Source organism: Bactrocera dorsalis, chromosome 5 (assembly GCF_023373825.1).
Source record: "Bactrocera dorsalis isolate Fly_Bdor chromosome 5, ASM2337382v1, whole genome shotgun sequence".
NCBI lineage: Eukaryota > Metazoa > Arthropoda > Insecta > Diptera > Tephritidae > Bactrocera > Bactrocera dorsalis.
The window spans coordinates 28,656,084-28,800,262 of record NC_064307.1 but is presented as its reverse complement, the minus strand read 5'-3'; the positions used below and the strand labels follow the sequence as shown (position 1 = coordinate 28,800,262).

General features: G+C 36.0%; 13 protein-coding genes across 27 annotated transcripts in view; 7 read left to right on the top strand and 6 right to left on the bottom strand.

The window, feature by feature from the left end:
- The window catches only part of LOC105225020 (adenylyl cyclase 78C), a 205,584-nt gene extending 188,828 nt beyond the window's left edge, over nt 1-16,756 (top strand). For all 7 annotated transcript variants that reach the window (XM_049456907.1, XM_049456908.1, XM_049456909.1 and 4 more), the window contains 13 exons: nt 4,470-4,606; nt 6,804-6,944; nt 7,196-7,730; nt 9,429-9,524; nt 9,620-9,759; nt 10,779-10,933; nt 11,048-11,940; nt 14,025-14,120; nt 14,255-14,435; nt 14,528-14,931; nt 15,017-15,245; nt 15,391-15,536; nt 15,623-16,756. In XM_049456907.1, the coding sequence (XP_049312864.1) occupies nt 4,470-4,606; nt 6,804-6,944; nt 7,196-7,730; nt 9,429-9,524; nt 9,620-9,759; nt 10,779-10,933; nt 11,048-11,940; nt 14,025-14,120; nt 14,255-14,435; nt 14,528-14,931; nt 15,017-15,245; nt 15,391-15,536; nt 15,623-15,736 (3,267 nt within the window). In that variant the 3' untranslated portion in view covers nt 15,737-16,756. The remainder of the gene's footprint in view (nt 1-4,469; nt 4,607-6,803; nt 6,945-7,195; nt 7,731-9,428; nt 9,525-9,619; nt 9,760-10,778; nt 10,934-11,047; nt 11,941-14,024; nt 14,121-14,254; nt 14,436-14,527; nt 14,932-15,016; nt 15,246-15,390; nt 15,537-15,622) is intronic.
- A 9,402-nt stretch (nt 16,757-26,158) lies between these two features.
- LOC105225021 (GTPase-activating protein) lies at nt 26,159-63,074 on the top strand. 2 transcript variants are annotated; one of them, XM_011203322.4, is made up of 6 exons: nt 26,159-26,344; nt 28,038-28,393; nt 52,924-54,716; nt 54,796-55,079; nt 55,965-56,163; nt 59,136-63,074. In XM_011203322.4, exons 2-6 carry the CDS (start codon nt 28,264-28,266, stop codon nt 59,871-59,873), a joined length of 3,144 nt encoding a protein of 1,047 aa, XP_011201624.2. In that variant the 5' UTR covers nt 26,159-26,344; nt 28,038-28,263; the 3' UTR covers nt 59,874-63,074. The 2 variants fall into 2 exon arrangements, with proteins under 2 accessions (XP_011201624.2, XP_049312946.1); XM_049456989.1 differs by having other exon boundaries at nt 26,159-26,461.
- Nucleotides 63,075-64,436: 1,362 nt separating this feature from the next.
- On the top strand, nt 64,437-68,035 carry LOC105225022 (myotubularin-related protein 9). Its single transcript, XM_011203323.4, has 8 exons — nt 64,437-65,125; nt 65,414-65,664; nt 65,739-66,012; nt 66,314-66,560; nt 66,618-66,846; nt 66,909-67,321; nt 67,391-67,488; nt 67,554-68,035. The coding sequence occupies exons 1-8, from the start codon at nt 64,979-64,981 to the stop codon at nt 67,620-67,622; spliced, it is 1,728 nt and encodes a 575-aa protein (XP_011201625.2). The 5' UTR covers nt 64,437-64,978; the 3' UTR covers nt 67,623-68,035.
- An 862-nt stretch (nt 68,036-68,897) lies between these two features.
- Nucleotides 68,898-71,898, bottom strand: LOC105225023 (protein Pixie). The gene is made up of 7 exons (XM_011203324.4): nt 71,789-71,898; nt 71,223-71,436; nt 70,555-71,165; nt 70,298-70,493; nt 69,717-70,237; nt 69,419-69,653; nt 68,898-69,338 (listed from the first exon to the last, which is right to left on the bottom strand). The coding sequence occupies exons 2-7, from the start codon at nt 71,433-71,435 to the stop codon at nt 69,279-69,281; spliced, it is 1,836 nt and encodes a 611-aa protein (XP_011201626.1). The 5' UTR covers nt 71,436; nt 71,789-71,898; the 3' UTR covers nt 68,898-69,278.
- Nucleotides 71,899-72,175: 277 nt separating this feature from the next.
- LOC105225024 (signal recognition particle subunit SRP68) lies at nt 72,176-74,662 on the top strand. The gene is made up of 4 exons (XM_011203325.4): nt 72,176-72,361; nt 72,486-72,835; nt 72,893-73,555; nt 73,626-74,662. The coding sequence occupies exons 1-4, from the start codon at nt 72,265-72,267 to the stop codon at nt 74,319-74,321; spliced, it is 1,806 nt and encodes a 601-aa protein (XP_011201627.2). The 5' UTR covers nt 72,176-72,264; the 3' UTR covers nt 74,322-74,662.
- A 22-nt stretch (nt 74,663-74,684) lies between these two features.
- LOC105225025 (hypothetical protein) lies at nt 74,685-80,973 on the bottom strand. 2 transcript variants are annotated; one of them, XM_049459138.1, is made up of 4 exons: nt 79,939-80,973; nt 75,788-76,077; nt 75,325-75,714; nt 74,685-75,251 (listed from the first exon to the last, which is right to left on the bottom strand). In XM_049459138.1, the coding sequence occupies exons 1-4, from the start codon at nt 80,156-80,158 to the stop codon at nt 74,820-74,822; spliced, it is 1,332 nt and encodes a 443-aa protein (XP_049315095.1). In that variant the 5' UTR covers nt 80,159-80,973; the 3' UTR covers nt 74,685-74,819. The 2 variants fall into 2 exon arrangements, with proteins under 2 accessions (XP_049315095.1, XP_011201628.2); XM_011203326.4 differs by having other exon boundaries at nt 79,963-80,950.
- Nucleotides 80,974-89,800: 8,827 nt separating this feature from the next.
- Nucleotides 89,801-97,481, top strand: LOC105225026 (uncharacterized). 2 transcript variants are annotated; one of them, XM_049458081.1, is made up of 2 exons: nt 89,801-89,974; nt 96,888-97,481. In XM_049458081.1, exon 2 carries the CDS (start codon nt 96,892-96,894, stop codon nt 97,270-97,272), a length of 381 nt encoding a protein of 126 aa, XP_049314038.1. In that variant the 5' UTR covers nt 89,801-89,974; nt 96,888-96,891; the 3' UTR covers nt 97,273-97,481. The 2 variants fall into 2 exon arrangements, with proteins under 2 accessions (XP_049314038.1, XP_011201630.2); XM_011203328.3 differs by lacking the exon at nt 89,801-89,974 and adding an exon at nt 94,268-94,825 and having other exon boundaries at nt 96,888-97,479.
- A 2,453-nt stretch (nt 97,482-99,934) lies between these two features.
- LOC105225027 (uncharacterized) lies at nt 99,935-105,831 on the bottom strand. The gene is made up of 2 exons (XM_011203329.3): nt 103,929-105,831; nt 99,935-103,238 (listed from the first exon to the last, which is right to left on the bottom strand). The coding sequence occupies exons 1-2, from the start codon at nt 104,400-104,402 to the stop codon at nt 100,224-100,226; spliced, it is 3,489 nt and encodes a 1,162-aa protein (XP_011201631.2). The 5' UTR covers nt 104,403-105,831; the 3' UTR covers nt 99,935-100,223.
- A 4,039-nt stretch (nt 105,832-109,870) lies between these two features.
- On the bottom strand, nt 109,871-115,187 carry LOC105225028 (uncharacterized). 5 transcript variants are annotated; one of them, XM_011203330.4, is made up of 4 exons: nt 115,046-115,184; nt 113,168-113,487; nt 111,513-111,842; nt 109,871-110,307 (listed from the first exon to the last, which is right to left on the bottom strand). In XM_011203330.4, the coding sequence occupies exons 2-4, from the start codon at nt 113,480-113,482 to the stop codon at nt 110,116-110,118; spliced, it is 837 nt and encodes a 278-aa protein (XP_011201632.2). In that variant the 5' UTR covers nt 113,483-113,487; nt 115,046-115,184; the 3' UTR covers nt 109,871-110,115. The 5 variants fall into 5 exon arrangements, with proteins under 5 accessions (XP_011201632.2, XP_049315090.1, XP_019845365.2 ...); XM_049459133.1 differs by lacking the exon at nt 115,046-115,184 and adding an exon at nt 114,340-114,358; XM_019989806.3 differs by lacking the exon at nt 113,168-113,487 and having other exon boundaries at nt 115,046-115,187.
- A 393-nt stretch (nt 115,188-115,580) lies between these two features.
- LOC105225029 (striatin-interacting protein 1 homolog) lies at nt 115,581-118,920 on the top strand. Its single transcript, XM_011203331.4, has 3 exons — nt 115,581-115,894; nt 115,955-116,993; nt 117,048-118,920. Exons 2-3 carry the CDS (start codon nt 116,053-116,055, stop codon nt 118,741-118,743), a joined length of 2,637 nt encoding a protein of 878 aa, XP_011201633.1. The 5' UTR covers nt 115,581-115,894; nt 115,955-116,052; the 3' UTR covers nt 118,744-118,920.
- A 702-nt stretch (nt 118,921-119,622) lies between these two features.
- LOC105225032 (uncharacterized) lies at nt 119,623-143,054 on the top strand. Of its 2 annotated transcripts, none has more exons than XM_049459136.1 (3): nt 119,623-119,747; nt 140,452-140,638; nt 142,051-143,054. In XM_049459136.1, the coding sequence occupies exons 2-3, from the start codon at nt 140,527-140,529 to the stop codon at nt 142,287-142,289; spliced, it is 351 nt and encodes a 116-aa protein (XP_049315093.1). In that variant the 5' UTR covers nt 119,623-119,747; nt 140,452-140,526; the 3' UTR covers nt 142,290-143,054. The 2 variants fall into 2 exon arrangements, with proteins under 2 accessions (XP_049315093.1, XP_011201638.2); XM_011203336.3 differs by lacking the exon at nt 119,623-119,747 and adding an exon at nt 137,215-137,617 and having other exon boundaries at nt 142,051-143,048.
- Nucleotides 119,991-121,414, bottom strand: LOC105225031 (uncharacterized). Its single transcript, XM_011203334.4, has one exon. It carries the CDS (start codon nt 121,412-121,414, stop codon nt 120,362-120,364), a length of 1,053 nt encoding a protein of 350 aa, XP_011201636.2. The 3' UTR covers nt 119,991-120,361.
- LOC105225030 (uncharacterized) lies at nt 121,638-122,152 on the bottom strand. Its single transcript, XM_029549699.2, has 2 exons — nt 122,044-122,152; nt 121,638-121,780 (listed from the first exon to the last, which is right to left on the bottom strand). The coding sequence occupies exons 1-2, from the start codon at nt 122,150-122,152 to the stop codon at nt 121,638-121,640; spliced, it is 252 nt and encodes an 83-aa protein (XP_029405559.2).
- Nucleotides 143,055-144,179: the final 1,125 nt, after the last annotated feature.

Here is a 144,179-nt window from a genome sequence, read left to right as displayed (position 1 = left end):
CTTGACACCCTGATGACATGTACGAAATATGGGTGAAATCGGTTCACAACCACGCCTTCTTCCAATATAACGCTATTTTGAATTCCATCTGATGCCTTCTCTTTATAATATACACATTAGGAACAAATGATGATAGCGGAATAAAACTTTACACATACATATGTAACTTTTCAAGGTCCCTTATATCGAACACGAAGAACTCAGTGCCTAACCTAACCTAACCTAACCTAATTTTTCACCGAAAATATCGGTAAATCTCTCAGAATTTAATTCTAATTAATCTTACAGCAAAATAAAGAAATATGTATGTAAATGACGGATAATGAAATCTCGATTATCACTTTATCATGCGAGAGTATAAAATGTACGGTGACACCCAAACTTACCCCTTCCGTACTTGTTTAGTGTTTAGTTTTATCACTTTATATGTTTTCGCTTAATGACGTTTTGTTTTCGTGGCAGTGGACCGATTACGGCCATCTACGAACTCAACAATTTTTTTTACTATGGAACCGGCATACCAAGTTTCATATGGTTCACGGTTTTTCGGCTTCGGTTCGTAAGAATAGATCCAAGACACATCAGCAGTGATAATGAAAAATAACGCTGTTTTTCGAAAACATTTAGTGATTTGGGAACCAATCGGCATTTCATTTTTCTTAGGCCCCAATTATCTTTAAAAATGATTTTCATTGATCATACCGAAATTCTAACAATGCTAATCTCGGGCTGTTAATCGTCGATTCTTAAGCATTAATTCCTTTATTTTGTTGGCAATTCCTTTATATTTCGACAAATGGGTCTCAGCGCGAAATTTATATTAAAAGGTCTTACTATCCTTTGTCCACAGTAGTATACTGACACCAAACTTTACTGTAAATCTTACTATATATGTTAACGAAGAATATACAAGTATGTATGCACCTACATGTGTATTGTCAATTAATCGTCAAGTCAGAAGACTACACATCGAAAAAAACAGAAGGTAACCTGTCAATATTTTTGTATTATTTTATTAAAAAAAACATATTGATGCCAAAATATATGAATAACATTAATAAAATATAAATAGAATTGTTCACCTCACATAAAACTTCTCCAAAATGCACGAAAAAATTAATGGAAACATACATACCTACCCAGTTTTTGTACGACGGCTCCACTTTATAAAAATCATTAAAATACGACACCAAACTTATCCGTTAACACCTTGCTGTATTTCATCGGGACTTCCAAATATTTATGTATGAAACATGTACGAGTATATTATATTGTATGTAGTTGGAAGCATAAAAAATCACAAGAGCAGCAATGTCAGTTTCGAGGCGGCAGAAACGGTGTTTTTATTGACCGGCAGTTGGCTTTATTGTGTTTTCATACGGTCGCTATCGAAACAAACTACAAATTTACAACCAACATGTGAGCCACAACTTCCCGTCCCGTTCCCGTGTGTGTAGATGTGACTTTTCACCCCGATTCGTATGAGTGCTGATTACATGTACATACATATGTATATAGGTGTGCTGCTGACACGAGCGTTTCGAGGTTCGAGGTAACGGCGTCAATGTTGACAATTCATTTGCATGGAAATCGCTTTGAATGCATTTTACCCTGTCAGCAGCAAACAAAAATGCACCAAGCACTCACACACGCAAATGCACCAGTCCAACAATACATACAAAGGCCAGCTAAATGGTTGTGATTTTGTGCAGGTGAAAAATTATTAAATTTAATGCTTAAATTATGCGATAATGCAACACAACGCGAAAGCGTAAACAATTTCTACCAAAATCGATGAAATCTGCAAAAGTAGTGAACTCTGTGCCTCTCGACTATCCGAGCGCTTTCAGCGTCTGCAAATTATGGCCTGTTGGTCATTGTGTTTGTATTGCCTATGAAGCCTGCTGGTACTTCCGAATCCTCTTCAGAACATGTGTCTGTAAATACATGCTCATTCTTGTTTGTATTTGCCATTTTTTGTATATATATGTTAGCAAATGTACGTGAGCCTAAACCTTGGCCTCCAACACAACTTCAGCAGCCACTTTATGACCCATTTTAAAAGAATGAAGTATTGCAACCGCAAGTTCATTTAACACGTAAAGCATACATATGTAGTTTGATCAACGGTCTTACAACCCTAGAGTCTAAATACAATATACTTGTATTATAAACCACATATGTATGTGTCTTCAAAATACATGCAGTACATAAGAACCCCAAATGTAGAAAAATAAAATTTAAAACTTTTTGCATCGATATGAATACTTACAGCCTTTAAAAGAAATTGTATCTTGAATAAAACAGATGAGCCATAAATGATGCAATGCTGCACCTATGTATATTAAATCAGAAAATGAAATAAAGTTTTCTCTGCACTTAGAAAATGATTACTCCCCAGACCCATAAAACTAAGCTAGTAATAATCAATTTCTATTCAATACCTTTAGGTACCACTACCGCGGTAGGACCTTCACACTACAGCATTTTTATTGACGTCTAACTTTAATTTTTTTACATAAGAAACATCTCAGGATTTCTACATCGCATCAATCAATGGATTTATTAAGAGAACACTTCGGTGAGCAGATAATTTCATGTTTTGTAGCGGACGATTGGCCACCAAGATCGTGTGATATCAACTATTAGACATTTTTCCTGCGGGGATATGTAAAGTCTATGCTGACAATCCCACTCGGAGCAGAATATTACGCGTGTCATTCGTCATTAAGAGACGAAATGCTCGAACGAGTTATCGAAAATTGTAGAGACGTAGCCGCGGGCAACATTTGAAAGAGATAATCTTCAAAAAATAAATACCACAGGATGGTCTTTTGAGTGATAATAAACATACCCTATTAAATTTGAAGTTTCTGTGTTTTTGCTTTAAACAAGTAGGGAACCTCGAAATGGATCACCCTTTAATAACTTATTGCAAATTTTTGTATTTAGTATGACTCCCTTAGCATTCACTTCATGTTGTAAACGGTTTTTGATGGAATTCATCAACTTTGGTATTAATACAGGATCCGTTCCAAAGTAAACAGGACTTTAACAAAAAAACAGAACAAATGGGTTTTTCGGCAAAATCAATTTATTTTATTCAAAGTAGTCTCCTGCTTCTTCAATACAGCTTTTTGCACGGTCCAAAAGCATGTCGAACGAGTGTTTTAGCTCGTTGGCCGGTATGGCCGCCAGTATGCCGGTGCAAGCCTTTTGAATGACCTCTACGTCTGCATAACGATTTCCTTTCATAGGCAAATGCATTTTCCGAAAAGGAAGAAGTCGCACGGTGCCATATCAGGTGAATACGGGGAGTGGTAATGGTTAAAATGTGATTTTTGGTCAAATAATCAGTCGCAAGTGTCGATCGATCTGAGCCATTTTTGGTCGTCAGTTAATTTGTGTCGAACAAACCGTGCACACACCTTTCGTAAGTCCAAATGTTCGGTCAAAATGCGATAAATCGATATTTTGGAGATGTTCAATTCCATTTCCATGGATTTCAATGATGATTTCGGCTGATTTTGATGAATTCACGCACAGCTTCGATGGAATTTCCGGTGTTCACGGATTTTGATTGGCCCGTAATTTATGTCCTCACGACAACTTTGAAAACGTTGAAACCACCCGCGCACTCTGCTACGGGATAGGCAATGATCACCATAAACTTGTTTCATTAATTGAAACGTTTCGGTAAAAGTTTTGCCAATTTTAAAACAAAATTTAATGTTGGCTGTTTGTTCGAAGCTCATTTCCGCACCGATAACACAAGCATACTGACACTTAAAACACAATAACTTCACTTGCAATCAATAAAATGTCATGAAATTCTCACTAGACAATCGATAAAGATAGCAGATTCTAACACACGAGTGAGCACATGGATGGCACCACCAGGCGCTAGATTCAAAAAGTCTTGTTTACTTTGGAACATACCCTGTATTCCATTGGAATCTTATGCCACTCTTTCATATGGTAGAGTTCAGTGAGCGACTTTTTGCGTTAGCTAAACCAAACAATTTTCGAATAGGTTAACATAAGTTAGGGTTACGTTGTTTTACAAAAAAAAATGTTTTAAATAAGCAAAAGTGTGTGATATTATCATTTAAAGTAAAACAGTGTGCACTTTGATTTCAGTGTTTTTTCGTTTTCGAACGAACTGTAAATTACTTCCTTTCACTCTAAATACCCCCATTACAGAAAGTTAATTACCTCCTTCGTAAATATCACTTCTGTTACTTACAATTGCATATTTATCATTCTCCTTTTGCATAACGGAACTAGCTTTTTGAGACCCGTAAAAAAGTGGAGTGATTTTCGAAAATGACTGCAGTAAAAATATTTGTATTTCATATGCGTTTACATAGTACATGCTGAAAATGTGGACATATTTTTTATGCACATAAAGTACAAATATGGTTTTTGCTTTACAGTAACAATTTGTTTTTCTTCGAACTCTCACACAGGTCGATTTGAATATGCGCATCGGCATTCATAGCGGCTCGGTGATGTGTGGCGTGTTGGGCAATAAAAAATGGCATTTTGATGTTTGGTCGAACGATGTTATTATTGCAAATCATATGGAATCTGGCGGTATTCCCGGGTGAGTATTAAATTTGCAATATATCTTTGAACACATGTCAGGAAAAAGTGTAAGCGAAAAGCTTTCGGAACACTCATATAAAATAAACTTTAACAATGATTTCGGGTTCTTTTTGTTGGTAGAATATGAATATTGCATACTATATGCAAACCAAGATATTGGCATGGTTATAACAACAACAATATAATGTACACATATTTTCCATGAAACCAAAATAAATCAAAATTTACTTAGTATTCTAAAAAAATATTTACAAAAAATTAAATAGAATTGTATGACGGCAGCATCCCTATAAAAGTAAAGCAAAATTTTTTAATATGACAATTAATTTCTCGACATTGTCTCCTATTAGCTCGATGCACTTGATCTAGCGTTGCTCAAACTTCTTTAATCCATTTGTAAATTACCTTTTGTAGAGACTTTACAAACCAATATCCTTATTTGATCCTTATTCGACTCCATCAGCTTCGTTTTCTTTGTATTTGATTCGCCGGATGATATCTACTGTTTCAAACGATCTTCGGCCACTAAATCACGGTCAAGTAATGTTCTTAAACAGAAACACTACTGTGAAGTGGTCTAACTTGTTCTACAAACTTTTGCGAGATTGTATCGTTTTAATGTGACCCTCGGTCAAGATGTTTCCAGGGCGCTCAGACGTGGGACTCCAAATAACGGCGTGGTCCTTGAACCCTATTAAACCAAGTCACAATTAGCAGCATCCAGGCGCTTTTTGATTGACCTTTCAAAAACATGAATCGGATTTCTCCCACTGCCCACACGCGGTCAAAACTAAAATACGAGTACGATTTGGTTAAAATTTTGACAGCGGGTGTCTATAAGAACACGGGACGGGCCAAAAATTTATTGACCATGATGGCTTTGTGCGATGATGCGTTATCATGGTGAAGAATCCACGAATTGTTGGCCCACAAACTCGGACGTTTACGACGGATATCGTCTCGTAAGCGCCTCATAACGCCAAGATAATACTCTTTGTTGACGGTTTAACCAGTTAGAACGTATTCATAGTGGACGATACCACGAATATCGAAGAAAACAATGAGCATTACCTTCACTTTCGATCGGCTTTAGCATGGTTTTTTCGGATTTGGAGCGCCTTTGGGTCGCCATTCAGATAATTGCTAGTTCGCAAGCGTGTTACATTCGTAGACCCATGTTTTGTCACCAGTAATTATTCTTTCAATGAAGGTGGGATCCAAATTGGCTCGGTCCAGTATGTCTGCAGCTACCTGCTCTCAATACCTGTTTTAAAGGAAATTCAGCTCTATCGGAACAAGTCGTGCAGCAACGCGTTGCATGCCCAATTTTTCAACGTAATCGTACGTACACTATCATGTGACATCTCCAATTTATGGGCAATCTCTCTCAAGCTCTCATGGCTATTTTCGGCAACAATTTCCCTCACTTTTTAAACTTTATCATCGATCCCACTCGTTGAAGGCCGTCCAGAACGAGGCATGTCTTCGACGGTCTCCCGATCCTCCTTGAATGCTCTGTACCACTGAGGTCGACTGACATAAACAGCTGCTGTAAACACACTGGTTGACAGATTTCGCTAATTTTTGGCATCATAATTATGGACAGTTGTACCAACCTAGCAAAAAATTCTTCTGTCTTACATATAAGCGGGAGATTTGAATGAAGAATTCTCGATACTTTCTTGGCAGGGTGTATGATCGTAAATTGTTCAAATCCAACAAAAACTGTTCAAGCCCCGAATATGTACTTATAGTTGACTTTTGTTCGAAAATGTCGGCCAATATGTGAGTTATCTTAACGAAAATTAGAGAACGTATTTTACTCATAGGAGTGTATCTTTGTGCCTAAAATAAAAAAAAAACGGCAAAAACTTGACATTTTCCCTATTTAACTAATATCAGCCTTTTCGCACATCCGGCTGACTTTACTCTATATGATCTATATATCAAATTGCTTGGATTTTGATCCTCACGTTGACGTTTTACACCTTAAGCTATTTCCCTGGCTTTGATTCTTGTAAGTTGCAAGGTTATAAACTGTTCGGTTGCAGCCGACCTTAGCCCTCCCTTACTTGTTATATTCACATTTCTCATTACAATCAAATCAATCGATTATATTTATTATACTTCGGCGACTTAGTAAGACAACTTTTCGCACGTGTTAACAATTAATTCGACTTCAATTACCGTTACAGGCGTGTACACATCTCCGAGGCCACACTGAAGTGCCTCAACGAGGCCTACGAAGTGGAGCCGGGCAATGGCGGTAGCCGTGACAATCACTTGAAAATGATGAACATCAAAACGTATCTTATCAAGCGCACCGAACCGTTACGGTAAGTGATTGAAGCAGAAGGTGAAATGCATAAACAAACAATTAAGTGAAGTGCGACAAAGCTACGCCCGTCGTAGACTAAGACTGTTTCAACTAAATTTTAAATAACTTCACACACACACAAACAAATAAATGTGAAGATATTTGGCTAAAATATTTATGCTTTAACTACAACCAGCACTTAACTTAAGTTTTGCACACATACACTCATCTCATTTTATTTGGTTTCGCTTTTGTTTATGACACTCGCAGGCCGAAACGTCGCTTTGGCACGCGCAGCAGTCAACACTTAGCCAACACCATTGGCACTGCGACTGGTGGCAGTGATGCCAGCACCCCAACCGCCGTTACAACACCCGCCAGCATAGGCTCCAAATCCATACCGACCGCAGCTGGCGTTGAAGTCCAACAACAACAACTGGCACATCTACCCGCCACACCACTCGCAACGCTAGCCGCATTGCAGAAGAAGAATATTTCGGTGAACTCCCTGCCAAATGTGATGGAAGGTGTAGCATTGGGTACCGGTGGACGTGTAGGCGAAGGCATTAATGGTCCTAACAGCAATGGTGCGGGCAGCGGCGGTGCTGCGGATTCAACTGGCTTATCGACTGTTTCGTCGCCGACTACGATGATTGCGCCCATCACAGTGGTCGATCAGCAACCGCTAAAAATGAACGGCGCAACAGCGAGTTCGCAGAATCTGGCAAGCACAATCGACCCAAAAGCATTAATTATTGAGGATGAACCGACCACGGAATGGACACCGGAAATCCCATTCAAAAATGTACGTGCGTACTCTAATATTTGCTTTATACCTTACATGCACATGTGCCTGTGAGTGAAGTTTCACTATTTGGCAAGTGTACATATATGAGGGTTCTTTGTTTAACTGTAGTAGCAATATTTGCACGAAAGTTCGGTGAAATGCATTCATGTTACTTGTTACATGCATGTTGGTACACATACAGTTATATTTTGTGTAAAAAAGGAATTTGAAACTAGCGCAACAAACAAAAGTGACCGATTAGTATCGGCTTTGGAACGTGTTGATGAATAATTGCGGCGTGTGAACGTAATTCATCGGTAGTAACGTGAAATTATTGTAACAAATATCACAAGTATTTCGCACATTCTGTGGATAAAAGTTTTCACTTCACCCACTGAAAAATGAAGAGAATTGCCCATTTTTAGAAATCCCCTTCCTAAGGTCGAATAGAAATATCTGCTTATTTCAGCATAAAATCGTCGATTATTCCGAGTAAAAGATAAAGTTAGTAAGATTTTGAAAAGTTAAGTATGTAATGTTTGTTTCGACTTGTGGTTTTCAATGAGGCAAATCTTCTTTTTGACAGCTGTTACTTGACTTAAACTTTGCCAAAAGTCAATGTTTGGTAAACTTTATGAGCATAAGAAATCATTGATCCCTATTTCTTCAAAAATTAAGACGCTCATAATATTACAGTCAATATTAAACGCTACAGAGTTTTGAGTAATGATTTTCCCAACAAGACAAGATGGCGCTACTGCGCCCATATAATGTCTTGTCGAGCTTAATGTGTGAGAGACTGACAAAACAAGAAAAAACGTTAACTTCGGCTGCACCGAACCTAATATACCCTTCACAGGTGCATTACTTTTAGTAACAATGTGTTCAGTTTGTATGGAAGCAATATGCTATAGTAATCCGATCTGAACAATTTTTTCGGAGATTACATTGTTGCTTTAAAAAATAATCTCTACCAAATTTTGTGAATATATCTTGTGAAATGTAAAAGTACATACAAGAACTTAATTCCGATTTGTATGGCAGCTAGAGGCTATAGTAAGCCGATCTGAACAATTCCTTTCGTATATTACATTATTATCTTAGAAAATAACCTGTACCAATTTTTGTGAAGATACATTGTCAAATGTGAAAGTTTCCCATACAAGAACTTGATTCCGATCGTTTAGTTTGTATGGCAGCTATATGTTATAGTTGTCCGATATCCGCAATTCCGACAAATGAGCAGCTTCTTGAAGAAAAAATGACGTTTGCAAAATTTCAAAAGAATATCTTAAAAACTGAGGGACTAGTTCGTATATATACGGACAGACGGACGGACAGACAGACAGACAGGCGGACATGGCTAAATCGACTCAGCTCAATATACTGATCATATATATATATACTCTATAGGGTCTCCGACGCTTTCTTCTGGGTGTTAAAAACTTCGTGACAAACTTAAATACCCTGTTCAGGGTATAATTACTATACCTTGATTCAACTTGGTCGGAATCGAACCACGCACACAAAAAGTAGTTTCTCGAAATAAAATATATAAAGTGCAGGCGCACACTCTTACATGAAATTTAAAACGTTTTAACAGCTAATTTATTATACATATGCATATGTTCTTTACCGTTAGTCGTTCTATCCTTGGATTGTATTACGAACTATATTCTTCTTCTCACAAAATTTGCTTTCTCTTCAAAAATCCAGCTCAACTCACCGCAGGACGGTCTTAATCGGAGTGATTCGGTGTTGGTCGATGCCAAGCAAGACAATGGTCATTCAACGACCGCATTGGATGAAGAGGTCCGTATTTGTATATGTATATGAATACGGAAAACTCCAATATTTATTTTTAATGGACTAAACTTTTTATTTAATTTTTGTATACCTCTTCATAGATTGACGATTTTATTGAACAAAATATACAAATTAATTCCAATAAGGAAATTAGACGAGAGTACCTGAATACGTGGACCTTAAAATTTAAAGATCGAAGTCAAGAACAGAAATTTTGTCAATTACGGGAAGATATGTTTAGGTGAGTATTCAAATATTATTAAATTTTAGATTGATTAAACAAATTTCTAGCTAATACAATTTTAGATTATTTATTATAATAGATCACAGTTTATTAACAAGATTTTTCCAAAGGTCGTGGAATAACATGAAAAAACTACAGATTATTACTATATAATACAGATATTTTTATTAATTTGGCACCGCATTTTGACAATTTTTTTAATTTGAGATTTTAGCAGCGTACTGCGCTTTTGTCAAAGAATGTTTGTGTAAATAAAATATCGGTTAATTTTCAGAGGTACGGTACATGGCTAATCTAGAGAGATAGCAGGCGTACCGCTGTATGTAGTCCTTTTTGAAGCCATAAAAAAGAAGAATTACTGTGTTCGAATTTATAAATAAGCAAACGCATACAATTTTGCGCCTAATTTCCATTCCCGCCAGTTCGGTGGGATGTCTGAAGGTATGCGCTCGCAAGTGTTTAAGCATTGACCTCCTACTCAAGAATGAAATGTTGAGTTTTTTTCACCTCGTCTCCCAGCCTTACAATATGGACACCAAAAGGGCGACCTGTTAAAACACCCACAGAAGTTAGCCTTACTGAGGGAATCGAGATCACTAGATCTCTTGAGATCGATCTTGTGTCGTGTATTTTGCGTCCGCGAATATACTAATGGTGCCCAGACCTGGTCAAACTCCCGCTAAGCCCAGCTATCTAGTAGTAGAACACCAGAGTATACGGGGGCATCGACCCGCATCCATTCTAACTTGCTAGCACCATACCAATCTTATCACAAAGAGACTCGATGCTAATGATAGCGATGTTAGGCGCTCCTTGATTAACCCCGAACGCACTCTTGCTGAGTACAAGACTAACATCGCCGCCCTGCTATCTGAGTGGGTGGTCACTTCTCTGAAGGAGGCTACACTCCTGAGCAGTAAATCTATTCCCTCTCTTCCACTAAGTAACAAATACTTTAAAATCTCTTCTATTACAACTAAGTTCGATTATTAATTTTATTTTTCTTTAATTTCCAGATCGAATATGCTGTGCATTTTTATCATATGGCTATTTATTGTGATGTGTCAAGTCATTATTATCCCGCGTTGTACTAAATTAATTATTTGCCTAGTGGTCGGAACCATATGCTTAACCTTCTCCTGTGTGTTAGTCATGGCTGAGGAGTTCTCCAGTGAGTATAAGCACAAAAGCCAAAATTATAAATTAAAAAGTATCAACCGCATAAATGTGGCTGAAATAATTCTTGTTTTTTATCATGTACTCTCTTATAATATGCCACCGAAAGACTTGCCACTTTATCTGAAGCAGAATTCCGCCAAACTTGTACATCAACGGCGACGCAGAACCTTTTTCATTTGCATTGTTATAATACTGATGTCGGTTTTAAGTGCAATTGGCTTGGCAATTTGTCCGGACTCCACATACGCTTTCGACAATACGGAGGACGATAACAATACAAATACACAGTTAAACAATGGCAGCAACAATTCCATCAGTGCTTTATTGGCAAATGGTAGTGAGAAGGAAATCAAGTTGAATGTGTACTTATCGGCGACAATACATCACAATATCACCATTAATGCTGCCAATGGCACAATCGTCGATGCATTCATCACTGACAACCTCACAGCGGCACCAGCTGGTGATCTCGTGCGGCAGAGCATCGTTAATGCGCTGAATCTAACGCAAACACCAATAAATCTGCTAAATGCAACGAGCAAAACATTGGATACATTTGAGCAATCTCCGCATGGCCTTTTATTGGCGGCGGCAGCTGCCACCTCGCTCACCAACGCCAACACCAATGACAACGATAATGAATTGGAATTGGGAGCTGCAAATAGCGCAGAGCTTTACAACACTTTCAATGGGACAAAAGCTTCGGACGAGCTGAAGCAGAGCAATGACTGTGCGCATCCCGAGTATATAATATTCACTTGGGTGCTGTGTCTGGTGTCGCTGGCTACGGCCTTGAAATTGTACTTTCTCATCAAAACATGCATGGCGCTGGCGATGGTTGCCTGCTATATGATCTTGATACTGGCATATCCAGCTTTCTACGAATCGTCTGCAGCGAATTTCGAGTACCAACGTATGGCAATGCCCTTGGATGTGCAGATGCTGATATTGTTGTGCTCATTTTTGGTTATGGTGGGCTATCATGCCCGCCTCGTGGAGGTAATTCAACTTAAATGCTTAAGTATATATCTAAAGCGTGTTTCAATAAGAGCGCTACAAAAGTAAAGATAAATATAAGTATAAGTATCGTTTGTCAGCTTAATATTTTAATTGCTATTTCAAAAACATAAAAATCCCGCTAAATCCTAAATACATCGCCCTATTCGCCAGCATTGTGGATATCCATTGTACCCATTAACCAAAATACCTAACATTTTTCTTTTTCTTTCCCTCCAAATAACATATCACAAATTCGTTGAAGAAAGTGGTTTTACACATTCTTGTAGAATCCGCGTATTCTCTTCTATAAAATTCAACTCGCTAACTCTGTAAATTTTTTGACATGATAACGAACCGATGGCAGCTATTGTAACTTAGACGAAAATTTCAAAAACTATAGTAATAGTCAAGCGACACTTAAAGCGATCTCAGCTTTCTGGATGCCAAGTCGAAAAGAAACACCCGTAACCCTGCATCGTTGGGTCTCCATTTCAGATACCTTACCATTGCAGGAGAGGAGGGGTTAGGTGGGGAAGGTATTGACAGCAATCTACAGGCATATGCCAAGCAAAGTTTCTAATGTGTGGTTATAACCTCACAAGATACAAAAGTATTGTAAACCTCCCCATAGACGAAGTTTTGGTTACAAAAGGAATTTTATACTGCAGGCTTATATTGCAGGCTTACGAAGAACCTGACTTAAACTTGACAGAATTAAAGTCCTTGGATCATAGGGATCACTCCCCGCAAGGAATTTAGAATTTATCCGAATAAGAGGCCTTTGTGAGGCCGTGTGAAGGAGGGGAGAGCACAAAAAACCCTAGGTCGCAATGCAAGCCTCAATTTATATTATATTATATACAGCAGGCTTATATTGCAGGCTTCTACTATTTTTAAACTAATATATAATCTCGAAATCTTACGCGATTCCACAAAATTGTACTACACTTTGGTTTACTGGGTTTGCACTTACTACACACCTATACACCATATACAAAGTCTGTTCCAAAGTAAACAGGACTTTTTGTATCTAACGCCCCTCGGTGGCGCCATCTATATGTCGGCTGGTGTGTTAGAATCTGCTATCTTTATCATTGTCCAGAGAGATTTCATGACATTTCATGGATTGGAAGTTAAGTAATTGTGTTTTAAGTGTCAGTATGTTTGTGTTATCGGTGCGAAAATGAGCTTCGAACAAAGAGCCAACATTAAATTTTGTTTTAAAATTTGGGAAACTTTTATCGAAACAGTTCAATTGATGAAACAAGTTTATGGTGATGATTGCCTATCCCGTAGCAGAGTGCACGAGTGGTTTCAACGTTTTCAAAGTGGTCGTGAGGATATAAATGACGACCAACATGTGGGCCAATCAAAATCCGTGAACACCGGAGATTCCATCGAAACTTTGAGTGAATTCATCAAAAATCAGCCAAAATAATCATTAAAATTAATAGAAATAGAATTAAACAACTCCAAAACATCGATTTATCGCATTTTAACCGAACATTTGGACTTACGAATGGTGTGTGCACGGTTTGTTCTTGACTGACGGCCAAAAATTGCCCAGAATCCAACCGATTGCGACGGATTATTTGATCAAAAATCACTTTGTAACCATTAACCACTCCCGATATTCACCTGATATGGCACCGTGCGATTTCTTCCTTTTCGAAAAAATGCATTTGTCTATGAAAGGAAAGCGTTATGCAGACGTAGAGGCCATTCAAAAGGCTTGCACCGGCATACTGGCGGCCATACCGGCCAACGAGCTAAAACACTCGTTCGACATGCTTTTGGACCGTCCAAAAAGCTATATTGAAGCAGCAGGAGACTATTTTGAATAAAATAAATTGATTTACCGAAAAAAACCATTTATTCTGTGTTTTTTTTTAAGTCCTGTTTACTTTGGAACGCACCTTGTATATGTCCTGTATCATTCAATGCCTACGACAAATCGACCCACAATTAAAATATGTACTCCCAATTCCTTTGCTTTTAATTATTGAAGTTTTTTCTTATTTTCTATTTCTTTTTCACCTTTTCTACATTTTCGCTTGAAACGTCGCGCTGCCATTGCACCTCAGGTCACTTCGCGTCTGGATTTCATTTGGAAGGAGCAAGCTGAACGTGAATTAATTAATATGAAATCGAATCGTGCTCTCAACGACACATTAATTAAGGTAAATCTACGTTTGTGCTTTTATTTTTCTTAAGCATCATTTCACACAGAAATCACTCGACAAACTTTGTTTTGTCAAGTGGAAATCACAAAAAATTTAATAAAATGTTCGCTTGTTGGCATTTTAATTTTCAGAATATTCTGCCTCATCATGTAGCTGCCTATTATCTCTCCGATGAGCACACGGATGAATTATATTCGAAAAACCATTCATTATGTGGCGTTATGTTTGCCTCCATACCCAACTTTCAGGATTTCTATTCGGAGGACATCGATAACGGAAAAGCATGCATTCGAATTCTGAATGAAATTATATGTAAGTGGCATTTGGAAGTATGCTGTTAGTTTTTAACCTTCTTTTGAAGTTCATGTGGTAGTTTTCTAAAATTAACATTCCTTAATATTCAGGTGACTTCGATGAACTTTTGGAGGAACCACGCTTCGCCTCCATCGAGAAAATCAAAACGGTTGGGGCCACATACATGGCTGCTTCCGGTCTGAATTCAGCACATCTACACGCGCGCGGCGAAACAGCGGAAGACAGCGTTTGTGACCTGGTCGAATTTGCGTTTGCTATGAAACAAAAACTAGAAGAGATCAACAAGGAAGCATTCAACAATTTTCAGCTGCGCGTAGGCATTTGCAGCGGACCGCTGGTAAGCGGTGTAATTGGTGCGCGCAAGCCTGTCTACGATATATGGGGCAATACGGTGAACGTGGCCTCACGTATGGACTCCACCGGCGAGAATTGGCGCATACAAGTGCCGACCAAAACTTCGGAATTGCTAAAGGCCAAGGGATATACTTGTGTGGTTAGTACTAATGATAGCTTATATCAGTCTTTTTTATTTACATACAAATTTCCTTCTCTCTATTTTTTCATATAACCGTGTTTAGAAACGCGGCGAGATTAATGTGAAGGGTAAAGGCCTAATGGTCACTTACTTTGTGCATCCTAAAGGCGCCAGTGAAAGTCAATTATCATCACCGGTGCGGCTGCCAGCGGGTGTGCCGTTATCGCAGGCGCCCAACTTACAACGGCAGATATCGCATCACGGTTCATTCAGCGCCGTGGTCTTCGGCATGTTGCAAGCATCGAAACGTAGCACGACTATTGCAGGCACACGTAAGTCAACATAACAGATGTGTGGTTTTATACATACATACATATTGTATATATATATACTTGCATGTAAATAGTATGTGCATATGTGTAACGTTATGTAAATATACCGTTGGTTCTATTTTTATCGCTTTCAATGGATTTGCAGCGACTGGCACTCCCTCACCGCAAATACGACGTGGTCGACGTGGTAGTACCTTCAGTTCGGTGCGCCTATCGCAAAAGTCTACCACCAACAATCCGGTGAGGCGGAATACAACACGAGTGCGTGGTCGCTCCTATCGACAAAAGAAGGTTGACTTTTTTGAACGCCCCTCATGCAATTCGATAAGAATTTCACTAATCCTGTGTTCATTTTGTCGTCTTTTTTCACTTTGCAGAGCTCGTCCAACAACTCGATAGTAACACAGACCAGTAACTCCTATATATCGTCCTTCCGACGCATCGATCAGATCGAAACGACGCTGTCCAAAAGTCATAACGATGCTTTATAGCCTATGCGTAATTGGGTCTAAGCTGCCCTGTGCATGAACAACAACAACAACCACAATTTTAATTACGTAGTACTTACATAATGAACTTATTTATTGTTACTATTAAGCAATTTCTAGTTTAGACATATTTGAGAGTATATATGTATGTGTATATTTATGTAGAATATATTTGTATGTCGAAAGTGAAGACACAAACACCACGGTGAGGCCCTGCATGTAAACTGATTTCAATTAAGCGAAAAGTGCATTTATTTTTGAAGCATTTTTTAAGTTAGTTAGAATATTGAATAGATAAAAATGTATGTATTCGACGAATCATTTACGTACTTAACAATTCAATTACTTATGGCAAATGTGAATGTGCAAATATTTAGCTTTATTTTAAATGTATGAGAAGAATATTAAGAAATTTACAAAAAAAAATAAAATAAAATCTTAGAAACTAAGAAAGCAAAGGACCGCGCAAAGTAAGCATATTTGTATGCATATATAAGATATGTATATATAACTGGCGTTCAACCTTGGTTAGATTTTTAGCCAAGAACAGCCGGCTAAGCCGACTCTGATTGGCTAATATTTTTTATGTGAGCCTTTTTTAAGTCTAATGTTACATATGCTGGGAAATCTATAGGTCCCACACCATTTGTATTTGAAAACGTTATATCGGCCATTTCAAAAAACAGAGAAGAGAAAAATATGTTATTTTATGTTTGTTTGACGAATTCATTTTGATTCTGTTAGAACACGGGATTCAAAAAGTTATTTTGAATTGTAACCGTGGTAAAATAAAATTTACACTTTCTGTCAGGACGTTTCAAAAATAAGTATTCCGACTTTTTCAAATAGACTTCTTAATATGTGTACAAATATGCTGAACTTAGAGAAATATAAGTATGTACTTATGTACAGTTAAAATATATACATATAACATAAAGAAACGTAATTTTATCAACTTTTAAACTATTATTGTTCGTCTAGTCGTTAGCTTTAAATAAAATACTTACACAAATGTTTAATGTTGTTTGATGTTTTTATAATAGATGACGCTATGTTTAAAGTTTTTGCTTAGCGGAAGTTTTCTAGTTGTTAGCGAAAGACTTTTGGAATTGCAAAGTACCTGACTCCTCAATTAACAATTCTTGATTAATGAAATGTTAACAGTTGATTGGAATATGAATGATATTAAGGTCGATCTTATACCTTATCTGTGTAGAGATGAGCGATCTTTCACCTTACTTTTATGCCAAGGAACCCGCATACCAAGTTTCATCAGAATATTTTAATTTTTACTTGCACGGACAAAGGAGGCAGTACTTATTACCGAAATTAATATTTTTTATTTCAGAAAAAGGTTATTTCTCAATGCTATTATTTGGATTAAACTTGTATGACCGAATTTCCAAAATTACACGGACAGTCGCCGGATTTAAACTTTTTTCGTTATCCTGATCATTTATAGTATATATATAACCCTATAACTGTCACGCTTAAGTGTCATTTGTGTTGTTCTAAAAATGTGTAATTTTGGAAATTCAGTCTTACAAGTTGAATTCAAATAATAGCATAGAGGAATAACCTTTTTCTGAAATAAAAAATAATAATTTCGGTAATAAGTACTGCCTCCTTTGTTGTTGTTCCAAAGTAAACTAGCGCCCCCTGGTAGCGTCATCTATATGTCGACAGGTGCGTTAAAATCTACTATCTTTATCGATTGTTCAGTGAGAATTTCACTAATTGTAAGTGAAGTTATTGCGTTTTAAGTGTCAGTATGTTTGTATGTACGAGTGGTTTTAACGTTTTCAAAGTGGTCGTGAGGACATAAATGACGATCAACATGTTGGCCAATCAAAATCCGTGATCACCGGAAATTCCATCGAAACTGTGCGTGAATTCATCAAAAATCGGCCGAAATCATCATTGAAATTCATGGAAATGGAATTGAACATCTCCAAAATATCGATTTATCGCATTTTGACCGCACATTTGGGCTTACGAAAGGTATGTGCCCGGTTTGTTCCGCACAAATTGACGTGACTACCAAAAATTGCTCAGAATCCAACATTCGAAGGACATCATTGTGACCGTTTATTTGACCAAAAATCACATTTTAACCATTAACCACTCCCCGTATTCACCTGATGTGGCACCGTGCGACTTTTCCTTGTTTCCTTTTCGGAAAAATGCCTCCATGAAAGGAAAGCGTTATGCAGACGTCGAGGCGATTCAAAAGGCTCGCACCGGCATACTGGCCAACGAGCTAAAATACTCGTTCGACATGCTTTTGGACCGTACAAAATGCTGTATTAAAGCCGTAGGAGACTATTTTCAATAAAATAAATTAATTTTGCCGAAAAACCATTTGTTCTTTTTAGTTTTTTAAAGTCCTGTTTACTTTGGAACGCATCTTGTACTTATATCCGGTCCTTCATAGGACGATACGTTTAATAGCTGCAGTTAATGTTTTCTTATCTTCGTATTGCTTTCCTCCTTCATATACCATCCGTGATAGCCAGCCCCAGACATTTTCAATTATATGGTGGTCAGGTCATGACATTAACGATTTGACTCGAAATAAACGACTTTACTACTGAATTTCCTTGTTGAAAAATACAAGGAATTCGTTCAAAGAGATCACTTAATTTTGGAAATATGGACTCCAACAATGTTTTGAAGCGATCGTCGTTCATCTGCCGATCGATCAATCAAATAAAATGTGCCAGAAAACGTGATGACACCGTGCTTCCCCCTTCTCGGATATGGTGACGACTTAAATATAGCTCATTTTTCCGCAAGTTGTGATAATATTAATGAAAGTCATCAGGCCATCTAAATTAAAACGTTGTTATCAGGAAAGACAGTGTTAGATTGAACAGTCCACGTCATGTATTCTGTCGCGAAACGAAGCGTTTTTCTTTGCGTAATTCCTTCGGAGTTTTGAGTTTTTCTTGATTTTTAGACGGTTTAAGTGTTTTGCGTTTCTGATTATACGCTGAATAGTTGAAAGGCTTGATTTTACTCCGCCTAATTCCTTAATCTTAGCCGCAGATTAATACGTACCGATTGTTCAGATAGTGCTTTGTTTTTTCTTTAAAGTGATTTTCATATGCCTCTGAATCCTTTAAATATCTATATATCTATCAACGGTTCTGGAGCAACGTTTAATCTGTTTGGCAATGTATCGATTGAATAGTCCTTGGGAGTGGAAAAAAGTCTACTGTTTCACGTTTAAATAAGCTCAGAATAGCAGATTTTTCCATTTTTACTTAAAATGTAGCTCGAAAACAATTCACTTGTTTATTTTCAGCAGTTTCTCAAAAGAAAAAGCTGCACTTACTTACGCAAGACAAAGAAATATGAAGTGCGTCTATTTCAATGACCAACCAAAAACGCACGTGATTGCCATAGGCATTTCTGGAATCTTCGAATGTACAGTTATTTTTTCGCAAATCAACCAACTGTGATCATATATTTTTCGGACAAGATTCGAACTTTGAAAATAAAAGCATTTTGAACCATAAGAACAAGCATGCTATAAATATAATAATTTATTTTTAAAAAAGCTAGTGCGACTAACATAGACCAACAGTGTTTTGCAGTTGTAGCTCGGCTTTTGTATCCGTTGCAATCAAATTCTGACGCCGGAGCAGACTTCACCTAAAAATTTGATTTAATTATAAATCCAGTAGTGTGACCCCTTAACAAACATACATACATATGTATGTTAATACAAAATATGAAGGAAATTTTGATATTTGTCTGATGACTTTTACATGTAAATTTGCTTCCTACTACAACGCCACAATTTTTCTATGTTTACTATTTACAACTCGCACAACAAGTCGGCATCTGTCATCAAAACTCGCGCACAGCGGGTCAAAGTCATTAGTGTAGTATGAATGAAATGGTTTGAACAGAGTCGCGGCAATTGAGCAAGGTGTCTCCACTACCTCCACTACCACTGCTTGAAAATGCAACCAACCACAGAGACTGTCTAAGCAACCGCATACATACACATGTTTTGTCGTCCAACCCATAATGAAACTGAATACAAATTAAATAAATTATTGAGAATACACCGTCGTAAAATATAAAGACTCATTTAAATGCAACCACCACTAAAAATGTACGGCAAACATGCGTACAAAGGTTGGAAATAGTCAAACATTTGTCTTAAGTCGATGATACATAAACACATGTGTGTGTGTGTATTGTAATGTATGTAAGGGCATGTGTATTGCGGCGCGGAATCGTTGCGATGCGGTAATCGCGCGATGCACCGAATTGTTGCTTGTCTGTCCCTTAGTTCACCTACCAAACAATCAATTTGGTGCTTCCCACGTTCGTTACGTTTCGCTGCGTTGATGGTTGCGATGGCTGAGGCTTTGTGGCTGGTGGACTGCTCAACTACCGGACTGCTGGCGTACGCAATAATAAAAACAAAAGGTAGCAACAAAAAGCGAAGACCGGAACATTTTCACGCCACATGTCGAGTTCGGGGAAAATAAATAGGAAAAGTCGTACCCTCAATTCGTATAATGATTTACTTGAAGAAATTTAAACAGACAATTGTGAAAGAATAACTTAAAAATAGTCACTTGTAGCGGCAGCGGCGTTGACCAGCATGAAACAGCAGCAAATGCAAACAGTGGGCAAGCAAATTGTTGAGAATTTCACTTTATTGTGAAATTTTGTATCTATAGAATGAAAATATATAATATTTAGTGGGTTGGAAGTAATTATTGGGCAAATTTACTTCCACCGACATTTTTAATTCTTGTTAAGAGCACAATAAAAACACCTGTGGGCCATCTGGCAGCAATGAATATCGACATAAATATATTTCAGTGAGTCAGCTTCAAGTCCTTTAATCAAGGCTGTAATGATGCTAAACTGACTGTAATGTAGATGAAAGAATCTACAAAAAGTTACCTCTTAGAATGTTCCGAAATAAAAGTTTTCGACGTCACTATATAAACTGGTATATTCTAAAAAGAACAAGTCAAGAAAAGCTACAAGAGCGGTCCGATGAATACATTGACTCACCGCCCGAAGGGATTACTATCGGAAGTAGTCGCCTCCTGACAAACTTTTAGTCGATTTCAATTTTAAGCGGCCGTGATAACACATTTCAGCAGTTCCGAAGTGGTTTTCAAGGCGTTTTGTGACCGTCGGCAAAACATGGCCTTACTCTTGTATACTGAAGACAAAAAACTATCGAAACAAGTTTGAATCTGGCTCGAAAAAAGCGATGACCAGTGTTTTTTAGGACTCAGAAGGTGTAATCTTCATCAACTACCTGTAAAACGGCTCTACCATGGGAATACAGCTCACTCATATTTCGACAGAAAATGTTTTCCTAATAGTTTGATCCTTACACCACTTGACTACAATATTTTTACTATCATCTTCGGTTTTATCCAGAATTACAAAAATATCAGAGATCAGAGTTGCAAAATTATTGTAAAATAGTGTAGACACACACCACCTCTTCAGCAATATCAAGTTGCTTTTAACAGCACCACAAGGAGCGGCCTTTATGCCGCTATTTCTGAATTTGGTATCCCCATAAAATTAATACGTCTCTATAAACTGACGTTGAGCAATACCAGAAGCTCTGTCAGAATATGAAAGCACATCTCCGAGCCATTCGATACCAAACGCGGTTTCAGACAAGGCAAGTTCCTATCGTGCGATTTCTATTGGTGAAGAAAATAATTTGAGCTGCAGATCTAAATAGAGAGCCATTAGTTCTACATTCTCCAGGTTGGACAAAGAAGCGAAGCAAATAGGGTTAGGTAGTAAACGAGTTCAAGACGAAATATCTCCTGTCATTAAATAAACTGTCGTCGCACTCGCTACTTGGCTCCCATGTCACTGCTGACGATCAACACTTCGAAATTGTATATAATTTTGTCTATCCTGGAACCAGCATTAATACCAACAACAACGTCAGAACGCAGAATAACTCTTGGCAACAAATGGTACTTCGGACTGAGTAGCCAATTGAGAAGTAAACTGCTATCTCGACAAACAAAGACTAAACTCTACAAGTCACTGCAATAGTTGATGAATCGACGTTACGAGTTTTTGACAGAAAGGTTCTGCGGAAGATTTATGGACATTTGCGCTTGTATGAGCTGTATGAGATATACGATCTCATTGTCATAGTTCAACGAATTAATAAACAGCGGTTACGAGTCATGTTGTCAGAATGAATGAAAACAGTCTAGCTCTTAGAATATTCAACGCAGTCCTCGCCAGGGGAAACGGATGAAGAGAAAGACCTCCATTCCGGTGGAAAGACCAATCTTGTGGTAAACGTGGCTATAACGCGTAAACGGTGTCTACGTCAACAAAGAAGAAGAAGATCGGCTTTTTAGGCTGTAAGCCGCCTGAAGGATTCGGCAACTGAAAACATAGAACCTAAATGAGAGAATACCAATATTATAGCACCACTTTGTTTTCTCCTGTAAATATAAGGAGTTATTTGTAAAGTAAACTTGTTGTGCATAGCATTATTGAACACTGTAATCGGCTACACCGATACGTCGGCGTGCGGTACCAAGTAGTGCCACACCGCACTTGCACCTAACAAAACTGTCTGCCATTCCAGTTCGAATGCCGACCACTTGTGCGACACCAAACGACAGCTAAGCGTGTTGCCCACTATCCGTCCATTCATCTGTTGAGTCACTTAAACAACAACTGACTGGCGGCACAAGCAACTAGCTGCCTACAAATCAACACACACACATACATTGCTCTAAATTCCTTCACATTTCCATTTACAATTCCACATGGTGACTTTTCACTTCCTCAACTCCCACGTCTTCGAGGGGCAACTCGTCTTTACACTCGCACATCCGACCGAGTGACGTGTGTATGTACATATGTATGTGTATTTATATAGGCAACACATTGGTTTTATTTATATTTAATTACTCTGGTGTTGCGTGTTGCTAGCCAAACAGCTGTACAACAACAGCGCAAACAGTACGCGCGTCAGCAACGAGCAAAAGCAAGTTTACAATTTCATTCATAAATTGTATTGGCGTCAGTAGGCGAACGCTGACGGACGAATGGCGCAGCAAGCAAAATGAATATGTACTGTGTAATGGGCAATCAGATCGGTGGTATTGAAGTTAAAAACATCATTAGCATGTTGCTGCATCGTCAATGTGGACCTCATCATTTGTCAATCAGCATCAATACAATTTGGTTTGCCAGTTACACTCATTACAGCGCGCTGCCCATTGATACCACGCGTGATACCGCAGCAGCCGTGATTAGTCGTTGCCATTTGTCGTGTTCTTGCTGTTCTGAACGTTTGTGGCGAGGTGTGTGTTCTCTATTGTTGCGCCACCGTCAGAAATGATGTGGTCTTTGTGGCATTCGAGTGATTGGCGGTGGCGCTACTTATACATACGTTTGCATGTAGGTAGATAAAAGCATACCCACACACATTTCAATCACCTCGTAACTCAGCCACTCGAGGAACTCCACCCGCGTACACGACGAGGGTACAAAGTGCTTGGCCGTATTTATTTACTTGCCGCATATTATTGACAGCACTTGACCGGAAGATGGCAACTTGCCGTTGCCTGCGTGTGTTCCTGGATGACTTCACAATGTAAATAATAGGAATCGAGATCCATAAACAAGTGCATGCACATGCATGTATGTATAATAATGTGTATGGTATATATAATATATTTTTGCGTAAGCGAACTTTACCGAAATAGCAAGAGATACACATGCGTGATATGTGATTAAAGATAAATTAGCCTAATTGTATTGCGATGATCTAAAATCTTTCTACCGAAAATTTTTTTCGTAGCTACTCTGGAACCATTGCTTTCTATAATAACTGGTATGTTTATACCCTAAACATGCTATATTAAAACGTCATGAGAGCCAAGTCTGTCTGTCCGCGTATTCTTCTTTACTGCCGTAGAAACCGCTTACGCGGTTATTGCCAAGTTAACAGAGATATTTCGTCTTGCCCTTGTTCACTGCCAGACCAATTTGCTTTGCTTCCTTATCCAGTCTGGAGAAAGCAGAACTAACGGCGCGGGTGTTGAGGCCGATGATACCAATAGCAGCTTTGAAATCGACGAATGGGTGGTGTGTGTCGATTCTCCCTTCACGGGTCTTTTCCAAAATTTGGCGCTTGGTGAATATCTGTTTGGTTGTTAATTTTCCAGGTCTAAAGCAAAGCTGATAGGGTCCAATCAGTTTGTTGACGGTGGGCTTTAATCTTTCACACAATACGCTCGATAGAACCTTATACGCGATGTTAAGGAGGCTTGTCCCACGGTAGTTGGCGCAGTTTGTAGGGTCTCCCTTTTTGTGGATTGGGCAGAGTACACTTAAATTCCAATCGTTGGGCCTGCTTCGGTCCGACCATATTTTGCAAAGAAGATGACGCATGCTCTTTATCAGTTCTTCCCCGCCGTGTTTGAATAGCTCGGCCGGTAATCCATCGGCCCCTGCCGCTTTGTTGTTCTTCAGGCAAGCAACTGCTATTCGAACTTCTTCGTGGGCGGGCAATGGCACGTCTGCTCCATCGTCATCGATTGGGGTATCGGGTTCGCCTTCTCCTGGTGTTGTGCGTTCACTGCCATTCAGCAGGCTGGAGAAGTGTTCCCTCCATAATTTAAGTATGCTCTGAGCATCGGTCACTACATCACCTTTGGGAGTTCTACAAGAGTATGCTTCGGTCTTGAAACCTTCAGTTAGCTGCCGCATCTTTTCGTAGAATTTTCGAGCATTACCCCTGTCGGCCAGCTTATCAAGCTCTTTATACTCACGCATTTCGGCCTCTTTCTTTTCCTGTCTGCAAATGCGTCTCGCTTCCCTCTTCAACTCTCGGTATCTATCCCATCCAGCACGTGTTGTGGTCGATCGTAACGTTGCGAGATATTCAATCTGTTTTCTCTCCGCTGCGACACGGCACCCCTCGTCGTACCAGCTGTTCTTTTGCATTTTCCGAAAACCAATGGTTTCGGTTGCAGCTGTACGTATGGAGTTTGAAATGCCGTCCCACAGTTCTCTTATACCGAGTTGTCGACGAGTGCTCTCAGAGAGCAGGAGTGCAAGTCGAGTAGAAAATCGTTCGGCTATCTGTTGCGACTGCAGCTTCTCGACGTCGAACCTTCCTTGTGTTTGTTGGCGTAGGTTTTTTGCTGCACAAATGTGGGAGCGAATCTCGGCTACAACAAGATAGTGGTTCGAGTCGATGTTAGGACCTCGGAACGTACGCACATCTAAAACACTGGAGACGTGTTTTCCGTCTATCGTAACTTGATCAATCTGGTTGGTGGTTTTTCGATCCTGAGATAGCCATGTGGCTTGATGAATCTTCTTATGCTGGAATCTAGTACTACACATAACCATATTTCGGGTCACGGCGAAGTCGATCAGCCTCAACCCATTTGGGGATGTTTCCTCGTGGAGGCTGAATTTACCGACCATCGTGCCAAAGATACCTTCTTTGTTCACCCTGGCGTTAAAGTCGCCAAGCACGATTTTAACATCGTGGCGGGGGCAACTCTCATATGTGTGCTCCAAACGCTCATAGAAGGCATCTTTGGTTACATCGTCCTTCTCTTCCGTCGGGGCGTGAGCGCAAATTAGCGATATGTTGAAGAACCTCGCTTTGATGCGGATTGTGGCTAGACGTTCATTCACCAGAGTGAATGATAGTACTCGACGACGGAATCTCTCTCCCACCACAAATCCCACACCAAACTTGCGCTCCTTTATATGGCCACTGTAGGAAATGCCACAAGGACCTACTCGTCTCAGTCCTTGTCCCGCCCATCGCATTTCTTGGACGGCGGTGATATCAGCCTTCACTCTAACTAGGGCATCAACTTGCTGGGCAGCGGCACTTTCAGAATTAAGGGACCGGACATTCCTGGTGCATGTCCTCAAATCATAGTCCTTAATTCGCTTTCATGGTCGTCATCAAAAGGGGGGTCACTCATACATTAAGTTACTGTAAATAACACAAAATCGTATGTCAAAGCGTTCTGAGTATGCATTCCATCAAAAATGTCAAACTTTACGGTAAACCTGTAAGTTTCCAGATGGCAATACTAGTGCTGCCAAAGCCTGAAGTAGAAATATATGTACATATATAACTCTATATCTATAGCAATTCGTTTTAGGTGATACAAACAATCCCATTATACTCGGTGTAACATGTTACAAAAATATAAAAAAAACTGTGAGCTCTCAAATGTTTCATAGTACATACACTTCATTATGGAAAAGCAGGGTTGTATTACAATTAATTTCAATTCCAAGTTAATACTGCAACCCTGTACTGAGCAACACTGTCAACTCTGCTTGCTTGCAAACAACAACAAAGCTGTTTTTGTTGTTCGGCAATCAACTTCAACTCGCTATACAGTGGTCGTAAACGCAAAATAGTAGCAAAGAAATCGTCAATCGTACTGGTTGTTCATCCGGTAGTGTCGCAGCTCGTAATTCTTGTGCACACTTGTATTAGCTGCTTTTTCACTGCGGGTATACGCTTTGCGGTTGAATGAAACTTGTGCAGCACCAAAGTTCCCCGCCGACTCCGATTTCGTCGTTTTGCTTGTACGTACATACAAACAGATGTGTATTTTCTGGTTCTATGTGAAAAGTAGACCACACTGCAGACACCGGAAGTGATATTTTTTTATTGACAAAATCGAATTTCTTCAAATGAAAAGTGTAATAATTCGCTAAAAAAGATACGAATTTATTTGTTGAATACATAAAATATATTACACCGATATATACGCTAATGAATAAACAAATCAATGGGTTTAATCGTTTAACTATTTCCAAATTGTCGGAAATAAATGTATACAAAGTGATAGAAACTAATTAAATCGTGACTCGCCAATCAAGTGCAAATAAAAAAAAGATGCCGAAAAAACAAAAAAATATATTTTTATATGCATACGTACATATGTATGTATGTATGTATTGAGATAAGAGTAATCCAAACTATTTGCGATTGGGCCTTATGACCTACGCAATTTTAGGGCAAATGTACTTTCCAAACCCGCTAATTTTCTGCCAAAAATACCGATCAATGACATTCCACACCATTACGGCTTTAAGTCAGTTCATTCACAAATTTGACTTCTTTGGCAAAATGCAAATATATACATATGTATATATAATGAGTACATAATACGTATGTAAGTATGTGTATATGACAACGGCTACAACAAAACACCATAGATAGCTGGAGCGACGGCAACGACTACGCACAATTTCCGAAGTGCCGAAAATACCAGCAGCAAATACCCACGTCCATATATACAATACGTATTTATTTATATATCGACATATGTACATATGTACACGCTTGCTTGTGCACATAATATGCATAAGCAGATACATACATACATACATATATGTATTTGTATGTATGTACATGAAATATCATCCCAAAAACCTGAGCAAAACCAAAGCAGATTTTTATGAATGAACTCAAATTTCCCATTTCCTCTGTGACGCACCCCGAGTACCAATGTGCTCGTGTAGTATCTATGCAAACAAGCATGACGAACTCGTTAATGCGCCCTCTCGCTCTAGCGGTGCGGTTTCTGGTTGGACAACAAAAAATATATGAAGAAGTTTCTGAAAACATTTGCAGGCCTTTAACAGAAAATTCTACAGAGCTCTGTTAAGTGTAAGTGTCACAGAAAGTCTTTCTGCACATTGCTGTAATCGGTAAAAAGGATTTCCTCTTCAATTCCAACTTTTCGTCTTTGCGGCAGGCATTAATTTCTCACCTGTCCACAGATTGATTTCATTTCCAAACTGTTTCATACTAATTGGACTCTTTTGCACAGTGATGTGCAGACAATTGGCGGGCAGGGAATTTATGTTAAAATAATTTTAGAAAAATTCCCATTAAAAATATGAAAAAAAAATTATTATTAAAAATAAAATAAAATAATTTTCCAATAAATGGATGTATTTTGAAGAGTTTCCAAAAACATTATGAAATAATTATGAACTAAAACTAAAGTGAAAAAATTAAAATGCATGTTAATTTAAAACTTTTTATGATACAAAATTTTTTTGCAATTAAAAATTCTGTTTCATAAAAACATCACACTTTGGAATTGTTAAACCAGTGCTGATATTAAAAAAAATTGTGTTGTAGTAAAATGCGGAACTATTGCTAAGAAGATTGTGTTAAAAAATTTTATGAAAATTTTGCGTTGTTATAATGGCTTTTAAACTATTTTTTTTATTATGCTAACCTATGTGATTTGTAAAATTTCAGATAAAAAGTGTTCGCAAGTAATGTGGACCAAGAAGCTACGAGCAGTTATTTTAATTCAAATGTTTTAAATCAAATTATATCGCTTATTTCAACAAATTGTGTTATCCGCTCGTGTTATTAATGCATTAAATAAATAAAAACAACGGCAACACTAAAGCACTAAAGTGTAGTGAAATTTCCCTCGTGTAACGAACACGATATTGTACGGAACTGGAGAATTAACGGAATGCATCTGAAAAAGAAATACGAGGAAAGAGACGACCACAGTATGGAACATACAAGCATTAGTTATGGATCCAACATGGCCGATAATACACGCGAAGTACGAATTGAAGAGCAATTAAAAGTGAAAATTGGTATGTAAATTAGTGCAAATTACTATTTAATTATAAGAAAAAGTGCGATTCGATTTCGGTTGTTCTCACCCTTGTAAAATATTAGCATTTACATGGGGTTTCTGGTGGGATTTCGTGTGTGCATTGGAATGTTGTTGCTCTTCGCTAATGATGCGCGTTATTTGTGTATGTGTGAGCTTGTGCGTTTTAGTCGTTCACTTTCTAGCTTAAAACAATGATTAATGTGTAAAATGAAACGCTGCAATCTTATGGTGGATTTTATGTTATTTTCATATTTTCTTCAATTAAATTAATTAAAAAGTGTAATATAAAGTGTTGTTATACTTCATAAACAATGGAAACATGTATATATACCGAATTTGGCGGTGAAGTTTGAGTGTAAAATACTGACAAAATATTCAAGATTTGAATAACATCATAGCTTTAAACGAATAAGATATAAACTGTGTCGGTATATCACATATATATTTATTTCTTTTTCTCTTGCGTTGAATTCCCATTTGTTGATTTCCGTCACACATGCACACACACGCTATGTTTTTGTGATATTTGGTATGGTGTTGATTGAAAACGCGTTGAAACTGGAACAACAATGAATGCCTATACAAATGCAGCTGCTTTTTACCAGCTGCCGACACAGAAGTGCTATATCTGTTTGCTTGGTGCTTTTATATTTCCCTCTACGTCCCTTTATGAATGAATTTTCTGTACATGCGCTGGAATTGCGCAGGGCTACTGCTTGACGTTCTGTGTGTGTGTGTGTGTGTGTTTGTGAACACTTGTGTTGTTGGTGTTGTAATCATTTAATATGTGGGTTTCATGAATGGACGGAATGTTATGGTAAAGAGAACGCACAGCGCTGATCCGACAAGTAGGTAGGTGAATTGAACGCGATTAAGAGTAGACCTTTTCGATATATTTTGCAGGTATTTGTTTATTCTGTTGACTGCGATTTGGAAAATGCCTCATTCGTCGTTAATATATAAGGGTTTATAGAGATTGACTAGCTTAATAATATTTAGTTTAGGCCTATATCAGATTTTTTTCGAAATTTACCTGGGATTTAGAATAGCATCCCCCGATTAGGGGTAGAGGAGGTTCTCTATTTTTATATTCCCTAATTCGGTTCTAAAGATTATTTTGTATTAATTAGTGCAATGCTAACTTTAATTCTATATTAAGGTTCGTTGTGTAGTTAGGGTTAATTTTATTAGTCCAGAAATTGTTCAGATCGGATCTTATATCATATATGTAGCTACGATACCAACAGCGATAGGAATTAAGGTCTTGTAAATAATATTTGGGTTCTGTTAAATATCGCGACGGTTAATTTTGGCTCACTGTACCTAAACGAGAGAACCAAATTGAAAATTTTAAACACGCATGTATGCTTAAATTATCGAACTTTATTTTAAAACATATTTTATAAAAATCGGTTCACAAATTTTTCCACAAATTCACTTTAAAAACTGCCGAAGCAGTCCGCGGCCGAAGGCCGCCAACGCAAAAAGTAGTACTACACGAAAGTACATCGGTCACCCCGGGTATTCGCTCGACCAGGGTTATTTTTTTAGAGCGCGGCCGAAAGCCGCCAACGCAGAAAGGAGTACAACACGAAAGTACTTCGGTTATTAAAAAGTTCGATCCTTCTGTTTAAATGAGTTAAGCCTCGACCCACTCTACCCGGGAAAAACTGGCGCACCCTTGCTAGACACAACACCAACACACCACACCACCAATACACCCCACCTGGGGACACATTGTATTTCACCACATCAGATGTCAAAAGGATTGGATCTTCGCTTTTATTTTGACCACATTCGTCATCTACAATTCGATTCTACACTGCGCCGCGTAAGCACTACTTGTCGTTTACCGGTACCTAACTGCGTGCTACAATACATACATATATTGCGAAAAAAACGTCGTCTTACGGTTGCAGCTCGATACCAGTCGTTTGATCTTCAACCCAACATCGATCCTGTGTGTTACGAGAATATAAATAGATTCTCAGCGATCCTGGGAAATGTAGTAGCCGTTGCCTAGCACAATCATCCTTTGCATATGTCTGTAAATTTCAATAAAGGTGACCTTTTACCGTGACTAATACCTCACAATTAACTAGTTTGTTTTCCCTAACAAAATTATTGGGTGCTTATTAAGTTAAGAATAAAGTGGTGGATGTTTCTCACTAAATTAGGCATCCAAGTAAACACCTTCCTCTTTCCAATAAAGGGCATGAGGGGGTAGCGATAAAGTGGATGTAATAAAGCGACCCCAACAATCCCCAGACCTTAAAACTATGGAAAATAAATGGGATATTGTAAAACTGTGATATTTTAATAAATTAAAAGAAAAATATGAGTACGACTGAACTTTGCTAAATTATTAGGTACTTTGGAGCGATGAAACTACAAAATATTAACGTTGGGAGTGCTTAAAAGCAATAACACTTAAAGCATTTCTATTAAATTTTCTTGAAATCTGCAGAAGCGACTTACTATGCTATTTCTATATACAGACCAAAATATGCATTTGGAAACTAAATTATTGTTTTAAAAAGAAAATATTTTCATTTTTTTGTACATACTAAGTTACTTATTCCTCAATTTATGCTATGCTAATGAAAGAAATCATTTTGTTTTGTGTTTATATTAGTGATAAGCGTCGTCTTATTCCTACTCAAGGTGTGCTATTTCTCTGTCCAAGACTGTATACATTTTAGGAAAAATTTTAAGCAAAATTATACCATTTAAAAATATGTACATATATACATATAATATCTTTTATTATATTTTGCTCTCACTATAAGCTTTATTTGCCACTCGGTATAGCTCATTCACATTCTACATAATAACAGTTTCGTATACATAAATGGCAAACGCGCCTGCTTTACTAACCGCACCACACCCATCTTCGCAAATAAGATTACTTATTCCTACACACGGTAGGTAATAGCGCTTACCTTGATAAACTATAAGTTCGCTTAGCTGCCAGTTGGTCTAACATATTTGTAACAATAAGCTTTTTATAAGTCTATATGCGTGTATTAAATACCTACATATGTATACACAAATGAATTTCTTTTCTTTGTTATTCAACCCCATAATTTTATGCAAAGTCGCACTTTGTTACTTTCAACTTTTGATTTCCGTTTCTCATCATATGAATTTTTCACGTATGACAGAACCACAACAAACGCATCAAAACGTAGCAAGTAAGTAGCCAGGCATAAAAAACGACTAAGAAATTCAACGTGTACTTATGTACATTTGTATGTATGTATGTATGTAGTATACCATATATGCAACTATGTATATCGTCTTAGACTTTTAATGCCGACAAGCTATAGCTTAGGTTTTTGCACGCTCCGTCAAACTTTTTGCTGTCGCTGCATGTACATTTGCCTGTGTAAATTCATAAATATGTATCTTACATATGTACATATGTTCCATGTTGTTTTTTTTTCGTTGAGCTTCCTGTCTCATCGCCCTAGTTGCCGTCTTATTGGCTGGCAGCATTACCTGTTTTCTTATCTGTGCACATTTCTTGGTCCCCAGTGAAGAATCAAATATATTCATGTGTACATATGTATGTATGTATGTACATATGCAAGACTGAACTACAATTTTCTCTACTTTTATTATGCTTTGAAGTCTGTCAAAAACTGCTGAAATTAATTTAATTTATTTTAATATTTAATTACTCTAAAGAGCGATCTACCCAGAATTATTCTTTATTAAATGAAATCACTTGGAAATACATACATAGGGGAATTTTTAATAACATTTTTATCACAATTTTCGTATGAAAAATCATGATTCAAACAAATATTTAATACATTACTGTTTGGTTCTTTGGAATTAAAAAAATAAAACATTTCTGCGCAAAAATAAAAAATTCGAAAGTGTATGCATAAAACACACACAAAAGTAAAAGTAATGTGATTATGCAGAATGCGAAATAATCAAGCAGTATTTGCAAATATCCAAATATACATACATACATACATTATTACATATGCATATTATTTCATGCTAATGGAATGAGGTTAGAATATCGGCAAACATTTTAGTGAGTCTTTCCAAAAATTTATTGATATAGTGAAATTAGACTTTCTGTAGAAATTAAATGGAGGACTGTATTTCCAATTAGGTCATCACAACGATTTGCTTTAAATTTTGAACAAAACACTCAAGTTTAAAAAAAAAAAAACCAAATGTCTTATATTTCGGAAATTTTATTAATTGAATTTTTTAATAATACAAAAAATTATTTTTACAAAATTTAGAAATAAATAAAGGAAAAAAACGTTCAAAATAAATTAAAAAAGATTTCAATTCATCATGTTTTTTTGTAAAAAATTTAAACCAATTTTTATTTTTAAACAAAAAAATATAGACAGAGATATGCTTTTAGGAGAGAACACTCAATAAAAAAACTTTTATTTTGAAAACATTTACTTTTTAAAGAAAGAAAGGTATTAAATGATTATACTAATGCAAATTCATCAAGTCTATAAGTTTTTAGGAGGCAATATACGAGTATAATGGTAGCCACGTAAAAAACACTCCTAATGAAAAGAAGTTTTGTTATTAGTTTATGTAATTATTGCGATATTATAATTGTAATTTTCCATTTAGCAATCAAAAATGTATACTATCTTATGCCAATAAATATTTATTTCAAAGGTAATTTGCAACGCAAATATTTATATTTATTACCTGCGTAAATTTTTTATACATAAAATCCTATCGTATTCCGCCCGCCAGCACGTTTTCCGGCGTTTAAAGCGTTATTTTGTCTTATTTTTTAGTGCTTTGGATTTTTTTTCATTTTGCTATCGTGTTTAATCTTGTACGTCATACAACCAAAATTTGTACGTCTTATCGCTATCACTACTATTTTTAACTCGTTGCCTCTACGATATACATACTTGTACATACTTACATGTAATTCATTAAAATAATTCTTATTAACAAATAGGACAACTTGATTTTAAGAACGTTAAAATACCCTGGCTGAATTCATATGAGTCACTTTGATTTTTACAAACTTGCGCAAAGATATTGAATACAAAAAAAAACATAATTCCGTTCAATACAATAATGTTGACACAATTAGTCATGCGGGCAGCCAATTGTGGACATAAAGCCAATAGTGTGCACAGGCAACACACATTTATAAACATTCAATGCTGACAGAGCAGGAGGCAAATTTGGTCAGTAGCGCAATGGAGCGACTGCAAAGTATATTTGAACTTTTTTATTTTATTGTATTTATTGTCATGTTGCTGTTGTCAAGTATTGTATGACGAATTTATTGCGTCCCTAACCGACGCATCTCGTGCTCGATTACAACGCACTCACGCCTTCAAGTGCTCTTAAACTTACAAGTCATGGTTATGTGTCTCATATGACCGCAAAAAAGGGCTTAACCGTCAACGGTGTACCAGCTTAGTCGCGTTCATATCAAATCGGCCACAGGAGAGCAGACCACACAGCAGCGGTTGAGTCGGTTGTGTTGGCAACAACACTAATTGTGGGCAACACAGTTGTGTGCAGTTGTAAGTTTGCGGCTTGTTACCTAGCGCGTCATAATACCCAAGCGAGATTTCAACACATGCAGACGCAAGTGCGTGCGTCAAACCACCCAACTATTAGAGTTTGATATGAAATGACTTGTTGACGCTTGTCATTGTTGCTGCTATGATCATAATTTCAACGTTTTCTATGCTTTTCTAAGATTTTACTTTTTTGGTGTTGTCTGCAGTACACATTTAGCGTAACTTTAGACAGTAGCGATAAAAAATTACATAAAATTTTTAACCAAAAAAAAAAAATAATAATAACAACATAAAATATATGTATTGTAAATGTTGTTGCTTATTGTTAGCATTAGCATGCACAGAAGCAAGCGTAAAGTGGTAAAAACTCAATTTACTCTAAAAGGTAATTAATTAAAAGCTCAAAACAAGCAGCAGCCACCAGAAGCAACTGTTTTAATTGCAGCCACTGTCCTTTATAATTTCATTGTAGTTTTGTCTGACCAGTTGAATAGTGGCTTCAAACCTGTCATCAGCACTATATTAGTTGTTTTTATTGTAGCACACCAAATTGGTAATGGCAAACGGCATATATTTAATTTTATTGTTGGCTGAGTTTACACAAAATAAAACGTTTTATTACTTACTGTTTGAAGTGAAGAATTTTGGATGTTGTTACTGCTGTATTTTTGTTATTGTAACTTTAGTTGTTGGTTAAGCAAAAAACTGACGTTAAAAATAAACTTTACCAGTTATCTGGTATTTTTTTCAATGTATGTATGTATGAACTTTTATGGTTCCACTCATCTTATCGTGAAAACGACCAATTGATTAAGGTCAATCTGGTTATGTAATATTACATTTCAAGATTTTAATGCCTAACAAAACAGTAAGTTCAGTTCTATAGGGTGACCAATTTCGAGGTTCCTTACCTTTTTAATGAAATAACACATAAACTTCAAATTTAATGGGAAATGTTTAATATCAATCGAAAAAACATTCTTCAGCATTTATTTTTTGAAGATTTTCTCATCCAAATGTTGACCGCAGCTACGCCTCAGATAGTCCATTCTTTGGGTCCAATTTTCGATGACTACTTCGAGCATTTCGACTGGTAACTGGTGAATGGCACGCGTGATGTTTTGTTGTTTGCTCCAAGGCCTGAATCGAAGAGGGATTGTCCGCATAAGTTTTGACTTCGGAGATCTTTAGCTTCAATTTCAGGCATCAAATAATTGGTGTTCAAGGTCGCTATTGCGTTCTCACTGGCATTATTTTTACATAAATATAGACCAATGATTCCACCAACCAAACCATTGTTTTTTCTGGATGAAATAACAGCTCTTGAATCTCTTCAGCTCTTCGTCCCAAATGCGGAAATTTTGCTTGTTGAGCTTGAAATTGAACAAAATTCTTTTTAGAACTTTTCAAGAGCCCATAGAGCGAAGCGATGTCGCTTGGAAGGTGGAGCGGCTTTAGATCTTGCACAAGCTGTATTCGTCACCGAAACGACTCTCGACGATCTTCGTGTACCCTCTCAACTTGGACTGCTATATTTTCTTCAACATTTACTAAAGTCCTATGCGGTCTCTCTCTGTTTCCATAATTGGCATCAATTTATCGAAATGTATGAACTTTGGCCTGACAACTTTTCTCAAATTTTATGAAACACTTAAAAGTCGTAAATGCTCGAACTATTTTGGCGTTTCTGTTGTTGCCCAGACGCTTTTGGGTTGCAAAGCGTTAGTTATTTGTCATCAAAATCATTTAACAAGCCCAGAAAACCTGTCGAAGTCGGACCACAAGAGAAAAGGATGTAGGATGTTAAGTCGCGACTTTATTCTGGATGCCTGTTAGAGTATCCAGAACGAAGATGCGCAGAGGAAGTTAATACATATGTACATATGTATGATTTTTTTTCTTTTTTTTAAATATTTTTTTCGTTCTGCTTAACATAATTATATCTAGCCAAAACTTGCAACTACATACAAATATTTCTAAGAAGGGCAGTCGTTTCCGTCGCGCATATCGCTTTGCATCTTTCTGTATACTACTTGTATAGTAGTTATTTTTTCCGCACCATGGTTTGTATATTTTCATTTGAACTAACACCTACCTACACTTATTAGCTAAATTGTGTGCAATACCATTTTGCAATGTTGTTATATATGTACATGCATGTATGTCGATGTATTTCTTTTATTGTCTTTGGATCCTCGTATTTGTGTTGTTGTGCTTTTAATTACATCTTTCTCCATCAGCGACTAGATACACTAATATTGGTGAGCTCCAGGTGTTTGGCCAGTCAGCCAGTCTTCTTAATTGCTCCACGACGCCACCGCAATTTACATGAACCTAATACTCTTCAGCTGCTGTTTATTCCAGCAATGACGACGTCTAACAACTTCACATTAGTAAAATAAAACAAAGAACTCTACACGCAACAACAATGTGTCTAAACAATATTTTGTTATACATGTACATATGTATGTATGTAATTAACGCAAGCGTAGAATTGTTTTAAAAAAGCTTACCTCAAACCATTAGAACGACACAACTCAAAGAAAAGCAAGGTATAACTTCAATTGCTGGAAGAAGCGTAGAAAATTACTTGAATTGTGTAAAGTAGCTACAAAAACTAAGATGTTGTTATACAACTTATCACAAAAAGTACAAGCATGTTAACAACAACAAGACCGTCAACTAAAAGATACAAGCAAAACAAGAGAAAACGCAAGCACGTCTTCATAGAAATAAACTAAGCTGGAATTAAGTCAAGCTAAGTTGGCGAGTCGGCTTGTCTACACTTCAGTCGTCGTGCACGAACATTGACTCTGACTTTGAGTTTTCTACTATTCCTTGCTGAAGTTACAATATTAACAAAAAAAAAGTTACATAAAATAAAGAAATACAATGCAGAAAACCTAGAATTTTACACGAATCATTTGCTCGTAATGTCGACTGTTGCCTGATATGTTGGCTTAAACACGCAGTTGCTCATCATCATTATCGACAGCGTCATAATTGCACTCATCAGCACTACAATTACGCATTCGTTACTACTTGCGTACATATATGTGGGTATATATGTATTGTACATCTACAGTTGTGTTCATGAAAATATTAGTGTAACACCTTCTTATATTTAAAGACTCTTCCTAACATATTCTGATTGACAAGTCAAGACAAGAATGATTATTTTGGAAAAATATACATTTCAAATTATGAAAACGAAAAAATCCCCTTACATTTGCTTGTATTTAAGAGATTTACAATTTCCGGATCCGGTTCCTCCCAAAAAGAGCAATTTTGCTTTCATTAGTCCACATCACATTCCGTCATATTGGAAATGGCCAAAAGAAACATTCTTTTGCGAACTTTATTACTCCAGCCACATGTTTCTACGTCAGAAGTTACTTTCGAGGAACTTCTTAACTTCAAATTGTTTTCAAATAGCACCTTACGATTTGTAATAGTAAGGGACAATTTAATTTTTTTTTTATAATTTTTCAGGATCGCCAAGGATTGATTTTTAATGTCGTATAATCTGTCTGTCCTATAATATTGATTTTTGTAAATTTATCACCTTTATCCTCTTTTTTATCATTGTATTTTACACTGCATATCTTTGTGAATCCCTCTGTATCCCAGTATAGTTTTGATTCTTTGGATAATAATTTCTTCCTCTATCCATTAAAAATGAAAGAGCACTGGGATTTAAAAAGAAATTTCGTCAGAAAACTACTAAACACCAAACACATAAGATCATTCCAGGTACACTACTAAAATTTTTAAACATGGTGCTCTGAGCATCAAGAACCGATCGGGGTATGTAAACCTGTTTAAGTATGTTATGTTATCACTTGCCAGCTGGAAAATGTCTATAAAACCCAAATTTGGACAGGCAGGATAACGACCATACGATCTAACTAGCTAAGGAGAGTGGTTTGCATCAGAAAGGATCGATCAACGACTGTCCTGGCCAGGACAGCGCAGGTACTGGGCCTTAATTTGATCCAAAATTTTTTTGGGAAATGTTAAATGAGTTGTAGCAACAGCAATCCATTAAATAGAATACAACTTTGACCGGTTGTCAAGGAGGCATGTGCTCAAATCCTTATGAGACGATATCAGGATCTAATAGACACCATGCAACATCCGTGCAAAAAAAAATTTAAGACTTTACAACCAAATATTAGTGAATCTAAATGATTTACTACATACAATTTTGATTTTAACAAGATCTTTCTGTTTTTGCTTCAACAAAATTTTCGTGAACTTTTCGCAACTTTTGTAGTTTTTTTTAATAAATCATGTTAGTAAAAAATAAAATTATATTTAAATTAAATGTTATTGGTATTAAGTTCATACTTTGTATTTTTAACTTGATTTTTCTTTTCTAATGTTAGAAACCACCGGCAATGCTATTTCCATGAACACAGCTGTCCATATGTGTGTAAAGAAATACAATAAATGCGAATGTATATTTGTGTGTTACCGTACTCGGTGCCGCATGAGTATCATAATCGTAAGCCGTGTTCCTATGCCTGCATATTGCTGCGGCTTGGCGGCACTATTCTATTTCACGCCTGACCCCATGGGGTTCAACTCAGCCCCAGTTTAGAGCTTGCACGCATTATTCGCTGCAGCTCTGTAGCTGACCTTAAAATTAGAATTGACTTTTAATACGCACACAAGCAGCGAACACATAAAATGTATTACATACATATGTATATAGGTATGTATATAATAACTACACACTGTACATACATATACCCACAGCTTAGTAAAGCTAGAATAAACAAGTGCGGTGTGTGCTACCTCTACCTCGGCTCCTCTGTAATTGAGACCACTTTCAATTTGGCCCCCATTATTTGTTGCTGCGCCACCAGGGTGTGTATATTTCATATATACATAACTATATATGTCCATATGTATAAAGAAGTAAGTGATCCTTTGACATTTACGTGCTTACCGCTCATAAATGTATCTAACTAGATTAAACTCACTAACAACTATAATATGCTCTGCTGATAACAAGTAAGCTCACAGCGTTTATGGGTTGTTTAGTAAGTACGGAAAATTTGTAGTATAAACGACACTATTTTTTTATGAAATTAGCACAGTTTTAGTTTATAAAACTGGTGATGTAATAAGAAAGAGCAGCACGTTGCTATAAGTCAAAGAGAATTCTTTGCAAATTCCTTTATGTATGTAAACATTCTCTAACTTAGCATAATCAAAGCAAGAAAATATTGATTTTTTCAAAATCTCTTCCAAAAAAATCGGGTATTGCGACAAATTCTTATTTCAAAATCTCTTGAAAAATCGAAGCTTTTACCAAAAATTTTTTTCTTCATTAATTACCACAGGACTTTATTTAAGAAAAGTGTAAAGAAATATCAAAATGATCGGTTCATACCGTTTCGATACCCTTTGCAATCAATATCTTCGAAAAAAGTTGAATAAATTTAAAATTTTGCAGAAAGCATGCTTAAATTTGAAATTCGAAACTTTTTTCTTATTTGAAATTCGTATTTTTAGTTTAACATTTTTTAAGGTATTCAAATGTAATAGCTGATTAAAATACGAAATCCGTAATCCACAATAATTCAACACGTTCTGTCTAAAAATATATAGATACATATATTTATATATATTTCTTATAAGCTTTTCTAGTCATACATGATGTGTTTTATGTGCCTATGTGGTTATATTTTTATCGCTTGCGTAAAATAGGCCTCCGGCAGTGTTTATCTGGTATTTTTCATTGTTTACACCAACTGTCTATCTGTTGGCTCTAAGTTAATTTACGCACAGTAGTCTTTTGTTTTTGCTGTTTGCAAATATTTTATCACTTTCTCTTGAAAAACTTAATCTTAGTAATGCAGCAAATTTCGTAGATAATGTTTGTATAGTTGATGGCATTTGCTTTTGTTTTGTCTGAAAATTAGCTTGTCTAAAGAAAAAATGAAGAAAGCAAAAGAAAATTTGACATTTCATGATTTGTGAGCACGCAAATACCACCACGTTGCTCCATATGCTAGAGGTTAATAGAATATAATAATGTGAAATTTCTTCAGACACAGACTTTCTAGTTTCAATTAATGAAAAACTGGTTTTTTTTTATAAAATTATAATCTTGATTGCGTATGAGAAAAAGTAAACCAAAAGCAAATCTATTTTGTAAAACGCTTACCGTCATTATTATTTTAATTTCTGAAACATCAAAAAAATACCAAAACTTAAAAGTAAACTAAGCTAAGAAGTCAGTTACGTTTGCTCGAAAAATCAAATAAAGATCAAAGTGAACTTTTATATACATATTTTTATATACTTTTATACATAGGTTGAATGCTCGCCCTGGGTAACAGCAAACTAAAACGGAAACATGCATAACTTTTGATTCGCAAAAGCAGATGGAAATTTGCCGGTGTTGCGCAATATCTTCTTGCTGCTGAAGCTGTCATTGTTGTAGCTGCTGTTCGTTTTCTATTGATGTTATTGTTGTATTATTTTCATGTGACCAAAGCTACATCCTGGTGCTTCGGCTTCGGTTGCCGTATGCGCATGCACACATTGAATCATTTTACGCGAACGTGTTCTTTTACTCCTCCTTCTTCCGCTGAATCTTCACTTTACAGCTTTGTCTGTCGCTGAAGTTCTATTATTCAGTTCATTTTTGCAAGCTGATAGTTTTCTTTTACGTGCGCAGTTGAGTTGGGCAGCCCACCATGGTGACGCAAAAAAGAAGTGCTGCATCATCAGCATCCCCTGTTCCTGGAAATCAAACTCATCCACACATACTTACATACATACATGTGTATGTATACAATTAGATACAGTCATGAAAATGAAGATATCTTCAGCTAAGAGTCAAACGTTCATACATCCATATGTAGGCATCAGTATGTAAAGGGTTGCTTGAGAGCTGTATTAATAAATGACTTAGGGAATTTCTTATATTAATATGTGCAAAATATGATAATTACTGTTATTGCTACTTAGAACATACTCGCATAATTCCTCAGACAAAATCTTTAATATTCTATCACTGAATTCCTAAGTAGTTATACGTGATAAGGTTAAATAACTTATATTTTATAGTAATTGCTCGCCAAAAAAGGAATTCCCACATATTAACTAGCAATAACTAATAATCTAATATAAATCGATTGTATTTTCCACTTTTTATTAGCTTTTATATTCAGACTTATCGTAAAGTTCGCATGAACACCATTCGCTATGGAAAAATGTTTAAATTTGAATTTTTCTTATAGTGAAATTCACATGGAAAAAAGCTCCCGTATTCGAAAATTTTCCCTAAAAATTAATGCATTTTTTTCACGCGAATCTTTGAAATTTGTTCATAAAATTGTTAGTTGTGAACAACTATCGATAAAATTTATTAACTATTTACTTGATTGTAAAAACTTTTTATATGAACGCCTAAAACAAAACATAGTTGACGTTTTTGGTCATTACAAAGGTCGGAAAGAAAAAGTTTTAAAAGAAAACAACGAGAAAGTGCATGTATTTTGAATGAAGTTACATGATTCTTCCAATAGCAAGGCCACCATCGAAATCGATTTCAGAATGAAAAAAGTTGCTACTCAACCTTCTTTCTTGTTGGCGCAGCCACCGCTTACGCGGTTTTAGCCGAGTTTACATCCGCAGGGCAGTCGTTCTTCCTTTTCGCTGTTTGGTGGGATCATTCAATTTTTTTTAAATCATTCCTTCATGTACACCAATACTTCCGAATATACATATCTGCTTAATTTATTTAAAATATATGTATGTATGTACGATATATAATTAAAAATAAAAACACGCATTTAAACTAAAACGGTCGCATAATTAGCTAACGGGTGATTTTTTTGAGGTTAGGATTTTCATGCATTAGTATTTGACAGATCACGTGGGATTTCAGACATGGTGTCAAGGAGAAAGATGCTCAGTATGCTTTGACATTTCATCATGAATAGACTTACTAACGAGCAACGCTTGCAAATCATTGAATTTTATTACCAAAATCAGTGTTCGGTTCGAAATGTGTTTATCGACAAATTTTGTTCAGCGATGAGGCTCATTTCTGGTTGAATGGCTACGTAAATAAGCAAAATTGCCGCATTTGGGGTGAAGAGCAACCAGAATGCACTGTTTGGTGTGGTTTGTACGCTGGTGGAATCATTGGACCGTATTTTTTCAAAGATGCTGTTGGACGCAACGTTACGGTGAATGGCGATCGCTATCGTTCGATGCTAACAAACTTTTTGTTGCCAAAAATGGAAGAACTGAACTTGGTTGACATGTGGTTTCAACAAGATGGCGCTACATGCCACACAGCTCGCGATTCTATGGCCATTTTGAGGGAAAACTTCGGACAACAATTCATCTCAAGAAATGGACCCGTAAGTTGGCCACCAAGATCATGCGATTTAACGCCTTTAGACTATTTTTTGTGGGGCTACGTCAAGTCTAAAGTCTACAGAAATAAGCCAGCAACTATTCCAGCTTTGGAAGACAACATTTCCGAAGAAATTCGGGCTATTCCGGCCGAAATGCTCGAAAAAGTTGCCCAAAATTGGACTTTCCGAATGGACCACCTAAGACGCAGCCGCGGTCAACATTTAAATGAAATTATCTTAAAAAAGTAAATGTCATGAACCAATCTAACGTTTCAAATAAAGAACCGATGAGATTTTGCAAATTTTATGCGTTTTTTTTTTAAAAAAAGTTATCAAGCTCTTAAAAAATCACCCTTTATATACGTTTACATTTTTTTTACGTCACTAAATCAAAACAAAACCATATGTACATTGTATGTGACAACTTGCCGAAGTTCACAATAGCACAATTGAAAGGGAATGATTTATTTACGCCTAGTTTACAAGAAGGCTGATTTTGTATATTTTTTCTTCAGAAATAATTGGTTCTACAAATAGAAATTTATTAAGTTTTTTCTTAACCTAAATTTTAAGAGGTGAATTTTAAAGAAGTTATTTGTAAATATTTTATATAAACTAATTTTAACCATAATAATATATGACCAATAGATCAGTCGCAAACAAAATATTTCTATCCTACTGCTTCATTGTCAAAATTTTGTGTTCATCATGCTGGTCATTTACATATGTACATATATATTTTATACGGTCTCCAACGTTTCAATCTGGGTATTAAAAACTTCGTCAAAAACTTAATATATTCTGTTCAGGATAAACAAGTTCATTCATTGTTTGGCCAAAGTCTTTTAATATTAATGATAAATACTCCTTATCGCATAATATAATTTAGTGTAATTCAGAATCAGTGGTAAGCCGCAGAACCATAATTTTATAATAATTTGCAATACCATTACTCATCATAGTTATGTTAAAATACCATGTCTGTTGGAAAATCGATGACTTATTTGCATGAAACGTATGTACTTATGTCTACTTGCCTTCTACCGTCATTTATTCTATCTTAATCATGCCTTGGACATTTGATGAAATAAGTCCACTGTTTTAAATTATGGCTCATTCTTAGCGAACAAGCAACTTACTGGTCATTGGTCCAAACAAAAATTGGTTAGAAAAAATATTTTTTTTCTCGCTTTGCTACAAATCAAACTGTACACATCACACATTGCCATCGGCCGGCTGCGTTGCAGGTCAATCGTTACGCTGCCGTTGAATGAGAATGAGCACTGTTCTTCATGATCTTCATCATCTCTTAGCATGTGTGCTAGCACATGTGTTTTTTTATGTATAAATATAAACGTATATATTTAGTAGTATTGGTTGGTTGTTGGTCCGGCTTCTTTTCCTGCCTGCCTGCAGGTAAACCATCCATACATTCTACTTACTAACTGCACCGGTTGATACACCAGCTTTATTGCTATTGCAGTGTTGCTTCTTTTTCATTTTGGTTATACAGATGTATACATACATATGTGTTATGTGTGCATTTGTGTGTGTGTGTGTGAGTACGTGTATGAACCAAGTTCAATTTCCGGTCTTATTGCTGCGGCTGCAGCGGTACAATACACTTTACGCTAAAGTCATAAAACGGGCATGGCGTTGACGTTGCTGTTGCTGTTTCTGTTGGTGCTGCCGTTGCCGTTGATGATGATGCAGCTAATGAAGCTGCTTTCGATACATATGTACATACTCGTTTTAACTGCACTTTGTACAAGTGTGCTGGCCCACGCCTATTACAACACATCGTTTCAGACGACTTGTACGAGTATATTAAACCTGTACCTAGTACATCCGCACACATTAATCCACACGTACAATAGTAGAGTTTGCTTGCATCCATACCCTGCTGGAAAATTCTTTGGCTTTATTCATAAAGAATCAACGAGTTATACGCATTAACGTCCAAAAAGGTGACAATGTGTGTACCGTTTGACATTATTTTTGGATAATACAGTAGAAGAGGGTATTATGTATGACACTAATACCTTTTTTATGCATTTCTTCATATTTCAAATCAAATTTCCTTTCTTATTAATAATTTTAATATAATACATCTTGTATTTGGAAACGCTTGGTTTTCAATTGAAAAATACCTAGTTGTTAACTAGAATGGCTATTTTTGAACTATTTTACGAATTGGTTTACGTTCTCCTTTCAAATCAATCAGAGATACGAACACATGTAACATACATACAAATATTAATGTACGATTATATGCGCGTATGTAGTATAAATCATATAGTAATAGTCATAGTAACACGTTTTGCTATTCATCTAGCCCTCATCGATTGCTTCTTAGTACGCATACAACTATTTTCTTCTACGTCCGATATTTCTTTATTATCATTGCAGCTGCAGTTTACTCAGTTCATTTATTTCCCATCTTTCACTCATCAATTATAGTTTCCTTCCAGCTTTCTAACCATAGTAAGTATATTATCTATGCTACAAAATCAAAGCTACACTATTACCCTTTGGAATGGTAGTTTGCATCTGTCAAGCAATATTAATTCTTGTTTGGTATAAAATGTTCCAGGTATATTAAAAATTACTCACCATAATGCTTATTCTTTGCATTTCTAAGTCACCTTTGGCAGCTTCGAAACTTTTTCTAAATACATTGTGCTCAGTGAGAAAACGTTTATGAGTGTTCGACTTACACTAAAATTACACCCCGAACAACGTATATTTGCAATGAAGCTTAACGCCCAGAAGGACCCTATAAATTATATGCATACAAGCGTGGTGAGCCAATTCAGCATGGCCGTCTGTATAAACGCTAACCTAGTCCCTCAGCTTTTGAGGTATCGATCTGAAATTTTGTACATGTTCTTTTCACTTTTTATACCCTGAACAGGGTATATTAAGTTTGTCACGATGTTTGTAACACCCAGAAGGAAGCATCGGAGACCCTATAAAGTATATATATAAATGATGAGTATGTTGAGCTGAGTCGATTTAGCCATGTCCGTCTGTCTGTCCGTCCGTCTGTATATATACGAACTAGTCCCTCAGTTTTTAAGATATCCTTTTGAAATTTTGCAAACGTAATTTTCTCTTCAAGAAGCTGCTCATTTGTCGGAATGGCCGATATCGGACCACTATAACATATAGCTGCCATACAAACTGAACGATTGGAATCAAATGCTTGTATGGAAAACTTTCACATTTGACCAGATATATTCACGAAATTTGGTAGAGATTATTTTCTAAGACAACAGAGTAATTTTCGAAGAAATTGTTCAGATCGGTTAACTATAGCATATAGCTGCCATACAAACTGAACGATCGGAATCAAGTTCTTGTATGGACAACTTTCACATTTTACCAGATATATTCACGAAATTTGGTAGAGATTATTTTCTAAAGCAACAATGTAATCTCCGAAGAAATTGTTCAGAACGGATTACTATAGCATATATGTAGCTTCCAAACTGAACACATAGTTACTAACAGAAATGCACCTGTGAAGGGTATTTAGCTTCGGTGCAACCGAAGTTAACGTTTTTTCTTGTTTCATAATAAAATATAACTGCCAAATAAGCTGACCCATCAAAATCAAGAAGTTGTATGAAGAACTTTTCAAGATATCTTCACGAATTTTGGCACAGTCTTTTACGGAAGGGTAAAATAGCTTCTATGTAATTCGCGAGATGTTGTATATCTTCTCGGAAAGATAAGAAGAAACAGTGACCAGATCTATACATATTAGGGTGTCCGCTATTTCCCAAATTTATTTTTGAGTCTGCAGTGCTCTCAAAATTTTTAGTAAATGCCCTAAAAAGAATTATGAAACCCATATGAACTCTTAATATTGATAATAACCCGATAAATAACATGGGGTTTTCGTACTTTTTGTAATTAATTTTTTCTTTGCGAAACCAATTGATACATTACTGCGGCACCGAATTATTTTTGTAGGAAATTGAACCTTAACAAAAAGTTTCTCAGAACTTTTTTAAAAAAATCACTTCCGTCAAAGTTATTCAAGGAAAGTTTTTGATGTGAAATTTGACACAGATATCACTGACTGACCAAAAAAAAAATTATTTCGATTTTTTCAAAATTGTTTGGAGGAACCTGGCCCTAATTGATTCCAAATATAAGTATCCTCAAAAACTTTGTTTCATATCTCTCTCCACGATACAGTGACCTATATTAGAATGTAATGGGGTATATTTATTAACCTTGCATTGCAACTGACTTTGTAGAAAGTTTTATTCACTTAATTCATATAATGCCCTTTTAATTCTGCTATCAAAATTAATCATATTAGGCTCGAAAATATAATTACTAACTAAAAGAGCTCCATTAAAAAAGTATTGTGTGTCAAAAACTGCTCAACTTGGTTGCATGGCAATTATAAGCAAATTATTCGTCGAGTCACTTCATACTCGCTACTTATTTAATACAAAGATGTTTATAAACCATAAAAAAAAATATTCGTACAATTTCGTTTGTGTTACTCGAATAACCTTCAGTGGCGTCCAAATGAAGCGACTTGATTAACTTGGCAATTTGTTGTTTTTGCTGGATAAAATACATTTGAAGGAGACACATACCACTCACATGTTTGGAATGCTATTAAAAAAGGCAAAAAATAAACAGTTATATATAAAAAAACATTTCAATGTATATTACATTTACGATGCCATGTAACAGGCGGACGAACTGGGTGAAAAAGAAAACATAGCAAATACGAAAGTGTCATTTGAGCAGCTGGTAAGGTAATAGTTTCCTTTTCGCATTAATCAAAACTATTTCTGCCCGTTATTGCCACTACTGTAAGCTGCTGCTGGTATTGCTTCTAACTACTACCATATATTGCTGTTGTTGTGATTTTATTTTACTATTTTTTTATTTTTGCTGAGACACCATATTTGGCGACAGGCTGTCATTGCGAAATGCAAAGTGAATTGTGAATAGAATTTTTTACGAAAGTCATAAAAGCACTCGTGTTACATAAACTCGCGCGAATTGCGGCACCGCAATTTCATAATGTGTAACTTATTATATTATATTGCTCATACGAATAGAGTTTAGGGTTTGTACATATGTACATATGCAATATTTGATCATCAAGAAAACACAATGCAACGTTAAATACAATTTTTACTTATTATTTAATTTAATTTTTTCATTTAAAATGTGTTGGCTCATCGGTCTACCAGATTAACCTAACCTACAGGTACTCATGGATCAAAATTGTTCATACTATATAACAATAAATATAAAATAGCTTTAATATCTCGTGCACAGCTGTCGATCCACAGCAAAATACCAAATTGTACTTGACGTTAGAATATATTCTGGTTCCCACAGGCAATTGTGTATAGATATTATTAAATATTATCAACCCTTATTACTTATAGTAGATCAAATATCAAAATTAAAACACTGTTCAAGAGCAAAGCGGCAACTATAATCCACTTGCCTTCCATAAAGGATGTTATTAAAGAAATTCAAATAGCAAATACTGCTATATTTTATATAGTATTTGGTAAAATAAATATTTATTAGTAAATGAATCATAATCATTATGAACATCTAAACAATCCAATGAGAATTTTTTCAATGCTATGAAAAGAAATTTCCAATCAGTTGCCTTGAACTACATTTCGATATTATGGTTTTTTTGTGATACTTTCTCATTTTATAGATAATATTGATCAGGTTTTTATCCTAAAGAAAATGGTTTGATTTTCTATCGAACAAAATTAAAAGCAAAATGGCGTGGTCGTTGTCGAATAAAATTGTGTTAAATCATGATCGATCGCGAACATTTTTGTTGAACATTAGTCTCCGATTCTCAAACTGTAAATTGTTAAACTACTTCATTAAAATTTTTATTTTATATGTATATGAATCATGTTGCGTATAATTTATGAAAACAATGAATATACTAAGTATCCATTATCAAACTTTTACGTGTATAATGAATACTGCGGCGGTTCGCTTTGCCATTATTTATTTAACGGGCACACACTTGTGGTGCCTGCCACCAAATAAAATTATATGAAGATTTTACACGCACATTATTTACATTTCTACATACTTACATACATATGTATGTACCGTGCGCTACCGGGATTCGCTACCGTCAAGTAAATATAACTATTATTCATATTTCTATTTTATTTTCTGTTTAACAATATTTACTTGTGTTTCGCTGCTTTTTGATTTTTTTTATACGCAACGTATACATCAACATATCGTACATAAATACACATGTACATACATACATATGTAAATATACATATGTGATGTGTACCCAATGATAATGAAAATTTAAATGAAAAATGCAAATTTGCAAAAACAAAATTATTGATTCAGCATTCGTTTAGCGAACTTCGCTAGAAATGCGGCAATCGAAGTTTAAAATTTTATTCGTTTATCGTATACCATCTGTGCCTTTAACTAGGTGTATGTACTCCTTTGTCGGAATTTTTATTGAGCGTGTGTCCGCTTTTTACAAACCGACCGGTAATGAAAGATAAGCAATAAATTATGTGTACATAATTTAATTTTTATTCGGTTTATTCTTTCCTTTTGACTATTTATCTCATTATATTGACACTATGAATGATATTTATTTTATTTTATTATACAAATTGTTTAAAAATTGTATAAACCGTGATAAAGTGAATTGTCATTTCAACATCCTTTCAATCAAGCAATAATTTCATTCTTTGCTGCTTATTTGTATTTTTTCCGCTCTTTTCTGAAGTTTTTAATTTGCACGATTTCCTCTTTGATAACACAATTTCGCTTAGTCATTTTGTAGTAAAATCGTCATTGTATATCATTAAGCTAAATTATATGTCGGTATGAGTATGTGTATAATTACGTTAGTACTGCAATTTATATTTGTCTGCATTAGATATAATAAAAGCTTTTTTTTAGTAGTGGTCGTGAAAATTTTCATTCACAAATACATATGTATTTTAAATTAAATTGTCATGTATAATATTGAGTTGCAATTCATTTTACGGTATATGATTTCATTCAGTATTTTAGGAATGTCGCAAATAAAGTAAGAAAAACTTCGGCTATACTCAAGCTATAATACCCTTAACAGGTGCGAGAAATGAGCAGCTCCTTGGAAAGTAAAAACATGTGCAAAATTTCAGATCTACATACATATATCTTAAAAACTGTGAGACTAGTTCGCGGATATACAGACGACTTAGCTCATCGCGCTGCTCATTTGTATAATTTATAGGATCCCAACTTTCATCGGCTATAATCCGTAATAGCATTGACAGACGACAGCGTTAATCCGGATTAATTACATTTATCATAATTTTAGAGATTTAGCTGCATATCCGTTGACAATATTTTAAGGAATGGCCAATTTTAATCTATTGTGAATGAAAAACAAACACCAGCTTTTCAATATTAAAACAAGAAGTTTTATGTTATGATGCAGTTTTAAAAATAACGTGTTGATATGTTTTGTTATAAAAAATGGTTTTATACAAATTGGTCGGCTAACAACGGCAATGTTTATATTCTATCCATTTTCATTGAAAATATTATAAAAATGACAAGAGCTTCTAACTCGCATAATTGACGTCTGTCACCTACAAATTTGGATCTGATTAAGTGCGCAGTTAATACGTATTAACGCTGCCGTCTGTCAAGGCTATAAGCGGTGTCTACGCCAATAAAGAAGAACAAACTTTCATGGCAAGAATATTATTATTTATATATCCTGTTCAGGGTATAAATATTAAAAAATAAATGATTTATTTTATGGACACATTTGATAAGGCGAATATACTTATTTAGTATACGATTCAAGTCATTGTATTTGTGCCGATTAAAATTATTGTTTGCAGAGTGGCTTGAGGGTGGGACTTCCACCCGGAAACAGACGTCCATAAAATAAAATGATTAAAGGATAAGATATATGATACAATGTTTTGCAAAATATTATAAAATACTACAAATTTATTGAAGTCGGTGAATTGCTTGCGCCAGCTACTTATCACTCTTTTTTTACACTCTATAAACTCATTGCGCGTTCTGAAAACAGCTGTGACAACAATTCTGCTTTGTTTCAAATAAATACAGATTTATATATACAATATATGTTTGTATGTAAATCAATCTACATATATATTTATATGCATATGTATGTATATACTCATAAGTTCCTATCAACGTATGCATACAACATTCCTTTGGTGGCATTCACTAATCGCAGTCTAAATGATAAGATTACTCTTGCGCTCACACTAAGCACATACTTAGCATATCTTTTCTATTTTATTTTGCTCGTTTCCCTTGTATTTGCAGTTCATTCATTTGTTGATTTGCTATTTGCACTTCATTTCCGCTTAGTTGCTATTTTTTCATTCACTATCCTAGACGTGGTTGTTGCAGTTTTTGTTTTTCTTATCTACTGCCCGGCTTTACGGTGCTTTAGGCGATTCGATATCATAAGTATTCGCTCGTCCCACAAACGAATGAACGAATGCCCACATATTTGGGCTTATACATACATACAAATCTACATAAATAATTCTATGTATGCTTTACATATATATGTATATATATGTACATATGATTGTATACTGTTACGTTAGCGCTTATTGACTGTTTTCGTAATAGCTCTTGCTGATATTCTGGCAATTTTCTTGAATGGCGGGCAACACGGGCTCTCAATTCTCCCCACACTCTTAGCGCTTTTTGCGCGAGTGGAATGTCACGTCAAAATAAAGTAATTGCCTCTGTTAACGCAACACCCACAAATGTCTGTACGTACCTCCATTCAATGGGTGAAATTCACTTCATTCATGTACTATATAGTATACTGTTTATTCTTATCAATGAGTTTTGTTGGCAGCGTTTGCCAAACTTTCTGTTCTGAAAATACAAAATGCAAATGTTTTTAAATGAAAAGCGCTGGAAAATTGAAAATTTATTTTTATTTAAATATTTTTATATTAAAAAAACAACATACTCTACTACTCTAATAGTATTTAAAATAAGTATGTTCCTTAAAATAAAAATAAAAAAACTCTATAAACACATACATTTGGATCTAAGTTTCAATGGAAGGAAGTGTGAAATACCATAGTGTGATCATACAAGCCATTCTTCAGAATGGTAGTCAGCAGATGTGGTTCCCTTTCACTGCGTCGTCTCCGTCGTAAAATTAATGACACTTCCGCTCAGGTATTACGTTGAACGCCACGCGCTGCTAAATCACATACATATAACAAATATGTACATATATACCTCCATACTGGATACATATTCTTATGTACCGCAGCTCGGTTGTTCTTCGACCTTTGCTACGATATTCAGTTTGTATGCACACATGTTTGTATGTATGTACATACATATGTATGTTGTATTTCGCAAATTCTTATACGCTGCGGTTGTACTCATTCCCTTTTGCCTTGTCGTCCGATGAATGACTTTGACTTTCCGCTGAAACAACATCGGCACAATGCCTTTATATGCGTGTGATGTGCCAATACCGGCATATCCATCGTCAACGCCATGAATGGCAGGAAGTCACGTTTTCGCTTCCTCTGCTTGCGGCATTTTCATATGTTTTTCTTTCAGTAGGTTTATTTTTTCAACATTCGGTTGCCTTGTCACATTGATATTTCCTAAACTATATAGACATACACGTAATACATATAGTATATACATAGGTATGCGTGCTCGATATGTATCTACCATAATGTGCTTACGTATTGCCTTTGAGGGTTGGCCCGGCAATAACTTGCGCCTTTACCGCCATCGCTAGTTTTGGGCACTTGTCCAAAAAGTTAGGCATGCCACTACCATTTTCATTCATTCATTGATTTCTCTACAAGTTCGTGTTTAATATTTATTAAACATTTAATGAGTTATACGCTTGGCAGGCAGGCAGGCACGTCAAGGTCATAAGGCGTGGTGGAATTCGATTTCATTGGCCATTGATGACATAGCCTGGCGGGTGTGAGTAAGTGGCTAGATTCTAGTAAATACGCTACTTTGTGTGTTCTAATTCAGAGGCGCGTGGGGCGCGTTGTTAGTACATGAATGTTTGTGTACATTTTGCTTGGAAATTATTCGAAATCGCTTTGCTAAAAAGAAAAGCCTACATGTGACGTGCACAATTTGATTTTTTTTCGTATTCATATATGTACATATATATACTATATTTTTATTTATTACCAAAAAAAAATTTATCAACACAGGCACAAATATACACACATACATATGTATGTACATAAGGAATGTCATACGTATTGGATTTTCAAAATACTTCATCCTTTATCGATTTTTTTTAGAGAAATATACAAATTTATTTACTTTGCACTCGTCTTAAATATGTATTTAAGAATTTGCGTTTCCTTCGAATGATAAACAGATCATCTACACATTTTAATAGGATTGAAATCGAAAGTGGAGAGAAAACAACAATCGATTTGTACTTTTATATTTAAAATATGTATAACACCACATCTCTGGTACAATATCAAATACTAAATAATATCTATATTTTATCTTTGCAGGAGAAGCTAAGAACCTGAGCAGTCGCAATGCGGCGAACACCAGTTGCAGCACACAAGGCGTACGCGATGTTTACTGCACAATCGCACTTGATCAGGAAGAAATTTGTCGCACGCCCACCATCGAACGCACATTGGCGCCGTTTTTTGGCGAGGAGTATCAGTTCAAAATACCACGACGCTTCCGGTATCTCTCCATATATGTGTGGGATCGTGATCGACATATGAAACAAGACAAACCAATTGGCAAAATAGCGATTAAACGCGAAGAACTGCATATGTACAATCACAAGGATAATTGGTTTGCATTGCGACCGGTTGATTCGGATTCCGAGGTGCAGGGTATGGCTCACATTGAGGTGCAATATGATGAGTTGCCAGTACATGAGCAACGTATAAACCTAATACGACCTAGCGATTATGATCGCAGTGACATTATCGAAGATATTAGCCATCATCATCACCAGCATCAGGCGCATCTGAATGATTACAAAGAGAATAGTGAACTGAGTAATATACAACGTGGTTCCCTAAAATCACCTGGCCTATTCGGCACGCATAACGAGCACAGCACGAATTGGAAGAATGTGATGCCTATGCGTTTTGCACGTGTTGCGGTCCGTTGTTTGGAATGTGTTGATTTGGCTAAAAAGAATGGCACTTGTGATCCGTATGTTATATTTACTGCGACTTATGCGAACAAACGGCAAGTGACGAGACGCACAAAAGTGCGTGAGAAAACCGTTAATCCGGAATTCGATGAGACGGTGTACTTTCTTCACCGTATAGATGCTGATAATTCGACAACCAAGTCGATTTCCTCACATCATGATGCCAGTACAACGAACTCCAATAAGGGTTATACAATTTATCCGCTCGACGGTGCTGAACTCTGTGAGATTTCCGTTGCTTTGTGGCACAATTCTGCGGGCATGGCCGATAAAGTGTTCCTCGGTGAAGTAAAAATACCCATTTCAAGTAAGCAACAACAAATCGTCGCCCAACAATCAGCGTGGTATTTTTTACAACCACGCTCCGCCAGTGCAACGAATCGTTCATTATCGTCCACACCGCGTTCATGTGCTACCCCACCTGGTACACGACTCAGTTGCGACAGCACGATCGGTACGTTACGCCTCAAATTACTTTATACTGCTGATCATGTCTTCCCGCTGGCAACCTACGATGACCTAATGAACCTGCTATTGGAGTCGGTCGACCAACGACCTATCACTGTGTCCGCCGTCTCTATACTAGGTGAGCTAGTGTCGTGTAAGACGGATATGGCGCAACCATTGGTGAGACTCTTCACGCACACCGGCCGCATTGCATCGATTATCAAAGCTTTGGCTGACTATGAAATATCCAACCTTACTGATCCAACGACAATTTTTCGCGGTAATACGCTTGTTTCGAAGATGATGGACGAAGCTATGCGACTATCTGGACTGCCTTATCTACATCAAACACTGCGACCGGTGCTCGCCCAAATATTGGCGGAGAAGAAACCCTGCGAAATAGATCCATCCAAAGTTAAGGATCGGTCAGCAGTCGATACAAATTTAAATCACCTGCAAGTTTATGTTGAACGTGTATTCGATGCAATTACGAAAAGTGCGGAGCGCTGTCCGAAGGTGCTCTGTCAGATATTTCACGATTTGCGCGAATGTGCTGGCCGACATTTCCCACGTAATCATGAAGTGCGATACTCAGTTGTATCCGGTTTCATATTTTTACGTTTCTTTGCACCAGCCATACTGGGTCCAAAGTTGTTCGATTTAACGTCAGAACCACTTGTGAGTACTTATTATAAATTGGCATTTAACTTTTTATTTATTCGTACATTATTTATAACCTTATATATTTTGCGTATAGGATCACCAAACGAATCGTACGTTAACACTCATTTCGAAAACGATACAATCACTTGGGAATTTGGTGAGCTCACGTTCTTCACAGCAGCCAAACAAGGAAGAGTACACCGGTCAGCTGTATAAGCGTTTCTACACGGAGAAGCATGTGACGGCAGTTAAGCACTTCTTGGAGGTGATTTCCACACCAGGCGAGGATTGTCGACTGCAAGGAGATGCAGCCAATATATTGTTGCCAGTTGTGTGCCCTGCAGATGGTACACTCGAACCAGTATTACTTAAAGAGGGGTAAGTTTCATATTTTTTGAAAAACAATAAATGAATTTAAAGCTTATGGTCTACTGCTGGCATATTCTAATATATACATATATACGGTTTCGCTTTGTTCTCTTATCTTCGGGCAAATATAAACACATTTGCACTACCACCACCATTTCAACGCAATCAACGCTAAATCCTTGCTAACATCTAATATAAATTCATGTGAAATGCATTTCCAACGTAACTAAAAAATTTACTAACATAGCGATGGGTAAGGATTATTCAAAATACTTGCACGAATCATTAAAGTTGGTCCATAGTTTTTAGTTTCGAAATTTTTTCACTTTTCGTATACTATAATCATTTTTAATTCGTTTTTCTAAAGCTTATATTATCTTTTTATATTTTGCATTAAATTCCTCTACTTAATAATTTAATTTTGACCAGTAAATTAAAACAAAAATAAAAAATAAAATTTTTAAAATAATATAATTAAAATATTTGTTCAATAATTCTTCAACTATATTACAGCTTAATGAGTTTACCGTTGATTCTTGAATGTTTTTAAGTTAAATTTTAAATTTTCATGACAGTGACATGTCACTTTTTTTAATTTTTTCTCGCATTATCCGTTTTTACCAATTCATATTAATTGTGCAGTTGGCTTTTATAGCCAACCTAATATTTTGTTAATTTAAAATATGAATTTGTTTTAATAATTATTTGAGCCTAGTACTTTCGTTGGCCGCTTTTCATTATCTCGGCTTTTTTTAGTTTATAACTAATTTTTTTTTTTCGTTTTTACTCTTATCTATCTATCTATATAATACACCGCACATGTGTTTGTATATACGCACCTAAATGCAAATTTTATCACTAACATTATGTTCACGTACACTTTCGCACATGCAGGATGATGACGAAATATCCACAGGGCCGTAAACGTTTCGGTCGTAGGCGTTTCAAGCAGCGTTACTTTCGTCTAACCACAAAAACCCTCAGCTATGCCAAATCAAAGGGCAAACAACCCATCTGTGATATACCATTGTCGGAGATTGAGCGCGTCGAGCAGCTGAATGAGAAGAGTTTTAAAATGCAAAACTGTTTTAAGGTGAGTAACAGACTACATATGTACGTTTGTATGTATTAATGGATAAATGTGCGTTCACACTTACGAAACAAAAAGCACAATAAATTAATGTACGCTAGAATGACAGTGGGCACATAACAAGTCGATTTTGAATATACCGAATTGAAAACACATAATGCCCACATATTATTGATGTCACATATATATATGTATGTGGACATGCTGCTATGCTGTAATTACGCGTAATTGCAAAACCATTTATAGTTCACAATGTCACAACGCCATTGCTGTTCGGCTTCGATGTTCGCCAGTTAGTATTGTCAACGCCAACTTATTGCATTTCGCAAATTCCAAGTCACACTCGAAAGTGTCTTGTGCAAAACCACTTCGGTGTTCAATTTTGCGCTCAATTGTGGGCGCCATATCGACACTTTTATGTACATATGTTTGCTAGTTATATTGTTTGGCCCAACATTGGCGGCTGACTTCTTTTACAATTACCCAGACGAGCATAGGCGGTATTGCCTATTTTGCCGTTAATTGGCATTTCGTATTATGGTATGTATTAAATAATTAAAAAATATGCGACAACGTTTAGCTTGTGGAACTTAATGGGTGTGACTTGTCTCTATCATGTGATAAAATGAATGAAATAAATAACAAACATAGTATAAAAAATAGGTGCAGATTTGCATGTACATGCCTTCAAAAAGAGGTAATAAATGAAAACCCACAGACCAAATATTTTCTTCGATATTTGCATTTGAATAGGAATAGTGTGGAAGTAGTTCTCACCCTGCACAACACAATTGCTACTTTAGAAATCTAAGATGCGCGGAAATCAAAATTTCCCTTTTCCTTTTTATAAGGTTTTTAATACGCTTTACACTTTCTGCATATTGATAGACCTAAGGGAAATGTACAATTATGCAGCAATGCGTACGCTGCAATAAAAATAAAAATTTCCGCGCAAAATTGTTTGCGCAAACTCGCATTTTCTTTGAATACCCACGATTTCACCTATTTTTAACGCTCGAACACTGCCGCCCCATCCATTCATTTAGCAAGTTTTTACTTTTCTTCGAACGAAATGAAGATTTACATAAAGTCTTTGCTGTAATTAAAAATGTGCATTGTTTCGCGTGTTTCCCACACATTTGTTATCTTTCTTGTGTGGCAAGCGCACATAATTTCTGTGCCGTTTAAACATACCTAGATAATGTAGGTATAGCTACAAATATATGTACATGCATACATGAGCATCAATATAAAGTACAAATAAGAGAAAAAATATATTATTAACATAATTGCAACGCCCACAGTAAAGTAGCTCACCACTTCAACACACACAAACAAACCTATGTACGCTCACATTTATAGACATACTAAATATGTATATATGACCGTAAATGTTATCTATTTCAACTTGGTCTTCTGCAAAAGCCTACGCCGGCACACTGAAGACGCTATATTCATAGTGAAATCATCGCTTGGCAACGGGCGTTAGTTTTGAAGGCGAATTATGTTGCACATTGTGTTATTGTGTTAATCAGTAGTGTGTAAAGTATACAATATGTATATATGGACAATGCACTTTTAATCATATCTTGGTACACTTGGATAGAATTGTTTTTGCAATAGTTATTGCAACAATAAAAAAACGCAACATAATGAGCATCGCGTTTCACACGAAACAAATTCAATAGTGTTTTTACAGTTTACACTGCTATTGTAGAGAAGTTGTAAAAAATGTAATAATAGTACGCTCAAGTTGTTTGCTAGAGCATACGATATTTATATGCCATCTCGTGTGTTTTCCCCCCAATGCTCTCATGTTAGATGTCATCATGTATATATTTCCATACTTGCCACACGCTGGCTTCCGCGCCAACGCCACTTTCCCTATACAACTTTCGTTGAATAATTTTTATATATTTATGTACATTTGCTTAATAGAGACTAAAAGTGTAAATAAAAAGAAATTTTTTTAGAAAATTAACAAAATTATTTGTTTCTTAGGATCTGAAAGTTTGTTGTCGTTCTAACCATCAAAAAATCAAATTTTAAAATATCCATACATACAATAATTATCAAATATATGTATATAATTTTTATGTTCTATATGTTATGTTGTACTATATACAAAGGTATGAAATATATAGATTATATTAGATAAGTAAATGAGGATTGCACCGGGACCTAAGGTCTATTGTGGCCTCTCCTAAGTCACGACTATTCACCTAGCCCCGGCAATTTGATAGATTCGAATATACTGCTAGGTGCTATTGAGGCTGAGCAGCACCTTTATGATGTGGGGACCATACGCAAAAAAATATTTAGGTCCTACCATTTTTGTGGGTGCTGCGGAGTAGGCAAGCTCATCAGCCAATTCATTCCGGATGAAATATTTTGCGTTGCAAAAATCTCTCTAACTCAAACTTTCGTTTTAAAGTCCATTAATAGTATTAAAAATTTTATTAATTTAAAATAAAGGTATATTTTTTTTAATATATAGTAACACTCTAATTAATAGAATTGGATTAACCAGCAATAAACACACAATTATAATTTGTCAACAGCTTTTGTCATACCCACGGTTGCAATTAAGCGTATTCATGCAAATGCTCAGGCGTTTGCAACGTGTAAATTATGACACTACAGAAATTAATCGTTTTATCTTGCTGCAATATACTTGTCCCAGTGCGCCGGTTCACAACAATTTGTGTGCACATTATTAGCTTTTGTTTAAATTGTTGCCACATCTAGTTGTAAAATAATTAACTAATGATGTCTGAACATCCTAAAGCATTACTTATACATATGTATGTGTGTATTATAATTATTTTTGTGTAAGGGACTCACAGATACTTTTTCTTATGGGTAGCTGGAACTTTACAAATATGTCTACAAAAAAAATATTGATATATGGAATTTTTCTTTTATGGATCAATTTTTATTTAACTCAAGTAATATATTAAATATTTTCCTTGCAGATCATACGTAAAGAGCGTTCGCTTATTATCCAGGCAACAAATTGTGTGGAGGAGCGTGAATGGGTCGATTTGTTGCACAAGATCTGCCTTACCAATTCCATCCGCATGCAGTATTTCCATCCGTCCGCCTTTGTGAACGGCATATATAGTTGTTGTTCGCGTTCGGACGAGAACGCGCCCGGCTGTCGCACTGTCTCCGCCGAAGCGATCAATTACTTTCAAATGGATCTTGTCACCTCACTCGATCCTGCGCTTGATCTACAACGCATACACACGTTAATTATGTCACATATGACACAATTGGTGGCACCGCTTGATCCCATTGCCTTTCATCATTTGCAGCAGGGCCACAATCCACTTGCGCCCACCGCTTTGGCATTGCAACAACAATCGCCAGCCGCTTATGTGGAATTTAAAAACACAATCGAACAACTGCGCAAAGTGGCATACGCCATCGATCGCGATCATCGCAACTACAAAGCTGGCATAGCGCGTGAGCTGAAGTACGGTAGTCGACAAGCGCCAATTGGTGATGACAACTATTTGCATATGATGCATGCGGCCGGTCACTTCAATTTACAACAACATCAGCAGCAGCAGCATCAACAACAACAACAACACCAGCAGCACCAACAACAAGTCGTATTGCACACACAGCAGCCAGAGCAGCAGCAGCAACAACCGCAAGTTTTGCCACAAATGCAACACGTGCGCGCATATCCGTACCAGCTAAAATAGCTGATGCAATGGAAAATGTGGCGCGTTGCACCGACTTTTCAGTGTTAGTAAATAGGAGTATGTAGTTTTAATATACCTATGAGTAGTAGAAGATAGACAAGAAGCGCTTCGCTTGGGACGTTATGTACCTAAACACTTGAAAAGCAATAGGTACTTACTTACCAAACAAATTTATTTATGTAAAATGGCAGCTATAAGTGGGCATGACGCTCATTTCTTTTTTTTACCTATGAAACTCAATTCGTAATGCGTCTGATAATCGTTATAGTGTGCTGATTTGGACAGAAGCCCACAAAGGTGTGCTGTTACAAGTTATAGCGTATAACTTAACCACTTCCCAGAAATGTAACATAAATATCAAGCAACCAATACTACAAGCAAAAGTTCAAATTCTGTATAAAAAATTATGTTCTAAATATTTTTATTATATATATATATACATATTTACGTAAATCTATTTAACAAATACTTACTTTGTACGAATTATTATTAATATACTAAAATATTCGCATTCGTATACGCATGCGTATGTACGTGTGAGACTATTTATTTTATACAACGCTATTATATAAATATATACTTACTTATTATTACATAATTGTATACAAATTTTAAGTGAAATTAGGCAAGAGTATGCAACTACAAGCGTTAGTTCTAAATTAAACGCTTTGTAGTCTGTTTGTAGATATACTTATATATATAGAAATATTTACATAAGCTTGTACTACTTATACGAGTACGTAGTATATAACTGGATTTATTTATAAACTTAAATTAGAAACTCTGGCTTAACATACACTTTGCACCTCAATTCACAGAGGTCAGCAGTGCATAGTTGAAACAGATAAGAAATGAACTCCAATTTACTGCATTATATGCAATGCTCCAAGCTAAAAAAAAAAATAAAATTTGTTCTGAAAAAAGGCTTTTGTATAGTAACTGTTGAACTAGGAGAAATCGATAACTGTAATGTAACAATTAGTAACTGAAATTATACAAATCCTTTATACAAGCGTGTAGGGAAATTGTATAACAGACCAGAATTAATTAATTATAAACTAACTTAATGAAGTTAAAGAAAGAACAGCACTAAACACTGCAACAACTCAACACATAAGATTCTGCAAATAAGCTTTACTTTTCAGTGTTTATTTTCAAAAAAAAATGAAGGTTAAATGTTGAACGAATTTTTATACAACGCTGTTATACTAGAATTCGAATTATAAAGAATGTATTGTAAATTAATTGTAACTTTATTATTAAAGAAATTTGTTATTTATTTCCAACGTTTCTAAATTATTACTTACTTCATTATTTAATGTTACTTGTTTCAAATATGAACAGTATATGTTAACACCATGAATTATCATAAATTGTTATTGGCCAGCATAAACGTTTCCATTATATACTGTATATACATATATTTTATACAGAGACATTTAGTTATATGTTTAAAGACTGAATGGTTGCAAGTGTCAATGCACATTATAAAAAAATAAAAAAAAATGTGAATGCTTATTTGCAGAAAGTAATCCGTATGTGGAATAGCAACAGGTTTCTATAACTTTTTCGCACATTTCATATTTCACTTAATTTTTAATACTAAATCCTACATCCAAACAAGCTCATTTCATTTACATACATATTTTCAACGAAAAAAAATCAACACCTACATATAATTTATTTTGTCGCTTACTTGCATTTGAAATTAAACTCCAGTTAACTTGTTGCTGTTCGTTGTACTTCCAATGAAAAATAATACGTAGCTTCGCGTAAATTTTCTTCACTTTATTAAGGTCCTTTGAAAAACACTGTCTTCCCATTTGTGTCTTCGCATCGTAATTTTTTTATTTTCCATACAACGATTTTTTTTGTGCTTTTACCGTTTTCATTCGTACTAAAGCATTCCATTCATGCTGCATACTTCCGTTTTCGTGGAATACAAACTTACATACATAATTGAAGAGTTAAATATATGCATATTCAATTGTAAATTTTAATTTCGCTTAATTATTTTTAAGATTGTATATATATTAATGCGAAACCTACACAGTAAAAATCATCAATGTCGCATTTACTATTAACATTGACAACGATTACATACACACACAAACATACATGCATACGAATATTGCATAATTAGTGTAAGGAAAGAGCGCCATAAATTAGCGTTTATAACATATAATTGTATTTAAATGAATACTTAAGCATTTCTCGATTAATCACTTGTTCGTTTCATGAAAAAACTTTTAGCATTAAGTTACTCGTTTATTATTTAATTATTTGAATTAGTTAATTTTTGTCTAATTACTTTCAGTTCATGTAAATTATTACCGAATTAGCAAGTTTTGCTTTTTACTATTACAATTATAATTATAATTAAATATCCATTATTATTATTATTATATTATTGAAGCAACGTTTTGTATTAATTTAAAATATGTTTAAGTTTGTAATCGGTACAAAATTTTTTTTATTAAAGAAACTTCCAACTTGGCATTTATGACTAGTAAGAACGAAAACACATTTTGTTTTATTTTCAACATAAATCATTACTAAGACTATTAAAGTGCATTTGGCTTACATCCCCAGGCCTTACTTTATATACAAATTACTTATTTTGAGAAATGAGCTATTTTTTCTCAATTCTTTATGTAATAGACTCATTGTGATTCCATCTTATATGAAAAAATACGCCAGTTATATAAGGTTGTTTTAGTGGAAAACGTGCTTCTGCTTACAAAAATATTTTTTAATACATAATGCCAAATACTCTTTTTTATGTTTTTTTATGGTTGTTTTACTATCTATTCGTATTAGTTACCACTCTAAAGCACACATTTTTATTGGCTGGCTGGTTTGAAAAATGTATTTTTGAATCACACCTAACAGCAACCTTATATAATTGCATCATGAATACACTAAACATTTCGTAAAATGTAAATTAAAAACCCATATACCTACATACCTAGTATAGACATATAAAAAAGCAATTTCTGAGTGGTAATCGTTATAGACAATTAGAAAAAGTCTACATGGGCTCTAGTAGTTTTTACAAGTAAGCCTCCCTTTACAAAAAAATAATGCATAGCAAAAAATTAGTGAAAATTTGCAAAACAATCGATACAAAATGCAAACTATTTCTTAAACTAGCTGCAAGAAATTAGATTTATTGGAGAAAATAAATGCATAAAATGTGTATGCACTGTCTATTTGTTAAAACGTTCAAAGGTGAGTTACAGTTTTGTTGTTTTCAGTGTAAATAAGACATACAAGATATTCACCACAGAAGCGCAGTGAAAGCCAATTTACTTTCTTAAGTGGAAGAGAGCCGAGATTACCACTAAATGTTATTATAACAGCTTATAACTACTTACACAGTTACTTATCGGTTTGTTAATCTCTATAAACTGCATAAACTTATTTCCGTAACCCCTTCTAAGATGGAGGAGATTGCCGTTTGCTTCTGACAGGAGGGCATATCGATAGCTGTCGACCAAGAAACCAAGTAAACAGTGGTTCAGATCTACTGAGTTGTGTAGTTTCAACATTTTACCCAATGGAGCTGGCGGAACATATACAAATAGACTATTCGTCATTCTGCACCATGAATGCCCAGAACTATGGACCCCTAAATATAGCACATCGCTCGATATTAACCTCGGTAGTGGTGGTCTGAATATTTGTATAACCTGACGACCTATGCTAATTCATCATACACCAGAGACGTTATTTCTGTTTTAGTACGAAACCTTACTAAAGTTCGATCCCTGTAGTCCCTGCGATAGGAATCTCAGTTTGGATATTTAACAACTGATAGAACAACATTAAGAGACGAAATGGGTAAAGCACCTAATGCCCTCAATCAAAAATCAACCATCGTATGAGAGGACCAACCTATTTTTGTAGCGGCAGAACTCTGCCGAGTTGACAATCCTTGGCCGGATAAAAATCCGGGTCCGTTCCGGTTACAGAGACCCGACTGTCGTGGGAACAGAATTCTGGCGCAACAACAACAACAACAGGACAAATCTATTAACATTGAACTTCAATATAAAGTTTGTAAAGGGCCAAAAAAGGGAAGCACATCTATTTTAAATTCCAGCTGTTCGAAAACCATCGAAACCGGACTAGAAATTTTCAAGCGCCTTGATCGATAGGACGATGAGAGATTTGTTAAAGAAACTCAGATGGATAAAACCGGGACAATATTTGTTTTGCCGCTTTGTTGGGTATACAGAATTCCAAATATCAATACATAAATTCATCTCCTTACAAACCTTAAAATTAATTGGACTTTAGTTGTTAATATTAAGGTTAACGGCATACGAATACCCATACGCACTCCAGCGCATTAAAATAGTAAAAATCCAGAAATGCTTCAAAATAAAGAAATATAAATTTCCCGATTAAGTTCATACTGTAGATAAAAATATTTCAAACGTAACGCACTTTATAATAAATTTGGTTCAGTGATGTGCTGAGCTTAAAGCTTTTTAAATCTACCAGTAAACGTCAAACGTCAAGCTTTTGTCAAAGAAAATTGTTTTCGACTTTTGCCTTTGACAAAACAAAAGAAAACTGCCAGACATATTCAGTTCGCTCGTCGATTCTTATCATATTTTCTCTGAAAATGATTGTGTAAATCGGACAAAATATGGCTTGAAATTATTTATAAAAACGAAACATTACTATGTGTCTTATGCTGTAGAGCTGTTTAATTATTATTTTACAAACGACAGTAGCGGAAAAGTGAGCAAAAAAAGTTGACAAAAACAAAAAACAATATCAACAATGTGTCCAGTGTCATCCGCCCCCACAAAAAGTAAATGAGTGACTTGTACACAAAAAGAAGGCAAAGGCAAATTCATCGGTGCGATAGATTTGTTCTATCAATTGAGCCTGCCATTGCATTGCACCGTAATACCCCATTTTCGCGTGCTCTGCTGTGATAATGGAAATGTGAAAAGCTAATTGAATCAGTATCTGAAAATAATAGCATTTGCAATACACACTCACATATACAGTTGCAAACCAAAGTGCAGCGCTATATAGTGCCAGTGACCTGGAAAACGTAACAACATAAACTTGACAATCGCATAAATATGGAGTTTGCCGATCTCATAAAAACGCCAAAACTGGACGGTGTATTCTTACACGACCACCTGCATGCAACAGTTGAGGGAACGCTCTGTATCACCGGCCATCATCTGTTGTTGAGCGCCAGACAGGAGAATAGCCAAGAGTTATGGGTAAGTGAATGGTCAATATACATATGTAGACACACAAGATCGTTGAGCATGCATTGACGTGGAAACATGATGGGAGTGTGTCAATTTGTTGCTATGTTCTTAACACCATTTCGTTCTTGTACCTAACATATTTAATTAGTTCAGTCAGGCGTATTGTTTGCTTTAAAATTAGCATATACCATGTCAACATATTTGACTGAGCAAAGCAAACGTGCTAACATACTGTCTGTATATTATACATACTATACATGTATGTATATTTATATTTATTCCTTTTTTCATTCACAGTTACTGCACAAAAATATCGACTGTGTGGAGAAAAAACCATTTATGGTGCAAAACATGGTGATGGGCGGCATCATAACACTGAAGTGCAAAGATTTACGCATCATTTCACTAGAGATTAAATATGCTAAGGAATATTTTAATGTAGCAGCGTCGTTGGAGGCACTCAGTTCGTTACACAATCCTGAACTCGAATATCCTTTTTTCTATCGACCAATGTATACCATACTTGAGGATGGATTCACTATGTTCCGGTAAATACAAAAAATTAAAATATTTCATGACTTTCTTTTCATATATATAAGTATATATCTTTTGGTCTGTATAGCCCCGAACTAGAATTTGCGAAACTAATTTCCGGTGCTGCCAGCAATCTACACAATGGTAATGAAAATTGTGGTGTCGGCGGTGGGGCGGTAACTGGTGCTGTTGGGGGTTGTGAATGGCGTATCACCACAGTCAATAAGGATTTTAGTGTGTGTCCAACGTATGGTACTGCGCTTATTGTGCCTAAATCTATTACGGACGAACAAATTGTGCAATCAGCTGCATTCAGAGATGGCGGTCGATTTCCGGTGCTCAGCTATCGGCATGAAAATGGGGTGAGTGTATAAAAATCACAGTAATTATTGATGCGAGTAAACAAGAAAACATTCTCCATCTCAGCTCCACAGTTTATCGTCAACGTTTGTATATAAAGTTGCCTATGAACACATAACATTGACTTAATTAAAATAATCTACGTAATATTTCTTAATGAATGTAATTGAAGAGAAATAATATTTGTGTTGTGCCTTCATATATATTTTATGTACAATGGATTGACGATTTAGTCTACTGTTTTCAAACCGCTAACCGATAAAAAATGTTTATTCATTTACTTTTATTTGTCCGCCTTTGTAGGCTACGCTAATGCGCAGCTCACAGCCCGTCTCCATACAAGGTATTAAACGTTGTCGTGCTGACGAAGCGATACTGAACGTTGTGCTGGGACGCAGTAAAAAGGGGTTTATCGTTGACACTTGGGGAAAGGGTAAATCAAACACCGAAACCGATCAACATTACTCACAGTGGAAGAAAGTGAATCGGGCTATTGGCAATGTGTCGGCGCCTTCAGCAATTTTGGATAGTTACACCAAACTTATTGAAGGTATTAGCACATTTTCAAAGCTGCTGTCTGTATTTGATATAATTTATTTTATTACAGCATGCAATGATATTACATGTTCTGCGGACAAATGGTTGTCACGCCTGGAAGCAAGCGGCTGGTTAAGTCTCGTACTGAATTCACTGAATGCTGCCTGTGTAGTTGCACAATGCCTCGATCAGGAAGGCAGCCCGGTGCTGGTGCATGGTTCTAAAGGTTTGGACTCCACACTAATTGTAACGTCACTGGTGCAGATAATACTTAATCCTGATTGCCGCACAGTACGCGGGTAATGCCTAACATTTTACTAACTGAAATTTCTCTCATACACACTTATTTTTCTTTAATTAGCATACAAGCTTTAATTGAACGGGAATGGATACAGGCCGGTCACCCTTTTGCATCACGGCATCGCTATGGCTGTTATACGCCCGCACAGAATCGGCCGAAAAACTCTGGTGCCTCCTTTGTGTTATTTCTCGATTGTATATATCAGCTATATACACAATTCCCCTGCAGTTTCGAATTTAGCTTGCAAATGCTAATTTTACTTTATGAGCACAGTTATTTCTCGCAATATGGTACATTTTTGTGTGATTCCGAACGCGAACGACATGAGTTGGGCGTGCATACGCGCACCACTAGTTTGTGGTCTTACCTAAACCGACCCGATGTGCTGAAAAATGTGCTAAATCCATTATACGAACCAAATTCGAGTGTAATTTGGCCAAGCGTGGCACCGATCTCATTGGAATTGTGGAGCGGTAATGCTACCAAATGCACTAAAAGTTACTTACAAATATTTATAAATTCTTTACTACCGTAAATTCCAGAGCTCTATCTGCGTTGGACAATCGAACAGAAAAATAGCACCAAAACTATGCAACAAATACAAGAACTGGTCACACAGGAAAAGGAATTACGTGCGAAAGTAAGATCGTAATTACTTTTCGAGTATGTTTATAATTTTAAAAAAATTTTCGTAACTATTGGCAGGCAATACGGTTGCGCAAGCAAGCTTCAGATCTGAGCAATGAAATGGAGGATCTTATGATATCCGATTGATCAGCGCAACCGCGGGAAACCAAAAATACTGCAACCGCCACAAAAGCTTGTGGTCATCACCAGTTAACATAGAGCAAGTGAACATTTACAATGCTAAATAAGGAAAGATAAACTAGTTTTTGAAATATGCAGTTCAAATTTTTAACTTTGCTCTCTAAGTGTCTCTCTAAAAATATACTATGGTAATGCGAATAGTCTTCAGGCACTGCATCGCGTCACAGCGGTGTGTACACTTGAAAATTGAGTCAATTTTTGGCGCATTTTTATTGTAACTTAATATAAGTTAATACTTAAGCTAATAATAAATGAAAATCAAAAATTTAATTCCGTTTTGGAAGAGTATTGAAAGAGAACAATAAAAGTATGTTGGTTTAACATAAATGTACATACATACATATGTACATCAGCGAGTATATTTAATAAGCGCCAATTTATTTTGAAAACGTTGAAACAATGTGAAAAAGACAGACGCACTGAACTAATTCAAAACTTTGAAAAGTGGCAGACATACGATTTTTAGCATTTTATTAATATTTATTTAAACTAAAGTTAACCATTGCGATAGTAATCCAATAAACGAAGAAGTCATAAAAGTAAATAAGATGACATTTGAAAAAATAAGAAAACTATAGTAAATTTCTGTGACTAAGCTCTATTTTGATCTCTTGCATTGAGTCGCTAAAATTTCTTAAAAAAAGAGAAATTATTTGATATTTTGTTTATCGAATTACTAAAAAATCAAATTCTTTGACGTTTCGTTTATCGAATTACTACTGCGCTTCAATTATAAATAAAAAATCAAACTTCATACTTTTTATGATTTTTGGGTAAGGCCAACAATCTCAAATGTTTGCCTTCTATTTAAAATGTAACGGAAACTACAAATTTCTGCAAATATCTACAACTATGAAAATGAAGATAGAGCTTTTGTAGCTTTTTTGCAATAACTATATGCAAGCGTATTTATATTTACTGTGATGGAAGAAAAAGCAGAAAGAGTGCGCGATAGAATATTATTTCAAAAGTATTACAAGCTTGCTTATTCAAGTCTATTATTACGCGAAGTGTTTTATAAGAAAGCAAAAATACCACTTAGATAGTCCTGAAGTCTCAATAAAAGTTTTAATGTAATTTAATAGCATGTAGACTGAGGTTGTTGTTTTCGAATCAATTTAATGCGCTGCCTTTTTGTAAAACGCAGCTTCTTAACAAATTCCACCCTGGGAACTCCAAAACAAATTTCTACAAAAAAAACTTATTTAAATGGCAACACAATTTCATTTACGCATCTTGTCGGCTCTTGGTTCGCTCTTGTAAACAATTTATTTTCTATTACAAATGTTTGCTTGATTCTACTATGGTTGAAAAATTGTACAAAATCGTTTTTAACACAAAATTCTGCAATGCTTTAAGATTGTAGTTAACATTACAAGACAAAATTGGGATCAAGCAAAAAAAACATTACAAAAATAGAAATCAGCACTTAATATAAACCAACCTTTGGTTGGGTTGAGCTATGTTTGTTTTTTTTTTTTGCTATTTTTTGTAAAGATTACAAAACTTGATTGCATAAAAATATTTATGTCTAAATAATATAAGTTTCCGAGTGCAAATGCGACGTTCTCCCATTGGATAGTATTCATAAAATATATCCGTTTAATTACCGGCATCATCCTCCAGGAAGAAGAATTGACCGGAACGTTTTTGTTCGGTATCCTGCATGTGAAAAATATAGATATCAGTTTATGAATACAAATGCATAAGCTTGTGGGTGCATTTGAAAATAATTGGTGTACCTTTACAGAGTTGTTTTTGTTAATGCGTGGCCTGAAGTTGTTGGGATCGCGACGGAAAGTAATACCTAAGAGTTCCAGGAATCTATTCATGCCATTCAACAAAGATTGCGGTGAGAAAGCAGTAGTTTTCACTGAGGGTTGACCTTCGAGCACAATAACGCGATCCGCCAGGTAAGTAGCCATGATGAAATCGTGCTCTACCACGAAGCCCGTACGTTTCGCATGCAGAATGAATCTATGAAAATATACAATAAAAATTAACCAAAAGTAACATAAAAAATAAATATTTTTTATTTACCTCTTAATGACCTTAGCCGCTACTAAACGCTGTTCAGAGTCTAAATAGGCGGACGGTTCATCGATCAGATATACATCAGCGGGTTTTCCCAGACACAAAACTAAAGCAACACGTTGCAATTCACCACCAGACAAATTCTGCACTTCTTGATCCATGATTTCCTCGATTTTCATAGGTTTCATAACGTCCGCAATAAATTGAGGATGCACGTATGCGTCACGAATTTTATCGTGCAACAAGTGACGCACCAAATTTTGGAACTTTGGTGAAATTTTCTGTGGCTTGTACGAAATATTCAAGACTGGCAAATCGACCTCTTCATCTGGCTGTAAATTACCAGCCAACATTCTAATAAATGTGGTCTTGCCGGTACCGTTTTCTCCCAATAGCACAAGAATCTCTGAATCACTGAAATGACCTTGCTCCACGGTCAGTTCAAATTTACCCAATGTCTTCTTCATTGCAGGGTATACATAGTGGTTCATACGTTTAATTTCCTCCTCTGTAGCCGATTCAGATACCTAAAAATTAACATGTATTTTTAAGTCTATTTATTATTACCACAAATTAAAGCCCATTACCTTAAAAGTTAACGATTCAGTGCGGAAACGCATGTTCTCGGTGGGCACAAATCCGTCCAGGAAAATGTTAATGCCTTCACGCACGGAGAAAGGCATAGTAACCACACCATAAACACCGGGTACACCGTAGAGACAGCAAATGAAATCAGAGAGGTAATCCAGGACTGATAAATCGTGCTCCACCACAATAATGAACCTGCAATAAGTATTTTACATTATTATAGGCAATTAAAAAATGTATAACTGTTTTATAATACTTTGTTGGGTGCAATAAATGTCTGATTGTTAAAGCAGCGTTTAGACGTTGTTTGACATCCAAATAAGATGAAGGTTCATCAAACATGAAAATATCGCCATCCTGGATGCACACCATAGCAATGGCAAAGCGTTGCAGTTCTCCTCCTGATAACTGTGCTATATCACGGTCTCGTATATGCAGCAAATCCAGCATTTCACAAATTTCATGCTGATTTTTGCGCTCATCTTTTTTATCGAGTAATTCCGCGACTGCACCGCGAACCGCTTTAGGTATCTGATCGACATACTGCGGTTTCACCAGCGCTTTTAAATTGTCTTCTAATATTTTAGTGAAATAATTTTGCAATTCTGAACCACGGAAATACGCCAGAATTTCAGTCCAGTCTGGTGGATCACCGTATTTTCCCAGATTAGGTTTTTGTTTGCCTGCAAGTATCTTTAAAGCAGTCGATTTACCAATACCGTTTTGACCAACCAATCCGAGCACTTCACCAGGTCGTGGGATTGGCAGACGATGGAGTTTGAAGGAATTCTTGCCGTAGCGATGAGTGGTATGCTTCTCCAAATTGCTGGGTATATTAATTATAGTTATGGCCTCAAATGGACATTTCTATAACAAATAAAAATTGTGATAAACGTTGCAAAACTTAGTAATAAATAATTTTACCTTAACACAAATACCGCAACCGATGCAAAGTTCTTCTGAAAGAGACGCTATCTTGGATGTAGGCGTGACTTCAATGCAAAGCTTTCCCATACGCACTACAGGACATGATTTCTTGCACTCCTGACGGCAACGCTTGGGTTTGCATTTATCATCGCTAACTATAGCAATACGCGTTTGTTTATCTGTTTCCTCGTGCTCTTTCCTACGCGACATGCTAAAAAAATGAGAAATATGCAATAATTATAAGACTTTTTAAAGTGGAAACGTGTTTTCTTTTTGTTATAAATGCACATTGACAACGAAGCAATCTACTCTCACTACTTTTGCCCTTCCCCGCACCAGCTATATGAACAACTATTCATACACGCGTATTTACAAGTCAGCCTGGTTGGCATTGCATTTGCTATAGACAGACAATCATGGTCAACTAAGGCACTCAAAATATAACCTCAATTTACTTTAATCTAAATGAATCAAAAATTTTTCATATAACCCACACACAAATTCTCTTATTCTTAATTTAATAAATAATCTTAAATATTTTCTAAATTATTTAAGTGCAATACCTCAAAGATTAAAAAAATTACTAAACACGGCGAACTAAACACCTCGCCAAGAAAATTTCAAAAGGGAATGTCAAAACGCAAACGTCATTAAAGAGAACTGCCTTACCTACATATTTTGATTGATAGCAGCATAGATTATACTCTGTTGATATCAGGGTAGTTTTAAATAAACCAATATATTAAAAAAATGTAGAAATTACGAACAAACTTATTGTTTTCTCTGCATTGATGTTAAAAAACAAAGATTTCATTGTAATACGTTTTTCTAATACTCTTTTGAATTACGTTCGAAGTTTGCGTAATAAATTAAAAAAAAATGGACTCCACACAAAGCTTCCCTATGTGAAATATTTGTTTAAGGTGGTGTCAAAAATCGATGACGTTTTGACATTTGACATTACAGTTCGTAGTTGTATTTCGTTTTTTACCATTCGAACCAAAATTAACACGTCTTAATATTGTTATTATAATTAAAAATGGTCGAAGAAACCCCTGTAGCTGAAAATGTTGAGAAAACTGAAGTGGAGCAGGCTCCTCCGCCACCGGAACCCACCAAAATATTCACTGTAGAAAGTAAGATGTGAAAACTGCATTCATTCAGGCACTACACTTAACCTAGAAATGCAAAATGCATTTTAATTCTTGCCAATACTTTCTCTCATTTGTTGTGTAAAATATATACGTTTTCGTATTGTAGTTCTACATATGGTGAAAGATGCTCAACAACAACATGGTTTAAGGCATGGTGACTATCAACGCTACCGTGGTTATTGCACTCGTCGTATTCGCCGTCTCAGGAAAACCTTAAAGTACCCTCAGGGCGACAAGCGTCACTTCAAACGGAAAGATGTGACCTTAGCTCATCTGACTGGAAAACGAGCAGACGAACGCTTCATACATATTCCATTGATAAGCGCCGAACGTGCATGGTCGTATGCAATGCAGCTAAAACAAGAAGCCAACACGGAGCCCAGAAAGCGTTTCCATTTGATTAACAAACTTCGTAGGGCATGTTTCTATGCTTTACAATTACAAGAGCTTTGTAATGTAAGTTTATTTTTGTATTTACTTCAAACATTTTTTCATATATAATTTTTCTTAAAGTCTGAAGCATTTGATGCGCGCACTAAGCTGGAATGTGAAGCTTATGTTGCTTGGATGCATGGTACCCTACACTTTGAATTGCAATTGTGGGGTTCTGCCTTAGAGCATTTGAAACGAGCTCAAGTAGTCTACGAAAATCTTGCCAAGGCCTTACCTGAGGATGAACAAGAATTGTACCGTGCTAAAGTGAACGAATTCACGCCAAATCTTCGTTATTGTGCTTATAATATTGGTGGTGGTGGTGGCACCAATAAAATTGATGATTTACTTGAATTGCGTGCACAAGGATTGTTGGAAAATCTGGATCTTTTGGTTAGTCAAACAAAAATGGAGAGTAGCGAAGGCTTGCAAACCATTGAATGGCGCAGTCGCAAGGTTACTGTACGTCCAGAGAAAGTTCGTCTCTTTTTGCTCAGTATACAAGAAGTCGATAAGTCGTTAGAGAAGACTACTAAAGTAGACTCAAAAATCGAATTAATTGAACGTATTTTGATGGATTGCAAAGATGCCATACAAGCAGTTAAAGAAGAAATCAAACAAGATCCGAAGTTGCGCTCGCTAACCACAGGTCAGACTGTGACCGGGGTACAATATTTACTGGCATATTTATCATACATACGGCACAGTCGCACTTTGCAAAGAAATCTCTGTCTTGTAGAGCAGGTAAGAATTACAAACAGCTAATTTAAAAAATAATTGTCAAATTTCACCTCTTGTATTTTATTGTATCTAGGCGAAATCTAACTTCGATGATCCAAATCAGAAGTCACAAGTTGTTGGCGAAGGCAAGCGGGTACGCCCACAGGATCTTGCACGTTTATACGAAATTATTTTGCAAAACGTCTCTGAAATGTTACAAATCCAAGGGATGGAAGACGACGCTGCCTACAAAGACGAAATGGAAAATTTGGCCCTGACATTTAAAGCATTCCGTTGTTATTACATCGCACTAACTCTAATTGATATGAAAAAGTGGAAAGAAGCGGTTGCTCTTTACGAACGTTCTTCGAAATATGCTAACGAATCACTGAGCGGAAAAGTCAGTGATGAATTCAAATTAACTGATGAATTGAAGAAACTTGTCTCGACCATTGACGGTTGCAAATTTTCTGCGCACGCATACAGTGTGCTAGAAAATGATACCTCAGAGGATTCGGTTTCCACTTCCAAGTCTCAAAAATCCACAAAACCATTATACGAGCGGTTGTCACAATACAAGGAAGACCAGTCTTTGCACACTAAAACGCCAAATGTGTTCAAGATGACACCCGAAATGGAGGCAATACCATGCAAACCACTCTTCTTCGATTTAGCGATTGGCCATATTGAACTACCATCGCTGGATGATAAGTTGCAGTCGCCAGGCAACAAAGGTGCATCGATTTCCGGTTTTGTTAAGGGATTTTTGGGCTGGGGTGGAAAGAAATGAGGTGCCTGCGGGGTAACAACATTTAATAATGCTACGAACATCATTAACCATCTATTTAGTTAATTACAAAAATGAATGCAATATTTCATGCTTGTCCAAGCTGTTAGTGAAATTGCAATCAGAAGAGAATTTCAGAACAAACTTATAATTGGGAAATGCATTTTGTGTATGCTGAAACAAGCTAATTGGACATTAATTTCGAGTGCCGGTAATTGTTTTTTTATAAATTGTTTTTTATTTTATTTTTTGATTCTTTTTCGGAATCAATCAAACCATAAACTTTTTTAAAGTGGATTGTGAAATAAAACATTGGTTCTTATATATACACAGTATATTTAAAATATATGTATTTTAGTCATTTTGATTATCGTTTTCAGAACCAAAGAGCAAATAACGCTAATCACATACCTTTGTCAGCTACTTAAAGTATACAATTTTTGCTAAATTTAACTAAATGCATATACATATGTATGTAGGTATACGCATGTGTGCCTCGAACTATTTTTCTAACCAAGTACCAAAGTAGCCGTTTTGATGAAACTCCAGCGCTAGGTCTTTTATTCTGGAATGATACTCGTCGGTTAATTTTTGTGTAACCTTTATTTCGTTGGCATTTGGTACGGATTCACTGATGGCATCTAAATTTGGTATATTATTTGGATCAAATGTAACTGCAGGCAATACCCACATGGATACTGCTAAACCGTACAGAGCATGTGCAGTAAATTCTTTAGTAATATTTTCCAATGAAAAGGTCTCTCGTATTGACTCTAATTGCTCACGAGAAACTAACAGTTGTTCCAAGCGATTGTGCAGAGCGCTACGGTAGGTTTCTAACAAACGATTCGTATGCGCATCACGAAGTTCGCGTTTTGTGCTGGTGAACATAAAGTGAAGGATATCGAAAATGAACGAAGTATAACGCATTGCCTGCAAATAAACAGAAAAATATGTAAATAAGTATTGCAATAAGCATATCCACAAAATGGTAACAACGTTTCACCTGTAGATCGAAGAATTTAACCGCTTTCGGTGCTTTGCATGCGTTGTCATCCTCCATGTTGGATTTAAACATGATGTTGTTGACATACAAATCACCATGACACATTACACTAACACAATCGCTGGCATTTTTTATACTATACATAATTTTCTGATACAATTCAGCTTTTAGTTGCTCTATCATACAAATGGAATCGGAAAGGCTGCCATCAACGTTCGATTCACGCAAACTCTTCAATGATTCCTCTATTGAGGACGTGAGCAAATTGCCGTAAAAACTTTCCGCCTCCTCACAATAAACAATTTCATTAACTTTGCCATATCGCTCACGAAAATTGCTGTCGTCCAAATGCTTAGCCGCTATAGATGTAGCATGTAACTTAGCGAGTTCCTATAATGAAAGTGGAAGAAGTATTTTTTTTCAATTTTGTTAAGTTACTTTTCTAAGCGTGTTTAAATCTTGCCTTCATCACTATTTCACAATGATAAAGATCGAACGGTAACAAACGATTTGGCATGCGATAGCCGAGCTGCTTCAGGTCCTCCAACGCTATCAGCTCGCCTTTCTTATCCGTGCCGGCATAATAGCATTGTGGAAATACTGTGTCTCCATTGATGAAATATTTTTCTAGGGCTGGTATCACATGAGTATAGGCGTTTATTTCATTGTAAAATGCTTCATCACAGCGAAACAGAAGGCGGCGCGATTGACTTAAAATTTGTCTTTTGACTATGAAACTAAAACACTGTGCACCTGAAAGAAGATTTTTATATTTAAAGGATATCTTAAGTAATGTAAAACAATTAGAAATTATTAAAAAGTTGCAATTTGATGAAAATAAAATTCTTAAATGACTAACTTAAGAAACACTGCTTTTAGAGAATCAATATGTATGTATGCACGCTTGGAAGGCTTAGGCACAATATTTTGATTTGTGGATGAAATTTTACATTACAAATTTCCGCTACTGAGGATAAGCGCTTATTAGTTCTCGGCATAAAATACTGAACCCATAAAGTTTTTGGTCGTTTCAACTAATTATCCGTTATTAAACAAGTTTTAAATCGATTATTCAAAAATATTAGTCTACCTGTATATGAAGACAACGTGCACACCGATGCACAGCTGATTTTTGTTTACATGTTTTCCAGAAATAAAAATAAAACAGCGGTGAAACGAATGATGTGTATAAATTCTATAAAAGTAGTACATCCATACATACATATGTATATGTATGTATATGTATATGCACGTAAATATAAAACAAATAAAATTGCTATGTTTACGTGAATGACCTTCGTGAGCGAGATTAGAAAACAAATTGGAGAGTATTCGTATAAGAAAGAGATGTGATGAGTGTGCTTTGAAAGCGAGCAGATTCTTCTGTTTGCATTAAGCGGATTCTACGATGGGGGCGGTTGAGTGTAGTTCTAATGCTTTCATTTCGATTTACATGAGTGTGCGAGCGAGGTATTTGCGTTAGCGCAGACAAAAAGCGACTTGACGTTGCGCAAGGTCATTGCGAAAAATGCAAATTGACGTTGTCTAGAAACAATATACATAAATACATACATATGTGCATACATATGTATATGATTTTATAAAAAAATATTTCATTCATTACGTAGGTGAAAATAAATATTCATGAATTGATTATAATTAATAAGGATTTCAACAATATTTAGTACCAAACCATAATATTGGGAATGTACACGGTTAATATCCGATTCTAGACATTTTGACAATATATTAAAATGCTGGTAAGATTTTTATATAATAGTTTTAAAAATAGCTATGATATGTACATTACGCCTATAAGGGCGTGGGGCTCCGCTCGATCACTTTTTAAAAGTGTTGAGATTAGTGAGGTCCGTCTGTGATCACTGTACCAAATTTTGGTTCAGCTTTGGGATCTGTTATTTAGGTCTTGCCACCTTCTTTGTTTCAACAAACGGGATATTGTGGACTTGACATTGGTTGATCTTTCCAATCTGCAATTCCAATATCCTCAGAGTCTTATGGAAAATGTGTACCAAATTTCATCAAGATTTTTCCATTTTTGAATTTTCACTCAAACAACCGATCGCTGATCCAAACTATTTACAACACATACTTATGTATGAGCGAAGTTGCGAGAGCAAAAAAGAAGAAATGTAAGGAAAATATAATTTACAACAAAATCGTTTCTTTTTAGACTTTCTAGCGGCCATTATCAGAAGCCACGATGGTGGCTACTCTGACTACACAGAATTTCATTCCGATAAATATGAATAATATGAAATAATCATACAAGTAATATAATTTTTTATTAATTCGGAATGGTTGCAAAATAGGCAAGTGAAGGCAGTCTGATTTAATGCAACGATAATATATTATATAATTATGATTAAGTGTGCATTATAGTGCAATTAAAAACTATATTTTTATTATGGCTTGCAAATACTGGCGCTTATCTTTACATAAATTCTTAGAAAAATGCCTGATTAGAAAGAATTTATAATGTCGTCAGTTCGTTTCAACTATTTTATTGAAGTTTGTAAAATTTAGTCAAGATAAAGTTGATTTCATAATGAACCCGGTGGAAACAACACGTGATGCTGGAAATAATATAAATCCTTTAACTTAGCTTATGTCGAAGGTTTAGCGTGTAGTAGTAGAAATATATTAAGCTTATTTATTTTTTTATTGTGTATCTAACCATCCTGCGACAGCTAATTAGAGACAGTTTTTAAAAAAATTAAAATTCGTTAAGGTGTAGATTTTTCTCAATAATATTATTGATTTCCGGTAAGGGTGTGTTTCAAAGTTGTGGATTAAAATATATTAAAATGTATTATTGGAGTTTTTTTAATGAGGAAACGCTGCAGCTGTACACTAGATTTTTGACTTTCGTCGGTCTGGAAAGATGTGCGAAGAAATTTCAAATAAGGCCAAATGCTCAAAAAAATTGTTTTGAATGTCCTTAAGCATATACAGAATTTTAAAACTATTTTCAATATTGCACGCAAAGAAAAAACTCAAAAAACTTCATCAGAAATATACCGCAGAACTACTACTGTCTTACGAGGAGACCCAAAAAGAGAGTTCCACTGACATTCTACGTGAAATTCAAGAAGAATATAATGTCCAAATATCCAAGGGAACAATTGCCCGGCGTTTGGTCGAATCTGGACTTCACGGCAGGGCAGCACGCAGGAACCCACTTCTGACTAAAATTCGTAGAAACGACGCGTAGACTTTGCCAACACTTATTGATGTAAAACAACAAATCAAAGGAGGTACTATGTCGTTTGGAATGACGTAAAAGAAATAATCACTTAAGACCTGATGGTCGAAGGTAATTCAAAAATTTTATCCTCGTAGTTGAGCATGGTAGCGGATCAATCATGGTGTGGGGATGTTTTGTATACAATAGTGTTAGTTCACTCCATAAGATTAATGGAGTTTTAAACGAGAAGCAATACGTCGACATCCTAAAAAATGTCATGCTGCCATAGGCTGAGGAAAATTTTCCTGTTATAAGGAAGATAACAATTCAAAGCATAAGTCTAAGTTGGCAAAGTTTTCGTAAGTAAATTCTACCGGTCATCATTCCCTTTTGAAAGTTTATAGATATTTTTGTAAATAACTTACTGACATGTAAAATAATATCTTTTCTGCTTTAATGGGATGAATTGAAGATTGTTAAGAGCCTTGTTTTCGGCCTGTAAGACTTGTAGCTAACATTTGCTTCTGGCTTACTTCACTTCTAGGGAAATTCATTAAGGAGTTACAGGTGTCTACGGGTTTCAAAATATTAAATTTTTAAATTCTAGAACACCTCTAGAATATTTTCCTAATTTTTCAAGTTCATCCAAGTAATAGTTTCGAATACACAGCCTTGAAAACTTATGCGCTCAAAGCTAGCTAGGCTAAATGCGCTGCCTTAATACGAGTTTTCTTCGAAAATGTGTGTTTAGAAGTCGGTTGGCCAGATTTCTCGAGAACTACTAAACTGACCTTCATGAAATTTTACACAGGTCTTTGAGATACAATTCTTAAATATCTATACGAAAGCATTTCTTTCGATTACAACTATATAAAAAAATGTCGCCAAATTGTTAATTTTTTTGTAGAAATATTTGCTAAAAATCCAATATTCAGTTTTTTTCCTTCTTTCAAGTTATAAGTTAAGGTTCTACCTGAAACCCGTATATTTTTAATTTAGATTATCCTTTAAGGCGTTATCCGCATCTTTTTTCCGAGGGGTCACCGAAAATGCTGTGGCCGAGTTTAATATATGTATGTATGTATATACAATTTTTTCAAAAATTTCAGAATTTCTTTGTTAATAGTATATGTTTATAACAATAAAAAATTCTAATAAAATATTTCATTTTTTATATGAGAAAAAATTTGTTGAAAAAAGGCTGTTTTTACCCGAGGAAACCCATGTAACCCCTTAAATGCTTTTGGGCAACTTTATAATATTATTAATACAAAATTTGTTTGCTTCAGATGACTTAACTAAAAATCATACATTTGGTTTTCTAAGAACGCTGTACTGATAGATAGTTTCATTAAATCAAATTCACTACTATTTGAGTCATAACTGCACACTTGGCATGTCCTTACATACAAAAAGAGCATTTATATCACCTTTGCGTTCCGTCACGCCGCCATCAAATTCATGCGTGCTCACTTCTATACGTTTAACTACCGACATGTAATTGTCGCCCAGACCACTGCCAGCCGAGCAGCGCCAATATTTAACTTCAAAGGGAATCACTTTTCTTAAAGGCACATAGTTGCACAAAGTTTCCACGTCCTCACCGTATTCATCGACTTCGCTCATTTTCACACGCACGTTTGTACATAAATTTCGCCGGAAGTTCAACGCAGGAGTAGTTTATTGAAAGTCGAACCGTTACAAAAGACGCACAACACGTTCTTTGGTTTTCCACCAACTGTCAGTGTGGAAATCGAATTGCTCCACAGCTTTTACTGCCGTTAAAAAGGTGATAAGTCGTTGATTTCCGCAAAGCGCAGCGGAATACACAAACACATGAACACGCATACACATATGGACGCATTCACGCGAATTGCTGCAGTTTTCAAAATCAAGCTGAGCTCATAGTTTTCATGGCAACTTAATTGCAAAATAAAAAAAACAACAACAACAAAAGCAAAAAAATCACAAAAACTATGAGAAAATTCGTGTGACGATTTTCACTCATTTACGGCGCAATCGAAATATGCACATACATACATATGTACATATGGCAAGTGCGTTCTTCATCACCGGTATTCACATGTGTTGGCATGTGCCAAACTACGCGTGCCACCGTTACTTTCGGTAGTAACCCGGTGACATAATTTTTCGCTGCACTTGGGTTTACCAACAACAACTCATTTAAATTTTTTATTTAATTATGCTGTGACACAACTAAAACAACAAACGCTGCACTTATTCGTGACGGTGTAAATTCAACGGTAAAGCAGAAATGAAATGCACTAAAAATCTATAAACATTCTGTTTGAGCCAAACGCCGAGTGAGAACTAAATTCTCAAGCGCCGGATGCATGTGCGGCAAACTCGTGCAATGATGCCGTTGCAAGCGCTGCATTAGCCAATAACTGTAAGTGCTAACATGTATGCGTGCGTATGCGTGGCCGTGTGTGTGTGGACGCTGCGGCGACGCCGCTACTGCCGGGAAGGCAACTGCCTTGGCGCTAGTCTAAGTGCGACCGGTTCATATTTATTTTGCTTTGCACTTTTCGAATGCATTTTTCTGCCTCATCTCTCGTTCTTTCATCGCAACAAAAATTAACACAGTACAATATGGCAAGCAAGAAACAAAAACAAAAACATGAGCAAAACAACTAATGAATAGTTGGGGTATGCGCTCATGTGTTTAGCAAAGCCGGCTACTTAGCAGCATAGGCACGACCAGAAGTGAGCCCAAAACAAATGTCAACTAGTTGCAATTGCACATTAAAGCTCAAGGACAACATGACGTATGAGCAATTTTGATGATTTGCCAATGTCACTGCTCAAGTGCATATTCTCGTGTACATAATTGTGTGTGTGTGTGTGTGTGTTTGTAGCCAGTCAGCTGTACATGTGGGCATGCCATAAAGTAACACTATTTAACAAATATTATACTTTTTATACTGTTGCAACCTGTTGCTACAGAGTATAATAGTTTTCTTCATCTAACGGTTGTATGTATCACCTAAAACTAAGCGAGATGGACATAGGGTTATATATAAATATATGATCAGGATGCCGAGAAAAGTTGAAATCCGGGTGATTGTCTGTCTGTCCGTTCGTGTAAGCTGTATCTTGAAGTAAAAGTATATTGTTCAAACGGGATATACATACTTGAACATATTCCTTGGTAAAAAAGTAGGGCGGAGTTCGTAAGCACTAAAATAACATGTAGAACTAATGTTACTAAGTTGGTACAGGAGATTGCAGTGGCTAGGACCACCTGTGGGTTGAAAATTAAAAAAAAGAATTGGGCGTGGCCCAATCTCAAGCAGGTTTAATGTACATACCACTTAAGCTACAATAGCGAAATTTCCTCAGACAAGATCTTTTAAGCACCCCTATCGACACTGGAAAAATGGTTGAAATCGGAAGATAATTCGCCCAATTCACATATAACGTTTTTGTTAAAAACTACTAAAATTGCGATAAATCTAGAACTAAATAAGACAGAGACATAAAATTTTATACCCGAGATGCCCACCGCCCACTTTTAGATAAAATCACATATCTTGGGACCCAACCGGCCGATTTCGACATTTCATATTTCACGAACTCGGACTACCACCCTACTAAACCTACTTCTCATGGCGGATAATTTTAAAATCCACTTGATCAAAAAGCAATTGATATAACAGGATAAAACTTTGTGCTAATAATTACTTTAAAGTATGCTACCACATGACCGAAAATTGACCAAATCCATCAAAAACTGTTCAAGTCCTTAATTACCGGAAATGTGAACTCCAGTATAGATAGTTGACTTTTGACTGAAAATAACGATCACAGTATGAGATATACAATTAAGAGTCAGAGATTTCTCTGCTGATAATAGTATCTCTATGGTTTAAAAATGCATACCTAATACAAAGATTTTCGAACTTCCGGGTGACTACATACCGCGTATATCGGCCAATATATAAATTATCCCAATGAAAATGAGAGTGCATATTTTACTCATAACAGTGCATATTTATGCCTAAAATAAAGAAAATTGGGCGAAAACTTGATCTAGGCCCATATAAATAAATATCAGGATTTTCGAACATCCGGCTGACTTTACTCTATATGATTGGTAATTGTATGTAAGATACATTAATGAAACACAGAGAACATTTTTTAGTATGTGGCATGTTAATAGTATGTGGGATTGTCAAAAATATATAAAATCGGGTCAATACCATCTCTAACTTCCATATGTTCCTGAAGAAAGTTGTTCCTGCAAATTGCAAGAGTATAAAATGTTCGGTTACGCTCGAACTTTTAGCCCTTTCTTACTTGTTTATTTTAAATAATGTTTTGTGGGCGTTTTGTTACAATTGAATTAAATGAAGACCAAAAAAGTGAACGAAGTAACAACAGTCTCATCAACCACTCTACGCATGAACATATATGTTACCATTTGTTGTTTTCAAAAATGAAAACCAACACGAACGGAGCATTTTATGATGATATTTTAGCTAATTCAAGCAGCAGTGATCGAGATGATGATCAACATTTCTATAAGTGATATAAAAAATGTGTGCATGCGCCGGTTGATGTTTCGAAATAAAATCTAATGGCATTTTTTGGATAAATACTAACTTTTAAAAATAATATAATGTGCTTTCTATACTCGATATCCAAAATTTCGGTTTTGGCGTACTTGTGTATACCCACCAGATACCGAAATGTTTGAATTAGTTTTCAATCTAGAAAAAGGCTAACCTTGTTGAGGGCGAACAGTTCACTAGAGCTTAATTTTTTTGTGCATTACACTCTTCTCAGATTTCATTGGGAATTAAATTTTTACTGCCATGATATTTATCACATTTTTAATAGCTCAGTGACATAAGCTTTACTTACAAGTATAAAATATTAAGAGTGGGCGTGGTTATGAAAAGCTAGAGTAATGTATACATATTTATTTATTATTTGTTGGAGAGATGCGCTTAAAAGGGTATGACGCTGAAGCTATCCATTCTATCATTACAACTCAATTTAACCCTGATTATATTAGATATTATAGGATTAGCCAAATATTTACTATTTTTTATAAAATATATTGAAAATAGGGCACTACAAAAGTAGAACGATAGGGACATCAAAGGCCAACACATTTTTTCACGCACTTTTGACATTTATTTTCAGTAAGATTTGCCATTTCATCAAGGAAAGATATACCATCCAACAACGAGTCGAAATTATTAAAATTTTCTACCGATATTCGGAGTTAGTGGCCTCAACTTTTAGAGCGGGTTTTTCAATAAGAGATCGGGATATCAATGAAATTTTTTTTCCTGTGAAAGCACATTCCTACGTACTCCATGAGTCATCATGAGTCATCATTGCATCTATAAGGTTTGGTGCGGTATATTGGCCGGCGGCGTCATTGAGCCGTTTTTCTTGCATATGATCAAGACCGGCACGTTACTGTGAATGGGAATTGTTACCGTTCAATGATAAGCGAATAATTTTGACCCGAATTGGATGATATGGACTAGGCCAATATGTGGTTCCAACAGGGCGGCGCCACAAGCCACTCAGCGAATGTCAAAAGCGATTAATTGAAAACCAAGTTTGGTGAACGTGTTATCTCACGAAATGGCCCAGTCAATTGACCGCCGTTCAATCATGCGATTTGACGCCGTTAGACTATTTCCTGTGGGGTGTATTGAAAAGCCCTTTATATAAAAACTATACAGTTTGTAATATATAATATGATTTTATTCTCATACACGAAATTTCTTCGCATGTTATAAAAAACAAAAATGTTCAAATAGTTTTCTATAAGAAATCTTATAATAATAAAAATAGTCGTAACCTCAAAATAATTATAATAATCCAACCACGCTCAGCTAGCTTATAACAGAAAAAAATAATTTTATATTCTTTATTTATTGTCTCAACGGAATTAGTTACAGAAATAAATTAATAAACTTTTTTATATAAACTATTTTCACTCAATTGTGCTCACCATAATGCCACCAACTGCACTTGAAATTTGTATGCATGTGTATCCTTGGGACACTTTAAAACATACACAGTTATTGCACTTGGCTTACTTTTATTGGTTGCCATAGATTCAGCAAACAAATCGGCTGTTCGATGGTGCAGTTTTTATCACCACCTGCTTTTTCTACATTTAGTCGGCCACCGCACTCTTTTATATACATACATAAGATCACTTGCACATAAATATGTAATATATGTGCACATGAAGTGGCGTAGATTTGTCTCCAACCGGTCATTCATACATTTTGTTTTGATACAGGTGCAGATAAGTGCGTACTTATATATAAAGGGTGTTCCATTTCGTGGTTTCCTACTTTTTTAAAGACTTTCTAGGTTTCCTCCTTCTTTAAAGAAAAAACACAGAATATCAAATTAAAAGAGGAATGTTTTTATCATTCGAAAGAACATCCTTTGGCATTTATCTTTTGAAGATTATTTTTTTAAATGGTGACGGCGGCTACGTCTCAGATGATCCATCTGTTGAGTCCAATTTTCGATGACTCGTTCGAGTATTTCGACTCATAACACGTGTGATGTTTTGCTTCAAGGCCTGAATCAAAGCGGTATTGTGACGGTTACGTTCTCAATTGCATCATTTTTTGAAGAAATATGGACCGATTATTCCACCTGCCTATAAACCACACCAAACCGTTGTTTTTTCTGAATGAAATGGCAGCTCTTGAAGCTGTTCAGGTTCAGCTGTTCTTCCCAAATTCGACCACTTTGCCCGTTGGGCCCGAAATGGACTTCATTGCTCAGCGAAATTTGTCTCAAAAACGTCGGATCTATTTGGAACTTTTCAAGAGCTCATAGAGCGAAGCGATCTCGCTTAGGAAGGTCGAGTGGCTACAGTTCTTGCACAAGTTGTGTTTTGTATGCTTTCAATCTAAGATCTCGACGTAAAATGCGCCACGTCGTTCCATACGTCAGTCCGAGTTACTGCGAACGGCGCCGATTCGACTCTCCACTGTCTTCGTGTACACTCTCATCTACGGCTGTTATATTTTCTTCACTGCGTCTTGGACGTGGTCTATTCGGCCGAATATTGCCCAATGATGAATGCTGGGTCTCAAGATGGGTGATGGTGTTGCAAATAGTACGCTCAGTAGGCCGATGGCATTGACCATAAGTTGAGGGAAGCGCGCGAAAAACATTCTTTACAGAACGGGATAAAGTTGAGCGATTTGAAAACGTTATTCATGAATACTGAATAAATTTAATATGAGAGCGTGATACGAGTCACGCGTGATCTGTCAAAAAAAAACTATTGAAAAGAGTATCTCTACTTGGATCACCCGTTATATATATATGTATATAATATACCATACATGTATATAAGCTTTCGTGTTTGTGTAGGAGCTTAAGTACATATGTACGTACTTATGCATGTATAAATATTTTTGTCGTAGACTTAGATAAAATGCATGCATGTTTGGGGTTTTAATGCGTAAAGCAATGCAAATGCAAAAAACATAAATTACTGCATAGACAGTTAGATGAACATACTAGCATACATAAATGCAAATGTACATGCATGCATATATACATAAGTATAAACGCACATAGCGTGTGTAGGCAAACGGCTGAATTGGTCTGCTGCGTGCAATGCAACGCACGAGCGCACTTTTAAAAGCGACATTCCGACTTTTCAATGCCGAACATGCGACGACCAATGTCATTGCTAGCAACTCTGGAGCAAACGACAGTTTTTGCTATAATCACACACACACACATATACATATATGAACACATTTAAGTGTATATGGAAGGTTAAACTGTGTGTTGGTTCAGAAATAGTCGTCTAATTTGTCTTAAACATACCTATACCGCGTATATAGTATGTATGTACTTGCATATATGTATGTATGTATGCAGATTCATATAAGGACATTTGCGTTTGGACGTATTCAAGGTTTGACTGGGTGGGTTAATTGAACCGTACTCTAATAGTTTCGCTGCAATAATAAAAAACTCCTTTGACCTTGACCTTACGTTGCGTGTTGGGTGGGTGGGTGTATGCACCTATTTGATTTAATTGTTGGTGCTGCAGATTAATGGTGGAAGTTTTTAAAACCGGTGGCGTATGAGTAACCAACGCAAACCATTTAAGTACTTAATGCTAAATTATAGTATATTCATATGTATATATGTCAATCAATATGAATCAAATATGTATGTTAGGGTGATACAAAGACAACTAATGTTGAATTTTTGGATTAAAATTAACGTAAGTACAGAGAAACCATATTCCTATAAGGCAGGAATTTTAGCATAATACTAAAAGGTATCAGCTAACATTCAAAGCTTTATATTTACATTACACGTCTTATGTGCGCAACTTAGTTCCCGCTGTTTATAATTAGATAGATAGAGCTGTTAGTGGTGATCGATTTTGAAATATCTGAAATGGTATCAACTTTATCAATTGGGATCGGGCGTTGTGTGTGAAAGACTGAAGCTCACCGTCAACAAACTGATTGGGTCTTATTGTCGTCTTAAAACCTGGAAAACCACGCGCCAAATCTTGGAAAAGGGTGTGAAAGGAGGATCGGGAAGGACCTCTCCGAGCCGTTGGTATCAAACGAGGTTTCAGACAAAGGGACTGTTGTGACTTCTTTATACTATTGCTGGAGAAAATAATACAAACCGAGGAGCTAATTAGAGAGGTACAATCTTATATATCTTATATACTTGTGCCCAAAAAATAAGGTGACATTGTATTTATTTTGAAAATTCTTTATTTATTCTTCCAAATCAATTTCATCCCCTTCAAAGTAATCCCCGCCCGATGCAATGCACTTCTGCCAACTGATTTTTCAATCTTCGAAACACTGGTTGTAGTCACTTTCCGGGATGGCCTTCAGTTCCATCTTCGCCGCGGCTTGAATCTCCTCTATTGTATAAAAACGATGTCCCCGGAGCGGTCTTTTGAGCTTGGTGAACAGCCAGAAGTCGCACGGCGCCAGATCAGGTGAATGCGGTGGCTCCGGAATGATATGGGTTGAGTTTTTGGCGAAATGATCACGAATTACGAGGGCAGTATGGGATGGTGCATTATCGTGGTGTAAAAACCAAGAATTGTCTTTCCACAATTCCGGCCTTTTTAAGCGGATAGCGTTACGCAAACGACGCATAACGTTCAAATAATATTCCTTGTTGACTGTTTGACCGGTTGGGACACCGTTTTTATACGATAGAAGAGATTCAAGCCGCAGCGAAGACGGAACTGAAGGACATCCCGGAAAGTGACTACAACCAGTGTTTCGAAGATTGGAAAATCCGTTGGCGTAAGTGCATTGCATCGGGAGGGGATTACTTTGAAGGGGATGAAATTGATTTGGAAGAATAAATAAATAATTTCCAAAATAAATACAATGTCACCTTATTTTTTGGGCACAGTTTAAAGTTTGGTGTAAGGACATGTATTCATGCATTTTTGTTGAGAAAACTCACACATTAATGTTTATATTCGGCATAATTCTGAAGTATGAACACGATTTTTCTCATTTGACAAGCAGACACGCTATTATCAGCGAAAATTGCTCTCTGAATTTCATTAATATATCTCACAGAGTGTCCATTATGTTATTTAGTTAGAAATATGCCCAAAATTCCACATATTCGAAATCTAGGGGCTCTTTATGGCTCGATTTCGAACTTTTCTGAACGTGAGGTAACATACCTCAGAGGCAGTATTTTTGCAAAGAGTAATAATCAAATGGAATTTAAAATTACGTTATATGAACAGTAGGTATGGTTTTCGGTCCAATGTGCCCATTTACATACTGTAACATATAGATATGAGAAAAATATAATATTATGCATGTACTTAGTCGAGTAGTTCCTGAGAAATAGGAGTTCACGATAAAGTAAGAGTTGTTTAATTACTTAATTTTTACCGTGATTCCATCTATATATCTCTTTCGTGCCATCTAGTGTAGATAACTTTATATCGTATTTAATGCTGCTAACGTATTTATTAGGGACGTACTCACACTATTAATAGTTTTCAACATAACCATTATATGGGGCTGAGCGTGGTTAGCATCCGTTACCGAAAAGGTGCCAGAACTTGATATATTAACAGTGGGGTTAAGACAAATATCTCGAAATCTGTGGGAATAAAACCCGTTTGTACTTCTATTTGACACTAGTTTATTCATCATATTATTGATGGAATCTCCTTCTTGAGGCTAAAACTACTTTGAGACCGATTGGCTTATATCTAAGTAATAACTTGCCGCTTAATTTCATAGCTATATCTCGCACTAAAATTATATTAGGTATATGAGGACTAGATGAAGCTAAAAACCGATTACATACATTTCCCATACTAAATCATATTTACACCAAAAAATAAAACTCCCAACTTTCTCAGAATACTATGTTAAGAAATCGGTTATTACTTGCACAGGGAACAGACGAAAGAACGGAAGAACAGACAGTTATTCGGGTATCAATTTTATTGCCATATCTACATACAAGGTTATATATCATATATTCAGTTAAAAATATATGGAAAATCATAGGTATAATTTTGTTTATAACTTTTCAGTAGCTCTGCCTAGTTTAAAATACTCAAACATATAATTTGTCAATAATTGCCATCAGCCAGTTCTTACAGTGTAAGAATTTAGAAAAAATAATTTTACTTTCAACACCATAGAAAATGTTAACAATTTGCATACGTGAATAGAAGCACATTAGTACATTGTTAGGTTAATAACTTGAAAACCTTGGCAATGAATGATTTAAATTGAAGTTCGAATTCAAATCTGTAAGTATGTATGTATCAATATATGTACGAATATCACAAATGTGCTCACGTAAACGTACGCTTATACATTAATATAAAAAATAACAGCAATTTGTTAGATATACTATACATACATTATATTCACATGTATACATATGCATGAGTGGTTGTAAGTTGATTCGTTCATAAAGTACGTCAAAAGTTGCATATAGCAACAAAGTTCACAAAAGGTCGGGTCTTAAAGACTTAAATGTAATTTGCTTCGTTTTTATAAAACAACAACGCGGCACACCCGCCTCTACACGTACACTAAAAACATACATACTCACCAAACCACTCAATTCACTTCACACTTAAATGACCAACGGTGCGACAGAGAAGTGCGCCAGCGCACATTAACTGTGTATTGTGGATAACATAAAGTTCATGGATAACCAAATATCACGAGATTATGTTCTTTAGTGGCTTTAATGCCACCGTTGTATGCATTGTTGTTGCTTTGCGTTCGAATGTAAATAACATACTTGTATATTAATTTTTACGAGTGGGTAATAAGTATGCCAGTAGTCGGACTCTTGCGAGTTGTCTACAAATGTAATGAGCTTTAACGCTTCCGTTATGTGTGCGGTGTGTAAATATTTGTGATAAACGTAAGCAATAGAGCATTTATTTGAATGTCCGCGGTTATCTCTTCATCAAATTATGCATTCAGTTTAATGGCCATAGTTGAACCGCCAAAAATTACAAAGTGTTGTGGGTCAGGAAATGTAATTCACTTTAATTAACGAAATGCTGAGCCAATCTATAACTTGTCTGTTAGAATTAATATACATATTTATGTACTTTACTTAATTTTAATTAAATGAATTTTGAATTATTTTATGAAGACTTCATACGAATGCAGTTTAAAGAGCAAACTACAAAATAAATTCATATTTTAATAATTTTAATTTCTTTTATATAATACAAGTATATACTCGTACTACTGAAGAACTATGTATGTATTTTCGTAAGGACATAAGAGTGAATTTCGGAAAAAATACCCCAACATGTGAAAGCATATTTGTGTTCAAAAATTTTGGTACTTATATAAAGTTCGAGCAATTTTAAAGCACGTAACTTAAAGTCAATCTGGAACATACATTTAAAAAATCTTTACTACAATATACCGGAAGTACAAAAATAAGAAAGAACAATAGTAAACGGTTTTATCCACAAAGCTTACTTTAGAGAGTATTTTACTCTATTTATTTAATCGAATATTCGAAGCAAAAAAAGATCGAGTTCGTAGATGGGCGTAATCGGACCACTGCCACGCACACAAAACGCCTTTAACCGAAACGTATAAAGTGCCATAACTAAGGACTGCATTAAGATATAGAGCTTTAACTTGACACATGCGATCACTTGGCAAGGAGCACCTCATTTTTTTAAATTAATAAATTTAATGTGCATGTCTCCTAAACCACTCGACTGGCATACATATTATAAGAACTGCTAACAACAGTGTGAAAATGGATGAAATCGGATGATAACCCGGCTCACTCCTCATATAACAGTACTGTTAAAAACTGCTAAGGCCGCGACAAATTGATAACTAAATACACCAGACTTTTACTCCCGAGATGGTATTTCATCCCCTTCAAAGTAATCCCCTCCCGATGCAATGCACTTATGCCAACGGATTTTCCAATCTTCGAAACACTGGTTGTAGTCACTTTCCGGGATGGCCTTCAGCTCCGTTTTCGCTGCGGCTTGAATCTCCTCTATTGTATAAAAACGGTCTCCCCGGAGCGGTGTTTTGAGCTTGGTGAACAGCCAGAAGTCGCACGGCGCCAGATCAGGTGAATACGGTGGTTGCGGAACGATATGGGTTGAGTTGTTGGCGAAATGATCACGAATTACGGGGGCAGTATGGGATGGTGCATTATCGTGGTGTAAAAACCAAGAATTGTCTTTCCACAATTCCGGCCTTTTTAGGCGGATAGCGTTGCGCAAACGACGCATAACGTTCAAATAATATTCCTTGTTGACTGTTTCACCGGTTGGAAGGAATTCATAATGCACAACACCACGATAATCGAAGAAAGCAGTCAACATGACCTTGATTTTTGAGCGACTTTGGCGCGATTTTTTGGTCTCGGCTCTCTTTTGGCACGATATTCGCTCGATTGATCGGTTTTTCGGGGTCGTAAGCATAAATCCAAGTCTCATCGCCAGTTATAATGCATTTCATGACACCCTGGTAGTCGGAAAGCATCGTTTCACACACTTCAACGCGACGCCTTTTTTCCAAAAAATTCAATATTTTCGGTACCAGTCGAGATTTGACGCGCTTGAGGCCCAAAACATCCTTCAAAATGGTATTGGCTGAGCCTTTCGATATGCCAACTTCATCAGCAGCGTCTCTAATTGTTAATCGACGATTTTTCAACACCAGATCTTTGTTTTGTTGAACGTCAGCTTCGTCGGTTGAGGTTTATGGTCGCCCTGGACGCTCTTCGTCTTCGACACGTTCACGGCCGGCTTGGAACTCACTATACCACTTGTAAGCATTTCTATTAGACATAGCCTCATCACCAAAGGCTTTCTGCACCATCTTCAACGTACCCGCAGCAGAAAATTGATTCCGTAAACAGAATTTAATGCAAATTCTTTGCTCAACAAATTTCGACATCGCAAAAAACGAAAAACTCACTTTTTGCAGCTCAAAAAACGACACGTATCCCAAACACTAATGAATATTTTCACATGAAATTTGATATAAATGTGACTGGCAGTACTACCAACCTAAAAAAAAATAATTCTCCAAATTTTTCGACGCGCGCAGTTTAAATTCAAATGTCACCTTATTTTTTGGGCACAGTAATGAATTTGAGAAAGCGTGTTTTTCTTATACTACGAGTATACGTGTTTGTGCTTAGAATGAACAAAAACGGTTGAAAACTCGCCCCAGAGCTCATATAACTAACAAGCCTTGACCACCTGAAGGTACTTCCCTTTCTTTAATACTTGCATGTTGCAAGAGTATGAAATGCTCGGTTATACCCGAACTCAGCTCTACCTTATTTGTTTATTATTGTTATTCTGACAGGTTTTTGAAGAACATCGTGTTTGGAAAAAAGGGCGTAGTAACTACCGTCTAAACCGAATTCAACACCGTAGTATGGGGAAACTAAGGTAGATCAACTAATTTTTTGAATTTATTTTAAACTCGTATAAGGGGTTTTAAAAGCGGGAAGCTATATGCTAAATTGTGATACCACCGGAACTAATATTCTCTCACTCTATTGTCTCCTATCTGAAGCACCCGTGCTTCTAATGAAGTTCAGCTGTGCAAGAAGTTATATTTTTACAACCTCTGAAACGTCATCCAAAAGTCCTCGACCGATAGTTGCGATTCCTTTTCTGTACATACTGTAGTCTTGCATTCGCATAGAAGATGTTTTACTGCCTTTGATTGGTGCGATCTCTGCTTGGAAGACACTGCAGCTATCTGGGAACTGGAAAGTAATTTTAGTTTATAATTTTCCTGAAAAGACACCACCTCTACTCCATTAACTAGTTTGATCTATAGAGGAAAATCCCTGTGCTCCTGTCTACCTCGCCCATTTCCCACTTTGAGGACCGAATTTAGTTTCAATTCTATAGGATTTCGAAAATCCGTGGTAATGGGTAGAAACGTGTGAGGTTTCCCTCAGTCTAAAATGACGTTAAGTGCCTGACTTGGCGTAGTTCTAAGAGCTCTGCTGTTGCATACATACTGTATACATATATACCTAGCTGCTCTTTGCATGTCTTAAATATAAGATACCGCGTATTTCCTTTCCATTATTGGCCACCATACCAATATATCGCATTTCGACGATAACTTAGATAATCCTTACCATCCTAACGGGAAGAACTAGATAACTGTTAAAACAACAACAACAGCAAGTCATAATCGGGCTAATCACCGCTTTGTAGAGCCCATGAGCTATCCGAGTCGTTAGTCCCCATTTGGGGAATTAAATCTCTGTTCAAATGACTGAATTTATGATTTACTTTTGCTTCATTGAATTAATATTGCAAAGTAGGTAAATATACCATGGTTGACTCACAACAATCTCGTAATATACATATATTATATATGGATACAAAATACAAATAACTCAAGGTCTTATTACGAAAGATTTGTAACTTTTTTCTGATTCCAAAAATATATGTATCAGCATTTGTAAACAAAAAAAGCAATAGATTCGAGTTGAGGATATGGTTGATCTTGAACCATATATTTTTTCGCCATGTGACATCAGTTAGAGACGAAATTAATTGTAGTAATTATATATGTGTTTTAGTTTTTATAAGCTCTGCTTCCATTCCTACATACACACAAGTTATATCGAATAATAGCAATTACGCATAGAAACATACATATATAAACGCAGATATATTTATGCAACTAATTGGCTCTAAATTTGTAACAGCTGCTGATCAGCTGCCTGCATTTAATTGCTCGTACAAACTTTCAAATGCGACTTGAGTCAATAGAAAATATGCTTACCTTTAAAAAAGGTCACACAGAGGATTTTCAGAGAAAGGAGTTATTTTGAGAAATATTGAAAATACACCAGAAATATGAAAAAATTATATTGATAGCAAAACGAATGCTAATTATTCACCTAATACAATTCAATTGAGCGCAATTGTTTAAAAGTGGTAAATGTGCACATAATCATGCGCTTTTGACTTAAGAATGATTTCAAGTTCACCACGAACACGTTTGACACCTAATTTGTCTACTGTAAGTATGTATGTGTGTAAACAAATTTACATGTATATGATTCTTTAACGCTACTACCAGTATTGTACTTACAATTAAGATATAACCACGGTATATCCCTATAAGGCGTTGCGTTCACTTCTCTGGGACGTCATCCACCAACTATAAGCTCTCACAAAACGCCACAATCACGCATAACCCCCATCCGGTTGTTGACAACATATGCTGGCTACTAGGTAACCGCCTATTGCCGCCTCTGTTGCTACTGCTGCTCAGAGTACAGCCGTCGCTGATCTCGCTGCTTGTAGTTTTTGTTGTGTTATTGCTACTATTGCCTCCTGTTCATAGATTGTTGCACATGCGCATGCGCAAAAGCTTTCAATTTCAGTAAGCTTTATTGTTTTTGTTATTACTCATTGTTGGCCCAGAGCGAATTGCTATATGCTAATAGCACACGCCGCCTCAGCGCATTATGTATGTTCTTATTGTACTTAACATTGCACAAATCTTTGTTTACACTTTTCTATTTTTTGGTATTTCATTTTGATTTTGGATTTTGCTTTGCGCACATTATTCAAACTCATTCAACATAAAAGATCGTTTCGAAGTAATTCTAAAATCAGTTGCAGCTGGAACGTCGTTTATCTTGTATCAACTGTGCGTCTGTCTGCTTGTGGATGTGTAAACAAAATTAAGTTTAAATAAAGATATACCGAAGTAATAATATTTCGAAAATGATGTAAGTCTCATTGTGGGTGCACTGAAAACGGATCTTTTAGTAATGTTAGTTAAAGTAAAATATTAAGAATGGAACATGAAACTAAATAATGTATTAAGTGCCTTTATGAAATTTTTTTAAAGTGAAAATGATATAAAACTTTTTAAAATATAAACATTTATGTATTTGTATTACAAAATAGAGTGATACAGCGTGATATAAGAAATAATAAGATGCGCCAATCTTTTTAAAAATATTGTAAATGAATATAACAGTGTGTCTCTTGCGAACCGTCAGCTTCGGTGAAAATTATTAAACTAGTGAAACACAGTTTTAGAAAGGATGGTTTCTATGATACAAGTGAAGTTATCGAAAAAGTGAAAATGTTTCTAAATACTTTATTTTAATCTATAATGTGGCATACCGTAGTAGATAAGTATATTGAGTGTGGGGCTATCTCTGCAAATGACAAGAAAAGCTTTCCAGAAAATGAAATCCATTTGTCTTTGTCGGCGGAAAAGTTCATTTGTGACACAAAGTACCCAGAAATTATAAATAATACGCAAAATATTTAATTATTCATCAATATTTATTTTGTCGTCTTCAAAATAATCCCCACCAGATGTAATACACTTATGCCAACGATTTTTCAAACCTCGAAACACTTTTCATAAGCACTTTTTGGAATGGCCTTCAGCCCCTTCAGCGAATTTGGTTTTATCTCTTCGATCGACTGAAAGCGGACTCCACGAAACGATAATCACAATCGTGGCTCAATACGATGGTGCACTATCATGGTGTAAATCTTCCACAATTCCGGCCGTTTTCGACGGATGATCTCACGCAAACCGCCTCAATACGGCTAAACGGAACTCTTTATTGACCGTCTGTCCCTCCCCCAAGTTTGTCCAAAGAGACTTGTTTACGGTACTCTTTTTGAAAAAAAAATTCAGCTTTATCGGAACGAGTCGAGTAAAACACGTTTCAAACCAAAAATATTCACCAAAATCATTCGAACGGACTGACGAATTCACTTGTTTAATATTTTTGTCAATTGAGATCGAAGGTCGTTCAGAACGAGGCATGTCTTCAACGTTCTCTCGACCATTTTGAAGTCTTTGTACCACTCTTATGCTTATGTTTTTGATAGAACTTAATCTCCGTAAGTTTTTTTCAACATTGACAACGCACATGAAATTTGGTTAGAAATATAAATTTTAGGACACATTCTTTGTTCGATAGTTTCATCCATTGTAAAAATCGCAACGCACTTCTGAGGTGTACCGATTTAAGCAGCCGTTGTAAGCAAATCGCGCACATTTTAGCATTTTGGCTTACTAATTAGCTACCCAAAATACATGTTTTTGAAATATCATTTACTTGGGGAGTTTAACTATAATTACTGGGAGGCTTTTATGTATAATTTTTCCTTCAAGTTATATTGTATTTTTGGTGTAGATATAAAGTCATAGTAATCGCTCTGTGACAATTAATAATCTTCAGTAAATTGAAATATTGTGATAAAATCTATATAACGATCGAGCCGATTAAAAACTTGTAGGACATTCCAGCTCTAGGATAATAGTATTGCGTAAAGGATTTAAGGTCTCTAATAAATGTTGGTCTAAACATAAAGCAAGATTGAAAATCAAATTATTGCATTTGTAAAATTCTGGTGCGAAAGTAATAGAAGATAAAAAAAGTACAATATTATTGCGCAATAACTGCTGTTAGATCCCCTACTCCACAGAAATTTTTTTTACTCTCATTACTGAAATAATATGAAAGATTCTAAGTCTGATAATTATACAAAAACAGAAAAAACAAAAAAGTTTTGCTTCGAAACTTTCATAGTTTCACAGTTTGGCTGTCAATTTAAGCGAGCGAAAATTATTTGGGTTTTATTGATATAGAAGAGACGGCAAATAGGTAATTTATCTTTTGAAATATAGAATGAGTTTTTAGAGATTTTATATTTCTAGTTCTTCCTAGAAGAGTAGCTGTAAAATAACATTTAAAAATAACCACATTTAAAGACGTTTTAATTAAATTAATGTAAAAAATAAATACTATTTCTTTTCAGCAAAATGCACTCAGTCTTGCTTTGCCTCTGCCTATTCACAATCTCATGCAGCGCGCAATTTTATTTTCATCAACCAGTGCCATTGCCCTATCAACAACATCAATACCTACAATATACCACTTCACCACCGGATTTCAAACCAATATCTGAGCCCAATCAGGAGGGCCCACCGCATCCCTCAGTTGTAGCCAATGCTGAGCGGGAGTCACTATTACCACCCGAGTTGTCGAAGAGTCGGCGCTTCTATAGTAATCCACGTATCGCCGCTGCACTTGCGAAAGAATCACTACTAACACCCAAAGAGATGGTCGTAATCGATCGAGAAGCAGAAAAAATCGATCGCAATCAAATTTATAAAATCTTCCACAATGCCGGTTGGGCGTAAGGGTCATAGTCGCTCTGTTTAGAGTGAAGTGTTTTGTTTAGCCTGTGCTTTGTTTTTGTTGTTAATCTCTTGCCAATTAGTCTTATCTAACTATATTTTATTATGCTCATATCTACATATGTATGTAGCTGTAAGTTATTGAAAAGAGTATTTATTGTTGTTAGAATTAATAAATTACGGTACATGAAACTTTAAAAACCAATTATTAATAAAATGTATAGTAAAATAATGTTAATGTCTCGTTGGATCTTCTTTATGCAATTATATGAATTGAACGCTTGTAAGATTGGCATTCAATTTGGAAGCATCAACTGGGCGCCAGTGCGTATGCGTAATTTTTTCATGATTCCTTTATTGTAAGTATAGTCTATACTATGTTTCCGTTATTCTAAAAGTGATGTTGTTATATCGAGTGAGGTACAAAGTGCATATGTCATAACAAGAAATAGAGTTCAAACATAACGAGCAAATAGGTGGCGAATCGAAGATCTCTACGTATGCTACAAAACTAAAACTTAAAAATATGAAAAAATCACGAATTACTACTCAACACAGTCCGCTTTCAGTTAGACCTAGAAATGCTCTAACTTCTTTGAATCGCCTGAAAATACGTTTGCTGGAGGTCTGCAAAGTAGTCTACTCTTTTTCATTCCAGTCACATTCCCGGAGAGTGAACTTTACAGAGCTAGAGTATAAAGTGGATGGAGCCGCGATGGTGTGAGTCGAAAAGTTATTATGGTGGAGGAGCACATTGTTCTACGTCTTTTGCTGCAGTTCGATATCGCCCAAATTATTTTCCATAGCAGAAGCCTGAAACCTTTTAACAGGTATATCCAAAAACCACATCTTGCTAATCATTGAAAGCTGTGAGCATTTTCCAACCTTTAAGACGACATTCGCATTCTTTGGGGAAAGTTCTCCAGGATAAGTTTACTATAGAATCCATTATACTCTTGATTTCTGGTGTGTACCAGTGTTTTCATGCATCGTCGAGTAGACAAAAGAGCACTCATCTAGCCGTCAGTGTTATCAATTTCAGTATTTCATGCCCAATATTTAATCCTTTTGAGATACCTATAGTATCAGTTATAGGTTTTAAGACCGGAGCATACTCTTTTAGAACTCCCAGAGGTGATCTAGTAACAGATACCCAAAGGATATTATAATTATGGTGTGAAAACTTCTTCAACCTGCTAAATGGCAGTGCAAGCATAACACCATGAAATGGTGAACCCAATTCCCCAATCGATGACGCTGGAGCAGACGTTTCATTGCCCTAACATGAAGAAATTCGCGTAGCAATTACCCGTCTAAAGAACACCAAAGGTTCGGGGGCCGATGGATTGCCAGCAGAGCTATTCAAATATAGCAGAGAAGAATTTATACGGAGCTTGCAATAGCTTCTTTGTAGAATATTGTCGGACGAAACCATGCCCAACGATTGGAATTCAAGCGCTCTCTGCCCACTCCAGAAAAAGGGAGTCTCCTCACCTTCGCATGTAAGGTTCGATCGAACGTATTGTGTGAAAGATTGTGTTTCAGACAATTCGACTACGTTTCGTGGGACTTCTACAATCAACAGCTGGAGAAAATAATTCGAGCGGCAAAGCTTAATCAAGAAGGCACAATCTTTTATAAGAGTGTACATCTGCTGGCGTTAGCCGATATTATTGACATCATTGGGACCAACTTCCGCGGCGCTAGTTTCAAACTGCATAAGGCAGCGAAGCAAATGGATCTGGTAGTAAACGAAGGCAAGACAAAATATAAATAGTCGTCGCATTCGCGACTATGCTTCCACGTCACTGTTGACAGTCCTAACTTCGAAGTCATAGATGATTTCGTCCATCTTGGAACCAGTATTAACACCAACAGTAAAGTCAGCCTCGAAATCTAACGCAGAATAACTCTTGTCAACAGATGCTACTTCGGACTGAGTAGGCAATTGAGTCTTCTCTCGACGAGCAAAGACCATACTCTATAAGACACTCATTACTCCTGTCCTGCTATATGGTGCGGAATCATGGACGACGGCAATATTTGATAGGCCGGCTTTAGGAATTTTCAAAAGAAAGCTCTGCGGAAGACTTATGGTCCTTTGTACGAGCTGTACAAGATATACGACGGATTTGACATAGTTCAGCGAATTAAGAAACAAGTGCTCCGCTAGCTTAGTCATGTCGTCCCAACACTACAACTCTGAGAGTATTCGACGCAGTACCCGCCGGGTGAAGCAGAGGAGGAGGAAAACCACCACTCCGTTGGAAAGACCAGGTGGAGAAGGACCTGGCTTAACGTGGAATCTCCAAATGGGGCCAATCTGCAAAGAACGCGCGCGATTATACGAGTATACTCGGCTATAACCACGAGAGCGCTTTTTCTGCGAGGAAGACTTATCGAAAAGGGATGTGTGGTTTCTTGAAACAATTTTTTGACCTCACCATTTTCGCCATCGAAGGAAAGGAGTCACCGTAGAGAGCATCCAAGTAGTTTTCGATTTCACCGCATCCTTCCAAAATAATCTAATCACCGACTGATATTACTTTTAATCCGCGATTCCCTCCGCTTCCATGTAGAAATATTAATATTTTCCATCGTCTTCACAGCCTGGTATTCGATTCTTCAACACTTACAATTAAAAAGTAAAAAACATTTTTTCGTCATTCGTATTTGAATGTTTATTCGACAACTTATACATGGAGTTTAGAAACTTAAATTAAGGACAGCGTATATACGCTGTCTGGCAATCATTAGTGTAAGCTTTAAGTTAACCCTTCAACCTTAGTGGAATCGGTTAAGACTATATCATATATCTAATATAAAATACGAGAATTCAAATTTGATTAAGTATATGTTTGTAAGCATAGTGTCCTTAATTAATGGCAACAACAAGCACTGCAATAACAACAACAATTAGCCACATCATATTTGCTGATAAATAAGCAAGGGGTTTAAGCGCGTACACGCTGTCGTCTTTGCTGATAGCTCGGCTCCACTTCGCCGTTGTCTTCGTGCACGGGAATAGCATCAGGCAAGGCGTAAACTAAATTGCCGTGCGTGACGCCGCTTGGCTGATGGTACATAACTGGGACACGCACCATCTCGAATTGGCGCAGTTGCCCATTGGGTGCAAAGTAGGGCGCCTTATTGTAGGCGGAGGTTGGTGAGGCGCGTTCATGCACCTGTATTTGATGATAGTTTGTAATGGGCTCATGTTCGACGACTTCGCGCACAGTTTGGAAAGGATGGTTTACCACAATGCGACGTTTGTGGAAGCTTTCACTTGTTGCGGAGGCATCATTAGGCGCTGGATTTGCGGCAATTACACGTGAGCCCGGGGGCGTTGCTTGAGAACTTGCATCTTTTCCATTTGTGTCAATACTTTCCGCGTCGGAGGGTGCCGATTTGACATTTTCCTTGCTGTTAGCATTTGAGTTACTAGTGTCTATCAGGCGTTGCGATTTAATTTGTACTCGGTTTTGAGGTTCTGCAACATACTGCACGTTTTCGTTGTCACTTGGTTGTGGGTTTTCATAACGTGCGCTTACTTTCTCGGTATTCTGAGCACAGTCGGGTTGTGCCTCGATATTTTCCGAACGCAAAACGTCTTCTTCTTGTTTAGCACTTGGTTCAGGAGCCGATTCCGCATTTACATCCTCCACTTGTTCATCAACGGCTTTTTTAGCTTCGGGCTGACTAACTTTGGCAGTGCGACTACGTTCCTTAGGCGGGTTAATTGAAGACATAACTCTAATGGGCTCATCGGCTTCTTGCGGGCCATATGGCACTTGTAATTGAATATGTGCAAGTGGGCGTATGTCCTCGGTTTTCGGCCTCACGTCCTCATTGCTTTCCGCTATTTTTGCAGGCTCCTTTGAATCAGATTCTGACTTATTTTGTGCGGTGAGGCGTGCATTAGACTCGGGGCCACGATTATAGTGTACTGTGATGGTTCTTTGAGGCACTTTCTCGTTAGAACCGCGCTGATATTCCACATCTGCGGTAAGACGTGCAGATTCATTTGGATCGTATCGCATATGTGAGTAAGGAGCACTATATTCTACTGCTGCTGAATCGACATCGGCATCGGGATCGTAACGTAATTGTTCGTAAGTGCGCTGCGGTGCAACGTATTGCGGTTGCCGACGTTCATTCTGTGTATAACGCTGCTGTGCGGGCACTGGGCGACGCGCGGGAACGGCATATACAACTACACCGTCACGCTGGCGATTCAAGAACGATTTAACCTCACTCACGCGTGCGGGTTCTTCTTCTAAGTGCGCAGGTTGCTGTTTAGCTGATGGTGCTTGCTTACGTTGTGCCTGTACAAGTACTTGACGTTCCTCAAACCGACTAGGCGCTAGGTAAATATTATGCTGAGAGGGTGGTAAATTAATTGTGTGCTCATGCTTGATGATACGTGTCTGAGGCTCTGCTGTAATACGTTCACTTTTTGCCGGTTCCTCTTGTAAACGCGCAGGTTTGGGGTCTTTGCTAGCACTGTAGAAATTACCTGTGATGTACTCACCCTTATATTCATCGTCATCGTTGTTAAAGTCATTTGGTACATCGGGTGATGTATTTTTCAATGATTGTTCTTCGTTTTTAGAATACCTTGGTTGGTATACTTGCCCGTTTTGCTGAGCTTCAACACGTGCTGGACGTTGATAGTTGCTTTCTTCTCGTCTAAATGTGTTTGGCGAGAAATTCCTGTTAGGTACTTGACGCTGACTGTCATGACTTTCAGCAGGTATGTAAAAGTTTCTACCCCGTGAATTTTGCTCTCCGAGCGCAGAATCAGTAGGAGCTATGAGTTTTGCCTCCTCACCATATTGTTTTCGTAAATTGGCTTCCACAAAATCGCGTTTGGCATTTGGATTATTCGTTGGTGTAGCGGTGACTGTTGATGCAATATTTGTTCCACTAATAACAGGGGCGGGATTTTTTCTAGCAGCACTTGCATAGACTTGATTCGAGTTTGAGCGCACGCCGTTGTTATAAGAACCAGCGCTGGATGATTCAGTCTCAATGTCTGCATCACTATTGATATTATATTGAGCAGCAATGGCAGGATGAGGATGTCCGAGGGGTAGCACCGTTTCACCTTTCGGAATTTTCGCAACAGGATGCTCCAGCTCAACAACTATCGTACCAGCCGGTTTAATCACAACTCGTTCTTCGATATCGTAAAATTCCTTTTGGATAGCTGGATGTCGTACTTCGAATTTTTTAGCTTTCAGTGCTGGTTGGGCAATTTGTATAGTTTTGGTGACTACAGGTCGTTGATACACATTTGGATTTACAGGCAAGTAACCGCCATTCGAATGATAGTCATGTTCTTGGTTGCCATAAAAGCCATCATAACCACCTGCGGGCTCATCTACAGATGGTGGATATTCGTTTAGAAAACCACCGGCATCTCCATGATCATAACCAAAACTGGGTTGTCCATAATCAGGCTTAGCATAACTGGGAACTTGGTCGTAATTTGGCGGACTGTATCCACCGCCACCAGCAACTCTAAATGTCACGCCAGGAGAACCGCTGCCAGCACCGCCAAAACTATTACCAAAAGTACCTCCCAGATGTATTTTGCCACCATCACTACTACCACTGTGTACGGTAGTAACTGCCTTTGAAGGCCCAGTTGGCACAACAGCTGCTCCAGAAACAGCTGGTGCTGATGCATGTACAGCTACAGGAGCGGCTACCGCTGGTTGTGCTGCTACTGGTGCGGGGGATATTTGGATCTTTGCGTCGGGCGCTGATTTCGATTGTTCATCCACAGATGCTGCGGCTGATGCTGATGTGGCTACAGCAGCGGGAAGTGCAACTTGCCTTTCAAAGGTGTGCTGCTGTGAAGGTTTCGCATCGATAGCGACAAGTCGCGCAGGTCCAGCCGATGACGAGGAGGACGATGAATACTCATAACGTCCAGATGGCGAATGATCGGCTGTTTCGAATACCTAATGAATAAAAGTGATATAATTAGATAATACAAGAAGAAGAGGCCCTGGTCTGGGTGTTGGTGAATATTAGCCGCGTAAAATATTTCGGGATGTGCGAAAAACTTTTTTATAAACAATCGAGTAAAGCAATTTTTCAAAATCTAATACTAAAAGTATAGAGTCATGTGTAGAAGTTCACGAAGTGAGGAAAATTTTCTGAGTGCCACTCACTTGGGAGTGGCCAGAAATGGATCTTTTACATATGGCTCAAGCAGAGCATGACTTCCGGTCAAGTATCCTTTGAGTCGCTTTGAGAGCTTAAGTGAGAAAGCGAACCATCCATCCCCAGGGTTGTGTGCTGGGTTTGGGACCCGCAACGTTAAAAATGCTTCCAATGAAAAAGAAACAACAGCCTCGGATCGCCACAATCAGCGCCAACTACCGTTGGATAAATCTCCTCAACATCGCAAGGGTTGCACCAAATCTTGGAAAAGACCCGTGAAAAGAGAATCGACAAACACCACCTCTTCGCCACTGCTTTTAACAGCATTAAAATGAGCTGTCTTTATGTATTTTCGAAAATCAGTAAGCAGTTTTTTTCAACATGTATTAATTTTAACTTGGACGCAGAAACATTTAACTTAAATTCGTATCCGGTTTCTTAAAATCTCTGTGAGATTCTCGCAAACTGAAAATACTTTCACTTACCGTTTCTACTGTCGGTCCACTGTGATAGTTTTGTATATAACGCTCGAACTCCTGATTCTGTTTATCCTGCGCATTGGCTTGACGAAATTGGCTCTGCCGATTCTGTTGCCGTATGCGCCCATAAAATCGTTGTTGTTGTTGTGGTCTAAAGCCATTCGATTGTTCTGTACTCTGTTGAGCTTGTTGGGCGGGTTTCGAATTACCAACGGAACTCGAACCCTGCTCTTGTTTTTGCTCACTTTTCACCTCAACTTTTTCTGCCTTATCGTTTTCATCTGCCGCACGTAATCTGGCGAAACGTTCCTCTCCATTTGGCTTCTTAGCTGGACCTGCTTTTAATTCCTCCGGTGCGGTACCCTCCAAATAGGTGACGTCAGCCGGGTTCGTGGCCGGGTGCTGAGCAATCGAGATATTAACATGAGTGGCCGTGAAAGCTGTGCCAACACACAGCAACAGCACAAATATCGTTCTCATCGTGGTGGTTATCCTTTATCGCGGCTAAACAAACAATAATTGTTTTCGTTTTCGAAAGTGTACGCGTTCACAATCGTTGACCGATGTGTTACCTATTTGTATTGCTGGCCACAGCTGAGTGAACTTCGAATGTTTGGGCAGGCGCTGTTTTATATGCTATGCAACGCGATGAGCTTGTAATAAAACGCACGGCCGATTCGCAGTGTCACAGTGCGATCGCTTGTTACAGGCCAATACTCGTAAGTACAAACTATTTTGGGCATTTTCAACGTGTCAATACACAAATTCGTATGGAATTCAATTTCAATCGATTTTTAGAAAATCACTCTAAAACACAACTGCACACAAACATACCATATATTTGAAACTTTGTTAGCACGTAAGCAAAGCAAAAAAACAATTGTTTACTAACAGTCGGCATATCACACTACCGATCGTCAATAATCAAGCGATTGATCTTCATCGTTATGTTGTATCATGTCTATCAAAGCAGCAGCCGAGTCATATACCGGCCGGCAACTGCGCGATACTGTTAGCACACAGGCGAATCTCCGCGCCAGGGGATGTCGAACACACACGATCGCTGACAACAACCATACCAGAGCTGTTGTAGCAATGATCATGCTGTTATTCACATTACTCGCCGTCTATAGACATGCGCGGCGTGATCGTGAAGAAATGCATTGTCTTTAACCCAGTTATGCGTGCGAGGTGTTCGTCGAGTGTGTCAGCAAATCAGAATGTCACCTTAAGCGCTACACAAGGAATCTCCAATGCTCCGAATTCATTGCTTACGCGTCAAAACTGAAGCCCGCACACTTGCTCGCTGAAGTAGGCGCATCGTTGCTGTTCAGCTTGATTTATGATGTACTATTTTCTGTTTGATGTTATGCAATACGCATGCGCTTACGCTTTTATGCCACCTACTTTGCTGGCACGCTCGGCTTAATCGAACAAACACAACGCTACAGAAATTCTAATTACTATTTTCGGCTTGCACACACGGTTGTCAATGTTGTAAGCGCCTTAACGGTGACAGAAGAAGCGTGAAAATTTACGAAAAGGGTAAGACCGCGCCGCTTTGTGGCAAAACTTTTGCGGCGACAGCTATGCTCCCAGAAATGGTGGCAGGCATGCATATTTGGCTAATTGTCGGAAGGTCAATTTTTTGTTACAGTTGAGTAGAAAAACTTGTGATTTTTACATTAAACTTGGAAATATCCAAATTCGCAGTTGTTGTGGCTTATTTTGTTGATTATTCATTGAACTAGAACTAGTTGGCGTGCGAACTTGCATTTGTAAAAAGTTTAAAAAATTCTTGACATTTTTGGTTGACAATTTTTCTATGTTTTTAATGTTTTGGTGTGATGCTTTAGTAGTTGTCGAAAATTTTTTTAATATTAAAACATTTGATTTTTGACGAGTCATGAAAATGGTTTATTGAAATTAGATAGAGCCGAGTTTACAACAACGCACCAGTCGTTACGCCTTTTCGCTGCTTGGCGCCAATGGGAGATTCAAAGTGTAGCCAGGTCCTTCTCCAAGTGGTCTTTTCAACGGTCTTCCTGTTTCTTTTCCCCCGACGGGTACTGCGTCGAATACTTATAAAGCTGGAGTTTTTTCGTCTATTTGGACGACATGACCTAGCCAGCGTAACCGCTGTCTCTTAATTCGCTGAACTATGTCAATGTCGTCGTATACTTCGTACAGCTGATCCTTTCATCGAATGCGATATTCCAATGCGCAAAGGTACATAAATCTTCTATAGAACTTTTCCCTCGAAAACTCGTAACGACGACTCATCAGATGTTGTAGAATTTGGTCTTTATTTCTCAATTGCCTACTCAGTCCGAAGTAACACCTTTTGGCGTGCGTTATTTTGCGTTGCATTTAGAGACATTATGTTGGTGTTAATATTGTTTCCAGGTTTTAGGTCTTTAAGTTTTGGAATAAAGTTGTCTTCGATCGATAAACTGAAAACTGCATATATATGTTAACTAAAACAGCATGTATCCCAACGCAAGGAGTTTAAAAACGCTGTAATGTAAGCGCTTTCCAATAAGTTTTTAGCTTCACCGATCATTGACACCGAATCGGATTCATAGATTTGTCGCGACCGCGTTTGGAGGCGGGTGAGTCTGTATGTGGGGACTCTGCTCTCACCATGACGGTCATATAAAATTAGTTTAATAAGCTTTAAAAGGATCGTACGTCGCTTTATAATCAACCAACTATCATGAAAGATGACGAATTTGTACCGGTAGACTGTCGATTGAAGTTGCCCGAGATTGTTATAACATTAGGCATCTCAGAGAACATCATAGTGAATGGAATAATGGCATCAGCCGAAGAGTGTGGTAACGCAATGAATAACATCGATCAACATCCGTATTCTCCAGATTTGGCTCTCTGTGAATTTTTCTTGTTCCCCAGACTGGAATTGTCGCACGTTTTCAGTCGATCGAAGAGATTTTAGTAGTTCCGAACATAACCATTATAAGAAAGCACTTTGAAATTATATGATAAGTATTTTCGGTACGTACATATTAATCTCAACCGGTGTTGGATGGACCAAGATTAATCTTTTTTAGAGTGGCCAAAGATCATCAAAACAAAAACACCTCCATAGACTTGATTCGAGTTTAAACGCAGGTCGTTGTTATAAGAACCCTCACTGGATGATTAAGTCTTAGTATCTGTATCAGTATTAATATTATATTGAGCAGCAATGGATGGATGAGAGTGACCGAGGGGTAGCACCGTTTCACATTTCGGAATTTTCGCAAGAGGATGCTCCAGCTCAACAATTATCGTAGCTGGTTTAATCACAACTCGTTCTTCGATATCGTAAAATTCCTTTTGGATAGCTTTCAGCGCTGGTTGGGCAATTTGTATAGTTTTGGTGATTACTGGTCGTTGATACACATTTGGGTTTACAGGCAAGTAACCGCCATTCGAATGATAGTCATGTTCTTGGTTGCCATAGAAGCCATCATAACCACCTGCGGGCTCATCTTACAGATGGTGGATATTCGTTTAGAAAACCACCGCCATCTCCATGATCATAATTAAAGCTGGGTTGTCCATAATCAGACTTAGCATAACTTCGCGTAAAAAAGCTAGGGACATCCCAGTGTTAGATCGATCTAAGAAAACTTTTTAACGCCGACGATGGGAGCCAAGCACGACATAAGTTTAGATTGTTGCATTAATACCGTATTTTCCAATAGTGCTCCCATTAAAGTGTGCAAGTGATTATTTCCACCGATTACTCCAAGCGACCCAGCGCGAAAAAATAACAGGCATTCAAATATAAGGGGTTAGATGGGTTTAAGGGTTTCAAAAAATCGAATTATTTCTTATTGTCTTATTAATTTATACAGCAGCTCTAGAATATGGTTCTAAATTTTCAAGTTGATCCGAGTAATAATTTCGGAGACACAGTCTTGAGAACTTAGGCGCTCGAGACTAGCTAGGCTAAATGCGCCGCCTTATACGAGTTTTTCTCGAAACTGTGTGCTTTGAAGTCGGTTGGCAAGGTTTCTCGAGAACTACTCAATCGATATTCATGAAGTTTCACACATGTCTTTGAGAAGCCATTGTTAAAGATTTTTACGAAGGATTTTTTTTCGATTGCTACTATATGAAAAAATATGTAGTGAAATTTTAATTTTTTTTTATGTCTGCCAAAAATCTAATTTTCAGTTTTCCAAGTTCTCAGTTAAAGTTTTAATTAAAACACGTATTTTTTCACTTTAGATGATGTAAGCAGTTATCCCGTCAACGCGGGCGCGTCGCTTTTCCGAGGAATCACAGGAAATGGTGTCGCAATGGCCGAGTTTAAAATACATATTTTTTTTATATGAGAAAAAAATTGTGGAAAAAAGTACTGTTTTTTACCCGAGGAAACCCAAATAACGCCATAACGTAGTATTTGGTGAATAAAATAAATTAGGGGTCTACCACTATAAATGACTTATGTATATATAACGGGTGATTTTTTTGAGGTTAGGATTTTCATGCATTAGTATTTGACAGATCACGTGGGATTTCAGACATGGTGTCAAAGAGAAAGATGCTCAGTATGCTTTGACATTTCATCATGAATAGACTTACTAACGAGCAACGCTTGCAAATCATTGAATTTTATTACCAAAATCAGTGTTCGGTTCGAAATGTGTTTCGCGCTTTACGTCCGACAAATTTTGTTCAGCGATGAGGCTCATTTCTGGTTGAATGGCTACGTAAATAAGCAAAATTGCCGCATTTGGGGTGAAGAGTAACCAGAAGCCGTTCAAGAACTGCCCATGCATCCCGAAAAATGCACTGTTTGGTGTGGTTTGTACGCTGGTGGAATCATTGGACCGTATTTTTTCAAAGATGCTGTTGGACGCAACGTTACGGTGAATGGCGATCGCTATCGTTCGATGCTAACAAACTTTTTGTTGCCAAAAAATGGAAGAACTGAACTTGGTTGACATGTGGTTTCAACAAGATGGCGCTACATGCCACACAGCTCGCGATTCTATGGCCATTTTGAGGGAAAAACTTCGGACAACAATTCATCTCAAGAAATGGACCCGTAAGTTGGCCACCAAGATCATGCGATTTAACGCCTTTAGACTATTTTTTGTGGGGCTACGTCAAGTCTAAAGTCTACAGAAATAAGCCAGCAACTATTCCAGCTTTGGAAGACAACATTTCCGAAGAAATTCGGGCTATTCCGGCCGAAATGCTCGAAAAAGTTGCCCAAAATTGGACTTTCCGAATGGACCACCTAAGACGCAGCCGCGGTCAACATTTAAATGAAATTATCTTCAAAAAGTAAATGTCATGAACCAATCTAACGTTTCAAATAAAGAACCGATGAGATTTTGCAAATTTTATGCGTTTTTTTTTTTAAAAAAGTTATCAAGCTCTTAAAAAATCACCCTTTAGTATTTTAGATATACTTCTACCATTACCTTTGGACATGAAACAAATGCATGTAAATATATCGGTACATATGTATGTATTTTAATGACATTGGCCAAACAATTAAAATTGTCGCAGGATTTATTTGTGTTATCTTATTCTTTTGAATTCAAATTAATGGGTTCGCAAATTATGCCAAAAATACACAAAATCAAAACTATCAAAAGGCGAACTAAAATTGGTTGCATTCCCCGTAATAAATTACAATAGTTTGATGCGAAAGGTTAATGTTCGTCACTTTAGTGTACATTAATAACAATGTGCATAAAGTATCTGTGTGTGTTTGTATTTTTGGAAGTACGTGATGCACTTTTATATGCGTCTACCGTTACTGCTTTGCACTATATATTCGGTGGCGCAAGCCAAACCATAAAACACACAACCGCGCACCTCTGAAACAAGCATTACAATACGATTATTTTGGAAACGTGGTTTGCATTTAAATAAGATTGTATACCGTTAAAATGCCTGATTTTCTGAGTTAAAAAAATGTATTTTGTTTATTTACTTTGGATAATTTATTTTTATTTGCAATTCAATAAAATAAAAATGAATGACAAACTTTTCTAAATCACTGGTTTAGACAACAAATACAACACAGAAAGAGCATAACCAAAAACTAAAAGTCTGCGTTGCTTATAAAGTATAAATGTGGATTAATGCATATTTTTTTTACTTATTTGAAATAAGTTGCGTTTGATTAATAATCAAGGTTATTTTCGATATAATCGACTTGAACTTAGAGTAACTTTTCAATATCTTTTGCAATATCCATTGGATCGGTTGTGGGAGCATAACGGTCCACTGGTACACCGTCCTTGTTTACAAGGAATTTGGTGAAATTCCACTTGATGGAGCTACCGAGTGTGCCAGTTTGCTTGTGCTTCAAGAATTGGTAAAGTGGGGCTGCACCGGAGCCATTTACGTCAACCTGAAAAAGTAAGGTTTCCAGTAAATTTTCAATTTCAACAGAAATTTGTAAAGATAATTTATTTGAAAAATATATATGTCTCAGGTTATTTACTAAATAATAAAGAAAGAATATAAAAGCGAACAGCGCTATACAGTATATTATAATTATATGTTTTAAAATGCAGTACTCCGAAATAACGAACACATTAAGTGTCAGGCCAGTTCGAAATATCGAAATTTGCGTTAAATCGAGTACTCATTTAGCGAGGTATACTTTTCAATACAAGTTAATAAAATATCCGAAATTTACAGTTTAATATATTGTTTTATTGAATTATTTGTTAAAAAAAAAAATAAATAAGGAAGAGCTAAGTTCGGGTATAACCGAACATTTCATATTCTTGCAATTTGCAAGGATTGAAGCCAGAGGATTACCGTTAGGTACATAAGATTGGAGTCTGCGTTATAAAGTCATCCGGAAGTTCGAAATCTTTATATTAGGTATACGGGGACTAAGGCAAGCATTGGCACGATTCAACCAACGATTTTTGACACAGGTGTACTACTACCAGGAAAATATTATCTCTGAATTTTGATTATATAACTCACACATTGACCGATATTTTCGGTAAAAAGTAAACCATAAGTACTGGGTCCACATATTCAGTGTCTAGAGGCTTGAGCAGTTTTGGTTCGATTCAGCAATTTATTTCAATTAATTGCTTCTTGATCTGTACAAAGGAAAGTGAATCAAGTGGAATTTAAAATTTTGTTATAAGGTAAGTAGGCGGGGTTGTAAACCGATTTTACTTATATTCACACTGTAGCCTAGGATATCAGTAGAATGTTATATATAATTTGATTGAAATCAGTGTGGCGGTTTTCGAGATACGTGTTTTCACCCAAAATTGGGCGGTGCCACACCCATCGTCCTGAGCTCAATTAAACTCCTGTCATAGCATCTTGGTAGTAAAATTTAATTTCTCTGACGTATTTAGTTATTTGTGGAGTGAATAGGGTTACAATCCTTTTTCACACTGTTCGTATAACATTTGCGCTAGATGAATTTGGTAGATGTCACTTAAGAGGAACAAAAAATATATTCAATAAACTTATTAGAGGACGAGGGCAAGCCCACTTTTCCAAAAATTTTTACCAGCGGGTGCCCATTGCGGGATGTAAAAATGGGATAAAATAGTAAAAAAAAGTTTATGACAAACATACCTTTTGAAATACATCGCCAATGTTAGCCTTGGCATCACGCAAGTGGCACACCATTGCTTCACCATCTGCTTCCGGCATCTGTGAGTTGAACTGATTGCAGGGGAAATTTAAAATTCGCAAACCCTTTTCTTCATATTTCTCCAACAAAGTGGTTAATTTTGCATAATTGTTTTTGGTTAAACCACATTGCGATGCGATGTTCACGACCAATACAACATTACCCTTGTATTTTTCCAAGGACACTTCATTACCATGCGTATCTTTTACGGTGAATTCGTAAATTGTTTTGGCGGTTTTTGGATCTGGACCTGACATGTTGTTGCTGTCAATCTGAAATTATGGTTAAGGTAAGAGGAAAAACTGCTGTCAACCGTACTAAAGCACAGGCAAAATAAAACTACTACAATAATTTAATGTGACAGAGCCTATTAGTATTAAACCGTTAGCAGCAATTCAGAAAGTAGCAATTATTTAATTATTGAACATAAACAAACTCACATAAATACAAAGGTATATGCGTATATACATGCAAAACCTATGAAAAGTTAATCAAACGCGACAGTGAGAAATGCAAAGTCCGAACTCAACGATATGTACAATACTTGATATATTTGCATGTATATGCACACACTGATATCACAATATTGTGACTGCTGTTACGTACATATGTATACAGTCTATTAAGCGTTAATATTTTATGAAGAGCGACAAAAATCAATGCAGTAAGTGTTGTGGATGTTTATGGGTACGCAAATCGGCATGACAGGTGCTAGCTGGAACAATACTTATATTTTGAACACACCTACACATATGTGCCCAATGAGTCAACCACGTTAAGTGGACCCTGAAAATTTCGCTAAATCACCGATTTTGAAAATTAGCACATCATTAGAAGAGGGATCAGAGGCATATCTCGTGATCTACAAGTAAATATTTGTTCAAAATTCAGTTAATGATAATGTTATTGGATGTTGAGTTTTAGAGCACCATAAAATTGTAAAATTATTTTCTTATAAACTATTGCAGAAAAATCGATGAAACTGTGTGTACTCAAAGAAAAAAGCGTCTGATCGCTCATTTTGTTTCATAACGGCGTCAGATCTCCGAAATAACAGCCGTTGGCCGGATTTAATCCGGGTCAGAATCGGCTGTCGTAGGAATTGTCTGATTTGCTAACTTTCAAACCCCCTTTTAGATTTAGCGAAATTATGAGGGTCCACTTTATGTGGGTTAACCCCAAATCAATAAACATCCAATAAGCATTTACATTCTGCTATGAATTAACTGACAATGTCCATATTATTATTCTCGAAAAGAAATTTGAACACAAATGTTTTCTAATGCCCTTAGATATGCACATGAATATGTACTTATTAGTATACATATGTATATGTAAGTAATTTTTAATAATAAATAATTGTTCAAGAATTTTTTATAGCCACATTTTTTATGTTTTTAATTCTTTTTCTTAAACTGCTTATCAATTTTGAATATGATTATTTTTCTTTTTATGTTTACTGGGTATTTAGGTACGTGATGGTAGTAATAGCAGTAAAATTTTCAAACAATGTAAGTATATGTGTAACTGTGTATATCCAATAAAGGTTTCAAATAACCACAGTACATTTTGTTTGTGTTTTTGAACGATTACTCACATCATCGACTTGTGGACGGAGAGCACCGGTAGATGATGACGGTGCATTTTCGGTTTTTGCAAGTTGTGAGGCAGCGGCGAAACTAACCCCAGAAATCGGCAACAAAACTACACATAGCCGTTTATTATTTGGCAAAGTGCTTGTATTAAATGATGTTATCGTTGGTGGATTTAAACTAAATTGACTGTAACAACGTTGCACTTGACGCAATTGTTGTTGTTGCAGCTGTAGTACTGCAGAGCGTATGAACTTGAGAGAAATGGCGCTGCTATTAGCCATTGATTGACCAATTCTAAGCAATTGATTAAAGGACATTGCTACTGTAAATGCAATAAAAAGAAAGAATTGCCTATTAAATAAGTTATTGTCAGCTGAGTCATACAAAATCTGGTACAAAATCGTTTTGTATTGATGATGAACACAAAGACTTAAAGAGATATTTAATCTAATTTGGACCGATGAAAGTAAAAGGAACTTTCATATTTTCTTATAGCCGATTTAACTTCTGTGGACATACATATGTATGTTTCTTTTTTTGTTCTCACAGTCATAACAACATATCATTCATTTTAGTACTCAAAATAAAGCAAAGAAACGACCTTCAAATGTGTTTGTGTCTGTCGAAAAAAACAAAAAAAAAAAATACATACATACATACATATTTCATTCACACTCTCATTTGCAACCTCTTCACAGATAAGGAATGAATATATTATTATATATACGAGTGTATATATTTATACATATTTGTACATAAACATGGGTATACATAACTATATTCGCTAAAAGCTAATAAGGATTATTATGAGAGTACTCATGGAAAGTATGCTTAATTTATAGCAAATATTAAGACTTAAAAAATCTGAGGGAAATCAGACAGAAGCGATGTTTAAATACTCTTGTAAATAGGAAAAATTTAAATGCTGTCAAATATATCTCGAAATGACAGCAAACTCGTTATATATTGGTTAGAAAAGATATGAACCGGTTTCATCATCAATTCTTTATCGCAAACGCTTTAATTATTTTTAGCTGCCTACGGTACAAAGCAATCACAATTACTTATACACAAATATCGGCAGTCTTTAAATTATGAATTGCATGAATTTCACATAATTAACTTATTAGAAGCTCAAGGCTTGTTTAGGATAACCTTTTCGATGAATACATACACATATTTATATTCCATACACTTCCTATTGAAAATTTGTTTACATGCAGGCATTTTGTATTCGTTTTAAAATAACTGCGACTTTCAGATGCCATTTATGCTGAAAAACTAGTACTCGTTTGTTAAAGTAGTCCTATAAAATGACTAAGCATTTTTTGTTTAGAAGCTTATGAACTAGATAAGTATGTATGTATGTATATAGTAAGTCAGAATTGCATTGCCGATTTAGTTAGTGTAAGGTATCCCAAATAAATATTGATATATGCAGATGTATAAAATGCCTCAAAAGGTTAAATCTTCTATTTGGTTTAACTTCTGATTACGATATATTTATTTACTTGTACGTGGTGGTTGTAGTAGTAATAAGTCCCGATTGCTGTGACAAGCGCTCCAATAAAAAAGTGCACCAAACTAGCCATGAGAATTGTGAAATGTGTGGTAAATATGTATGTACTCACTTCTGCGTTGAACAAAAAATATATATTTAATACTAAGAAATAGGTGATATATCAGTGTCTTCTATAAAAAAATATATCCAAAAATTATTATTTTTTTATTGTCTGGTACAAAGTTCACATTCCATTACGATACATACATATGGATATGTATTATTATTTTTAAACGAGCAATTTTTTATATCCAGTATAAATGTTTAAATTATATTAACAATGCGTATTTACAAAAAGATCGTTGAAAAGTTTACTTACTATTTTTTCTACAATAAAGGTTGAAATTGCAACCGGCTTAAACCACAAAAAATATGTTTTACCACCCAAATGTGTTTGGCCTTGTCATTGTACTATCAGCTGATTTTAGGTTCCACTACAGAGCGTTATTGAAATAATTTTTTAAAAGTTCTTCAAAAATTTAGTTTGTATTTGAAAATTATACGATCACTTCTCTGCAACACAGTTGGTGGTTAAATCTTATGTGAACACTACCAGGGAATTGTGTTAAAGTTCCTATGAATTTAGTAAGAACGAAACGAAACTGCAGTTTATTAAAATAATTAGTATGGACAGTGCAACTTATATAAGTTAATAAACTGCAGTTTCGGGTAGTCGCTACTCGGAATGTGTCTTTTAATTGGCTAGAAACCAACAAATTTCACATTTATATAATTGAGTTTTTAAGTTATTTCACAAATTTATCATTGATTATTAGAATAATAATCCTATACAAATACGGGCATTTTTTAGCCCTTATTTTTATAGAGGGTTATATACACTGTTTTGTGGGATGTATCGATTGTCAAAGAAAATTTTCCGTCATACAGACAAAAACTTGTCTCGGGAAAGAAATTTATTTTTGTATTATTCCAAACGGAATTCAATAAAATATTCAAAAGAAATAGTTCATAGGTTTGCTGAAATTGAACGATTATCATTTATTTGAAATGTTGGAGGAAAGATCTTAGGTGGGTTACAACGATGATTTAGTGCAACGCAAAGGCCTAACTGAAGACAACTCTGCGAGTATACAAGTATAAACAACAACAACGCTTGATGTGCTTCTCGTATCATAACTAGCATTTAGAAACAAGTAAAAGTTTTCCGGTAATTATATGTTGTATAGAAAAACTATTAAGTTTTAATAAAACTTTCTTTTATTTCAAGTGTTTTTACGATATCACTCTATTCTATCTACATTCTGCTAAGGAGTCAGGTCTTGTTATTGGCAGCGGTGAAACGGTGTTGCCAAGAAAGTTTTCCAAATGATGTTGTCATCTATAAATAACTCCTTTGAGCAGGATACACATGATGTTGATGGCAATTGTGATGGACCTGATTTAGATTTTGTTTATGCTGATGTAGATACTTATCAAAATGAAATTGCCGAACTATATAGTTATACAGAATTTAATGAACTTCAGCAAAATGTTAAAGCATTCGAAGATCAAATGGAAATGTATGACTTGCCACCTAATTGGCAAAAACAGGACAGCTCATCACAGCGCAGTATTATAATGAAATTGATAGATCAACTAGAAGTTTCAAGCCGAGCGTTTCGAATGCAGGCAGCCCGTTGCATACTATATTTAGCACAAGGATGTTGGGCGGAAGTTCAATCTGATGAAGAACAACATCAGATCACACGAGACAATATAATTGTATTATATGAATTGGGAGTTTTTTCGTCTTTTATAGATCTGCTTAACATGGAAATAGAGAGTGCATGTTCTCCTGATATTGTTGCTGTTAAAATCACGAATGTTACATTGGTAGACTCGACCGACTTACGAGTAATCCTTTCGGTATTGTACATAATAGCGGAAACTATTCGCGATGAGTATGACAAGGGAAGTGAGGATTACAAAAATATTGCCGAAGCTTTCATACAAGAAATAAATAGTCCACTACCTGACGGTGAATTGCTTGCTGTCAAACTTTTGGGAATGATAACTCGCTTTTGTAGTGGCGCCGCACCACACTTTCCCATGAAAAAAGTCGTTCTATTATTGTGGAAAATAACATTATTGGGATTAGGTGGAATGGAGAAGTTAAAAAACCTTAAAAATGAATATCGTATTAAAGCTGGACTTGAGCCGGTTACTGAGGATACACTGGAAGTCACGAAAAATATGCGTGCCAGCTCACCACCAGCAACTGCTACAGATATTTTGGATAATCAAAATCCCAAACGAAATGCATTTAGGTGAGTTCTGATTTAATAAATATTTTTAATTTATAATTATTTTTTTATTTCCAGACGATCATTGATGAAGCAACGTTTTCTTGATGAGCAAGAACAGATGGACATGGAATTAACACCAGGTAATGAAAGTGCACCACCAAACAATAACGGTGGAAATGGAAATCAAGAGGAAGATATATCCCAGTTTTATCGCCAGTTCGAAGATCCATCTGCAAACACTGCAAACCCTAATAATCAGCCGAGCTTCTCACAGCCACCACCCGTACTACCGGTACAAGTTACAACACGTTTGCCATGGACTCCAAAAGTAAGGCAAAAGGATATAGATCAATTCCTGGATATATCTCGAAATAAATTTATTGGTTATTCGTTGATTGACGATCACGAGAGCCTTGCGGGACTGCCACAACCAATACATGAAGGCGTTCAGACTTTGCGACGTCACATGTACGTGAGCCTAGCAGATGTGCAAATAAAAAAAGAAGAAGAAATTGCCCGAAATCCGATCTCTACACAAGAAGACGAAATCCCATTAAATCCCGCCGAAGTACTTTATCAGGCGATTCTACCGAATTTGCCACAATACATGATTGCATTGCTGAAGGTTTTATTGGCTGCATCACCCACTTCAAAATCGAAAACGGAAAGCATTAATATAATGGCAGATGTTTTACCGAAAAAAATGCCAATAACGGACTCGCAGAAACTAACCGTTGACATGAGTAGGCATAAGGAAATAATTGTGAAAGCGGTCTCAGCTATCATTCTGCTATATTTGAAACATTTCAAAATTAACCACATTTACCAATTCGAATTTATGTCGCAGCATCTTGTATTCGCCAATTGTATACCTTTGGTGCTCAAGTTCTTCAATCAAACTATCACCGAATATGTAGGTATGAAGAACACTATACCACTATTGGATTTCCCTTCCTGTGTAATTGGAGAACAGCCAGATTTATCGGGCGAAAGCTTCGTTTATAGCGGCGAAACCGCTGACAAGCCTTACTATTCTTGGCGTAACGTCTTTTCCTGTATTAATCTCTTACGAATACTTAATAAATTAATTAAGTGGAAACATTCGCGAGTTATGATGTTAGTCGTCTTCAAATCGGCACCAATTCTCAAGAAAACTTTAAAGGTTCGCCATGCTATGATGCAGTTATATGTATTGAAGCTACTTAAAATGCAAACCAAATATTTGGGACGCCAATGGCGCAAGTCTAATATGAAGACAATGAGTGCCATTTATGCGAAAGTAAGACATCGCCTTAACGATGATTGGGCTTTTGGCAATGACTTGGAGTCGCGTCCATGGGATTTTCAGGCTGAAGAATGTACATTGCGTGCCTGCGTAGATCGTTTTAATTTGCGGCGCTATCCCGAAGCTACACAAAAATGTGGTGCAGGTGGCAACAATGGAAATTCCGGAAATTCAGATAACTCTTCGGGTAATATAGGAGGCGGTACAGGAAGTGGTAATAACATGGCTGGTGGTGGAAATGAGGCTAACGGTTTCGGCAGTAGTGGTACAGGCGGTGGCGGCAATGGACACGCACAATTGAATGATTATGGAGTCGAGGGAGGCTTTCCAAGCGACGAAATTCTATCGCACTCAGATTTTGCTTTCTTTGGACACTCAGGCTGGTGGGATCGCAAAGTGGAATTGACCGACTACTTCAAGGAAAATTATTCGATATGGCTAGAAGAAGAAGTTTACAATAATCAAATTGATTGGGATGCGTTGTAAGAGGAAACGGAAACTGAAACTTCAATCAATTCAGTGTAAACACTGTACCGGCTACCGAAGTTATTGACTAACTCATAAAGTTTAACTACTAGAATACAGACAGACACATTAATAAAATATAATGGCACGCAGAAATCGAATACTTACCAACATAATAAATATAATTTTTCATAGAGAGTTGTAAACGTACTTTTGTAAATCGAAAAGATGTTAAAAATTGAAAAACCACATTTCAATTGCAAAAAAAATCATTACAAACGCAAATTGCTAGTTTTTAGTACACTAGAAATAAAATGGAAAAGCAATTACGCCTAATGCAAGTATTGGCTACGTCACCATTTTCGCCATCATCCAAACCATGTTGTTTTGCAGTCTCTTTTTGGGCATGCCAATTCCGCAAAGTAATTGGTGTTTATATAACTTATGCGCAAGATTCGCATATAAAACTACATTACATGATTATACACACATACATAATTGTTACAAAGCATACTAGAACTAGAAACTTAACAATAATTAAAAAAATGTTTGTATCTCGTAGTCACCCCACACCACATGCATAAAAATGCAATGTAAACAGAAAACACGTCATTTAGTAGTTTATAAATATACATACACACACATTTGTAATGGCATGCATTGAAATTGAATACCATTGTAGTATGTTCACTTTATACAAATATATAATAAAATCGTATGATAGGAAGTTTAAACAAAAATATATAAATACAAAAATAAACCAATTTCGCAATGTATTGGATAATAATTACAAGTGTAGCAAACCAATAAAAATATGAAATATTTATAATTCTGGCAAGATTAATAAACAGATCATTATTAGAGTGAAACACTTCAGCTTTGTGTTACGAAATTTAAGCTCTTGCGCTTGTATACTCATAGATAAAGCAAATCGAATGAGAAATATTTAAGTACAATTTACTATAGTATGATTTTCGTTCCTCATCCACTGCTCTGTTGAAAAAAGGCTTACATTATCGCAGCGGGTAAGTTTTCTTTGCTGAATAAAAATGGTAAAATAGTTTTGCTTCAACAACTACTAGCTTTTCCCGCGGCTTCGCTCGCATTGAATTCCTTGAATAAATGTCAATGATTATAAAAATGTTTTTGATTGGTGATTTTGCAAAAACAATCTGCAGGAATACACCAATAACTGTGCAAATTTTCACTTCTTTTCGGGCTGTGGTTCTGCGGGTATATGTATAAGAAAAATAATTTTTATATGTATATAAGATAATATAATCTTTTATTTCATGATTACTATTTTCAATTATTTATAGTTCATTTACATTCATCAAAATTATTTAATATTTTGTACGCATAATTACATAGTGAGTACAAGGTACGATGGTTCATTTTTAATATATATCTATATACAATAAGTATACATCTTGAGTTTTTACAATTTCGGTACTCAAAATGACTGCAACTTTATTACAACTAAAAACTGGTATCCTCATTTTTTAAATAACACGCTTAAGATGTAAAATTTTGGTGCATTTAAATAGTAATAAATTAATGTAAATAATATGTTAGGAAATCTTTACAATTGTAACAAGCTTTCATACTAGAGAATTTCAAAATAAATTCCCCCATAAATTCACTGTTGTTCCATAGGGCTGGCTTTTGTCACGTTACCACCAATACCGGCTATTAAACGTGTACTACTGCTAGCACAACTCTCATTACTCATGGGACCATTTGCCAAACAACTCGGTATGCCTAAAAGCTTCTGTGGCGGCGGACAGGCCACATCACAGCGTTCCTCGAAGTAGTTAGATATTTTTTGCAGGACAAATTTGAAAATACGTTCTTTGCTTAATTCACCATTTAGAAAAGTAATATCTTGTCGATCTCGTATCTCATTGAAATTCTTCTCGTAATGTGGCCATACGCATATTTCAAAATATCCAGTAACGTCAGGTGGATCATAAGTGCGTTTTTGACGACGCGCGTAACATTTTTCATATGGCAAATGAAAATGGAACTTAATATTACATAATGTTAATAACTCCGGCTGATTGAAGATGGTGAAACCTTCAATTATGAGCAGATTGATTTTGTTGTCACGCATATGCGCCAATTGTGAGTTGATACGCATTATGTGGGAAGAATGGGCCACATTAGCATTTGCATGAATGTGTGCATGCTGATGCAGTGGTTGACAATGATGATGTAGATATTGATTGTGTTGACTTTGTGTTTGTTGACTTTGATGTCGCGATGATAAGCCACATTGATTGACTTTATAGCTGTTGGGATGGTACATTTGTTGCGTAACTGGTTGCCCATAATGCTCGAAATTCGTTGACATGGACATCTCGTTAATGTAATCAACGTATTCCATTGGATCACTTGCCAAGTTGCGACCTTTCATTATCCATGCTATGTCAGAGAGCATATGTTTCATATCGAGCGAGCTTAATAGTTCAAAATTTATCACCTTCAGTTTTTCATTCCACTTGTGTCGTAAATCGAAAACTGGTAGGAAGTAATCATCTTGTGATATAAGCTGCACCTCGCCCACAATGTAGGGGGTATTCCACAGTGATCCGCCGCGTGATTGTTGAAAGTAGTCCCGCAAGCGGTGTGCCAAAGTTGTTTTACCACCACATGTTACACCTGAAACACCTATTACCAGCCACGGCGGCATTCTGATAGACCGTTCGCACTACACCAGTTCAATACACTTACTGCCGGTATTTGTCGAAAGTTGAAGTATGGAATTAGAGCTGATAAAGTTTGAACGGGAAATAGTGTGCCAATGTTAGATAACCTTATGAACCAGGCGCTGACGCGTTTCACAATTATTTGCTTTTCACTGATGTTTTGTTTTTATTTTAGAACAAGGTAAGAGCAGCTAATGACGTACGATTTTAAATAGTTTTTTTCTTCCAAATATGATCCCAAATGTGGTACAGCGTGTATATTGATATGCCACCAATAAATATCACTCCAAATATTGCAGGAAATATGAATGCATATTCAAGCGGCGGAAATAACGAATGTATGAAGTTACCTATAAATAGAACAATTAAGGAATAAAACTTCATATATTGACACAATAAAATACGCAACATATGCAAAGGAACAGAATTTAGAAAGCACATATTCTTTTAATGAAGTCTTTATACATGCGTATGTTTTTCGTTTATGGAACTAAAATGGTCACATTACATATGTTCACTGACATCAGCTCACATTAATTGGAATACAATAGGACAGTCAATGCCTTTAGTTATCATATATTAAAATCTTTATATCTGTCATCACTCCGCTCACCTTCATCAATTAACATAAACGGCAATATGGATACCCAAAAGAAATAGTACAGAAATAATGTGAGTGCAACGACGACCACAATTTTTCCAACCTGCGAATTCGAAGCCATTAACAATGGTATTGCTGCTGCGTCACAAATGAAATGTGCGTGTTGTATATTCGGCTAAAACTTTGTGGGTGGATGGAGGAGGGTGTACATGTGTAAACACTTGTAGGAAGCACACTTTGCCAAGGTTTTCTAACATAAACAACACTGTCAAATGTTTTTTATAGCCCTTTTATGTGCGATATGTTTATAAAATTGATTAAAACAGCGAATCGTCGATTTCTAGTTTACATAAAACAATATCAAACATCAAAGTCCATTTCCACAAACCATAATTTTTAATAAATATTACCCTCTCACACACCTTATGGAAGATCTTAATTTTTTTGTTTATTTTTATTAATGACAGAGTTGACTCTAGTTGCATTAGATTTCTTTAGAAAGGGTTTGCATAACAGTGCAAGCTAATAATTATGACTGTGCTATTTGAGAAAAAAAATTCTCATTTATATAAGTAAATTATGTAAAATTATTGAATTTTACCAATACTTAGTTATAGTTTGAATTATTAGAAAGTAAAAAATAAAATAAAAAATATTAGGAGGAACAGCTGATCAAATTTGCAAGGTATTGGCAACCCATTGTGATTAGCTGTTAACAAATGAACTATTCACAATACGAGTTAAGTTTATAGTGAATAAGAGTATTGTGAAATGTGGAAAACGGAAAACGGAAAAGGAAACAGCGATAGTAGATAAACATTTTAATTTTCATTTATTTAACAATATTAGCAAAAGCTATGGCTGACAAAGAATTTTCGTTCGCAGGTGTGAATAGCACATAATAGTGGGTTTTAATTTTTTTTATATGAATATTTTGCGCTTATATTCGCACCAGATTATTGATCTATACCATGGTATTTACTACTAAGATTTTCAATCTTCGGCTGAATTTATACCACATTTGTATACATGAATGTATGTCGCTCAACATGTATGTAAGACATCTCAATAAAATGAAGTGAATGAATGATCTTGCATATATTGTCGACTGGAGCCAAAAATGGGCGAGGTACGTACAAGAGTTACCAAAGCCCAATATGTTACATATGTATTTACATAGTATATGTATGTATATGTATGAATGTACATTTGTATAACAATTTTCAAACTACAAGTTTTCTTGACAACAAAGTGATTTAGCGATAAGGACTAAATCGGTCTAAATCATGGTCTAGCACATATTACATTAATTGAAATATACGAACTATGGATATTAATTGATAATTTGTAAATATGTTTTGAAAAAGTTCTGTGAAAGAAAAATATTTTTGTTATTGAAATTTGAAAATCGTTCCGTTCATGTAGTCAGTTCTCTCGTTTTGGCTGTATTATGTACTACAACTTCATGAAATAGGTTAACCACCACATAACTATACAATATATGTATGTACATATGTACATATGTACCTACATACATATGCGTAATACTTTATGAAAAGATTAATAATTTTGAATTTCACCATTATTTCACGCTGAGTCGATTTATGGTATTTTTTTAATTCTAAGAAGCTCTCTTTTAATGCAGACCAAAGTATGGAATTTCCGGCATTTAGCGGCAAATTCAGTTAAACATCAAATGCACTTCTGTAAAATGAAGCGCCAAAAGAAATACCAATTGGTTTTAGGTATGCATTTAACTACATACGTGGTATAAGTCCACATTTCGGGGTTTTTATGTCTAATGTAGTATGTGGTTATTCGAAGGCAACTGTTGTTGTTCGCTCTTTTACTAACCATTTCCTAACTGTAGCCGAGTCACCGCGGTTCATGGTATTCGTGACGTATAAAAAAGTCATTGATGGGAAAAGTAAAATTAATCAAAAGTTAAACTGCCCTGTAGGAAAAACTAGCACTACTTCCATAAAAGTTAATTTCTCTTCGACTTTGACTTTGACGTCCTTCGCGGAAGTGATGCACAAATGCGAGCAAACAAGGAGAAAGGCATTACAAAAAAATATTTATATTATTTTTAAAATGTCATGTATGTATAGAACATGTGTGTTTTTATATTGTTAGAATCAAATGAAATCGAATCATAACAAATTTCCTATATACCGTAGTATGTATAAATGTTAAAGTGTTTATCTACGGTTGTGCTTTATGGCACAGCGTTTCCTAAATAAACATAAAACTTGGAATTTATGCCATAATTTCAACTATGCTAAAAACAGTAAAGGTGTTTGATTATCTGCCTTACTTTTTTAAGCAGAAAACTAAAAATTTTATTATTTTTTATTCGATCAAATCTTTATTTCACGAAACGCTTAATGAATAAAAATTAATTATATTATAATATTAGTATGTCTATATTAAATAAGGAACAGAGTGTGCTAAGCTTACGTGAAAGTTTATAACAGTCAGGAGGAAACGTCGGATCTCCTATATCTATGTATTAAATTAATGATCAGCCTAATGAGCTGAGTTTATTTTGGCGTGTCCCTCTGTGAATTAGTCCATCAGATTTTGAGATATATTTTCTATATACTTTCTTTCAAGTAGTTGATTATTTTTTGGAATCGCCGGTATAGGATCACTATAACAAATAGCTGTCATACAAACTGATCGATCAAGATCTTGTATGAAAAATTATTTTATTTGGCAAGATATTGTCCCGAAACTTGACATGGTTTATTAACTAAGGCACTACTACCATGTTCGATCATATTGTTTTGATCGGACCACTATCGCATGCAGCTCTTATATTAACTGACGATCAAAATCAAGATAAACATCAAAAACATCCTCAAAATTGAAACGTGCACCATACAGCCCAATTAAAAAAATTTAAATAACCAGGCACAAATTGAGTACTATGTTGCCGGAATAAAGATAAGATAACGCAGTCGATGTTCGGGTTGCAACAGATTCGTTTAAGAGAAACATCGGTTCCCTTTATGTGTGCTCTAATTGAGATATGAGGGTATATAGATATAATGATTAGGATAACGAGACGAGTTGAAATCCGGGTGACTGTCTGTACGTCCGTCTGTGCAAACTATAACTTAAACAAAACACATGTTCATTGGCAAAAAAGTAAGGCGGAGCTCGTGGATAAATTTAAAAAAGTTCGCGGGGCTCCAACCTTTAATTGGCTTAATGCACATATCTCCTAAACTATTTTAGTTATAATAACTAAATTCGCTCATGACAAATCCAGTTAGCAACCCAATCGACACTGAGAAAAAAAATGAAATCGGACCTTAACCTCTCTCACTTTAACGGTACTGTTCAAAAGTACTAAAAATGCGATAAATCAATATCTAGAGATCCTTTTGACTAAATTTAATACGTGATATTCTGGTGTATTGGGCGAAATCGGTTTCAACCACGCCTACTTCTCATATATATATAGCAAAATTTTAAATTCCATTTTATTCTCTCATTTTCCAGTACATTCCAGTACACAAGAAGCAATTAATATAACGGGTTTTATCTTTGAACAAATAATGTCTTTACAGTATGCCACCTTTTGATCAAAAATTGTGCAAATATAACCAAAAGAAATCTTTTTTTTTTGGGCTGTCACACTAGTTGTGCCCCTTACTATATGTGAGAACATTTGAACTACATTTCTGGCTGTATATAAAAATAACAAGACTATTTGATTATTTTTCGCATTATGTTTGCTTTATTTGCGGAATACTGTATTTTGCTTTTTGCGAGTTTTGTATTTCAATTTCCACGTTTGTTTCAATTAAAAAATGCGAAGGTCTCAAAGTAAAAGAAACAAGCCCACCAACTGGTGTTGATTTCGTTGTTTTGTTTTTGTTTACAAACGCGAAGATGTCGGCAAACCAAAGTGTTAGCTCATTCATGCCTAAATACACACACACACACACATTTTAAGCGGCAAAAGAAGTTATTGGCGTAATTTGCTGGAATGCTGCTGGCCATCTCGATCACTGTTGCTAGGCATCCACCAGCTATGCGGTTGACGTCTAGACGCCACTGTGCCTTTTCTACGAACGAATGGTGTTCATTCATCCTCATAACTTGGGCATTTCATTCATTTTAATTAATGGGTTCACAAGATTAAGGGTTGAATAAGCGCGTAGCGTGTTTCAAGCGCCGAATGAAGAAGTGATACAATCTATTCCGACTCAGTGATCGTGCGCTAATTCGCCAGCGCTTTGTTTTTTGTATGATGACACTGCAAAATTGGTACTCTGATCTCTCTAGTATTTTCGTAATTACTGGTCAATATCCTAGACATCTTTTTTTTGATACTAATTTCACAATTTACACAGTATTCTTTGTTATTTTAAGCATAGTTGGAATTCTTTGGTTGAGGGTTAACGTGCCCGACAAGTGTTCAAGTTGGTATTAGCAAAAATAAAATCTCTAAAAATGTTAACAAAAACGCTAAGCTTTGAAAATTATTTACTATGTGTGTATATTTACTCTATTCACGTTTCGGTTACTCACTTTTAGTTTTGTCTGTTTTTTTTTTTTTTCTGTTTATAAATATTAATACCACGCACTATAGTACCATGGAGCGTTGACCTCAAAGATGAATAATTGAATTACAACGTACATATGTATATAAATATAGTAGTTACAAACAATATTTAGATTTAGAGCAGGTATCTGTTCGTATTAATTAACATTGAACACACGGACGTTTTTACAATAAAACTAAAAATAAGTATTTTCTATGAAACGCCGTTTGTGGACTATCAAACGAAGATTTATTGGTGAAGCGTGGTGATTTCATAGAAATTTCGTTGACTCATAGCCACGGTTAGTTGATGAGTACGCTGTTAAGATGTACATATGTATGTATGTATTTGACCATACATTTATTTTTTGTTAAGCCGACTTCACTCTGTTGTGCTAATAACGACCCAATTTTTGAAATCTGTGTAATACAAGTTAACAAGCTACCATTGGAACTTAGTTTTAACATTTGCTAATAATGATAGCTTAAATTATGGGTTAAGTTAGGTTAGACGGCTGATCGATGACAGCACGCGGACAAAAGGACTACATATACCAGTAGTCTTTTGTGAAGCCATAGAAAAGAAGACCGCCTGTGTTCGGACTAACAGATTGGCAAAACGCTTAGTTGCCAATACAAATTTGCAAAGGCGCTTAATTACAACTTCCGCCAGTTCGATGCTATCACTGAAAGTATGCGTGGCCAAATGTTTAAGTCTTGATCACCCAAACGCGGGACAGTCAATAAGAAAGTGTTGACTTATTTCCACCTCATCATCTTCCAAGCTTCTGCAACCGGCGTCTGATAAGATTTTCAACCTCACAGCATGGACGCCAATAGGCCATTGGCCTTTTAAAAGCCCCACAACTAATGAGGGGATAGCTTTACTAAAGGCAAAGAGATCACTAGATCTCCTGCGATTAATCTTGGCTAGAAGGCTTTTGCGACAGCGCAAGTACCGATGGTGGCCCAGCGCTGGCCAAGCTTCCACGAAACCCAGCTGTCTAGTAGTAGAACGCAAGAGGATACGGGAAGACCCTGCAATGGTCAGGAAGTCTGAAACGGAAGTTGTTACAGAGCTCCTGATAGGCTTTGAAACTAGTTCCTGCGTTCTCCACAGTCATGCATATATCCGAGTTTACCTGTGAGCAGTACATACATATGTATGTCTATACATTCTAGATATACTTAACTGTACTTTGTTATAGCAGTTGCATTCGGCATGAAAGAAAATAACACACACATGTGTACATCTGTATGTGAACTTTCATATTTTTTGTTTATTGTAAAGAGGCATTCCACAAGGGCAACAAAAGTTTGTGAAAATATTTAAAAAATAGTTCACTGCTATTAAAAATGTACTGTTAATCACGTATTATTATAAAACTATGCAAATGTAAAACAATAACAAACAGTTCTCAATCTGAAGATATGAATAAAAAATCGCTTTTTACTGGCAAAAATTTTTCAGTGGAAATTTGTAAATATTATTTTATAAAGTGTCTGAATAATGACTTTATTAGAATGTTTGTGTGTATGTCTATTCTTTACACATTTTTGAAAATGCGCAGTACTAACAAAACTATTTTCTGAGTAACTTATTTAAATTAAACTAAATGCACTCACGCGAACACAATAGTGATTAATAAGTTTTATGGATTCATTTATTCAGGTGGCACAATTTGCTATCATAAAAAGTCTGGTTTTTTGCTATAATGCGGTCACCTGGCAGATATATTTAAAATTTGTCATTTTTGTATCACGATTAATACATATTTACCAAATATTGAATAACATGAATGTCGTTGTGCATATAAAATATGTTTACTATTTGTAAATTAGCACTTTACATGAATGATTAAACAATCAGTCTGATTTACTTACATACATATGTATGTTTTCATTAAGAACTGCGCACCACTTACATACACATAGTATAAGTATATATGTAATTATGTATTTGTTTACATGCTTAACGCTAATCGGTGTTACATACGGCACGCGTTTATTCAACCATTACTAACTACATATTAGACATTGCTAACTACTAGACATTTATATAGCAAATGCGTTACTCCGATGGTAAGAAAGACCAATAAATTTGATGAGTAATAGAGGTATTTTAGCCCCATCCCCAATCACCCATCTTGAGACCCAGCATTCATTTTTTGTATAACATTCGAGCGAATAGATCACGTCCAATACGCAGTGAAGAAAATAAATATAGAGATCTTAAATTGAAAACGTACAAAATAGAGCTTGTGCAAAAACTGCTGCCACTCGACCTTCCTAAACGACATCGCTTCGCTTTATGGCCTGTTGAAAAGTTCCAGAAGATTTGACGGTTTCGAGCTAAATTTTGTTCAGCGATGCGGCCCATTTCTAACACAATGGGACAAAAAGCAGGGCAAAGAGCAACCTGAGGAGATTCAAGAGCTGCTATTTCAACCGCTCAGAAAAGACAACGGTTTGGTGTGGTTTGTGGGCCGGTGGAATCATCGGTCCATACTCGTATTTCTTCAAAAATGATCGTGTAATATCACACCGTTAGATTTTTTCCAGTGAAGATACATATGTATGTAAGGTCTAAAGTCAAAGCGGACAATCCCGCTTCGATTCAGACCTTGGAGCAAAATATTACGCGTGTCATTCCCCAGTTACCAGTCGAAATGCTCATCGAAAATTGGACTCAATGGATGGACCTTCTAGACGTAGCCACGGCCAATATTTGAAAGATTTTTCAAACAATTAATGACAAAGAATGTTTTTTCTAATGATAATAAACACTAACACATTAAATTTGAAGTTTCTGTGTTTTTCTTTAAAAAAGTATGTGACATCGAAATGGATCATCAATTAGAAACTCGATCAATTATTTTGTTTGTTTATCACTAAAGATCAGAATAATTCCGTCAAAGTTTAGGTGATAAATCAATTCATATATGTAGATAGAGATGTAAGAAATCAGTTTTTATTTGTACTTGAATTGGACATTACTGAAGCTGCACAGAAGCGGTGCATATCTCGGCTGCAACAATATAGTAGTGCGAGTTGATGTTAGGACCTCGGGGCGTACGAACGCTTAAAACACTGGAGACGTGTCTTCCGTCTGTCACAACATGACCGATCTGGTTGGCTGAAAGCGTTCATAGAAGGAATCACATTGGTCACATCGTCCTTCTCTTCCGTCGGGGCGGGGGCGAAAATCAGCGATATGTTGAAGAACTGAGGACGGACGGTTCGCCTTCTCACTTTATCTCGCCTTCAAACGGATGTTCTTCGGCTACTCAGAGGATACTTGGTCTAAGACTAAGATTCGTTTCTGGCCACCTCCAAGTGAATGGCAATCAGAAAAATTTCCTAATTTGCGTGAATTTCTACACATGTCTCCGTCCTCCACAATATTTATTTCAGATTTGCTAAAATTATCTCTAAGCATCCTTGCCAATTTTATGTAATCACTAAAAAATGGGCTGCCACTGCAAGAATGTTTAGAATTAATTGAGATATTTGGAACGAATTCATATCAAAACTTATCAGTTTTCCTGGATGACATTACACGTATGTGTCTCGTGCATTGTTAAGTGTTTCGATAGGAGACTAAAATGTTGTTTTGACATTAACAGTTGAGAAATGTGTGATCACTTGTTATAACTTAACATGTTGGTACACAAAGCAACGGAGCGAGCAAATTTTTATGACTTTGGGAAAAAGCACCATTGTTAGAAAACATTTTTCTTTACTTATTGATTTTTAATTTTTGGATTGGAATGAGTAATTTGGGTATTTTCTTAACATTATATGTAAAAAATAAGCAAATACGAGTATGAGCATTTAAAGAAATTAATATTTTTATGATTCATATAAAAATCAGTTGCTGAATATAGGTTTTTAATGTGATCTGATGTAAGCTCCTTAAGCGTGCATTTCAAATACTTAGCATATGCAAATATTAAGAGATTACAGTTATGATACCGAAGTCCAATAGCGTGATCACCTGAGCAACCAAAAAAACTTGTTTCTCTCCAGCTAAAACAACATAATTTGCAACCGGTAAGAACAACCTATTTAAAATTACTCTATGTATATGTAAGTGTGTGTACGTGAATATGTAATTCTATAATAATATTAATTAAGACTAATTTTAGATGCACAGAGCTAATTTATGCCACTAAAACTAGATTTATACATAAATATACATACATACATATACGAGTATATGTATTTACTCATTCTCACACGCATTATTCTTACGGATGCAGATATGGATACACATATCTACACCTTCAGATATCGTTAATAAACGCATTGTCGCCACCTGTTGGACCAGTGCACGATTTACGGATATTTTCGACGACGACGTTTGTATGTTAGTATTATTTATAGTGACGAGTCGGTGATTTTGCATTGAGCATTGCTAACAAACCGTTACATGTCATTGCCAACTTTTAATTTTGAATATGCGGGTGTATTTGTAGTATCAACGTCACCACATTTGCGTTGATCAATCGGTGAAATTATATTTACTTTCACGCGACAGTCGCACCCACTTCGTCGAATTACCGGCTGATGTAATGCGCAATGATCGTCAATCGAACTAACAACACATTCGACCTGTTGATCGCATTTTAATTTCGTCCTTGCATATTTTTCCAAACTCAAACTGTTACGTATATATAAACTGTTGAACGCAACAGTAACACATATTAGCATTAGCTTGGTGGTCACTCTTATACCCTACTTACAAATTCTCAGTGATATATTTTAGTTGGGAAAAATCTCAGCCAACTTCACGTTATTACTAATTCGTTTTCTTTTGAAATCAAAAGAAAACTTTCTAAGATGAATATATTTATGTACGATATGAAGACAGGCATAAACTTGAATGCTCTCGCCAAAAATGAGTAAAATCGGGTCATTACTTCCTCTTGCCCCAATACACCTAGTATACATATTTTCGAACTTGTGGTTAACTTTATACCCCATATATCGGTTAATCTGTGAATTGTCTTGAGAATAAAAAGCATCTACTATATCTAATAAAAATATAACCTTGTGCCGAAAATTAATAAAGTCGAGTCAGTGTTTCCCCTCCTATATAACTATTGTAAGGATTTTTAAAAATCGAGTCGTGTCAAGCTGTCATGCTATTTTTATTCAGCATTGTTTGGAATTTCATTATGAAAAAAATTACACTTGAACAATGTTTACAAATCGTTCAACGCTATTACGAAAATTCACGATCTGTAACGAATGTGTTTCGCACGATTCGCTCAACTTATGGTCAACATAATCGCAACACAATCACCCATCTTGAAACCCAGCATTTATTACTGAATAATATTCGACCGAATAGGCCATGCTCAGCACGCAGAGAAGAAAACTTAGCAGCCGTTGCAGAGAGTGTACACAAAGACCATGGAGAGCCAACTCGGACAATTGCATGGAACAATTTTGAGCTTTTTCGTCCAGATCTCAAATTGAAAACGTACAAAATACAGCTTGTGAGAGACCTGAAGCCGCTCGACCTTCCCAAGCAATATCGCCTCGCTCTATAGGTTCTTGCAAATATCAAAAAAGATCTGACGCTTTCGAGCCAAATTTTGAGTTTGTAAACAAGCAAAATATCCGTTCGGTGTAATTTGTAAGTCGGTGGAATCATCGATCCACATTTCTTCAAAAATTATGCTGGTGAGTACGTAACCGTCAATGGTGACCGTTATTGCGCCATGTTAACCGACTATTTGATGCCTGAAAGTGAATTTTCTGATCTCGACGACATTCAACAAGACGGCGCCACTTCCCACATATCGCTGTAATCAATGGATGTATTGAGAGAACACTTCGGTGAACAGATGATTTCACGTTTTGGGTCGGTCGAATGGCCACCATGATCGTATGATATTATATTACACCTATGGGGATATGTAAAGTCTACAGTCTATGTCGCGAATTCCGCTTTGATTCAGGCCTTGGAGCAAAACATCACGCGTTTCACTCGCCAGTTACCAATCGAAATGTTCGGATAAGTTATCAAAAATTGGACTCGACGGATGGACCATCCGAGATGTAGCAACGGGTAACATTTGAAAGAGATAATTTTCAAAAATTAAATGCCAAAACATGTTCTTTCGAATTATAATAAACATTTCGCATTAAATTTGAAGTTTCTGTGTTTTTTCTTTAAAAAAGTAGGGAACCTTGAAACGAATCAACTTTTATATAATAATTTTTGTTATTCTAGGAGACTAGATACCGAAGATATTAGTTAATATGTGAACTATTTTTCTAAAATTGTTTAGAAGCATATTCTCTAATATATTTTGGTAATGGCAAAAGCGAATGCAATCAGTTCTCCTAAATATACTTTATACAGCGATTTCCATTCATTTAAACTTTCCGTCAAAATGTGATTTTTAATGACAATGTGTTCTAGCGTTGAATAGGAATGAAATAATTTATTATTTTTTGGTTGGCTTTTTGTTCTTATGCCTAATATATGTTTTATGTAGGGGTCAAGCATTATATGCATAACCTTGAAATTCCTCGTAGTTTGGTTCAGTGTGAATTAGCCCTAAAGAAATATTTCGAATTATTTATGTTAAGATACAGTTAAATAGAACTGAATAGAGTTCTTTATCCGCTTTAAATTTTCCGAAAGTCCATGAAAGTAGGGGCTAAGTTAAAGAACTTCTTCTCAAACTGCTTAATTCTTTACCTATTTTTATAATACCTATATATATTTTACAGTTGCTATGGCATTTTTAATTGCAATTCATAAAGTTTAAATGCTGCTAAACAAAACAACAAAAATATATGTTTTTGTAAACATATGCAAGTGCTGGATGAACATCTTAGAGCAGAAAAAAATTAATTACAGACACGTTGCTTGATGTTTATGAAAGAATAATTTTGAATTTCTGATCGCTCAGGTGACTGAAAATGCCGCCAATTCATTAGCGATGCTTTTTGTTGTGTCTTATTGTTGATAGTGACCGGAATCCGCAGCAAACTGGAATGCTTAAAGATACATGAGCAGACTTTATGCACACACAATTTTTGCATTCCTCGTTTGGCATAGACCAAAACTTGATCGCGTCTTTATTCCCGACAAAGAAATATCTTTGTTCAGTTAATTAAGAAACATACTTTATTATTTTATGGTTGTTAAATGCAATCAGCTACAACTTATAAATATAGGAGCAAATGCATATATCACATTAGTCTCGCAAGTAGTTCACTGAACTTTTGATGGCATGCGTCTGGAATTATAAAGTACTGGTTTGTGGAGGCCACAACCATCCAGATAAATCGATGAATTAGTGGGCTGATACGATGATAACGTAATTCTTTTGATGTCACAACTTTTGACACAAATAAGTACAAATGCAGTGTTATTTTTAAACACACCTTCAATTTGTCAATTTTTTTTTATACCCTTCTTTAATATTTTTGCATGTTCGGTCAAGCCCCCGAAAGAGTGAGGCATGACTGCTGTTTACAAAGCGACTCAAAGAGAGAGAGAGTGTTAGGGGGAGTCAATCAGAAATATTTCCGTTATTTAAAAAAATAACATAATTGCTTACGTAATGGCTTAAGTAGCTGAGTAAAGCCTTGGTAGCTTACATAACTTTTACGTCACAATTTCTATGAAATTAATGTCTTTTACTATTGAACGCAAAATTTATTATATATGTACTTATATGACATATTGTAAATGTTTGGATTAACAAAAAAGTGCTAACCAAGTCCTTCTCCACCTAGTCTTTCCAACAGAGTGGAGGTCTTCCTCTGCCTTCGACGGGTACTGCGTAGAATACTCTCAGAGCTGGTGTATGTTCATCCATTTGGACGACATGACCTAGCCAGCGTAGCCACTGTCTCTTAATTCGCTGAATTACAGCGTTTGTGCGGATAGTAATAGTACTGAGTCGATTTAAAAAAAATTTATTGAACCAATTGTTACAATTCTTTAAAAACTTTCAAAATAGTCTCCTTATGCGTCGATACAGCGCGGTCAGTGCGATTTCCAACCATTGAAGGCGTCACGGAAGGTATTCTCCGGAATAGTTTTGAGAGCCGAGTTGCATTCTACTTGGATCCCCTGTGTCGTCTCAAAATGCTCGCCTTTCATCGGCCTTTTCAGGCAAGCAACCAAAAAAAGCCACATCTGGGCTGTAGGACTGCCGCAGAGACGTTGGGATGCCAGCCTTGGTGAGATAGCTGTTCACCCAATGTAAGCCGCGGCGTTATCGTGGTGCAAAATCCAATCAGCTGCGATGTCTTGTCGGACCCGATTGACCCTTCGTTTGAGTCTCTTGAGGACTTCCACGTAAAAGTTGGCGTTGACGGTTTGTCCAGGAGGAACAAATTCATGATGGACGAGGTCTATAATGTCAAAAAAGACAATGAGCATCCTTTTTCGTGGTCTTCATCAACGATCTGTTCCCGGCCCTCCAAACAGGCCTGGTGCCTCGGAAACACACCACTTCTTGCTAAAGCAACATCTGGGTAAGTCTGCTTGATAATATCAAACGTCTTTGTCGCAGATTTACCGAGTTTCACACAGAATTCAATCGCATACCTCTGTTCTAAGGAACGCTGTCCTTTCGGTTTGCACCACTCATAGAAACACATCTCGCGAAAATGTTTGACTCTCCAGGTGCTTGGGGACAACTGACCAGCCGCTCGTTCGTTACCTATGAACGCCATTGCCAATGCCTGGGCTTCACGAGGTATAAACTACAACGATTGCGTGTATTTATTGTCCATTTCGGCCAAGAAAAAAGTGCTCTCCGACATGACACACAGTTCTGTGCGTTACAACTAATTGATTAGGATACGAACTACTTTTCCATTCCATCGTATTGAATTTTGAAAAAGTCTCTCGCCGGGGTAAATAAATCTAAGACAAATGAGTTTATCGGCACCACGAAAGCCTACTTTGCAGACCTTTAGAGCAAAGCTGTTTCAAATATATCGAGAAAAAAGGATATTATGCTGAGAAACATCGGGCTTTCCAGGGGGGTGATATTATTTCTATGTTTATTTTCGGCCATTCTTAAAATGTCATGATCTGTAAGTTTGGTTTTCATTTTATTCAGTAATGTTTACAGTTTCATCATGGAAAGTGCTGTTGACACTGCTACTGTCAATGGAGACAATTTATGGTCACAATTGGAAAAAGTTGATCTAGTCAGAGAACATCTGGTTCCAACAAGACAAAGCTACGTGCCACACAGCACATGTAACAACCGAATTATTGCGAGAAAAGTTTAAAGATTCGATTAATTTTGAGATTGAATAGCCTGCAAGAGATTGTAATTTAACACCATTAGACTACTTTTTGTGGAGCTATTTGAAGCCGTTGGTCTTTAGCAATAAACCAAACTCTCTGCAAGTTTTAGATGTAAATATTGAACGTGCTATTCATGACATACAACTTGACTTTGTGGTACATTATATCCTTAACAATTAGTGTGTTTTTTTAAGGAAATCATACCACACTTTTATTGGAAAACACTGTAGATTGTCACTTATCCAAATTTTTAATTTTTCGTTACGAGGCTAAGTATGATACTTATCAAATTGCCATCGAAAATAACACTGTTGTTTCTGCGCATACACATATAAAATATTAAAATTGAGAACGCTTCTAAGGTGACAGTCGTTGGCCGGGCATAAATCTGGGCCGGATGCGGGAATCATATAAATGAAAATAGTGAACATATTATCTTAAATGTATATTACAAAAAAATCATATTATACTTAATTTCATGGAGGGCCTGCAATTTATTATTTTAAAAAGTAAAAATAAAAAAGGTTTTGTTTTTACATTTTGGGGTGTGAGTGAATGAAAGGGTTATGCATGAAATTGCTGGAAAGTAAAATTATATTTTTTAGCTTATTCATATTTATAATGAACTTGTTTATTTCTTGCAAGTCATAGCGACGCGCACCGGATAATAATTTATATTACTTAACTTATGGTAATGAATACTTGAGTTCTCGCAGCTAATAGTAACGCACAGTGATTTTTTTCTCACCATAATTGTATGTGCGTGTAAATATGCACGAAGTAAATATATAAAGAATGCAACAAAAAGCAAAAATATGAAAATAACAGTTGGCTTATCTGCAAACATGCAAATAATTAAAAACGGAATTGATGTTGCATTGTTTGATTTATGAACTGTCAAATAGTTTCCTACTCCCACCCAAAATTATTTCGTGCTGTTGTTGTATTGTTACTAATTCGCTGTTAATTCGAACGTGTGTTCGTGTCTTAACGTTCGTCACTTGCTGCTTATGTTTATCTCCTAATCAATCACAACTTAAAACCGCTTCTTGTTTCTATTGTATTCAACAGTAGTTGATGTGTAGCTAAGCGATCGCATTAATTGCTCTCAATTAATAATGTTTGCGCTCTTCATTTGAGCGCCACTTTACCTGCGCTCTCAGCTGCTTAAGCGTTAAACGGTATGCTGTGCGCTTGCGTTGTTCGCGTTGTTGTTAGCCAGTGCTTGGGTTTGTGTTTCTGTGTGTGTGTGTGTGTGTAGCGGCAATCCTTTCTTTCATTACCTGTCGTCAAGTCGACGCGAATATATAAATGAACCAATTGAAATTGGCGCTTTCATTTGCACTCGATATTTTAATTATGAAACATATCGCTGAACGCGGCGAATTCAAGCACAATTAAGAACGGAAAGTGCACGGAGCCATACGGCGCTTGGATTACGGTTAACGCTACGTGTGTGAAATAAGTGAAATTTGAGTCTATTAAGTTAGACCTTTTTGAAATTTTCGTGCGAGTCTTGAAAATCACAGAAAGAAAGTTTTCAAATTGTAAAAAAGGTTTGGAAGTGACAAAACGGCACCTTTAAAAAGGCAGCTGAAATAAAAATAAAAAAAAACTGTAAAAAATACTTTAATTGATTGGATATATAAAGTGTTACAATCAAAAATATCTACGTGCTATATTAATAGTTTACCCAACTTCAAAAAAGAAAAATCAAAATGCATATAACGGTAAGTGCAGTGTAGTGGTAGTAAATAAGTGAACAAAAATCGACAAAAATCACCCCACTAATTAATAGTTATAATTTTTCTACTTTAAATTCACTAAAAACATAAAATGTTAGCTTTTAAAAGTGCAATTTTATATACTTTTTCCCTTTCTTCCTTGCCTTGGGACTTTCCATTTCTCACAGCTGCTGTATCGTACGTAGCACGATGCAGTTAAAAATAACGTTTTATTTCGGCTTTACCTCTCTGCCCAATGTTCTCTGCGCTCAGTTTGGCAATTCGGCATATTTTGCATTTGCACGAAACGCCTCATTCTTACATTGTTTATCGCAAATACTTCCGCATCTTAATTTAATGCCGGCATCTTGTGTGTACACAGCTACATATGTATATGTATGCATGTATGTGCAGTGTGTTGCAAAAGTTCGATATGTGCAAGTTGGCAAACAAGGCAAAGCGCTGGCCACAATTTTACAATCAAGACAAGAACAATTTTTTTAAAGCATTTTTGTAGGGAATTTCAGTTGAAATACACATGTTGCGTACAAATTTAAGAAATAGCAGAAATAAAATATCTGAGTCATCAAGTCAATAGCATTTATGTTGGCCCGAAGCATGCGCTGCCAACACTTACTATATAAAAATGTATTTATGTAGCTGCTGACGTTTTTGTGTGACGTCAGTATGTATGAGTGTACGAATTTCATAACAAGTGAAATTGGGTTTCTAAGACAATGATGACTGTGCGAGAGTTTCACTGCTCATGATGACTCTTGTCGTGTTGTTGGAATAATGTGTTTTTTTTTATCATAAAACCGGTACAATTAATTGTAATAAAATAAGTAATGCAAATAATGAATTTTTGGCCGATATTTTACATATATTTTAGTATTTATTGTTGTTTACTATATTTTTTCTTTTTACTGGGTACTTATTAAGAGATTACATGGGTTTTCTAAGATAAAAATAGCCTTTTTTTCAACAATTTTCTTTCTCATATGGAAAAATAAATATTAATTAGAATTTTTTGTTGTTACAAACATACACTATTAAACAAGAAATTCTGAAATTTATGGAAAAAATTATTTTAAACTCGGCCAATGCGACGCCCTTTCTGGCGACCACTCGGAAAAAAGATGCATCTGCGTTCACATGATAACTCGTTACAGGATCATATAAATGAAAAAATACGTGTTTTAGTTAAAACCTTAACTTAGAACTTGGGAGAAGGAAAAAAACCAAAAACTTAATTTTTGGCAGACATTTTTACAAAAAAATTTAAATTTCAGTGAAAATTTCGCGTCATTTTTTTCGAATAGCTGTAATCGAAAAAGATCCTTCGTCGTCGAAAATAAAAAAGTTCGATTTTTTGAAGCCCGTAAACCCATGTAACCCCTTAAGTTTCTGTTAGAGCTAATTTTTAATCGTGATCGGCGAATTATTATGTTGCACATCTGATCTTTCTATATAATACACACTTGTATTACATTCAATATGGTTTAGTTTAAAGCAGTTATTTGCATTTATTTAAAGAAAGAAGTCAACGAAAAAACATGACAAATTGACTGAGAAGCAATGGTTGCTTGAAAAGCTAAGAAAATACCGAATACTCTAAAAAACGGCATTATTAAATAGTATATATTCACATGTAAAGTTGAGGTTGGGTGAGCTTGTTTATACTGCGTGTGTTCGGCAGAATATATAGTTCTTTTTAAGACGTATAGCTCTTTTTAGGACGTAACCAAGTGCACCTCATCTTGGTGTCCAGTTACAAAGGTACAAGTATAACCGGGAACAAACTGGCTGATGAGCTCGCCCGCTCCACAGCATCCACTAATATGGTAGGACCTGAACCTTTCACTGGAATAAAGTCCTTGCGTAAACTGCCGGTTCTGCAACTGGGAGCCTGAAACACCAGAGTCCTTGGATCCACATACCATACCCAGCAGAATATTTGAACTTTATCAATATGAGAGTCTTTGTGATTTAGGAGAGCGCACAATAAGCCTAAGGCCGCGGTGCATTCTTCGTTTATCAGTCAATCAATCCTATTAGAAAAATTGTTACTAATGAAAAATTCATCTTTAATATTCATTTAATCTATTCACTTAGATGGGGGGAATAAAACCCTTACCAATAAGATAAGTTTCTTTTCTTCTCGTTATGTATCACTCAGGAAGAGGCAACGTCGGAGACACTTTAAGAAATATATCTAAATGATCAGCTTGACGAGCTGAGCTGATAAAGCCACATCTATTTTCTGTATTTACGCGAACTAGTCCCTTAGTTTTTGTAGTATCAATCAGAAATTTTGCACAGAAGCTGCTCATTTGTCGGAATCCGACCACTATAGCAAATAACTACCATACAAATTGGCCGATCAAAATTAAATTCTTGTATAGAATCTCTTTTAGTTGCGTAGTGCATTCTAGCTTTGTTTTTTCTTGTTTTTTTAATTAAACAATTTTTTTCTACATGACATATCTATGATTTTTATATAAGCATATGGTATGAGATTATGCAAGATTTATGTCAATTATAAAATCACATTTCTCAATTAATAAACATTAACGCAAATTTATAATACCATATTTACAATAACCCCATGAAAATGAAAGAATGTAGGTGTTCGTGTCTTAAGTCTTTTATATCTATCATTGCATATATTTGGTGCGCGATTGCGTATACGTAACTTGCAGCAAACTTTTTTTTTCAATCAAAAGGGTATCTTAAAACAAACAAATATAAATAGATTTACTTTTGTTCAACCAAACAACATAATTAAAATTCAACAACAACAATATATAAATAACTGTTATGTTTCTCTTATCTTACAGCTGCGATTACTATTGCCCACATTGCTTATTTGCGGCGCGCTGGCCAAAAGCCATGCCTATTGTTCACTGGAAAAAATGAAGATGTTCGCTATGGAAGCGTGCGAGCACCTATTCCAGCAAGATGAGGGAAGAGAGAAGCGTTCGCTGGCTCTACCATATGAACACAATTACATACATCACAATGAATGTAAGTTGTATATGAAATTAAATTTAATGAAATTTTTGTTTGCGAGCGAATGCATATGTTCTTGAGCATTTATATTGTACAAAAGTACGTGTGTACACAAGTTGAGTTGAGTTGTAGACAGAAAAACGCGTAAAGAATGTAGGAGGAAATGCAACGTACGTGTGACAAGTGCACGAATTTGGCACGCGTTAATTTATTGTCAACTGGAATATTACTGAAGGTGTTAATAAGTGGCATGCAAAACATTTTATTAAGTGTTAAACTAGATGTACTTGCACTTGCGCGCATACTTATGTGCATATATTGACTTACATGCACTTGAGCGCGTATATGGAATAATAAATATTTACGTTGGCTTTATGTCGTTGCGACGCCAACAGTAAATGTGCACAAAAATGCCTTCTTAAATTAAAGAAAAACATTTAGTAAATAAAAATTAAAAAAATATTAGTTTAAATCGAACGGCTGACAAGCCTGACAACGTGCCAGTGTTTACTTGTGGCGACTGGCTGACATGGAAAGGCCGCCAAGTCAGTCAACTTTGGCATTGCATTTCATTTTTTACAGTTTCTGTCGCTAAAACGGCGAATGCAAATTGCACGTACATAGGTTTAACGAAAATATATTACAACAAATATTTTTTTCGTTTTAAGTAAATCCGCAATTTAGAGGCGGAAGGAAGTATGATATTTAGCTGACGTTTATTGTGAGTTTTTAGTTTATAGTAGAAGTTTCGGTTCAAATAATGCTTTACAATAATTTTTTTGTTGTATTCATAGGAAAAATTGTTGGCATGAGCGCTTGGATACAGCTTATAGCTCCAATCGAAGTTGGTTTTTATTTCAAAGCACTTAACTCATAACATCCGCGTGCCTCAGGGAGTTAAAGATTTATATTAAACAGAGCTTTAAAATGCTCAGAACCATACCAATATTTTGACGCACTAAACACCAACGCACCAATATTGGCAAAATAGTGTAAAAACAACAAAGTAACAATGCAGTTGTGCTCACTTATAAAAAATCAGCTCCAATTCCACTTTGGAACATATGCGTACCGCATACATACATACATAATACCAGAAGCATGTATATCATTCAAGCTATGTATGTGTATGTTTGAGTAAATATTTTTCGGTACACATTTATACCCAGTTAGCTCAAAAATAAAACTTAGTCGCTTCTCTTACCCGTTTTGTTGATCGGGTTCTTTGTTTTTGCAATAAGCAAGCCGCAATTTGCGTCAATGCAGATTTTTGAAACCACGCATTTATTGTTTCGCTTTCATAGCAACTACATATATTTAACAAAATATTTACAGACATCTTTAGACTTTTAATGACAAGTATATTGGATGTGGAATGAAATTTCATAAAATTCTTTTTCTCTCTTTCCACGCACTCACGCATATAGATCCAAAATTGAATGATAAGCGTCACTTCATCAGCCGCAGCTTATACCCACATGGTGGTTATCTGAAAGTGGGCCAAGAGCACTTCAAAATTCTGAGTAAAGTCGATGTCTTTCCACGCTACAAGCCGAAAAAGCTGCATCACGACAAGAAGGAACGCTACAAGCGTGAACATGCGCTTAGCTACAACAACATACCATATTGTTGTTACAACAAATGTGAAGAGGACTTCTTCTGCTAAGCTTGCTGTAGACCATACAGCTTAAAAGCTTTAAAGCCAATCAGGCGATAGCAAGCAGGATCAACATTCCAGCTAATAGCCGTTAAATACATAATATTTATACTATTTGAAATGTTTTTTTTTTTAATTTTAATTTTAGTTTTATAATTGTAAATATTGCTTAAACTTAGAGAAAAATAATAATAGGTATGATTATCCTAGTAGCGCAGCAGAGCGCACAATGCACCATGTGTACCTTATTAATTAATATTTATTAAATAGTCTTTACGAAAGAACTTGTATGTGTATATATACATATGTTATACTATATAATAATTCAATTGACATAATTATTTATAAATTATATATATTTTGTAAAAATATTGTGTGCATATACATATATGTATATATATATGTTTATTTACTTCTAAGCAAAAAATATTTTCACCAACATTGATTTATCTATTCTTTGTAATTTCATCCATCAGTCAGTATTAGCAGTTGGCTTTGCGAATTCATTATATTATATGTGCATAATTATATTTAAAACATTGAATCATATACTAGTTATTTTTACTTGTTATATACTTTTATACGAAAATAAAAAAATAAACATAAAATTTAATTTATATAGTTGAAATTACTTTTTTATTTCATGCATGACAACTAAAAGTTTTGTTTCGCCGCGTTATTCGTTGCATGCTTTTAGGCAGCGTTCACTTAGCCATCTTTAACCCTCCAATGCGCATATTTTATTTTAGTCAAATAAATGGTTTATTAGTTCACATATGTAATCCATATCAATATAATTATCATATATACAACTTTTTAATAAATTTTTGTTCAAAAATTAAACTTCTATTTTGCAAAATACCCGCTGTCGTTTCAATTTGAGTAAAATAGGATTTTACATTTCCTCGAAATACTTATACATTTATGTAGCAATCATTAATTGCTTAGTCCAATTTTTCACAATATAAACCCAGTATGAACAATGTTTCACAATATAGTCCAATTTTTCACAATATAAACCCAGTTTGAACGATGAAGATGATTTTAACTATAACTCAGTTTCATAATTTCTATCATAAATCATGAAATTTTATATCTAATATCCTAAACTAGCCATCTAGATGAAAAAATAAACAGAAAGGCAATTTGGCGATGGAAACAAATTGGAGATTTATTTCGCACCACTTGCCTGATATTAATAATATTGGGTAGTCTAAAGAGTCTTTTCGTATTTCTAATCAAACTTAAACTTATTTCTTTTTTAATTTATCTTCTTCTTTATTTGCCAATTCGTATTCGAATATTGGTGATCATATAACAATTAATAATATGTACAATATTAATAAACTTAATAATAATATAATAATGTAATGTTTACATGTTAAATATATCTATTGTATATAAAAAGTACAATAAAAATAAAAAAAATCACAGATTTTGAATTATCGCAGCATATTTCTCTCTATCTCTCGCCACATCTATAAGGTTGCCCACGTTCTGGATTCCTGTCCATTGTCGAATGTTTCGAAGCCACGAAAGTTGTTTACGGCCAATACCCCGCTTTCCTTCAATTTTCCCTTGGATAATTATTTGTAGAAGCTCATACTTAGAGTGCCTCATAATATGTCCTAGGTAGGCTGCTTTTCTTTGTTTTATAGTCTTTAACAACTCTCTATTGCGGTTCACTCTTCTCAAGACTTCACTGTTTGTAGCTCTATCTGTCCATGGAATTTTTAGGATTCTTCTAATAAGCCATAGCTCGAAGGACTCTAGCTTGTTCATATCTGTGATTTTTAGAGTCCACGTTTCCATCGCATAGAGAAGCACTGACCAAACATAGCATTTTAAAAAACGTATTTTGGTTGTGATGGTGAGGTCATGGCTACATAATATATTTTT

Coding starts and splice junctions, on each gene's coding strand:
- LOC105225025 (XM_049459138.1), bottom strand. CDS start 80,158: ATGAGCGAAGTCGATGAATACGGTGAGGACGTGGAAACTTTGTGCAAC. Junction 76,078..79,938: donor TATAAATGCTCTTTTTGTAT/GTAAGGACATGC, acceptor ATCTTCTTTCAG/GTGCACAGTGTTTTAGTTTC. Junction 75,252..75,324: donor TTAAATTCTTCGATCTACAG/GTGAAACGTTGT, acceptor GTTTATTTGCAG/GCAATGCGTTATACTTCGTT.
- LOC105225029 (XM_011203331.4), top strand. CDS start 116,053: ATGATGTTGTCATCTATAAATAACTCCTTTGAGCAGGATACACATGAT. Junction 116,994..117,047: donor CCCAAACGAAATGCATTTAG/GTGAGTTCTGAT, acceptor TTTTATTTCCAG/ACGATCATTGATGAAGCAAC.
- LOC105225028 (XM_049459133.1), bottom strand. Junction 111,843..113,167: donor TCCGTCCACAAGTCGATGAT/GTGAGTAATCGT, acceptor CCATAATTTCAG/ATTGACAGCAACAACATGTC. Junction 110,308..111,512: donor TTGGCGATGTATTTCAAAAG/GTATGTTTGTCA, acceptor TTACTTTTTCAG/GTTGACGTAAATGGCTCCGG.
- LOC105225027 (XM_011203329.3), bottom strand. CDS start 104,402: ATGAGAACGATATTTGTGCTGTTGCTGTGTGTTGGCACAGCTTTCACG. Junction 103,239..103,928: donor GTGGACCGACAGTAGAAACG/GTAAGTGAAAGT, acceptor TTTATTCATTAG/GTATTCGAAACAGCCGATCA.
- LOC105225023 (XM_011203324.4), bottom strand. CDS start 71,435: ATGTCGCGTAGGAAAGAGCACGAGGAAACAGATAAACAAACGCGTATT. Junction 70,238..70,297: donor CTGAATCGTTAACTTTTAAG/GTAATGGGCTTT, acceptor GTTAATTTTTAG/GTATCTGAATCGGCTACAGA. Junction 69,654..69,716: donor GCGGCTAAGGTCATTAAGAG/GTAAATAAAAAA, acceptor ATATTTTCATAG/ATTCATTCTGCATGCGAAAC.
- LOC105225024 (XM_011203325.4), top strand. CDS start 72,265: ATGGTCGAAGAAACCCCTGTAGCTGAAAATGTTGAGAAAACTGAAGTG. Junction 72,362..72,485: donor CAAAATATTCACTGTAGAAA/GTAAGATGTGAA, acceptor TTCGTATTGTAG/TTCTACATATGGTGAAAGAT. Junction 73,556..73,625: donor ATCTCTGTCTTGTAGAGCAG/GTAAGAATTACA, acceptor TATTGTATCTAG/GCGAAATCTAACTTCGATGA.
- LOC105225021 (XM_011203322.4), top strand. CDS start 28,264: ATGCATCTGAAAAAGAAATACGAGGAAAGAGACGACCACAGTATGGAA. Junction 54,717..54,795: donor ATTTAACGTCAGAACCACTT/GTGAGTACTTAT, acceptor TTTTGCGTATAG/GATCACCAAACGAATCGTAC. Junction 55,080..55,964: donor CCAGTATTACTTAAAGAGGG/GTAAGTTTCATA, acceptor TCGCACATGCAG/GATGATGACGAAATATCCAC.
- LOC105225031 (XM_011203334.4), bottom strand. CDS start 121,414: ATGCCGCCGTGGCTGGTAATAGGTGTTTCAGGTGTAACATGTGGTGGT.
- LOC105225022 (XM_011203323.4), top strand. CDS start 64,979: ATGGAGTTTGCCGATCTCATAAAAACGCCAAAACTGGACGGTGTATTC. Junction 66,561..66,617: donor TTACACCAAACTTATTGAAG/GTATTAGCACAT, acceptor ATTTTATTACAG/CATGCAATGATATTACATGT. Junction 66,847..66,908: donor GATTGCCGCACAGTACGCGG/GTAATGCCTAAC, acceptor TTCTTTAATTAG/CATACAAGCTTTAATTGAAC.
- LOC105225030 (XM_029549699.2), bottom strand. CDS start 122,152: ATGGCTTCGAATTCGCAGGTTGGAAAAATTGTGGTCGTCGTTGCACTC. Junction 121,781..122,043: donor GTTTATGTTAATTGATGAAG/GTGAGCGGAGTG, acceptor TTCTATTTATAG/GTAACTTCATACATTCGTTA.
- LOC105225032 (XM_011203336.3), top strand. Junction 140,639..142,050: donor TTACATACATCACAATGAAT/GTAAGTTGTATA, acceptor TCACGCATATAG/ATCCAAAATTGAATGATAAG.